This window comes from Camelus bactrianus, chromosome 3, assembly GCF_048773025.1.
Source record: "Camelus bactrianus isolate YW-2024 breed Bactrian camel chromosome 3, ASM4877302v1, whole genome shotgun sequence".
In the NCBI taxonomy this organism is placed as follows: domain Eukaryota; kingdom Metazoa; phylum Chordata; class Mammalia; order Artiodactyla; family Camelidae; genus Camelus; species Camelus bactrianus.
This window is the reverse complement of record NC_133541.1, coordinates 98,292,336-98,436,514: the sequence shown is the minus strand read 5'-3', so window position 1 is coordinate 98,436,514 and position 144,179 is coordinate 98,292,336. Positions and strand designations below refer to the sequence as shown.

Genomic DNA, 144,179 nt, shown 5'->3' with positions numbered 1-144,179 from the left:
GTGTCCCCCTTTCCAGTGGCTGTTTTCTCAGTCTTGCCTTCCCATTTCTTAGGTATCCTTGGTATACCTTCTATGAAGCCTTCCCATTTCTTGCCTTCCCACACTGGTAGTTTCACTCAAATTCTTAACATCCTTTTATTTTTCAGTTTTTGAATGTTCAACTCAGCAACTTAGTATAGCTTTTATTGTATTTTCCCCCATCTTCCCTTGGATTATTTTGAAGCAAATTCCAGAAATCGTTATTTTCTCTAACATTTCCGTATATACCTCTAAAAAGATTATTCTATAAAATAACAGTCTCACGATCACATCTAAAAAAATTAATAGCAAAAACTTGAATGTTCAAATTTCCCTAATTGTTTCTTAAATTTCTGAACTGTTAGTCAGGAACCAATAAAGGCCACACCCTATATTGGTTGATATGTCTCTTTTAAACTATAGGTTTCCCTGTCTCTTTTCCCCCAACTTTGCTATTTGTTTAGAAACTGTGCCACTTGTCCAGTAACCGCCTACACTGTAATGATTGCATCCCTGTGATGCCATTCAACATGTTCTTCCAACCCCACTTGACTGATTCAACTTCAGCTTTCTTACAAGATTAGGTGGTGTGTACTTTGATCAGAAGGTACATAATTCTTGTTGGCTCTTTTGTGATGTTAACCAGTCACTGATGATCATTACCTAGATCTCTAATTGCATTAAAGGTATACTATTGTACTTCTATCTTTTCTTCATGTTTTAGTTGGAATTCCTCTGTAAGAGGTAAGAAACTTACCCTCTTAACAAGTAACTAGTTACCCTGAGATACAGTTCATACAGGGAAAGCTTCCTTATGTACCGGTTTTTAGAATGAGTTAGTTGTGTTGTATTAATCGAAGGTGAGACCAATGAGATTTCTTGGGTGTCTCTGTGAACTCATGGATTCTAACTTATTTTATGTGTTTCAATTCATTGCAATTGTTCTTACTGATGCTCAAATTGTTTTAACTTTGGCCTATGGGAGCCTCTTCCTACTGGCCCTTAACTTTGGCAAGGCCTCAGTAGTCAAGGACAGTCTCTTCAATAAACAGCATGGGGAAAACTGGACAGCCACATGCAAAAGAGTGAAAATGGAACACTATCTTATACCATACACAAAAATTAACTCAAAATGGATTAAAGACTTACATTCACATAAGACCTAAAACCATAAAACTTAAAGAAGATAATATAAGCAGTAAGCTCCTTGACATCAGTCTTGGATTTCACATCAAAAGCAAAAACAGCAACAGCAAAAATAAACAAAGGGGACTGTATCAAATTAAAAAACTTCTGCAAAGCAAAGGAAACCATCAACAAAATGAAAAAGAAACCTATCAAGTGGGGGAAAATATGTGCAAATCATGTATCTGATAAGGGATTAATATCCAAAATATATAAAGAAACACAACTCAATACCAAAACAATAAACAATCCAATCAAAAACTAGGCAGAAGACCTGAATATGGATGTTTTTCCAAAGACAGACAGATGGTCAACAGGTGCATGAAAAGTTGTTAAACATCAGTAGTCAACAGGGAAATATAAATTGAAACCACAATGAGGTATTACCTCACACCTGTTAGAATGGCTACTATATAAAAGGAATAAAGAGTGTTGGCATAGATGTGGAGAAAAGGGAACCCTTTTGCAGTATAAGTGGGAATGTAAATTGGTGCAATTACTATGGAAAACAGTGCGGAGGTTCCTTAAAAAATTAAAAATAGAACTACCATTGGATCCAGAAATTCCATTTCTGGCTGTTCATCCAAAGAAAATAAAAACATAATTTGAAAAGATATATGCACCCCCATATTCACTATAGCATTATTTACAGTAGCCAAGATATATAAACAACCTAAGTATCCACCAATGCATGAACGGATAAAAAAGATCTAGTGTATATATACAATTGAATACAGCCATTAAAAAAAAAATTCTTGCTGTTTGTGATAACATGGATGGACCTGAGGGCATTATGCTAATCAGACACAGAAAGACAAATACCGTATCATCTCACTTATATACGGAGTCTAAAAAAAAAAAAAGCTCATATATACAGAGAACAGATTGGTGGTTGTCAAAGGTAGGGACGGGGTAGGTGTGGTAGGGGGTGACCGAAATGAGTGAAGGGAGTCAAAAAGGTACAAACTTCCAGTTATAAAATAAATAAGTCTTGGGGATGTAATGTATAGTACGGTGGCTGGAGTTAATAATACTGTAGTGCATATCTGAAAGCTGCTAACAGAGGGAAGCTTAACAGTTCTCATCACAAGACAAAAATTATTTAACTATGTATGGTGATGGATTTTAACTAGACTAATTGCGATCATTTCACAATATATACAAATATTGAATCATGTTGTATATCTGAAACTAGTATGATGTTAAGTGTAAATTATACTTCAATAAGAAACCAAAAAGTCTATCGGGGTATTAAAATTATTATTATTTTTCTTAAAAAGACCACAGTAGTCTTTGTTCATTTCCTTTCTTACTGATACAGCAAGATGTTCCAAGGTCATTTCGTTCATTTCTGCCTCAGTCCTAGAAACAGCTATTTCTCCTTTTATACTGTTATGTTTAATATTCCTGTATCTTTTTACCCCTTTTAAAAGAGACCATAAACTTAAGGACTGCACTATATCATCCTAGTGCTAGAAAGAAAACTAGTACATGATACATACTCATGGAATTGAACTAAAAGATTAGCATCTGTCTAGGTATTCTACAAGGATCTCTACAGAGTCAAAAGGCAGCACTGGAAACATTACCTCCTCCCAGGGTAGTCCAAGGGCATGGCTCAATCTCACCCTGCTAATTATTCGTGTTATGGGAAGACCTACTCCAGCTAGTGAGCGCTCTAGAATAGGGATTCTAAAAGAAGAAAAAGTTTTTTTCCTAGAACTGAAAGGAGAAAAAACAAAGAGTTCTCTATGTGCATTATTTTCTTAAAGTTGGAAATAATTATAGGGTAAGGCATTTAATGGTCAAATCTGCTTAATTTAACAAGACTATAAATTGGTGTAAAGATGTCTGGTCATCTAGAGAGGAAACTGCTGTCACTCCTTAGTTGCAGTCCCCCTTCCCAAAGAAGGGTTACATTTTGCCACTAGGTGTCCACAAGGGAGTGACACCTTACACTGGCTTTCAAGTCACTTTCACACACATCTGCACTACATAGTTAAGCAACTGTGTCAGTTTACACAAATTTTAAATCCTTTGAATTTTATATTATACCATATAATTTAGGTCTTCTTCATTGCCTTTTACTTGCTGTAAGACTCCTTTATTTAAAGATGGAATCTAAAGAACTGCATTCCTCAAATTCACTAATACAGTTAGGGATATAAATACCTAATATTTAAAACTTCAACTCTGAAAAGTTCTGATTTTCTCACAATCATTAACACACCAGCCACTGAAGCAAGCAAAAACATCCCAAAGACCTATTTTACTGGCTCCCTCTTCCCCCAGGAGGGAAAAATCCCTAGGAATTGGGCTTTGGGTTCTTCCTTTACTGTCTCAAGTTTATTTTCTGCTGGAGAATGATGAAGTGAGTAGTGTCACAGGTCCTCAAGAGATGAATATAGAAAAGAGTAGAAGAGGACAGAACAAATTAGGAGAAAGTAAAAAGAGAACTAAAATTCATTGGTGACACATGGTTGCTGTAAATGGTACTAGGAACTTCACACAAATAATTTAATCCAACAACAGTCTCACAAAATGGGCAGGATCTCCATTTTACACATAAGAAAATAGATTAACCGAGATTTAAGAAGTGACTTGCTCTAGGAGCAGAGTCAAGGCTCAACCCTAAGGCTTCCTAGCTCCAGACTTTTCTTTAACAACCCCACTGACTTCCAGAATAGTCAAAGGGTAAAGCCGTTATCAAATCTTTCCACAGTGATCCCTTCCCTGCCTTCTTCACTTTGGCTACTCATACTGGCCTCAACATTAGCAACCAGTTATCTCATTCTATACCTAACAGCACTTTGTTTTCAAGCTGCTACTGGTGTTTTCAACATCAAAACAATCCATTCTTCTTCTTTCCCCCATATCCCCACCTATTAACTAGGAATGTCATCTATACCTCATATTCAACATTATTACCTAATGTTAGAGCTAGGGAAAAAGTTCTGAGGTCATCCAGAACAAATCCTTCATTTTTCAGAGGACAATTTGTGCCTAGAGAACTTACTTATTCTGCATTTGAGAAAATCTGTATCACCCTTAGATTATGGGAGGTACCTCCTGGACACTGAATGGTCATGGCCCTATTTGAATAGCCTCCTCTTTGCCAAAGCAAATAGCATCCCTGTTCTACTGCTCCCAAATCTCTTCTTCCAGAGATCCATGCCAGCTCCTAACACACTGACTTTCAACTGTAAGTGCAGAGATGGTAAATTTGCAGCAACTAGGTAAGTAAGCTTTTGTGGCTACAGGTAAACAGCCTGGTTTAGAATATTCTAAGAAATAAGCTGCATATCTTGGTAATCACCAAGTTTCAAGGATTCAAACAATAATAAACAGCAGTTCTATCCAGGATCTCACCATGCTTTCTTCAGTATGAATCACACAAAAAAGCAAGCCTGTGAGTTAGTCTAGAAAGCCTGTAAAGCCAACAAACATGGATGTGAAGCAACACTATAAACATAAACATAAAGATGAGCAGGAAAGAGAATCAAGGCAACCTAGTGTAGAAAGTAAGAACTGGGACAAGGGGAATGAAGCAAGGAAAAGAGAGGGACATGGTAAGCACCCAGTCTGTAAATGGTGTTTATGACAACTTAAGGAGGCCCATTACTAAGCACAGTGAATGGCATACAGTAGAAGTACAATAAATATATAATGAGTGAACATACCCTGAAAATTTCAAAATGGAACCTAAGAAGAGATTCCATCCTGGGAATTCATTTGCTGGGGGAGAGAAGACTTGCCCTATAGGAAGTCCATGTCCTCATCCTATGGAAACATAGGTAACCAGGTTGCTGAGCAAGTCCTTTTCACCTTTTTTTGGTCTCAGTTTCCCAGTCTATTAAATGGGAGTAAAACCTCCATCTCCAAGGTATGGACAATGTTGAGATAACACACAAAAAGGATTCAAAGCCCACACAAATGCAATTGTCTGACTGGAATCACCACTGGCATGTCTCATAAGCAATCTCAAATTTAATAAGCACAAGATGAAATTTTCAATCATCCCCCACAACCTGCTCCTTATCTCAGCAATTCTCTGGGAGCCATTCTTGCTCTTCCTCTTCATCCAACCCATCCAATCCATTCCAACCTACAAATACCACTCACATCTTGTGCATTAAGTCTAAGGTACAATTATCTCTCACATAAATTACTGACCTGCTTCAGCACACTAGCTTTTGTAGTTCCTCAGATGTGTTAGGCTCCCTCTTAACAAACTCCGACTCACCCTTTGGATCTCATTCTAGAGCGTTCACTCACTCCTCTTTTATTTCACTCTCACAGCATTCTGAAGTACTTGTGTATTTCCGCAATTTTTTTTCTTATTACTCACAAGTATAAAATCACAAATGGCTATACACAACTGAAAGCTCCACGAAGGTAGGCCCTGTTACCTGTTTGGTTCTCAGTATCCTCAAGAAAACCAGGCCTGGCAATTTGGACCCAATATCTGAATGACTCCAGCTGACGTGAAGAGACATAAATTAGCCAACGAACGCTCCTAACTCAAAAAGACAACTGCCCATTTGATTCAACACTCTCCCCACCTCCACTCTCAGACCAAACCATTCACGGCATCAGATACCTCAGGTCTCCAACATCAGGCAGCCCCTGCTTTCTTCCCCCCAGTAAAGTTCCAGGTCCAAAGTGAACCCCTCTTAGCACTTGGGCGGAAAGGAACGTGCCTCTTTTGTCCCTGCAGGTGGCACGGTCCCGGACTACTCAGAAGTTTCCCAGTCCGGACACCCTGGCGGAGAGTCTGAATCCCAGTCCGCGCAGCCGTGACGCACGCAGGCCCGAGCGCTTTGTCAGATATGAAGCCCAGAAGCGCGAGGCGCTTCACTGACGCTTCTCAGACGCAATTCAAACTGCGCGTCCCGGCCCGAGCGCAAAAGCACATCGCAGACCGTCAGATGTCCTTTCCATTCCAGTAGGTGGGGCGGAAAGGACGATGACCTAAACCCCTCGCCCTTTAAGAAACACCCCCCCGTTCCAGCCAGACTGGGGTCTAAGTAAATCCTCGCGAGAGCCACCTGCTTCCGCTCGCTTCCTGCTCTCGGCTTGCCGGACCGGAAGAAATGAGGTACTTCCCTGCCCCCGGCTTCTACCTCACAAGGCAGCGCGGCCCCAGCTGCGGCCAATCGGCGGGCTCATTGTAGGCCACGGAGCAGAGAGCCAATGGAAAGTCACGGTGCGCGCAGAGCTTCCCCTCTTCCTCATAGGCCCCCTCCCTTCCGCCCGCCGACTTCCACTCAGCCCCTGGCGGAGGAAGTGATGTCACAGGCCCCATGTGAGCGGATTGCAACACATGCAGCTGCCTGGAGAGAGGGAGCCGGTGTCCTACGTCAGAGCCGCCGCCGCGGAGCCGCCGCCGGGGAGGAGCAGCCGCTGCCGCCCAGGACTGGGCCCTTCGGTAAGCTAGCGGGACGGAAAAGCCAGCGACCACCGCGGCAGGCCGCGCGGGGCGGGGAGAGGAGGGACTCGGGGGTGGCAAGGAAGGGGGCCTCTCTGCCCCAGCGGCGGCGCTAACTCTGTGGTCTTGGTGTCTCCGGGCCCCGCCGGGCCGCTCTAGGGAGGAGGAGGCGAGAAGATGGCGGACGACCCCAGTGCTGCCGACAGGAACGTGGAGATCTGGAAGATCAAGAAGCTCATTAAGAGCTTGGAGGCGGCCCGTGGGTGAGCGCCGCGTCTGGGCCCCCCCGTGCCCTCTTGGTTCCCGGACCCCTCAGGATGGCCGCCCCCGCGCCGCATGGCCGGATGAGGAGAACCAGTCACTAGCCAACTCCCGCCTTCTGGACCTCTGGGTAGTACCCCCGTCCCAGCGGCGAGGGTCTACGCGGTTGGCCCAAGAAGGGGTACTTCCCCCTCTTTGGGGTAAGGGGCCCCGCTCCCGGGGCTCTGACCACTCGGACCTCTTGTGGTAGGCCACTGCTACTTTTGTACCCTTCCCAGGCGCTTGAATCCAGCTCCTCCTTTGAGCTCCAGGTGCTGCCACCCGACCCGGCTGCTACTGGGGGAAAAGGGTCCGGCCTTCCTTTCCGATCGCCCTTCCCTGATTTCCTCTCTTCCCCTCCCTTCATGTTCCTCAGCCAAGCCTCGTTAAAATGGCCTCCCCCTCCCGGGCTTCTGAGACCCTGGTGGGTGAAGTTTGGATGGGGCAGGAAGGAGAGGTGATCAGGGGAAACCTTTTTCTGACTTCCTCTGATTTCTGTGGGTCTTAGAACTCTCCCAAGATGACTTCCACCAAGTCCTCTAATTACCCTGGAGCTTCCTGGTTTTAGCTGTTACAGGACCCACCTATAAAGTGAAAATGCCCACGTGTGCAGGGTGGGGGAGTAGGGGAGGTTTTGCTTGGCAGATCTATATCTGTATATCCAGGAGAAATCCGGGTTATGGGGCCGTTGATATGAACTGTAACAACAGGGTCCGTTTTAACCTCTCTTTGGAATTTCTAGGGATAGAAGTGCCTGGTGTACTAATGCTTGTTGAAATTCAGAACTGAGTTAGGTGGGCTTTAAAACTGCTTGTGTGAATTTTGATAAGCTATTAGGTGTGTCCACTGTGGAAAGGGTAGGCTAGATTAAAACTGACTTTATATGCTCTCTTTAAATAAAAAAAAAAAGTTACTCTTTTGGGGAAGATGCGTCAGCGATATTCCTGTTTTCTCGCTTTATGACTTTATTTTGTTCTTTTCCCAAACTTTTTACTCACAGGAAGTGGCAAAAAAAAAAAAAAGTATTTGGAACATTACATATTTGTATGTCTGAGCATTTTTAGAATAACAGAGTGGCCTGTCCCAGGCCATGTTGAAAGTTGTTTTCAGCAGAGGAATTGGACATTCTGGTTTCCAGCCCAGGTTTTTCCTTGATTGGTGCATTTGCTATAATAGGATTAATCAAACTCATAACCGTTACTACTTTATGAAATAAGGTATGCTTAGTTCCATTGAAGGCCCAGGGCTAACAGACTGGTTTTACCATTGTGTTTTGTTCTTAATTAGTGACCTTTCTGCTTGGGATGAAACTTCTGAAAGTTTGGTCCTCTTCAGTCCCTTGGGCTTTTGCTCACTCTTTCTCTAATGTGAATTGAAGGTAGCAGCTTATTTTTCATTCCTTAGGTTTGTTTTTCTTTGAATTTAAAAATAGAATATTCAGGCCTAGTTAATAATCTTACAGGAACTTGAACACAGATGATTCCATGCCACTTGGTAATAATTATTCTCCAACTATGAGAATACTGTACAGGAGGGGTAATATAGGTCATGACCCATTATGATGCACTACCAGGAATTAGCCAGGTTCTTTTGTTTCACTAGTATCTTCTGTTGTTGTTTGAATCCTTCAACTGAGTATTGCTTTTATAGATTGCTGTTGTTTAAAGTTGGATGTGACCTTTAGATTTGTTTTCTTGTTACTTAAATTTCAAGGAAGATTCACACATTAGAATTTGAGTATATTATAGTCTCTGAAGAAGTCTAAAATGTGAATTCAAACTGTAATTTACTTCTTGTCGGAGTGAAATAACATTGAAGATAACACTGCTTAATAAGGAACAACATTCCTTTCTGCTGCTTGATGAAGGAAGCTCATTCTTAAATTTGCTCCTAGCCGTGTTACCTAGCCACTTTAAACTTTTAATCTCCTCCTTTAAAGCTTTGAAAAGCTTTATTCCTTTGTTTAGCGAAGTTCAGTAAAGTTTGAAGCATGCTAAAAATGAGGTTCTTATACACAACTTTTCTTCCAAGTGATAGTTAGCTTGAACGTTTTAGACAAGATTAAGTTGTCTAAAATAGCTGGGGAGCAGTCTTCCTCTAAGCATTGTGGTTAATAATCATGTCCTACTTTGCCTACTTGGCTTTTATTCATGATTTGGTTGCATCTTGAGCCCATGAAAATTTTAAATCTTGGCCATCTCTAGGTATCAGTAAGGGAGTCAATTTTATTCTGCTTGACTCAGAAGTTTCCCAGTACATACCAATTTGGTTTTGGGAATAGCAAGATTGTATTTTCATAACTGAGTTGTATTAAAGTCAGACTTACTAGATTATCATAGTGTACAGTGAGAAATGTTTTTCCTTCTTTATCTAATGATAAAATATTTTTAGGAGAAATGTGATGGACTTTAAGCACAAACTGGATGGCAAAATGAATCTGTGCCAGTGTTTAAGGGGCAAGTTGTGGAGAAAACAGGTTATGTTCAAGCATGGTTATTAGCACTAGATAGCAAAACTTAGTATAGATTAATAGAATGGTTTTGGAAATGAAGATCTCCACATATGTCCCTCTTCCTCCCCTCCAGCAATTCTAGGAATGGGAGTCAGATTGTTTTTTGTTTTTAAACACTAACTCTTAAGTACGTTGGGATATAAGTAATTTTGGAATGGAGATAGTCAGTATGTAATTACCTCTTAATATACGACCCCAATGTAATATAGCTTTAAAGGGGAACCACTTGCAAAATGGACTCACTGATTAAGTACATCTGTACAGAGTGAAGTTTCTAAGCACAATAATATACCGAGCACTTAGTATGTTATATAGACTCTTTGGTAAGCAGTATGTTATTTCACTTAATCCTGCCAAGAAGTATTGCCACCATTTGGTAGAAAAGGCAAACTGAGGTTGAGAAATTAAATATCTTGCTTTCTGAAATGTCACAGAGCTGGAATGTAGCAAAGCCCAGGATTTGAACCAGTGTGCCAAACTGTGCGATGGATATATTTTATGTTTAAAAAAAAAATACAAGGCTGGATTTACTCAAATTATAATCTGAGCTATAACAGACTGTTTCATGTTATCATGTCTATGGAAGACCATTTATAGGAGCTTAATGGATAAAATGGGGAACTTGCTAGGAGTCTTTTTGTAGCCAGCATCATACTTAATTTTCTGAGTTGAAAGGAATGTTACACATATAATTTGAATTTAAGTTGGGTGGGACATACACAGTAGCTTCATATAAGCCTAGTGGAATGTTAGTTTCTGTGTATACTAGTAAAATAACCAGCTAATACCAGCTGTGTATAAGTCCCACTTTTAAAGCTTAGTGGTAGTTCTTCCTGGTTTATGATTGCTTCTGGTATATCCTCCACAGTTGGCTTAATGAGAACAAATGTGTACATAAGCCAAAACTAGAACTAGGGCCATGTAAATAGAAACCATGGTTGTGGGTATCTTGAATAAGGGACTAAATCAGGTGAACATACATAGGAAAAAAGGGGGGAAATTTAGGTTATTTTTTCCTAATGTTTTCTGAGCCAGCAAGAGGTAGTCCCAGAAATAGTGTTGGAAGCTTTATAGTTTTCAGTTAATAAAATCATAACCAAAGCCTGTTGTAACCAAGGACAGTGGTGAATGTGACCAAGGAACAGACAAGGTTAATTTGGGCTAAGTTGTATCTGTGGGTATTAGAATATCTTTTCACTTATCTTCAGCAGGGAATCCTGCAAATTTCAGATACAGTGAGGGCTTAGATACCCATGTTTGCCGATCAGTGCAGTTTATAATAAGCTTCATGAGTGTTCTGTGGAATTTAGGCATCTTTAAATTAAAAAAAAAAAAACTTATAGATACCTTGACTTTGAAGGAAGTAAAAAATTACCTGGCTATATACATGAGTATCTTTCCTGTCCCCATATATAATTGGGGTGGTAGGTGCTATTTTTCTCCTCTACTCTGAGTAGTTCTGTTACAAGATTTGTGGGGTTTTTCCCCACACCAGGCAGTACTCCAAATTCTTAGTGGACACTAGCTGTCCTGCAGTTTAATTAAATTCTGATACTACCTGGAGGTAATGGTAGATCCCACAAGGTAAAGAAAGGGCTCAGTCCCACAGGACTGCCCCCAAATGTGATGCCAGTGCAAATTCAGGCCTCCCCTACTTGTCAGACAAGCTATAAATTGGGTGTTCCGGTGACTCCCTCCTTGGGTTTGATAATTTGTTAGAATGGCCCAAAGAACTTGGGGGAACTATTTATGTTTACTGATTTATTACAAAGGATATTATAAAGGATACAAACAGCCAGATGAAATGGTACATAGGGCAAGGTCCAAAAAGGTCCAAGTGCAGAAGCTTCTGTCCCTGTGAACTGGGGTATGCTACCTGGGTTTACTAGTCCAGAAGTTCATTAAATCTTGTTCAAGAGTTTTTTAAGAGCTTAATCTGCAATTTCCCCTTCCCAAAAATCTGTGGATAGAGCTGAAAGTTGAACCCTTGAATAGCTTGATCTTTCTGATGACTAGCCCCATCTTGAGTCTAAGAGCCCCACCCTAGGTCACTCCATTGGCATAAACTCAAGTGTGCTCCTAGGGGACTCCCTGGGAATAACCAAAACACTCCCATCTCAGAAAGTTCTAAGGGTTTTAGAATCTTTGCTAAAAGCTGGGGACAAAGACCAAAATCTCCATAAAATTCTTCACATGTTGAGTTAGAAGTTAGTAATTTTATGAGGTCATTGAATAGGTTTAAAATCTAAAAGACTAGTAATATAGACAGATTGTTTATATGACTTGAATAAATTATAAAGTATGTAAAATGTATTTGGGTACTTTCCCCAAGTGAAAATTGTTGATTAGCAGAACATTCACCTAACTGACACTTGGAATGTTCTCAAAGTGATGAGTTTCTGATACATTTATTTTTACTTTAGTTCTCCATATCCTTAAAGGGCTGGCTATATAACTAAAGTGATACTTGATAGTTTTTCAGTTTCCTGAGAGGGGAGGATTATAGAACAAACAACTACAGAGGTCCTGGTAGCTTCTCACTAAGTGGTCAAAATACAGATGCTCCCTACAGGTCTAAGCCATAAGACGAGAGAAAAGAGAGGAAGAGGAGGAGATAAAGGTATATTTGATAGTGTGTAGTGGTGTTCCTCAGGCCACTCCAAGTGTCATAGGCTGCCTGCCCCAACTCAGAACTAGTTCTAAGTGCCATTGTATTCTGGCATGGTGTTGCGTGCACTGTGAACCTGATGAACAATTACTGTCTTTGAATTTCAACTCTTGACAGACTTCTCATTGTAATAGCAGATACACTTATCCTTCCAGGAAAGGAAGGTTTGCTCTGGACACATTCCTAGGTAAGCAAGAATACCTAACTAGAATACCATTTAAGGCAGAATGCAGTGTAGGTCCCCAGTCCTGTCTCATGTCCCCCCCCCCCCCCAACAATACGCCAGTTGGACCCTTTTAGCAGAGGGCCCTTTTTCTTTGGGCTTGGAGTTGAGGCTTTGCTCATAGTGGTCCCTAGTACTGGGAACATGTTCAGCTGTGAGAAGACTTACAATATCAGTTTTGCAGCAGGGCTGAATGGTTTTAGACCCTATTTAAGGAGTCAGAGGAGAAATAAGCCTCTTCTCTAGAATCACTGCTGGAACTCAGATGGAACTGTCCATCTGAGAACTTGGGCAGCAGAAATTTCTTCTGAATCCAGCCCTGTTCTCCAGGGGTCTCAGTAGGACCTTCTGGGATACACTGTGTAGGTGTCTCTTAATTCTTCAGCAGCCTGCTATTTTAGTGAAGGGGAGAAAGGATTTAGGGGAAGTTCAAGATTCTAACAGGTTGGAAATGATAAGGTTTCTCATTGGGGCAACTGTCCTGGGAGAACATGATGAAGTTCCCTCTGATAACAGCTTTATCTTATGCCACTGGACGCACTTTGAACCCTTGCTTACTGTCTGTTATAAATGAAAACGTCTTTTTCTGTTTCTGTTTTTCTCTTTTCAAACATTGTCTTTTTCTTTGACTCCAGGTGAATCAAGGTAAAGCATGATTATGCTTTTTTTCTCACCTCTTCCAAAACATTAAGCTTAAGAGCCATAATTTCATTATTATACTTGTGGTTACAAAGGGGAAAACAGACTTGATTCTTTTACATTGATAGATTGATCAAGCTTTCTGTGCTTTAATCAAGTTTTTCTTTCATCTACTTGATTTGTATGTAAATCTGTCTCAAAAGTGTTTACATGTTCACTTTGTCCCTTTTTTAAATTCTCCAAGTTGTTTTATATCTTTTTTAACATCAATTTTCAGACATGTAGCTTTCATCCAGTGTATTCTTTCTCTTTACTCCTGTCACCATCTTTCCCACCTAGTTCAGAGGACTTGACATTTTCAGATGCCTGACAGCTTCTTGTTATGCAGATAACTTGTGGGTACTGGGCCTGTACTCTTCTGTTTTCACATTTTCATTTGATCATTTAAGGTCTCCTTTAGAAGAATGATCCTTGTCAAAACAAAAGATTGTCTTTTTTTCTTGCCATGTCTGTGGCCTTCTGAATTAGATTTTTTTTTCTCCAAACCCACATCTAAGTATATGGAAAATGAAGCCCACAAATACATTTTTACTATTAACTAGTCAGTTTATAAGCTTCAAATACCTGCTGTAGGTTGGACATTTATACATTTGGTGGAGCAACGTGTAATGCATGAGAACATGGTCTGACAGAACCTTGGCATGGTAATATGAGCCATTTCCAGCCCCATATTAGTAAGTACAGAATAACACAGTACACGTTGAAGGGGGTATAGTGTAAGCAGATGATTTGGGTCTTGAATGAGGTGTTTGGCATTGTCAAAAACTGAAAGATTGTATAACTATGTGGGGAGATTTCCTAGGCAAGGCAGGTATTGTTAAAAAAAGTTACTTTGGGCATTAGTATCATTTGGCTGATACAGTATCTTTGATACAGTGGTGTAGTGGGGCTGTAACTCATCTGCAACTTTGAAATGGTAACTGAAATTCCTTATTGATTAAAAGCCAGTTAGCCTAAAATTAGATTCAAAAGCTTTGTGTTGGGTGATATTTGGTGAGCTATTAGTGTATTGAAATAGTGCAGAGCATTTTCACACATATGCCTTGTTGGTAAAGTTGGTTTGAACAAGTTTAAGACAGTCCCAACACAAATTTGCCTTTCAACCTAAATAAACTGTGGTTTGCAATGAAAATGTACTGATCCCCAAACATTAATTCCTTAATACCTATGGATATTTTTAGCTTTCTATTGAAAAAAAGTTTTTTTGGTTTTTGGCTACCCCATTCTCTGGCATCTTCTGGCCTTCATGACTCTACTTAAGCAAGGAGGATCCTAAGGAAAGACAAGGCTAGGGGTTCATGGATGAAATGTATTTTAATCAAGTAATGAAACTAGTTTTGTGAAGATGGGTTGAATAAAATACATTTTGGCTGCTCACAGCAGCTCTGTGAGAAAAGCGATTACTGCCATTTCATGGATGAAGAAATTTTGAAGTAAAGAGAGATTAAGTAGCTTGCCGAGTATCTCAGGCTAACAAGGGGCACTATTAGATTCTGTTCCCACTTTTCTGATTCCAAAGCCTATGATCCTAACTATTATATCACATGGCTGTGCTCTTTGATTCGTATTTCTTTTGCTGAATAGAAAAATCTTGCATTCTCTTCTGCAAGGAAGATTCTTGTCCAGGGATATTTGCAATTTACTAGAGGGAGCAGGTGTGCTGAGACCCAGGAGCAAAGATGAAAGTGAACAGGCGTGCTGTTTGCAAATCTACCCTATGAAGAACTTGGGCACTAAACATGTTTGTTCTTAATGAGCATCATTGGTGAGAAAAATAACTTACTCTTAAATCCTTCCCCAGAAGCTCATTTGTATATTCGCAAGATTAACAGGAAGGCTATGGCTTTTGTTTTATTTGAAAAGTACTTGCACAGTGGCCAAAAAAGATAAGAAGTGGACTTTCTCAAATATAGGGTCCCGTGTAGAACACTGGTTGATAGTGACTCCCTAATGTTGGTTGTGATTGATATCTCCTGGCTTTGCATTGATGTGAGAATGCTAGAGAAATTTTCCAGCTTCTGCTGATCCCTGGTGGAATATTCCACTGGGTTGATTTTGTGAAGTGTTTTTGCTTGTTTGTTTTGAGTTTTGTTTTTAGTTTTCTTTTTATGACAAAGTAAATTCCTGTAATTGTAGAAAAAGTAATACTCCAGCAGATACATACATTTTTGTTTTGGATGGTTGAGTAATCCTAGTGCTTTTGAGGATAGAACACTAAAATGAGCCTTTTGTAAACTTTCTGCTGAAAAGTTTTGGAACATCTTGAGTTATTATATCCTCTAGGCTAGAGACTGCTTTAATGTCTCAGTGTGTTCAGATCTTGGTCCTTTTCCAGTCTGGTTATGGCATCTAACCATAAGGTCAGTCGCACAAAACCAGTTTCCAGTAACTTTGTCTAGTCTCTTTGAAGAGAAACAATCCTCCCTTAGTTTGGTATTCTACAAGCTCTTTATAAAAGGCAGCCCCATCTACCTCCTACTTGCATCATAAATAATGGGGGTGGGGATCAAGGCAGGGATGAACCAAATTAAAGGTGGCAAAAGAAGGGTTAGTTTTTTATGGTAAATGACTAATGGGATGGTTTGAGCTTTTTAGTGAAGCTAAAGCAGGGACAGTAAGTCATTTCAAGGCACATATTAAGTTCTTCGCGAAAGATTGGCAAACTTTGAATTGGTATTTAGTAGTTTAGAATAAATCACTGGTGTCTGAAGTTTTAGAGGAGAGTAAATTTCTGTATTTCTTTCTCCCTTGTGATAAATTACAAAACAAATTCTAGTGTTCCGGCCATATTGTTTTGAACTGTGTTTTTGGTTTGGTTCTTCTGTTAGAAGATTTGGCAGGTCCTGTAATTCAGTAAAGGTGATCACCACCCACCGCAAAGTGAACTCATCTCTCTTTCTGGACTTACTCAGATTCAAATAAGACTTCAGTACCACCTACCAGTGCTGCTTCTGTTTCTTTTTTTTTTTTTCCCCCTAGCTGTGCTGGGCCCTTAATTCTTTGACTTCTACTATTAAGGTCAAGGGGATGGGGCACAAAGAGCCATCAAGTTTCATCTAGCTACCATTTAGTGAGCACATTCTGTTTGCTGTTTGTTGTCCATGCTAAGCATTTGACATATATTCTCTTATAGAATCCTCATGACCTTGTGAAATAAGTAGAAACAGGCCCAAATGGATTTATGTGTAACTTGCCCTAGGTTGTGCTGACAGGACATGAGTTCAGAGCTGTCTGAGTTGAAAACCTGTGCTCATAACCACCCTCTTAATACCTGTCCATATTAAACCTGTGTAAAACTCGCTTTAGTTTCAAATTAAAGTTTAGTTTTGTTCATTTGGTCAAAGAAGAAAAATGGAAAACCCATGGGAGGGTATAACTCAAGTGGTAGAGCGCATGCTTAGCATTCATGAGTTCCTGGGTTCAATCCCCAGTACCTCCTCTAAAAAAAAAAAAAAGGCCTAGTACCCCCACCCACTTGCCCACAGTCACTACCACCCTCACTCTCCTTGTGTAAGAGCTACTGATTCAGAATAGAGGAAGGGGAGATCTTTTTTATCCGAACTTTTTTGTTTTATTTTTTAGAAAGTTTACCAAGGGTTCTGGGGCTCTTGTGCAAATTGGCCAGTGGACAAACTTATGAGAGTCACATTTTCTTCCTACCTATCTTTCTAAAGTGTTCTTGGAGCATGTTAATGATGATGAGCACTGGTGAGATCTTTATAGGTCAAAGAATGCCTAGATTTTCTTTTTGTTTGTCGTTCTTATGTCCGTCTGCTTCAGCAGGCATCTTGAATCAAAGGCTGGGACTCTGTGAGCCATAAAGTTACATACATATACACCCCACGGCCCAGGCTTTGTTCTGATTACCTTGAGTTTTCTTTAGAGACCTTTCAGTCTTGACAATTCAAACAACTTGATGTTTGCCTGTCCATAGTGTTTAGGGGCCATGAAACCTTGGATTGGATAATTAATTGGTAGTACTGCTGTAACCTCCCATTCTAGGGAGAGAAACTGTTCCTTTCACAATCTCCTTTGAGATTGGGGGAACAGAGTTGTCAGCTGTTTCTCTAAATTCTCTTTTGTCTAGTTTTAGTTACTGTCCATATTTAGTCTACTTACAACTACTTCCTTCTGTCTCCCAGCTGTTTTATTTCTCAGAAGTTAGTCCTCTGGGTGGAAACACTGCTGAACTCTTCTTTGATAAGGGAAAGTACCCTAAAATGATGAGAACAAGAAGGAATCTGAGAACAGAGGCCCCTGGAAACCTTACAGGGCACGGTGTATGTTGTGTCTTGTTTTGCCCAGTTTTTACAACATGTGAATCATTGCTGTGTACTTCATAATTCACTGACTCTTAAATGAGGGGCTTTTGATTTTGGGAAAGGGATATAGTGACAAAGCAGGAGTGGGTGAAAACTTAAAATTAAAGACAGCCAGCAGCTCCTTTTGAGAGCTTTTATTTTTCGTTCTACCATGAGGATTGTTCACTCTACTTTAAAATGAAATACTCAGCTTCCTTGGTTTTATTTTGGTGTTTACACAAACTGGTCTAGCAACTTTGATTGGCTTGCCTGGGGGGTAAATGAGTGCTTATTTTGTTTGGAAACTTCCCTGGAAAAACTTTAATCTGCTTGTATCAAACCCAACATACAAAACTTCAGAGATTATGATGTAGCCTTGAAAAGCCATCCATTTAATCCTTTTTTTCTCATCTCTAGTCAGGTGTCAGAAACTTAAGGTTTCCCCTAGACTGGGTGGGGAGAGGCACAAAGGTAAACTAGGGAAAGGTAAATTTTTTTTAACATGAGTCAAAATTCAAAATGAGTAAGAGGCCAAGACTAACTTTCAAGTAGTGTTTCAAATCTACAAGCTGGTGGAAATATACCAAAATTTTTTTGGCAGGTTATACTTTCAAACCATTTTTTTTAAGTGGATTCCTATAACAAGATTATGTTCTTAGGTGTCTACTACTTAGAGAACTATTTTGCTTTCTCTAGGATGTTACATGGATGTGAGTGTAAGATTGACCAACTCTGATGCCATACAGTAAAGTTGCTTAGTGAATGCTTATCTTCTTATCTGCAGTGGAAAGAAAATAGCTGCTTATCTTAAGGTCATTGCTTTGTCCTCCACATGATTATCTTGCTTTAAGGATTTCCTTTAGGCATTTTGGGTTCACTCAGTTTGTACCAACATCCTCTTTAGCCTCAAACTTTCCATCCTTTGGGGTTTGGTGCCTATTAGCTTCCTGAGTTTTGTGCCTTCACTCTTGGTATCTTTGGAGCCCCTTCTTGTTCCATTTCCTACTGATTTCCTCTTTACTAGTTCTGTCTCCTAGGAAACTACTCTGTAAATCAGAGCACATTAGCTTTTTAAAACTGAGCCTTTCTTTTGAGAAATAACTCTCTTGGTCCCTAAAGATTCCACATGCCCCAGGGTAGAGAAATAAGCTCTTTTGAGAATTGCTCATCTGAAAACAAATACAAGCCAGTAAAGCCCATGTTCTGACTTATCTTTTTCCCCATCTTGTATATTTTCATACAGGTGGCACCTACAATCTAGAACATGTTTGAAGTTAAATTTACTTGCCCAGTTTTTCCAGCCCCTCCCAGAGCAAACTCCTTTTCTCCTCCATGGTCTCTGGGATTTGACAGAACTCCAGAAAGAATTATCAAAAACTTTTTTGGAAATTCCTCTTCAGAAGCCTAGTAAAATAAATATTGGAAGTAAAGCAGTTTGTTATATTTGATTGTCTGAAAGTAGGATCCAAAGAACACTCACTGACTGTGAAGAACACTTCTTTTTTTGTAATCAAAGATACCAGTTTGTTTCATTTGGGAATTCTTTTTACCATCTCCTTCAGAAACTGAAACTTGGCCATAGGTAGAATTGCATGTGTGTCTGATTTTTTATTTCTAGGCACCTTGCCTTGGTTTTCAAAAGTTCCTTTTATGTGGTTACGCTTTAAAACTTAAAATGAAAAGTATTTTAGAGTGCAGTATATCTGACTTAGTGTAAGTATGTATGCACATGAGCAAGGGATTGTTCTGAATCACTCTGCTTTATCAGTACTGTTTTGAAATTTTAGCTGACTTAAATGGGACTATATATACATTTATATAGATTAAGAAATAACTATGGGTTAGGTATGGTGTTTGCATACACTTTATCTTATATGAAGTGTATCTTGAAAGCAGCCTTTTTGTAATGATCATTTTGCTTGTGCTTGTGGTGACAACATAATTGTGCTTGATTCTCTGGTTTGCCTAGAATATTTGCTCCCCTTTCCAAGGGGTGGCAGCAGAGCACACACCATACTTTACCATGTACTGTCATTACTCAACTTGTAGTACATTGGGGAAGGTATCACAAAGGTTGTGAACCAGCCTTCTAGGTTTTGAGTAGAAACGTCAACGGAAACAGTGCTGGTTTTCGAGGCAGAACATTAGCTGACAAACTAAGAGTAACTGTTTTGAGAGTGGAAGGGCTCAGTAGCCAGTTTGTCTGCTTATAAATTTTGCTAGCTAAGGGACCTATGGAATTTACCACTAGGAGAAAACTTTTAGAGGGCAGGGTCTCTTGTAAATGAGGTCCCTTTCCAATGCTAGTACCAAGGTGCACATTTGTGAAGTTCATTTTCCTCTATAAAGATATATTTCCAGGCATTTTCAGATTTCAAACAACTGTAGTTACAAAGCTAATATAGGGGTTTTCTCAACTTTTTGATATTGTTCCCCAAACTGTGCCTCTTCCGTTCTTATAAGTCACTTGGCACATAAGCCCATTTGACTTGACACTGTATCCATCTTTTTCTTCTTGACAGCTTCCACTGGACGGTGGACATGTGAAATTACTATGCAAGCTCAGTGATTAGGGGAAAGTTTAAATGCTTCTGGCAGTCTTCCCAGTTTATCTAAAGCCCTCACTCATTTCATTATGGCACTAATACTTGTAATGATTAAAATTGTCACAGCCTTTAAGGGCATCATGATCTATAAGAATCTCAGGAAGTAACTCTCCTGCAGACTCAGCTATCAAGAAGAAACAGTTTGTAAAATAGTATACTTCTTAACATGCTTTGGCTCGTATCAGATCAGTTCTTACCTTCAAAATGTAAAGTGGCTCAATTTATGATGGTAGATATTATAAGAAAGCCATTAGACCTGGTCAGGGCCGATTTGAGGCTTTCGGTATCCCGTGTATATATGTGTTACACATTTGATTGTGTTCGTAATGCTACTTGTTCTCTATAAAATTGCTAATTTAGTTTTTTAAACATTAAATTATTAAGTTTTATTACTGAATTTATTGTTAATTTAGTAAACTCATATTAGCATTTCTCAGGAAAACTTTGATTTTTTCTTAAGCTGTCAAGAGACCTTAAAAGGAGTACTGATTTTTATGTAGATACTTAAGTAACAGCTTTGAGATATAATTTATATATTGTAAATGTTACTCCTTTTTTCTAGGGGGCGGTAATTAGGTTTATTTATTTTTTAGAGGCGGTACTAGGGACTGAACCCAGGACCTCATGCATGCTAAACATGTGCTCTACCACTTGAGTTACACCCTCCACACCCTTTTACTCCCTTTTTTAAGTGTACAATTCACTGTTTTTTTCATAGTTCTGTAATCTAATTTTTAAACATTTTCTTTAACCCCAAAAGAAACCCTCATTCTGGTTACCCAGTCCCATCCCCCATACCTCCTTGGCAGTCACTCTCCTTTCTCTGTCTCTGGGTTGCCTGTTCTGGACATTACATATAAGTGGAACTATACAATGTGTGATCTTTTGTTACTACTTTTAACTGGTACAATGTAAATAATGTACCAACTCTATTCCTTTTTATTGCTGAGTAATATTCCATTGTATGGATAATACCACATTTTGTTTATCCATTCATCAGTGGACATAGGGTTTTTTCTACTTCTTTACTGTTATGAATAATGCCTCAGTGAACACCAGTTTTTGTGTGTACACATGTTTTCATTTCTCTTGAACATATACCTGCGAGTGGAATGGCTGGGTCATACAGTAACTCTGTTTAACCTGAGGAACTGCCAGGCTGTTTTCCAAAGTATTGTACCATTTTACATTCTCAGCATTGAATAAGGGATTCAGTTTCTCCGCATCCTGTATCTTGGAGAAATGTCTATGCAAGTCCACTTGATCTAGATAATCTAATATTTCAAACAGTAAAATTGAGAATTCACTGAATTTGCATTTCCTAAACTAAGAAGAGAGTCAGAGATGAGAAAAGCACCTTAGGGAATTCAGTGAAAGGAACCACCTAGAATGAACTCACCAGATGATTCTACTGTGCAGCTACAATTGAGAACTGCTGTTTTAAGAGAAATATGTTTTAAAATTTTTTAAACATATCAATAGATGAACTATTTCATAAGTGTGTTTTGTTTTCTTTTTTCTTTCTTTTTTTGTGGCAAAATACAACATAAAATTTACCATCTTAACCAATTTTAGGGTATGGTTTAGTAGTGTTGAGTACATTCGCATTATAATCATTCATCCATTGGTGGACATTTGACTGTTTTGATTGATATAATTGTTGCTGCTATGAGCATTAGTACACAAGTATCTAATGGTTCTCAGCTTTCACTCTTGGGTATATATCCAGAATGGAATTGCTAGATCCATTGCTATATGGTAATTCTATGTTTACTTATTTGGGGAACTGCCATGCTGTTATCCATAATGACTATACCATCTAACATCATCACCAGCGGTATATATGGGTTCCATTATCTCTGCATCCTTGCCAACACTTTTTTTTTTTTTAATAGTGGCCATCTTACTGGGTATGAAGTGGTTTTGTGTTTTGATTTGCATTACCCTAATTATAAGTGATGAATTGGTATATTCTGGTAATGTAGTTTTTACATTTGCTTCAGGTAGAACTAAGAATATTGAAATGAAGTATTTCTTAACTGGTGATGCTAAAAGATCTTGAGAATGTAGGTAAAAAAGATGTGGCTGGCATCAGTACTGAGGTTAGAGAGAGGTTGGTGGCTGCTCAGAAGGGACCTCCCATGTGACAAGGCCTTGGTGGCATCTTCCATAGTTCAGACTTTGGACCTGGTTTTTAGTTGTAGAAAACTTAAATTTGCTTGGGTACCTAGAGTTGATCAGACTCTCAGTGCATTGCTCTTTTTAAATGAAACTTAGAAGCGATTAATATATAAAATACATTTAGAGATAAATTATTTAGGGTGTGAGTGTGAAAGACAGATATGCAGAGATTTCCTAACTGGATATTTGTGTGGCTCCCAGGCTCTCATTTCCCGTTATTAGGGTACTTAGGATACTAAATTAATGAATATACATTTACATGGTGTGTCTGGAATTTTAAAAAGGAAGAACAAGATACTAAATTGGTACTTCATCTGGACTTGGAAAGACTTGTTGCATTGCCCTGTGATGGCATCACCCTCTGAAGAACCACTAGATTGATTCCAAGCCTTTGCTGTGGACTTATGGTCAAATTCCAGCCTGTTGTCACACCCTTACCAAAGCTTCTCTGTTTGTCCTTGGAGGATGAGGTGTTTGCCACCCACCCCATAAAGTGCCTTATTTCTTTTGGGTGGGGGCAGGTAATTAGGTTTATTTACTTGATTATGTTTAGAGGGAGTACTGGGGATTGAACCCAGGACCTCCTGCATGCTAAGCACGCACTCTACCACTTGAGCTATATCCTCCCCACTAAAGTGCCTCATTTCTTTACTTACTACATAGCTAATATTCATTCAAATTGTTGAGCACCTACCATATTCTGAACACTAGTCCTAGTTTTGGTACACTTTGATTACACTATTATAGCTTCTACTTTCACCCACTTTGAGAGTGGTTTATATCTACTATTTTAGGGGTATCTCACTCTTAACACCCTTTACTAATGATAAGCATGAAATAAGCTCTTTACTAATGTAGTACTTGAACTGCTAATGTTATTCTTTCTTCCATAGCAATGGCACAAGCATGATATCATTGATCATTCCTCCCAAAGACCAGATTTCGCGAGTGGCAAAAATGTTAGCAGATGAGTTTGGAACTGCATCTAACATAAAGTCACGAGTAAACCGCCTTTCAGTCCTGGGAGCCATTACATCTGTACAACAGAGACTCAAACTTTATAACAAAGGTAATCTGAAGCTTGATCATATGCTTCCTCTACTTTGTTTGTCTTGGTTGTATTTTCCACTTTGATGCTGCCATGATACTTTTGGTCACTTGTGTATTCTCCACCCAGTCCCTTTGGCCTTGGAAAATTTAGTCTTTTTTTTTTTTTTGAAAGTTAAGTAGTAGTTACTGTTCTTAAAAGAGTAAATCTTCCCTTTTAAAACATCTCAAGAAGTTGTTTTCAAATTAAGGAGAGAATTCTGCCTGAGAGATTTACAGATATTTGTGCTTTATTTAAATTATGATTTAAAGGGGCAGGGATGATAGACTGTGGGAACATAACATGTCTTATTAATTGAGGAAAATTAGGTGTGGATATAAGTAGAGAAATTGTTTGTGTTCTTTGCAGTACCTCCAAATGGCCTGGTTGTTTACTGTGGTACAATTGTAACAGAAGAAGGAAAGGAAAAAAAGGTCAACATTGACTTTGAACCTTTCAAACCAATTAATACATCATTGTATTTGTGTGACAACAAATTCCATACAGAGGTAAGTTCAAGCATAGGATACTTTCATGACCCCAGAAGAAAACCCTATATGTTTTCATTGGATGAGGTGTGGGGGGTATACTTAGGAGTGCAATTTCTGGGTCATATGATAACAATGTTTAACCATTTCAGGAATTGCCAGACTGTTTCCTAAATAATTGTACCATTTTATAAAGTGGGCTATTTTCAAAAATAAAAGTTTACTTTTTTTGTGACACTGAATGATACCGTTCAGCATGTTTGAGGAAAGTGCTAAGCTGGGTTTGAAGAACTAGTTACAAGCAAAAAAATAATTGGCTACCTGATCTCCATTTCTCCCTATATATCCATGATACTTGCCTATATTTCTTGCACTCTTAGTTTCAGCTCACAGATTGTAAAATCTTCACTAGCAGGACTGTAAGAGCTTTTTTTCCCCCATGAAACTTTTGAGTGACAGAACTGCCATAATATGATTAACATTAAGGGTGGAAAGGAAACCTCATTAGAGTGACCTAAATCAGTCAACAGTAGAACAATCAGGAATTCACAGCTGGCTCCTAGTTCAGTCTCTTGCCTTTCATCGACCTAGGGGAGAACCTCTACAGTGGAATTAGAACTGACATTTGTCGACACAGTTTACAATGGATGATTTTGCTAACTTGACAGGAAGTTCAGCTCCAGCTGGATCTTGATCGGTTGCATAGCTGGTAGAGACTGATTTTCTCTTGGCTGTCACAGCCTCCTTCTGGCAAAAGCTTCATTGGGGAGGCTCTTTGCCACCCTCTCCCACTTATCTATAGCTGATTTGATGAAAGCAGATTTGAATCTTGTTGATTTAAGTAGTACCTGGTACTCGTGTTACCTAGTTTTAGTTTACTTATTAAGTTAGCTTCATTGGTTTTTCTAAACCTTAACTCCTATTCCAAGGTACCATTTCATCTTGCTAGCTTTATTTTGGCTTTAACTGGTTACAAATGTGGCATACTGAACAACACAATTTATGTCCTATTTAATCAGGATATTTATACATTCTTATGAGGGATAAGTCTATTCCCTATGCGTGGGCATGTTGAAATGTAAATTAATCAAGCTACCTAACAGGTTATCACGATAAGGTAAAATTTTTAACAGGGGCAGTATTCATGTCTTAATGCCAATTATTAAGCATGGTTTGGTTTAAGAGTGATTCTTAATGATTAATCTGCTTTCTAGTCAATTCCTGAAGGAATTATTTTCTCCCTTAGTTAAAATGGAAAGGGTAATAATTTCTTGGTTCTTAAGAGGCTGCCACCTAACAGTTAGTCACCTACCAAGTCTATAATATTTACACTGCATCATGGAAACTTGTGCCCATTTCTGTGGGTCCCAGGACTATTTTTTATTTGCTCTCTCAGGAAGCAGAAATACAGGGATATAATGCTAACCGAGAAGGAGCATTTTCCCCACCTTATAATACCTTTCAAAACTCAGTTTTATTGAGTTTTAGATCTTGATGTCATTAATGATGCTCAAGGCATAGTTAAATGAAACATTTCAAAACTGGAAGATCTTTTTATAAACCGTTCTGGGTTTTGTACTTGATGAGCACTCCCACTCTAGAATTGATTTACAAGATATTCTTACTTGCTGTAGTGAATACTGCCCTTTAATGCTAGGATTATTAATGGTAACAAAAAAAATCAGCTTTTGGAGGTTAGATTTTTTAATTTGAACGTTATGTTCTCTAGACCACTATCAGTCTAAAATCAAGGACCTCGGAATAATTTGAGCCCTGTAACTCTGTATTAGGTTTGTATTCTGTGTCCATGTCAGGTTGGTAGAAAGGTATATTGGTATTGTTGGTTTTCTCCTACATCATGTTCAGTTTTATTTATATGAGTTACATATTTATAGCTGAAGTCTATAAATTATTCCATGATGTGGTACTAGAGAAAAACCTTTCTATAAGTGGGTTGAGAGGGCTTGTATATATTCTTTCAGATTTTGTCTTGATCCTAGCAAAGCTCTGACATGTATTATGTGGTACCTGTGTTTGCTTTTCAGGCTCTTACAGCACTACTTTCAGACGATAGCAAGTTTGGTTTCATTGTAATAGATGGTAGTGGTGCACTTTTTGGCACGCTCCAAGGAAATACAAGAGAAGTCCTGCACAAATTCACTGTGGATCTCCCAAAGAAACATGGTAATCTAGAAAGAGAACATGAGCACCTTTGCTTTGTGTCTACCAATGAGGAAATAGTATATGGGGGAAAGTAAATCCAGATGATGGGAGAAGCATCATGAAATGACTTAGTGGTGCCTGTGGCTCTTTTGACTAGAGAATTAGTAGACACTCTCTAAAAATGAGTGATAGTGTTGAGGGAATAGTGATTTTCCTCTTTGTCCTTTCCTTGGGGAATAATAGCATGATTATGTAGTTTTTAATTAACAAGGCATCTCGTAGTTCTTAATAATTGCCTTTTCTCTCCCACTTTTTTGTGTCAAAGGTAGAGGAGGTCAGTCAGCCTTGCGCTTTGCCCGTTTAAGAATGGAAAAGCGACATAACTATGTTCGGAAAGTAGCTGAGACTGCTGTGCAGCTGTTTATTTCTGGGGACAAAGTGAATGTGGCTGGTCTCGTTTTAGCTGGATCAGCTGATTTTAAAACAGAACTAAGTCAATCCGATATGTTTGATCAGGTAAGTGAGAAGTAGGTGCTCCATTATATAAGTTTCTAGGTGGGAGTAGGTGAGTTGTCTGAGTATTGAGACATGCACATCTTTTATTTTTTTTTTTTTACTTTTAAGTGTTAAATTCCTTGTTAAAAACCTAGCTCTGAGCTGGTAAAGTTCCATGTGTATCATTAGAAATATTAGGAAATATTTCCCCATCTCTTTCTGGGCTTTTTCTCTTTTGGAATACCCTTTTTTTTTTTTTTTTTTTAAGGATCTTGCTGGGCCCTATGTTAGCACCTGGTTTAGTGGGTTGCCATAATTAGCTTTAAAATGGAGTTTGACTTCAAAGAAACCCGGAGCTGGTTTTTCCTGTCTTTCTCTTACTTATTCCTGGAGGTAGTAATATAACAGTTGATTAAGTCTAAAGCATTTAATCCAGAAAGCTCTTTTGGTTTGTAACATAGGCTCAGCGTAACACATTCCCAAGGTGTTCCTCTGGAGGAGGGGTAGTAAGGAGCATTGTGGTAGAAGGCTCAACAGAGAAGCTGTATTTAAATTCTACCACCTTATATGGCAGGAGCCAGTAGTTCCTCCTTTCCTTCACAGGGTACTTTTTTTGTGTGTTTAATGAGTTAGCCTTTTAAGGTCTAACAGAATGTGTAATATGGTTGTCCGGGGAAGTTTATTTTGGCACTGTTGCTCACTGAGACTTGCTCATGAATAGATTGGGCTCCTCCCATATTCTTCCTCTGTATACCTCACTGGTCATATTGCTGAGTTTTGTATGCCATTAAGAGGTAATGGGTCTTGAAGTACTGATTATGTGGTGTTTTTTGTTGTTGTTATTTGTTTTTATGTTTTGTTTTGTTTTTTTAACTGTCAGAGGTTGCAATCAAAAGTTTTAAAATTAGTTGATATATCCTATGGTGGTGAGAATGGATTCAACCAAGCTATTGAGTTATCTACTGAAGTCCTCTCCAACGTGAAGTTCATTCAAGAGAAGAAATTAATAGGTATCAGTGAAATGCAATTTATTTACTTAATCTAAAATTTTTTTGTATGTGTATATATATATGTACATGATTGTATGTATGAAACAAGACACTGAAAAGGTAAAAGAGGAAGATTTAGCATCTTTATTAAAATATTTCTCAGTGGTATTATTTATAATCTTCCTTTAGTTGTTAGAGGTCTAATAAATGTGTTTGTTTTTACCCTTTGGCAATAGGAACCAAATTTCAGTCTTATTTCCCCATATTAATTATCCTTTGTAATAGAGTGATGAATGGAGAGCTCGAATTAAAGCTTAATGGGGGCATTGTTTGGCTTTGTTTTCCATTTAACACACACATTTCCAAGTGGTTGTGTATTTGGCCCAAATGTTAGCTCTTGAGAGTTACTTTCTGGAGCCTAAACTATTGGTATGATTTCTTGCTGACCTTTGGCACTTCTACTTACTCATTTTTAAGTTGACTTTTTTCTCTCTCTGAGTTTGTGTAAGAGGATCTATATCTACAAAAGAAACCTTAATATGTGTTCTTATTGACCTGTCCCTAACCACAGGGCGATACTTTGATGAAATCAGCCAGGACACGGGCAAGTACTGTTTTGGAGTTGAAGATACACTAAAGGCTTTAGAAATGGGAGCTGTAGAGATTCTAATAGTCTATGAAAATCTGGATATAATGAGATACGTTCTTCATTGCCAAGGCACAGAAGGTAGGAGAATTAGAAAATAAGATTATTATTTGTTACTGACTTATGTTTTCAAAAAGCCTGGGGTGGAGACATGGAAAAGGTGGCTGATATCTTTGGTGTTTCCTCATGATAGGAACAGTGTACCTGGTAGAGATTCATTCAGTGCATGTGACTAATGAGCTTATGAAAAGAAGGTTGATAGAATGAGTTCAAGATCCCTTTCATCTAACCTAACTCATCTCATGGGACTTAACACCTGTTTGTAGTATATGAGAACCAGGTTAACACATTTTTTTCCCCCAATACTACAGAGGAGAAAATTCTCTATCTAACTCCAGAACAAGAGAAGGATAAATCTCATTTTACAGACAAAGAGGTATGTGATTATTTACTTAGTTTGGTGATACATGCAAGGAAATATAAATCCATACCTTGGAACATTGGCCGTGTAAAGTAATATCAGCCTTGGGAAACCAAACCTCATACTTGTTGGCTGTGGGAAGTACCAGAAAGTGATCAGCTCTTATCTGCCATATACTGATCTGATTCCAAGGAAGGTGGCCAGATCATGATTACTCTGGCTCCTTATTTTTAAAGTAATTAAACATGTTCATCCTTGAAGTAGCAAAGAGGAAGATTTATACCTTTCCTGTACTGTGAAATCTGTGCTGCTTTCTTCACTTACTTTTACCAACTCTTCTACTGAAGCACCTTCTGTAGGTTTGGCCTAAATGCATCCCCACAGCTTACAGTGTCACCTGCGCAACACAGATCCCTTTAATTGGTAGCTTCCTCAAATCCTGAGTTAAAGGACTTTGGCTTTTACGAGGCTGCTCCAAAAAGCAGTTCTGTCTTGTCTCTTCTCAGCTGCTGAATGAGTGCTCCTAGAGACACTTTATAACTGCTAAGTGTAGGTTGGCATTCCATTACAGAGGCTAGAGCATGGGGAGGAATGTTGTTTGAAGTAATCAGAATTTCTGTGCTGTTGCGATTATGTCGCCAGAAATCAGAATTCACTTAGTTTCACACAAATACACATAATGAGAGGGGGAGAATGTTGGTGGGCAAGGGAGCAAGTGTCCCTGACTTGATGAACGCTAATTGTTTATGTACCTCATGGCTGCCCCTGCAGACAGGACAAGAACATGAGCTGATTGAGAGCATGCCTCTGCTGGAATGGTTTGCTAACAACTATAAAAAATTTGGAGCTACTTTGGAAATTGTCACAGATAAGTCACAAGAAGGATCCCAGTTTGTGAAAGGATTTGGTGGAATTGGAGGTGAGTAGCAAATCAGAAAACTAAAAGCCAGGGTCTCAGGCCTCGTCCTTTCCTGACTATCCCAAAATAGTTACTTCAGGGGAGGTATGTTCATTATCCACTGAGGCAGGGGACTGAGGCAGCATATGGCTGCAGGTTCACTGGTTAGAACTTTTTTTTTTTTTTAAATCATCACCTTTGCTTTCTATAATCCTGCAAAATAAATCGGGCTTCTCTTCTTAGAGTCAACTCCCAACCACCCCTTTATGTGAACCACAGGTATTTACTTTTTTTGTTTCCCCAGGTATCTTGCGGTACCGAGTAGATTTCCAGGGAATGGAATACCAAGGAGGAGACGATGAATTTTTTGACCTTGATGACTACTAGGTAGTCGACATGGGTCCGGCAAAACGTGCCTCACCCTCCAGCATCCAACCCAAGGAGCATACCCGTGGTGGAATCCAAACAGATCCCTGCCTTACAATTGGAACATTTCCAGAACTTAATCCATGAGCATTGGATATTGAAAAGAAAACCGAAACAAAACCAGACCCAACCCTACACTTTGGTTTGTCATGGTGTCAGCGCAGCAGCCTACAACTAAGTTCCTAAATGCCACTTTGGACTAATTTAAGAGAATCCCAGTTTTTACTTTTACTCGATGGTGAAATTGGTTGCTCTTGTATTTTATGAAAAAAAAAAAAAAAGATTTTTTTAACCTTCATACATAGAAGCAAAAATACTTTAACTGCTGTAAACCTTCAAAAGTTAATAGAAATGAGATCATACTGGTTTGTTTCTTATTTTGATTGGAGAAAAATTAAACTGCTGCATTTCGCAGTGACCCATTTACATGGCATTCTCAGCTTAGACTGCATAAGAAGAAATATATGTGGTGAAATGTTGGAACCATTTCTCTCTTGGTCTCTGTTTAATGTTGAAAGGGTGAGCTAATAGGAGGCAATTTCAACTTCACTCCCTCACACTACCCCTCCTCTCCAGACTGTCAGTTTCAAGAATGCAGATTGCACTGCAAAGTCAAACTGACACATGAAACATTTGGGCCAGTGCTCTTTCCTTCCATCTGTTTTGCAGGCGCATTTGCACCCGGGGTTTGGGAGCCCTTAGCATCAATTGCTTTGACAAAGGTTCCCATAATCTTAGCCTACTACAAACCAGTTTGGGATGGATATGTGGGGCTTCTGTGCTATTGCTGGGATTGGGAGAAATTAAAACATGCAATTTAAGTGGAAGCAAAGAAATTTAAGGAATATTTTATTTTGCTTGGGTCTGTCCTTGGCAAAAGGGAGGTGGTCGTGTTTTCCTTGTGTTGGATGGCATGAGATTATGTGAATGTTTTGATTTATAAAAAATAGACTGCAAGGTTTTTCACAGGAACGACAGACATGTATGATTGCATGTAATTATAAACCCCTGACCTGGTGGGGTTGGATCATCTGTTTCAAATATGGGACTTAACAAGCACCTCTCATAGGAGAAATTATGGGAGGTGGGGTGGGAAGGGCAAGGGCGGGAAGGGATGGGAACACAGCTTCTGGCACCAAGGACTTAACTATGTTGGATCCAAAAGTGGGCCTGGAAACCTGAAGTTTATGCTTCACAGCTGGGCTGTAAATCGGACTTGACCCCAGCTGACATGCAAGGTCGTGGCGTGCCTGAGGTGGTGACAGTGAACAAAGTGTATAGGATGTGCCCAGTGTTAGCGATGGAAAAAAGTATACCAAATGGACTTTGAAGGACCAAAGGTTTTAAAAGTCAATTGGTATCACCCCCACACTGATAGGGAGTGGGGTGCATTTGGTTTTCAAATTGGGTACTTTAAACACTTCAGTGCCTGACTGCTGTTCTTCACTGACTTGACTCAGTCACTTGTAGCTTTATTGGTCTGAACCAGCTCCTTGTTCCCAGGTTGCAGACCTGCCTATCGTTCCAATAATCCTGTTTCACTTGAATGAAGGGAGTATGTCTTACATGTAAAGCTTCTGGTTCTCACACTGTACTCTGAGGTCCAAATGACTGTCTGTCGATGTATAACCTAATGTCTCAACCCCCAGTGAGAAAAGTCAATTCTTTGGTATTTACCAATGCGGGTGGAGGGGGCTTCACCGCAACAGGCTTTTGCCTTGGGCTCTGCTGTTTGTTTGCAGAACACCCAAGAGCAAGCAAACATGCTCTCTTCACAGCAGTACCTTAGGGTTTTGCCATTGTAAATGGGTCTAATGTGATATGACAAGACCAGAGAAATTGGATGTAAATTTACATTTTTTGAATATGCTTGTTTCACATGATACATTTAGGGTATGCAGCTCCTTTTGTAGTTTTTATTTTTACTATTTAAGTTTGGAAATGATGCCAAATTTTTGTATTTCTTTAATCAATGTGTTCTTCAGTGATATATATTGCATTATATATTGATGTGTGTATCAATATATACTGATATGTATTACACTTACACATACAAACACATAAATAAGAGGGGGTGAAAACCGTAGCCTTTGCATTCTCTATAGCCTCTACAGAGAGATCCTAAGCAGCGAAATCTTGGTGTTGTGATGTACAGAAATGGAGAAGAGTATTAAACCATATTTAAGAATATACTTTGTGTGCTTGAGATTCTTTAGGACTGCTCCTGAGAAAGGTCTGAACTGTGGAGACAGTGTGAGCTCTCCAAGGCATGTGTTAGTTTCAGCTTAGTTACTAACTTTTCAGCCTTAGATTTAGTTGTTTTGTTCTACATTTGCCTATGAAAGGGTATATGGCAAAGGATATCTGAGGTCATGACCACAGCATTAATGCCTGAGGAAGGAGGTTCCAGATGCTGGGGCCAAACTAATTTTTATCTTACTCTACATGCATGCCAAAGGGAAGACTGCCTCCACCCACCCACCCCATTTTTAAAGGCATTTCAAGTATGTTATCCCACATAGTTTAACATTCCATGGAGGTCGATGGTGCTTCCCATTTTACAGATGATGAAACAGGCCAAAAGAGCTTAAGTAGCAGCTCTTTTAGTGGCGAAGCCAAATTTTACCCCAGGCTTAATTCCAAAGTTGATTCTCTTTATCTGGTTGCCTTTGAGTCAGTAGAATAGTCCAGATGGAAGAGCAGAAGCCTCCCGCTGATCCTGCATACCAGGCACTGGATAGGAGAACAGTAACCTTGATAATCAAGAGCAAATCAAGAGGCTGGCCCAGTGGAGCAGTGCTTCTGGGGTGTGTCAAAACAAGAGGATTTTTTGTTTAGTTTCCTTTCTCTAAAAGTGGAGGTACTTAGAGCTCCTTCTACGTGGTAGTTTAGGAAGGCTCACTGAAGAACCAAGATGGTACATGATTTGCTTTCTCCAGATTTAAAATACAATGCTTAACAGTAACGGACCCTTTCCTGTCACTTGCTTTTTCAGCATACTTTTGCCCAGTCTGATTTAGATGGTAGCCTTGATGAAACCCAGTCACCCTCTGGGAAGGGGCAGGCATGCTCATGCATGGTAGAAGTGTAATTTTTCCTCCTGATGCATCCCTAGATGCTGTTTGAAGTCAAAAGTTGGAAGGTAGCATAATGATGCCGGATATGCGGGCTGTTGTACTTGCCTGTCTGGGCCTGTAGCACTTGCCATCTTTTGTTCTCTGGCTCCAGTTCTCATGCCATGATGCTTCCAGACAGGCACAGTGGATTCAGGGCGGAGTGCCAAAGTACAATTTAAGCTTCATGCCAGCCTCTCCCTTGTTGCCAGTTTGAGTGAGCGCCTGCTGAAAGTCCTACGTGCCAAGTCCCACCCTGATAAGACTGTGCCTTTCAGGGATATAGGAACTGACAAGCCAAGAAGTGTAGAAGCAGTGGGTGCTGAAGTTGTTGAGGATATGGCTGAATAACAGGCACTAGAGATTGAGGTAAAAATAGTTTACCTCCAGGGTTCTCTGAAAACTCTAAACCTGTCTGGGAACTGTTTCAGGTAGAGTCTGAAATTGCTTGGCAGGCTCATCCTGGAGCTCAGTTAAGAGCCCAGGAGAGTCAGCTCTGTAGACAAACATCTCTGGTTGTCTCTGCTGTTGGTTTGATTTTGGATTTCAGGTAAGTCCTTTCCTATCCCTCAGTTTCCCTATAAGTATCAGGAATACTAAATCTAAAGAGCCTTTCCATCTGTAAAGCTATCAGGATACAAGAGGAGCAGATCTGACATCTGACTGGGATAGAGATCATGCCTGTGAGACCCTGGCAAATTATTTGATGTGTCTGAGCAGCAATTTCCCTACCTGTAACAATGCCTACTCCATAAGGATTGTGGTAGGGATTGAATGCAGTAAGACACATGAAATGCATACTACAATGCCTGGCACTTAGCAAGGGCTCAGATGGAAGGGGCTCTGATGATGATCCCACAGCAACCAACCTTGGTACTCTGCAAGTGGCCTGGGTGAGTTTGCACTGGCAACCACAAGGTGGTGCTAGAGTTAAGGATTCTTGGCTGTAGAAGAAATGAGTTGCTGCTTGTGGGAAAATTTCTGACAAGAATTAAGGGGTACCTGAACAGCTTGCTTACCTTTAAAATGTGGAGATACAGAGAAGGCAAACTACCAAAGGAAACAGGGATGAGTGAACAGAGAGGAGATCCAGGAGTCTCTACCTGGGCTTTGAGCTACCCAATGGAAAAATAATTATGATCACTAACTTTTGTTAAACAGTTAACCATGTACCAGGCAAGGCGTTCTGTCACGTGCATCATCTCATTTAATCTTTAGAAAAACTGTGGTATATACTGTTTGGTTCCAAAGCCAATGCAAATGCACGTCATTCCTCGCTCAAGAAGAGAGAGAACAGTTGCTGACTGCTGAGAAGACAGGTGGACACACCTCACCAACACTTGTGCTTCCAGAGACAACCAACAGCTCGGACTGCATCTGGAAGGCACCATCTAGCAGCTCTCCTTCCCCCAGCACATACACGTTTTGACTGGTCAGCCCAGCTTAGCTACAGCCACAGTTGAGGATGGATAAAAGGAACTCCTTTGGACTCTGTGCAGAGGACTCCTATAATTTATCCTGCATCTTCAGAGAAGAATGTACACATATAATGGAATTTCTCAAAGACTAGGGCGCCTGCCCCTACACTTAAAAATTATGTCGTCAATAGGGCAATTAATGAAACTGGAATACAGACTATGGATGAAAATACTGTATCAATGTTAAATCTCCTAAATTTGTTATCTGTACTGTGGTCGTGTAAGAGAATACCCTTCTTCTTGGGAAATATACACTGAAGTATCAAGGGGTTTAAAATAAGACATTCATTAAGGAAATTTTTGAAATGTCAAACACAAAAGAAAAATAAGAGCATCATTTAACTAACATTTTAGGGTCACCGTGAACACCCATTATAGAACAGTGATAATGAGTGTTTAAGTTCCAAATGATTCACAAGGTATTTAAAACACAACTTCGGTTTGAGTCTTCATTCAAGTTTGGTTTTTACTCAGAATTTGCGTTTGACTCAGAGGTCAGCATTTAGAAGAGTTAATTCTGCTGCAGGGTTTTTAGTTCAGGAGAAATTCCTAATGTGAGTCAGCGAGTAGGGCTGGGGGCTGTGCCTGGGAGGTGGGCCCAGACTGGAAGGAAGAGAGCAGAGGCAGGACCAGGAGAGGAGCTGCTGTCACACACCTCAGAGATGAAATTAGCTCTGAAGTTGGTCCAGTGCTGGCTGAGATGAGGCAATATCAAGAATAGGGCTTTTGGGGGGACCCTTGACCCCTAGATCATTGAGCAACTCTGGGGATGATGGGAAGAAGGTGGAGCTGAACGGCAGAGCCTAAAACCCATTCTCAGGACAAGGGTGTCATTAGATGCTAGTCCTTTGTCTATGGCCATACCCTTCTATAGCTCTTCTGCTGCTCTGTTCTTTCACTTTCTAAGGAATCATAATTTTAGTACTTGCAGGGGCCCTGGACCATACTATTCTAATCCCCTAATTAAAGAGACAAGAAAACTGAAGCCCAGAGAGCAGCATAATGACCTGTCTTGTTCATGCAGCAAATTAGGGAGAGCCAAATGAGTACTTGATGTTACAACTCCAGATTCAGTGCTCTTAACGCATGGAGGATCTTGTCATTCTTCATCTAAGCCCTATTCTCTCCCTTGTTGGAGACAAGAAAGGGAGGATCAGAGAGGGTAAGGGAGTGGCCTGAAGCCAAAGACAGAGCTGGGAGGGGAAAGGTGGCCAACATTTAGGTGGGGTTATGAAAACTGTTTTGAAGTCACTTCCCTATGAGTCATGGTTGGCTTGAGTGTCTAGATTAACTTGCTTCTCCAGCCCCCAGGGTTCTATATTATCCCCATCCAGGTTTCCCTTACTGTCAGACTTTGGCTCTTCCACTCTACTGATACCCTGCCTGGGCTCAGCCCACTCTGCTTGGTTCTCCCATCCTCACCCAAAGGAAATTGAGGGCAAATCCATTTTCAAGGAAGCCTGGAGACCAGGAAAGGAGGGTGGAGACTACAGAGAGAGGCTCTCCAAGCAGGAGTAGCAAGGTAAAGGCAAGATGCAGGAATATTCTGCCAGATGGGGGAAGGGAGGTGGGAGCTGAGCTTGAGAATAAGGAGCATGATGCTGGAACACCTGCTCCAAGTTACAAGCTGTCCAGACCTAAGTACATTCCCAGCCTAGGCTCCCCAGGGGAGCAAGATGGACCAACCACCTCATGACACAGTACCAACTGGAAGGTCTGCAAAGGGGGACTCTATTTATAATAAGGCAGGAGGTCACCTGAGCAAGAGGAGATGCATTCCTGTGCTCAGGGCTAGAAGCCCTCCCTGGCAGCCCTGTCTAACTCGGATTCTAAAGAGACGTAGCACGGAAGGGGCTCTGCTCCTCTCTGAGTAGCTGAGCAAAGGCCCAAAAAACTGTCTCCTCCAGCCTCTGTCTGTTTCCACAAACACAGCCCATTGCCACTTCTATTTCTTAAATTGGACTTAGGTTAACCCTGGTCTTATTCTTTCATTCAACAAGCATTTACAGACATTTCCTGTGTACTGGACCCTGCACAAGATGCTGGGATACAGTGGTGAACAATGCAGTCACTCTCCTTGCCCTTCAGCATTTACGCTCCAGCAGGGGAGACAGCAAGAATAACAATGAAGAGTGAGGAGTATTAGAGCATAAGGGAAGGGCACCACCACTTCATCTGGGGGTGCCTGAAGTGCCTAGTGAGCCAGGTCAGCCTGGAGAGGTGAGAGGTAAGTTTGGAAAGGCAGATGTATTGGTTCTGATTGGACCCAAAGGCCAGGAAACCACTCAGATTTCAGGACACTTTTTTTTCACCCTGGTATTTTTGCTGTTGTTTGCTAACAGCTTTATTGAAATATAACTTACAAACTATAAAATTCACCCACTGTAAGTATAGTTTGCTAATTTTTTGAAATAAATTCATATAGTTGTGCAAACATCACACAACCCAGTGTCCATCACCCCAAAAGGTCTCTTGTGCTTCTCTGCAGTCAATCCCTGCTCACTCCCAACGCTAGGATCTGCTTTCTGTCTCTATAGTTTTGCCTTTCCTAGAAATTTCATGTTACTGGAATAGTGCAATCTGTAGTTTTTACATCAAATTTTTTTCACTTAGCTTCTTTCATTTATATCAATTTTTGAGATGCATTCATGTTGCTGCATGTTTGTTTCTTTTTATTGTTGAGTGGTGTGATACAATAAGAAATACATATTTGGTCTTTATCCTCAATTCTTAGTACACAGCTCCTCTAAAACCCTTGGAATCTCCAGAGTGATAAGAGTATCTTTTGTATGCCAGTGGGGTGACTGTTAGCTGAGGGCCCCTAGACAGCTTCAAGATGGGGCTGCTTGCCAAAAAAGCATCATTACAGGGTTGGAAAATTCAGCCCCAACCCAAGAGAGGGGAGAGGGGCTGAAGATCAAATTAATTACCAATGGCCAATGGCTTAATCAATAATGCCTGCATGATGATGCTTCCATAAAAATTCCTAAATTATGAGATTCAGAAAGTTTTCATTACGGTGAATATATCAAGGTACTGGGATGGCTCCTTGCAATTATATACAAATTTGAGGACCAACTTTTCCATTTCTGAAAAAAAGGCTACTAGAATTTTGATAGAGATTGCACTGAATCTGTATGTAGATTGTTTTGGGTACTACTGTCAGCCTAAAGATAGTAAGTCTTCTAATCCATAAACACAGGATGTCTTTCCTTTTATTTAGGTTTTTAATTTCTTTCAAATGCACTGATAGTTTTCTGTGTATAAATATTTTACTTCCTTGTTTAAATTTATTCCTAGGTATTTTGTTCTTTTGGAATTGTTTTCTTAATTTCCTTTTTGGATTGCTCACTGCTGGTGTCATTCTGGTTTTGATTTTCATTTTCCTGATGACTAATAATGTTGCACATCTTTTCATGTGCTTATCAGCCATTCATGTATCTTTTTTGGTGAAATGTAATCTTTCTTAAATCTCCAATACTGCATTTCCATGAGTGGAGAGACAGGGCGTCCCTTTGTCTCTCAGATACTTTCTCCCTTCCTCCATTTCTCTTTACTTTCAAAAAGTACTTAACAGATGGAGGAGTAGCACAGGGCAGGGAGTTAACAACACAGACACTGGATCCAGATATCCAGTCTCATTCAGCCACTTACTAGCTGCATGACTTTGGGCAAGTATACTTAACTTCTTGTTCAGTTTCTTCAAGCTCAAAACAGGGTGTTTTGTTAAATTAAGTTTTTATTTCATTTGTTACATAAAATAATTACAGCCTACTACAGACAAGCACTGTGCTAGACCCTACAATGCACTCATGAGCAAAAGAGGTAACAGCCACTGTCCCACTGAGCTTCCAGTGCATTATTCCAATGAATGTGAAATCCCAGTGGCAATTAACACCTGAGGGAGGGCCACATGTGAGTGTCTGTCACAGGGCAATCTGAGCTGGCTGTCAGCTTTTCTGAAGACACTGGTGCTTGAACTGCGCACAGAAGATGTTAGCTAGGCAAAGAGGAGGAAGAGCATCCCAGTCAGTGAGAACAAGATGTGTGCGGTGGCGGAAAGTACAGTTGAGGAAGTAGGTGGAGAGCAATGTTGAAGCTCAAAGAATGAAAGGAGGGTGTGATGGAAGATGAAGCTCGAAGAAAGGCCAGAAAGGGCAGACTAGGTTGAGACTCAAAGGCCTTGCTGAGAACTTGAAATTTTATTCTGAAGAATAGGAGGAGCCACTGAGGTATCATAAGCAGGAAGTGACAAATTCAGATTTATTTTTCAAAGAGGTCCTTCTAGGCACAGTGCAGTTTGAGAAGAGAGTATGAGGTTGAGTCTTGAAGTACTGGAACACTTAATACCCAAAGAGAGCATTGTACATCAAGATGTGTAAGCAGTGAAAGAGGGGGCTTCAAGGAGAGATGATCACCTACAGGTCAAATGGTGCTGAGAATTACTCAAGGAAGAAGATTGAAAAAAAATCTACTGGACTCAGAGACAGGAGGTTCCTGATAACATCTTAAGAGCCCCCAAACACTGCTGCTCAGACCTGAGTCTGTCTACCTTCTCTATAGCCCAACAGCTGCTGCCTTAAGACTTCCCCTCTGGCATATTAGAGCAGGTCTTTCTCATTAAGCTTCTTAGGATCCCCTGGCAGCTCTCCCGAGTGGCTGTACTAGTTGCATCATGGGGCCAGGCCAGCTCGACCATGTCTGCCCATCTCATCTAATCCACCTCACTCATTTAGCTGCTTAGGACCCAGAGGTACCTACTGGATGCCAGCATAGAGGCAGCCTCGCGCATGGCTACGCACTACTCTGAAGTCAGACACCAGTTCCCATCACAGCTCTACCACTTATCAAGATCTTGGTGAAAGATACTTAAATTGCTGAAACTGTTTTCCAATCTGTAAAACACTGTGATTAAATATGACAATGAAGCATGTATCAAGTACTCCACCTACAATATTAGCTGTCACAGATTCATATCCATTCATTCAACAATTGTTTATTGTACAGGCAACAGGAATATAGTAATCAATAAGGCAGATATCATCCATGTCAACAAGGAGTGCCTAATCCAGTGGGGGACACAGGCAAGTAAAGATTTCATGCTTTGGTGGGAAAAACACAGGGCACTGGGCAGAGGATGCGTGGGGGAACCAAAGTTATACCCCTAGTCTTGGTAGGGAGGGTTGGTTTTCATTTTGGCACGATCACTCATTATAGCCTAAAGACAGGGTTGGAGTCACTGGAAAGAGAAGATTTGGTTCCTGTTCTTAAAGAGAATATAATTTGGTTGAGGAGGCAAGCATAGGAAAACAATGAGAAGAAACATGCACAGAAATCCCAGGCAACTGCCATATTGGATGTTACACTGGGTTTTTTTGTAAAAACTTTCAGCTTATTAATTCTCAGACTGCAAATATCCCCACTATAGGGAAGCCTAAAAGCTGAGCCCCAGGGCCACTGGAGTATCTATCTCTCTCAAGACAGGGAGCAGCCCAGGCCTCTTACTGCTTCACAGGGTTATCCCAGGCTCAAAGCCCTCTCACCTAGAAGTGAACACAAGGCCTGCCCAGCAGAGGCCTGTGGTTCCTGCAAATTCTGTAGCTGGAGAGAAGGCTGCTGGAGCTCCCCAGCTACTCCCAGGCCTTCCGCCTCTGCTAGGCTCAGCTATAAATAGCTTGCTGGTTTCCAGCTGGGGATCTCCCAGCCCCATGAAGAGCAAGCACCGCCTTCTCACCCTATGCTGCCCTCAGCCTGAAGCAGGAGGGGTGATGGCTGGCAGGGGGAAGCAGATGAGAGGAGGGAAAGGCAAGAACTAGCATCACAGAGAAGCTGGCCACTGGACTACATTACCCACAATCCTGGATCATAGCTGGAAGGAAGAGGCTGCTGGGGGCCTGCAGCCTCAGGTGGGAACAAGGCCACAGGTGTTCTAGTCCCCGGGTGTGCAGCCCAGGCCGAGGCCCAGGTTTTTCCAAAATCTAACCCCTAAAACTTCAGTCCTTGGACCTTAGAAATCATCTCTCCATGCACCATGCACCCAATTCACATGCACTAGGCTGACCTTAGGCCAAGGAGACCAACAAAGTTTCTTATCTTTTAGCCTTATTTGGTGTGTGTGTGTGTGTGTGTGTGTGTGTTACTCAACTCTTTACTCCCAAGCTCTGAAGTAAATTCCTCTGCCTCACCTGAGGACGAACAAAGGCTCACAGGTTGGTCCACGCTGCACTTCTGGAAGAGCTGAGGAGCGGGTGTTCAGGAACTGTTGCTGGTTTGGACTCTGCTGAAGCCTGGTCCCTCTCTCCGACCTTTGCTCATCTCCCAGCAGATAGATCAGGGTAACCACGGGGTTGAGCCAGGTTTAAGTCCCTGGAGGCAGTGTACGAGGGCCTGTGGGGGCTTGCCGATTCCTGCAGCGGATAAACCAGAGTTAGCAGGCTGAGCAAGGGAGACCATTGTGGGTGGTGGAAGCACCCAGTGGGCACTGCTCCAGACCTCAGTCCCACTGCAGGTGTGTACCTGCCCCAGCTCTGCCTCCCCCGACCCATTCCTTCCAACTTTCCATACAGAGTCAAACGATTCATGAAGGGTTCTGGGGTTTATGAAGCTCCAGACCACAGGTAGCGTAGCAGATGAAGATGTTAAGGGCTAGACCTAAAGTCGGGGGCCTCTGACCAAGGTGAGAAGGCACCGGTGACTAGCCTGACAACAGAGTACTTTCCCTGTGCCTCCTCACTCAGGTACAATAGCAACTCTCACTTACTGAGCCAGGCACCAGAAATGCAAGGATGAGTAAGAGCAAATCACAGTCTCAATAAATAAACGACACATAATACTGTGTTAAGTGCATTACAGGCCTACAGGGTGGGGGTGGGAGGATTTCCAGATGGCCAGACGTCTGACCCAAGTGAGGGGTGAGTAGCAGTTCTATCAGAATGGTGTGGGAAGGGCATTCTAGGCAGAAGGGACAGCTTGATTGAGTAAAGGCAGGGAGGAGCGAGAAACAGCAAGCAGGCAGGAAACCAAGGAGAAATACCGAAGGCCGACTAGCAAATACAAGGGGAGGAGCAGTGAGGCGAGAGAGTAGGCCCTCACACCACGCTTAGGAGTTTGGGCTTTAGGCCTTGGACTGGTATCTCCAGCAAAGTCTGCTGTGCTTAGAGAATTAGGGGAAAAAGTGGGACAAAATATGAAACCGGTGGGGGAAGTGGGAACCTCAGCCCTTCTGGGGACTCCCAGGTCCGCCTGTCCCGCGTTTACCTCAGCCAGGCCGCGCCGCGTGTTCGGCCCCGCCGCCGCCCCCTCCTTGGCAGCGGGTCCCCTGGCCGCCGGCTCCCGGGCGCGGGCGGACCCGGAGGGCCGAGCTCCCGCCCACAGCCGCCCGCGGGCCGCCTGCCAGACGCGCCGGGAAGGAAGCGCCTTGTATGGGCCTCGGGCAGAGAGGAAGCGCCTGCTAAGGCCCCGGGAGGAAGCACCATACATGGCGAGGGGCGGGCCGGGGGCGGGGAGCGCGCCCGGGATGGAGGCCGCTTCCGCCGCCGCGAGGCGGAGCCGCGCCAGCCCTACCCCCACCCCGCGCGCGGGCCTTGGAGGAGGGGACGCTCAGGCTGCGGCCCGCGACCCCTCCGAACCCTCCTCACAGCACCCCGCACGGTTCCCTCAGTGCCACAGAGCCCCTGGAATTGGGAGCAGAGGGGGTGTCCATCCTGGCTTTGACGCCCGATCAAGCCGAGATGGATTCCTGGTCCCGCGCACTCGCTCTGTGACCTTGGGGAAAACCCATTCGTCTCTGAGCCTCAGATTCCTCTTCTGAGCGATGTGGGGATAAAATGAGAGGATGCCTGTCAAGCACCTTCTGAAGCGGGCCAGGCCCGCAGCGGCAACGCATTCACCCTAACAATTGTATGTGGCGGGGTGAGGGGGGCGGTGGACAGATGTTCCCAGTACCCTACTGTGGCCCTTTATCCTCTGCCTAGCCGACTTGGCACCTGGGGAGTCTGAATGAAGGGCTATATGGAGCTGATGCCTTCAGAAGAGATCTTTCTAGAAGAAAATAGATACCTTTAAGTCTAGAGTTTTCCCTTCCAAGCTGTGGGGTTCAGACAGAGGGGGTTCCAATCCCAGCTTCTCCTCTTACCAGCTGGTTGATGCTGGGGAAGCTACTTATCTTCTCCGACTCTCAGTTCCCTTACTGATAAAATGAGGTTAATAATTATTGATTGGCAGGATCGTTGTGGTAATAAAATGAAATAGGGCGTGTGTGTGTGTGTGTGTGTGTTGTCTAACACGGAGTAGGTGCTTAACTAAGGTCAGTTCCTCAGTTCTCTGCACTTTCCCAACTGGAGGGTGGGGAGAAGGAGAAAAGAATGGCCAAGTAAGCTTGGCCATTCTTCCTAGAAGCCCTGCCCTCTTGGAGGAGACTGTCCCTTTGGATCTCTGGTGCCTTGCTGCGAAGATTTGGTGCCTCTACGAGAGATGTAACTGTGGCCCTAATGCGTCCCTTTCTCACTTCAGCCACCTCACCCAATGAGCTGCTCTCCCTACCTGCTGCTCTTCTCTATGCACCCCGCACCCCGGAGCCTAGCTGACTTCCTGGACAGGCTGACAAGGGCAAAAAGAACCTGGAGGAAGTTGAAGTTCTCATCACAGCCAGAACCTGGTATCTAGGACAGTGTTCCCTCCCATGCCTGCTGTCAGTACCACACCCACACATTTCAAAAGAGATGGGTATCAATCTCAGAAAAACATTTCCCAATCCTTCCTTGTTGGCCCTGCCCTGCCCTCCTCAGTTCTGCCTGTCCTGGAGTCCCATTTAAATCTAACCTGAATTTTCCTGCTTCTCAGTTGCAGCCAAGCTGCAGTGAGCAGCCCATAAGAGGTTCCAGGCAAGTTTGTGGACACACACAATAGATGTGTCACCCACCGTCTTGTTTCCTTTCATCCTTGTTGGACAAGGAAGCTGTTGTTGGCATGGTAACATTCCCTCTAAAAGTTGCAGCCCTCAAGGATGTTTTTCAATTCCAGAAGGGACACAGCTCCTTCCCCCCACCCTACCCACTCCGTGTCGATCACAAGGGTGACATGTAGCTGTGTCATCTGGCCTCACCCAGAATGGGGACATGGTGCTGGTAGCACAAAAGAAGGACTGGAGGGTAGCAAAGGGCTTAAGGAAGATGCTGATTGGATCTCTGAGGAACAGGTTCCTTCTGTCCTACGTGTTGATCTTCGGCTACCCAGAGAAACCAGTTCTGAGGCCCAGAATATTTAGGGAGCCTCTCAGGATCTCGTGGTGAATTATAAACACACATCTTCACTAAAACCAAGCACCCAACAAATGGCATGATGCCCAGTGCTTAAATCTGGAGAATAAGCTGATAAACAATAAAGCCTCCAGAATCCAGTGATTTCCTTTCTCCTCAGTCTCTCTAAGGAATAAATGAATATTTATTAACCATCTCCCATGTTCCAGTTTCCCATACATTATTTCCACCTAATTCTTCCCACAGTCCTTTGAGGGAGGCATTAGAACACTCATTTTACAAATGGGGAAACTAAAATTTGGACAGAGGTCTTAAAGGACTTGACCAAAAATACATGGTCATGGAGTGGTGGCACTGGGACTGGAACCCAGGTCTTCAGCTTCCCAATCCCACGCAAATGTCCTGTGTTCCTTTGTATTTGTGATTGTGCTACTGATAAAGAAATCTTCCCCCCACCAAGTCCCAAGGCATTGCCTTTCTAGGATGTCCCCAGGAACAAAATGGGCATCAGCATCAGTCTCTGTGGCAACAAGGTCCTGTGTGGCCCTGCGTGGCACAGCTGTGGCATCCTCATCCTCAAACCTGAGGCTTCCACCTGTCAGCTGCCTTGTCTCTGTCATGGAGTTTCCCCAGCAGAGGGCAAGCCGCAGGAAAGTGGTTCCCAGCTGCCAGCCTCATCTAGACAAAATTGCTTTAGCGCCAGCCCTGGCTTCCCTCGGTCCCTCCAGAGTGAGCACATTCAGCTCCCCCGCAGAAGGGAGGGGCAGAGAGACACGGAGCAAAAAAGGAAACTTCCATTTCTTTTGCTGGCTGGGAAGCACTTGGCTTGGAGCTGCCACTCATCTTGTAGGTGGAGAAGATTAATACTGATCCTCTGGAGATTATAGGAGTCTCTAAAATGAACCCTTGGGCAAAAGCTTTGCCAGGGAGAGAGGCTAGTAGGAAAGCCCGGGGTTTGAGTGCAGCAGGAGAGGAGAGGCAGTGTGAGGAGGGAGCAAAGCCCCTGATCTCCTCCTCCTCTCATTTTGTGCTCTTGTCTGGGTGTCATTCTTTCTTCCGTAGGACTTCTGTCCTTCTGTCCAAAAAAGACAAGAGTCATGTCCTGGCAACTGGAGCAGGGTGAGGGAGAAAGCAGTAGGGGGAGGAAAATATCAGATGGTGTCATCAAGCAAAACAGGGGAGGTGTTAATAGTATTAATAGTTAATATTTATTTACAGTGTGTCAACCAGGCCTCATTTATTGTCTCATTTAAGCCCCTCCCTCAGATAGATCCTACTGTCACCCTGTGTTAGAGAGAAAGATACTGAGGTTGATGAGGCTCCTCAATGATGATGGCTCCCAGTTAATGGGGCTGGGCTGGGCACTCTGTAGATATCCCCTCCTTCAATCCCCACCACAAACCAGGGAGATGGAACCATTATGCCCATTTTCTACAGGTGAAAACTGAGGCTCAGAGAAGTAGGGAACTTGCCTGTGATCATTAAGTAATGTAAGTGGCAGAGTGTGGGATTAGAATTCAGCTGTGTGACTCCAGAACACATGCACTTAACTACTTTGTCTTGCTGCCTCCAAGGCTCCTCCATGCGTTGGGGGGCTCCTGTTCATATAGCCTGAGACCACAAAAATCTGCCCACACTTACATTTCCCTAGTGCTCACCACATAGGTGAAAACTTGGCCAGGAGCAGGGAGGGTATAGCTCAAGTGGCAGAGCTCATGCTTAACATACACAAGGTCGGGCTCAATCCCCAGTACCTCCTCTAAAAATAAATAAGTAAACCTAATTACCCCCCAAATAAAAATTAAAACCAAACCAAAAAAACTTGTCCAGGAGCACTCACTTGGTTTAGTTCAGACTTGCCACTAGGGTATTTCTAGGGTCTGGACAGATGGGCCTGGATAATGTGTGGCCTTGTGTCTTGGGGCTCTGGCTGTCTCCAATCTAGACTCCAGGAATAGGAGGAAACCTGGAGAGGTCTTCACTACCCTTCCCATGCCTTGAGATTTCCCTAAGAGATATAAATATGTATAAATTGCACATCCCTCAGGAGGTCCCCTTAAGACCCAGGAAGGTGCTTCTTGGAGGAGAGGATGGAGAGCCCAGTGATTTCCATCAGTGAGACCAGAGAGCAGCAACCTCTCCAACTGGGCAGGCTCCCAGTGGCCTTTCTCAGAGACTCCTCTGCACCTGCACTGTTACAAGAGCAGACTCCATCACTCCCACTCCTGCTACAGGGCTGTGGGGGTGGGAAACACTTGGAATCCTGAGTCAGAGGAAAGGTTCCACTTCACTTTCACTGGAACAGCAAGTCAAGGATGCAGCCGGCAGTCTTTCTGGAAAGGAAGGGTAGCTGGAAAGTAAGAATGAATAGTGCTCATTTGCTTCTCTGCCATCTCTTTTATTTAAAAAAGAACATTTATGTATTTAATTTTTATTCCACTATATGTGATGCATATTCATTGCAGAAAATATTTATGATGGAAATAAGATTTATTATTGTGAATTTTTCTTTCCTTTTTCTCTCCTAAACTTACCCACCAAAAGGTTTCCAGCTCAGAATCCAATTCCACTTTCTAGTTTAGAGAGTTCAGTCTTTGCCAGCTCAGTTCCTAGATCTTTTGTAATGCAGAATCAGAATTAGGGTTGAGGGCATTGGTTAAAGAGAGATGTAGAGCCTGAGAGACGGAAAAGGAAGGACTTGGGCACAGAGGCTAAATTGATCTATTTAATAAAGAATAAGGAAGGGATAGGGAGAAGGGAAAGAGATGGATTAGAAAGGAAAGGTAGGAGGAATTTTAAGAATTATTCCTGTGGGGCTTTAAGTGGATTCCCTGTAATTCCCCAAGTAGAGAATGGAATAGCTCTGTATTTTCTGGCTCCAGGATCGTAATTCTTTATTTGCAGCTCTTTATTGCAAAGCTCATAGAGCTTTGACCATGTAGAGATCCAGAATTTACTAGGGTTCTATACAGGAGAGTACAAAAATATTATTATTATTTGATAAATGAAAGAAAACAGTCAAGTATTAATCCTGCTTTTTTTTTTTTAAATAACTGATTAGGCCTAAGTTCTGCATGGACAAATTCTGGCTAACAAATGCAAATGGAATGACAGAATTATAAAATCACCATTTTGTAACCTCTTATGAGATAATAGATTTACACAAGGATCATCAATCCTCCAGGGATTCCTAAAAGCATTGTGTGGTGAAGGATTGACAGGAACTTTATAATATCAATAGTACTTGAACCCACCAATTAATTTTAACATCATAAAAAGAAGAAAAAGAAAGAAAGACAGAAAGAAAGACAGAAAGACAGAAAGACAGAAAGACAGAAAGAAAGAAAGAAAGAAAGAAAGAAAGAAAGAAAGAAAGAAAGAAAGAAAGAAAGAGAAAGAAAGAAAGGAGAGAGAGAGAGACCACCCACGAGAACTGAAAACATATGTTCACACAGAAACCTGTACATAATGTTCATAGCTGCAACATTATTTGTAATAGCTAAAAGTGGAAGCAACCCAATATCCATTGACTAATAAATGGATAAACAAAATGTGGTATATCCATACAATGGAATATTATCCAGTCAAAAAAAAGGAATGAAGTACTGATACAAGCTACAAAATGGATAAACCTCAAAAACTTTCTGCTAAGTGAATGGGGGCAGATACCAAAGGCCACATATTTTATGATTCCATTTACATGAAATGTCTAGAATAGGCTAATCCATAGAGACAGAAAGTTGATTGGTGGTTGCCAGGCGCTGTGGGATGAATGGAATCGGATGTGACTGCTACCAGGTTCAGAATTTCTTTTGGGAGTCAAAGAATGTTCTGTTATTAGTGGTAATAGTTGTACAGCATGGTGAGTATATTAAAAAAAACATTGAATTATACACTTAAAATTTTAAGGTTTATGTTATATGAATTGTATTTCAATTTTAAAAATCATAACTAGGAAATTAGAGTGAGAGATAACCAAAAATTATGTGCCTCTTGGTATACTGAAGTATCAGGTACATAGCATGATCTAAAAAGTGAACCTGAATCTGATCAAACCTCTAGGTATAACAACTGTACCAGAAATTCATGAGCTAGAAGGACATAGTAAATAACATTATGGAGACAAAAAAAATACAATGCAATCTGTCAAATCCAAAAAGTGGGGAATTCTTCAGGGCAAATAACCTGTTTTCTTCAATAAATAAATAGCGAAGGCAACTATTATGGATGAAAAGAAACTTAAAGGATATTTCAACCAAATGCAAAGTGTGATCTTTTTGGGGTCTTAATTTAAACAAAGAAACTTAGAAAATACTTATAAAGATATACACTAAAGTATTTACAGATGAAATTATGTAATGTCTGGACTTTGCTGCAAAACAATCCAGGGTTTGGTGGCAGAGAGGGAGGAAGATAGACTCAACAAGACCAGCTGTGGATTGAAAGTTGTTGAAGTGATTGATACACACATTACACTATTCCCTGCTACTTTTGTGAGTGTTAGAAATTTTTCATTCACACACACAAAATGAAGCTTGATCGATCCACGAAATTGGAGCATATTTAAAAGTTATATCTTATTTAAAGGAAAATGGGCTAAGATCAAATAATTGAATTTGAGGTGATTCATGCTGTATTGAAAGCTGAAATTAAAGAACATGAACAAAATCTGAAGTGACTAGTCAAATTATTCTTATCATTACTGTTACTATTACAATCACTGAATTGGAAGTGGAGTGAGGGCACCAGGAACCTCCCAAGGAGGCAGGAAGCAGTGCAGCTTTTCAAACACTCAGAGACACAGTTAAACTAAGTTGTTGGCCTTCTGGCCCCAACCTGCATTTCCAGTCCCATTCCTTGCCCCCCTTTCCTTGCTTTTTGGCCACACCACCATTAATTCACTGGTTCCTGAACACACTGACCTCCTTGCCTTTGCACTTACTGTTCCATCTGCCTGCAAAGTCCTCTCCTGTGAACGCTTCATCTTCCTTCTACACCCTGTTCCTGTGTCTCTTCCTTCTTCACAGAATTAGTCACTCCCTGCTCCATACACACCCCATCACACTGTAAGGCAATTATTTATTTCTAAATCTCTCCCCACCAATTCTGTGCTGCCCCAGTCTCTATCTTGTTTATCTCTACATGCTCAGGGCCTGACTGAGTATTTGATAAATGTGTTTTGGAAAACAGACTGAGTGATTGAGGAGCAGTATAGCATAGACTTTAGGTGGCCCAGTGCTCAGTGTGGCCCCAAGAAAGTTACTCAGACTTGGGCTCTCCCAAGGCATGCCTGCTAAATTGGGGTACAACAAAGCAAACAGTCTGATCCAAGGATAACCAACAGGACCACCTGGTTAACATAATTATTTCACCTGGTAATTAGCAGAAGAAAGAAGTTTAAGAGAAAGACTTTGAGCCCAGTAGTATGCATGAATTATATATTGGAAATGGGGATAAGAGAGAGAATTCAGTGATGGAGGCGAGATCTCAAGAGTTTTCTAATAAATAGTCGAGGGGGCTTGGTTTGCTAATAAAATAACAGTACTTTCTCACTTTTAAAACATCTATAGCCACCAAATTTAGAAAGAAGCCAAACAGCAGCTCACTGATGCTTCTATCCTGCCAGCCCCAACAGACAATCCACCAGCAGGGAATACTGAACAGCCAACCTGTGTCGACTCAGCAAAGAACCTGAGTCCCTAGGAAATCTTTCCCTTCTTTATTTGTTAGCACTCTTCTTAACACGTTACAGTTGAAGGAGCACATCTGTGCAGGGGGAGAAAATTCTCCATGAGAGGACCTTCATAAAGACCTCTACATCATACTGGATTCTAGAAAATAATTATTTGCTTACCTAGTCTTATTTTTTCTTTTTCTTTCATAAATTGAATGATTTAATTCTGATGATAAAAATACTCGCTCATTTGGAGAATACAGAAAAGTGTAAAAAAAGAAATAAAAATTTCCTATAATACTGCCAGAAGTAAAAACGTTTGATGTAAGTGTGTGCACATGTGTGTATTTTATAAAATTGGAATCATGTCATATAGCGTTTTATATATTTATCACTTAGTATTATATTGTAGATATTTTCTTCAGGTCAATAAATACTTCAGAACATGATTTATAATGACTGCCTAGTAGTCCATCATATAACATTTTATTTCAGCCCTCACCCATAGGACATTTATGCTGTTGACAGTTTTTCTCCATTAGGAATAATACACTGTGTATTATTAACAGTCCTGGAAGAATTGCTAGGTCAGAGGGCATGGAATTTTACAAGATCTTTAGTGTGTGTTGTTGCATTGCCCTCAGGAAAGCTTGTACCAGTTTATTCTCCCACCATCAGTGTGTGAAACTTTCGCTTGTCAAAGTGCTATCCTTCATTTCACCATGTGTGAAAAAGGTAAAGTATTCCTTATTTCTTACAATAGATATATATTTTTAATCAGAAAAAAATCATGTTATCATGGTTTTTTTTTAAGAAGAAAGTAAGCATTATTTCTCCCCATTAAGTGGATTGGGAACCTGAGGCTGATGGATTAATAACTTTAAAAGATGTTCTTTATGAAGCCTGACAGTTAGGTCTCAAGAGATTGAAAAAAGTGTTTCTGGATAGAACCAAGACGCTTCTAAGAAGAAAATTCTAAGGACCTTGGCAGTTTCATTAGCTAAAAATGAAGTCTGGCTCTGAAGAGAATGAAAGATGACTCTGAGTAGACAATTCAGGGGAGTCACCACAAATCTAAGGGGACAACATTGGTTCTGAGGCTGCTGGAATGGGATTGGAAGCAGTCACCACTCCAGAGCTTCTGTTTTATAGGGATGTGGGGCAATCAAATTTCCATTTGTGTCTTTCATAGAAGATTGAGGATGCTCCCCCAAGGTACTGCTTGGCCTCATCACTGATCTGAGAAGACTTACAAATGGGCCAAGTCAGGTAGACCTGAGAATATTAAATATGTGGTTCTGAGAAGACAGTTTAAGATGGACAGTTAGTGTTGAGGCGACTGAAAACTGGTTCTGATAAGGCAGCTGGAGGTTCACTGTCTCTGACAAGCCAGTTTGAGGGAATTCAAAGTTGGTTCTAAAGAGATTCAAAGGTGTTTGGCAGAGAGATGATTTTGTTTCTCCTTCTCCCAGACCCTCTCCTAATCCCCTCAACCAGCTCACCTACAGCAGATGCTTTGTCAATTTTTTTCAATAAATGAAGCACAGTTTGGTTCACCAGGAGTCTAGCCTTTGGGTCTGAAAAGATTCTAGGATGAGAAGTTGGTTCTGAGCAGAAATGAGCTTTTGAGGAGTCTAAGGTAATTTTCTCTGAGGAGGGCATCCACTTCTGGTTCTGTGGAAATAGTGACTTCTGGGTTTGTCTGCAAACTGAGGAGGTACTCAGGCCCAGGGGAGAAGCCTGGTTTCCCTGGGTCACAGGGCTGGGAGAAGACACCAGGATAGATTTGTTTCCACTCATTTGCCTCTCCAGATTTATCAGGTCCCCTCCCTCAAAATGAGTCTCCAGTGAGTGTCATGAGGGCCTCCACCCCCACTACTGAAAGGCCTGCTCTTTGGCCTCCAGCAAATCAGCACCACAATCTTAGAGTGCTGTGTCCTTCCAGCAGAGGGGCTCATCAGAGCCCAGGCCAGGGATGCTAGCAGGAGAGAGGGCCCAAGAGGGTCACCCTCAAAGAGGGAGAACAGGCCTGTAGGATGGAATGAGTCCTGGGAAGCCCACCTGGAGAACGGGAGCTCAAAGACAGAGAAGAGAAAGATTTTTTGAATTTAGTTTTAATGAGGTATAAAGAGTTTAAAAACAGCTTTAATAAGGTATAATTTAAATACCACAAAATTCATCCATTTTAAGTGTATATTTCAATGACTTTTAGTAAATTTACGGAGTTGTTCAAACAGCACAGTCCAGTTTTAGAACATCTGCATCATCCCCAAAATAACAAGTTGATATGCAGTCAAGATCTACTCTTACCTCCAGCACCTGGCAACTACTAATCTGCTCTCTGTCTCTATGGTCTAGCCTTTTTTTTGGACATTTCATACAAATGCAATCATACAATATGCACCTAACTTCTTTATCATAACGTTTTTGAGATTTATCCATGTAGTAGCACACATCTGTATTTTGTTCCTTATTATTACAGAGTGATATTTCATTGCTTGGATATACTACATCTTACTTATTCACTAACCAGCTGAATAGACATTTGGATTGGTTCCACTTTTTGGCTATTATGAATAATGCTGCTATGAACACTCACACACATATCTTTACATGAACATGTTTTCATTTTTCTTGGGTAGCCAGGAGTGGAGTTGCTGGGTTGTATGGTAAATGTATGTTTAACTTTGTAAGAAATGGCTAAACTATTTTGCAAAGTGATACCTTTTTACGTGCCCACTAGCAATGTATGAGGGTTCCAGTTTTTTCGCATCCTCACCAACACCTGTTATTGTCTGTCTGAAAAGGATAACTGTTAAGGATAATTCTCTAAAATAAGTGAAGCCACCCTTTCCCAACCCCAACACATAGCCAGGCAGGCAGCAAGTGCCAGTTTATCAGAATTGGGAACACAGACCAGGACCCACTCTCAGGCTGCTGCATAGCCCCAGGGTCCCCTGGCCCAGAGAGGAGAGAGGGAAGGGGCAGTTACAGCCCTGTCTCTGAGCTGAGAGGTGGGAAAGCTGTCGGATAGGGTTTGTGACAACTAGGGAGTGAGTGGGGCCATGTTCCAGAAACCCATCCAGGTCAGAGCCCACAGGAGACAGTAATAAAAGGCAACATGTGCAGGTAACTTCTCAGGGCTAGTCTCCTAAGGCAGCTTCCTACATTATTTGATCTTAGCCCCTTCCTCCTTGTGAGGTACAAGTATGCTCACCAATGCGTGCCCACCATCCACCAGGTAGGTTTTCTCCATGGAAAAGTATCACCGAGGACTTAAGTACATTTGCCAAGCCAAATAAACAATGACATATAAACAGGCATACCTTGTTTAGTCCCAGACATCTCATTACCAGGAAGGTGTAAAAAAACAGGAGGGAGTTTGAAGTAGAGCAATAAAGATGATGAAGGGGCTGGCTCTGTTTACCTGTGGAAAGATAAAATGGAGTAAATTTTTGTAGGAGGCTAGGCCCTGACTCTGTGAGGTTGGAGGTGGGGATGGGGGTGGGGTGGGGATAATTACTTTGAGTAAGAGAGACGTGAATAAATGGTGATATGCTGGGAAGAAGAAGCCAGAAGGTGGGGAGGGGTGGGCTTTGGAGTGGATGAGCACACCCCCACACAAAGACTTGTACTCAGATGCTCACAGCAGCTTTATTTCTAATAGCCCCCAAGGGAACCAACCCCAGTGTCCATGTATGGGTGAAAAGGTGAGCAAATTGTGCTGCAGCTGCGCAGCAGAACACTCTTCAGCAATAAAAAGGAGTAAACTGTTTGTACACACAACAACATGGGTGAATCTCTAAATAATGATGCTAAAATGAAAGAACCCAGACCAAAACAAGTACATTCTGAATTATTCAATTTATATGAAACTCAAGAAAATGCAAACTGACCTATAGAGTGAGAGAAATCAAATCAGTTGTTGCCTGGGCGCTGAGGTGGAAGAAGGAAAGATTTCCAAAGGGTATGAGGAAAGTTTTGAAAGTGATGGATATGTTCACTATCTTAATTGTGGTGATGGTTTCACCTGTGTACATATATGTCAAGACTCATCAAATTATACACTTTGCATGTACCTCAACTATATTTATTACCAGTTTTTTGTGCTTTCATATGTATGTCAACTGTACCTCAATAAAGCTGTAATAATAGTGATAATAATAATCAACAACAGTAAGTACTGAGGAAAAGGCACTTATGGGAGGGCCCCTTGAAAAAGGAAGTGAGATAGATTTACTTGGATCTGGGGAGCTGAGCCACCACCTTGACCTAAGAGAGCATCTCAAGTAAGCTTTTCCTCAAAAGGCTTTCCTGGGTTGTAGTAATACGAAGAGGGAGACAGGAAAAAAAAAATCACTGTATACGAAAAAAAAAAAAAAAGTCACTGAAGTGGAGGGCTAGATTTGCTATGTCGGTGCAAAAATCTTATTAGCACCCAAAGGCTTATGGGTAAAATGTTGAAATCTTATTTGTACAATACTTGATTCTTTTAGACTTGGCCTCATTCCCCTTAGAACCCCGGAGATCTCACTCTGGCCAACCTTCCCCTCTCAAACTGCATTAAGTGTGGCTGAACCAGGGGAAACAGCAGAGGAGAGAGGGGAACATTGGAGGGAAGACCTCTGGCTCTACTCTACCCATCCCTGACTCCATTTCTTCCTGGGGTTGGGTAGCTGTAAGCAGAAGCAGGAAGCACACCTCAAACCTAGCCTGATATCTAGACTGAGCTCTGCCTTTCTGAGTATTTAGAATCTTTCAAAATGGATGAGGCTGAACGTTCCTGAAATTCAAGAGAAAACAGTACCTCTCAGGTACTAGGAAGAAGAGTCAGAGGTCCTTAGGACCTAGTTCTTTCTCTTACTTCAAAATCTAAACCAGTTTTTGGAAGTCCTAGCCACAGCAATCAGGCAAGAGAGAGAAATAAAAGGGATCCAAATTGGAAAAGAAGAGGTAGAAGTGTCACTATATGCAGACGACATGTTTCTATATATAGAAAACCCTAAAAGGTCCACACAAAAACTACTAGAGCTGATTGAAGAATTCAGCAAGGTAGCAGGTTACAAAATTAACGTTCAAAAATCAGTTGCATTTCTTTACACTAACGATGGATCAACAGAAAAAGAAAGTAAAGAAACAATCCCCTTTAAAATAGCACCCAAAGTAATAAAATATCTGGGAATAAATCTAACCAAGGTGAAAGAATTATACACAGAAAACTATAAACCATTGATGAAGGAGATTAAAGAAGACTTTAAAAAATGGAAAGATATCCCATGCTCTTGGATTGGAAGAATCAATATTGTTAAAATGGTCACACTGCCCAAGGCAATCTACAGATTTAATGCAATCCCTATCAAATTACCCAGGACATATTTCATAGAACTAGAACAAATCATAATAACATTTATATGGAACCATCAAAGACCTAGAATTGCCAAAGCATTACTGAAGAGAAAGAAAGAGGCTGGAGGAATAACTCTCCCAGACTTCAGACAATACTATAGAGCTACAGTCATCAAGACAGCATGGTATTGGTACAAAAACAGACATATAGATCAATGGAACAGAACAGAGAGTCCAGAAATGAGCCCACAAACTTTTGGTCAACTCATCTTCGACAAAGGAGGCAAGAATATACAATAGAATAAAGACAGTCTCTTCAGCAAATGGTGTTGGGAAAACTGGACAGCAGCATGTAAAACAATGAAGCTAGAACACTCCCTTACACCATATACAAAAATCAACTCAAAATGGATCAAAGACTTAAACATAAGACAAGATACAATAAACCTCCTAGAGGAAAACATAGGCAAAACATTATCTGACATACATTTCAAAAGTTTTCTCCTAGAAGAAATAAAAGCAAGAATAAACAAATGGGACCTAATTAAACTTACAAGCTTCTGCACAGCAAAGGAAACCATAAGTAAAACAAGAAGACAACCTACAGAATGGGAGAAAATTTTTGCAAATGAAACCGACAAAGGCTTGATCTCCAGAATATATAAGTAGCACATATGACTCAATAAGAAAAAAATAAACAACCCAATCCAAAAATGGGCAGAAGACCTAAACAAGCAATTCTCCAAGGAAGACATACAAATGATCAAAAGGCACATGAAAAAATGCTCAATATCACTAATCATCAGAGAAATGCAAATCAAAACTACAATGAGGTATCACCTCACACCAGTCAGAATGGCTGTCATTCAAAAATCCACAAATGGCAAATGCTGAAGAGGCTGTGGAGAAAGGGGAACCCTCCTACACTGCTGGTAGGAATGCAGTTTGGTGCAGCCACCATGGAAAACAGTGTGGAGATTCCTCAAAAGACTAGGAATAGACTTACCGTATGTCCCAGGAATCCCACTCCTGGGCTCGTATCCAGAAGGAACCCTACTTCAGGATGACATCTGCACCCCAATGTTCATAGCAGCACTATTTACAATAGCCAAAACATGGAAACAGCCTAAATGTCCATCAACAGGTGACTGGATAAAGAAGATGTGGTATATTTATACAATGGAATACTACTCAGCCATAAAAACCGACAACATAATGCCATTTGCAGCAACATGGATACTCCTGGAGAATGTCATTCTAAGTGAAGTAAGCCAGAAAGAGAAAGAAAAATACCATATGAGATCACTCATATGTGGAATCTAAAAAACAAAAACAAACACAAACAAACAAACAAATGAAAACAAAGCATAAATACAGGACAGAAATAGACTCATAGAGAATACAGACTTGTGGTTGCCAGGGGGGTGGAGGGTGGGAAGGGATAGACTGGGATTTCAAAATTGTAGAATAGATAAACAAGATTATACTGTATAGCACAGGGAAATATACACAAAATGTTATGGTAGCTCACAGAGAAAAAAATGTGACAATGAGTGTGTATATGTCCATGTATGACTGAAAAATTGTGATGAACACTTGAATTTGACACAACATTGTAGAATGATTATAAATCAATAAAAATGTTAAAAAAAATAAAATGAACACTTTCCTTTTCCTTTATACTATAGGACTGTAAAATGGGGCAATTACTGAGTCTTGGTCTATTTCAACCATGCAAAGAAACTTGAGTTTCAACTGTCAGAACCTAAAGAAACCCTGGTGACAGTACTAATAAAAATTAGCTTGCAGGTTTGGCAGAATTTCTCAACAAGCCATCTACACCAGAATTACCTAGCATGTTTGTTATCAAGGCCAGTTTCGGGACCCCATCCCAGATTTCAAGAATCAGAACTCTGGGAATGGGGCCTGGGAGTCTGATTCTGATGTGTTATAACAACATAGGAGACCCTTTCTTTTAAAGGAACAGAGTTGAGTCTCTTTGCTCTTTCTTTCATACTTTATTCTTGCCACGTTATGTTTCTTGGGAGTCTGTGATGAGAAATTCTTAAGAACGTGTAACAGGCATAGACTTGTATTCCTGGGCTTAGTGTGAGATGGGGAGGGATAGGTGGGGCTGGGAAGAGGTGTGCCAATGCAAATATTGTCCCATCAGGACACGGCAGTTTTGCCAGGAGGCTGGCAGGTATATGCCCTTTGCTAGAGAAGGTGGCTTGGTTCACCCTGTTCCAGGCTGAGGAGTCTGGTATCATAGGAAAGGGCAGAGATTAACAGTGTTGATGCTTGAGGGATGGAACATTAAAGAAAGAATTGGGCCGATGCCAGGGGACTGCTGGAATTCCCCTTGCTCTAGGATAGGTGTGGGTTGGTAACCTGAGAGACCCTTAGAGGGAGGAGAAGGTATGGAGGTAGGTTAGACCTCAACTTCATTCAGGGTAACTATCCATACTGCATAGAAAGATACTTTATTGTCCTTGATTTGGGGGGTTGGAAGTTGGGAAGGGAGCCAAGGCTTGGGAATTCCAGGACACCAAATCTACTGCACCCATCTAACCAGTGGATGGTGGTATCTGACCAGTTCACAGAAGATTCATACCAGGGTTGGAGGTAGTGCTTCCATTCAGTAATCCATCTATTCACCCTCCCTGGCTCACACACAAAGCAAGCCAATTTGGTTGATTCCTAATACCCTTCCCAGCACAACTTTTCCACTTTTCCTAAGTGTCTGGCTGGGTTGGGTGTCATTCTCTGTGTTCCCAGAGAGCCCCATGTTTGACCATATTGTATAACATAACACCATGTAATAACTTTTGGCTCAACATCCCTGTCTCCCCAACTGACAATCTGCATTGTTGTTGCAGCTCAAGGCCTCTTATAGAGTAGACAGAGACTTGTGACCCCATAAGAATTGCTCTAGTTATGAATGTGGACCCTCAGGGATCTGAGGTCAAAGGAAGGTAGCACCTCAGGCCTTCTACACAACAGGGACAGATTTGGTCTAGATGGGAACCTTAGACACCATGGCAGCCTCCTGCCCACTCTGCCCTGTGTTACAGGAAGCTGCCAAGGATCACAGCTCCAGCTGGCAAGTAATGAGATTTCTTCCTGGAAGGATTCTTGGCTAGAGAACTGGTCCTTGCCTTTTCTAGGCTTCTTTGATGCCCTCAGGTTTCTGGGGACATGGAAGATGAGAGGGAGAGGCTGAGTCAGCCCCAGCTTTGTTGCTGTTTCCCAAAGCCTGGGGCCCACCCCTTAACTCCCCAAAGTGTATACGGCAGGGATTCCCAAGAACACAGATTTTCTCAACCCTGTGTAGAGATGGGGCAGGGCTGGTTAGACATTTGGGGACAGGAGAATAGTGTTGCCTCTGGCCACACATTATCCACCTGTACCTCTGGCCCTGTTTGGCTTTAACTAACCAAGATAAGCTTGCAGCCCACCAGACTGAGGAACAGGCCCAGTATCAAGGAGACTCACACCTAGGTCTCAAAGAATTCAGTCCAGTGACACACAGTGGGCAGGCACGACTCTGACTGAAATATCCTTGTCTCTGTAAAAGCCCTTCAAGCCCCTCAATAGAGACGGCTACTAGAGAGGCCTTCCCGTAGCCCAGGAAACACACACCCAACCACAGCTATTTTATTTTCCTTTTAATTTTTCTGAAGGATATACACCACATATCCCATGGGCAATTAAGCGCATTCAATGTGTTTATAAGCCAAACAGTCACTTTGTTTAAGCAAACACAAGTACAAAGTAAAATAAAACCACAAAATAATGAACTGCATGTTCATAACATACAAAAATTGCCGCCTACTCAGTAGGTAACTACAACATTCCAACTCCTGAATATATTTATAAATTTACATTTTCAGTTAAAAAAATAGACTTTTGAGAGTTCAGATTTTGTTTTAGATTTTGTTTTCTTACATTCTGGAGAACTGAGGCTCAGCTCAGCCCTCTTCCTTATTTTGCTCCCAAAGCTTCCCCCGGATCATCACTCCCTGCCCCCCTTAAGGCTAGAGGTGAGCACATCCCTCACAATTGCACATGTCAAGCCATCAGCAAGGCGCATCACACAAAAGGCACCAAGACGTGAAACTTTTTAAACCAAAAGGACAAAAAAATACCACTTTCCAAAAAAAAGATGAAAAACCAAACCATATTTTGCCACATGTGAGAGTACATTCGGCGATATTTACAAAAAGGTTAACAGAACAACACTCTGACACATGCTCTGATTAATATCGAAAACTGCTGTTTCAAAAAAAAGCTTCAAAAGTAATCGTCACAGCATCATCACAAGGATCACCATTGGTTTGCTTGGCTTTTTTTTTTCCCCAAAGTGAGGACCTAACTCCAAATAATATGATAGAATATGCAAATTATCTTCACATCAAGAGTACCCCGGGAAAAACAAAATCCATGGCACAGACACTGTACAAGGGTACAGGGCTGGGCTTTGGGGGGACCCAAACCCCATTTAGCCAACTTGATTTTCTAGCATTGAAGGGAGCAAGGGGTCAGGCATACAATGGAGATGATACTGAAATGATATATCCCAAATCCATGCAAATCAAGTTCTTTGGATAGAAGTGAAGAACTTGGACATGGCTGTTTCAGGCAGCTGAAGTCAAAGGGAGTAGGAACTGGGGAGGAAAGGGAGCCAGGCAGAAAGGATTGCTGGCCAGCAGACCTTCCACGGTGACCCCTGGGTCGAGTTGATTTGGTTCTGAGAACCTCCATCTGACCAAAGAGGAACCCCCTCCATGGCTATCTCCTCCTTCTGTCCTTTAAGTCTCTTGTGTTTCTTTTTCTCCCTTTTCCCTTTAGCAAATTTCAATTGTCCTGGGAGAAAAGGTTGTTGTCATGTCCGAAAGCCCTGTGGAGGAGCTGAAGGAGTTGGTGACAGCTGAGGAAGGGAAGCTGTTGACTTGGGTGGGAAAAACAGGAGGAACAGAGGAATATGTGGTAGCCACAGAGGGAGAGGGGAAACCACTGTGCACAGGGGACGGGTAGGTCGAGGATCCAGGAGAGGAGTAGGAGGTGGGCACGGGTGATGGGTAGGAGGTTGTGGCTGGGGATGGGTAAGAGGTAGTGACAGGGGATGGGTAGGAAGTAGCCACCGGGGAGGGGTAGGAAGGGAGGGAGGAGGTGGCGGCAGAGGCCACACTTTTGTCTGCTTTTTTGTCCTTCTGCCGCAAATGGATCTTGGTATGCCTCTTGCGTTCATCGCTCCTGGCAAACTTTCTCCCACAGATGTCACAGGCGAAGGGCTTCTCACCTGTGTGGGTGCGGATGTGGGTGGTGAGGTGGTCACTGCGGCTGAAGTTACGCATGCAGATGCGGCACTGGAAGGGCTTCTGGCCGGTGTGGATACGAATGTGGCGGGTGAGCTCATCTGAGCGGGAGAAGCGGCGGTCACAGGACTCCACTGGGCAGGCATAAGGGCGTTCATGGGGGGGTGTCTTGCTGGGCCGGTTAGGGTACTTGCGCATGCGGCTGGGTTTGATGAGCTGGGACTGGTAGGTGGTGTTGAGGGCCTTCAGGTCCTGGGAGCCTGACTGTGTGGCAAAGGCCTTGATGGTAGAGAGTGGAGTGAGCGAAGGCTGCTGGGTACGACTTTCCAGGCCCTGAAAGGGCTTCTGGTCTGGGGTGCCCAGGCCCAGATCCCCTTGCTGTTGTGGAAACAGATAGTCAGGGATCATGGGGACCTGGAAGCCACCCTTGGCAGCAGGGTAGGCAGGAGGTGGGTACTGAAGAGCGGTGCTTGCTGGGCCCGGAAAGGCCTGGCCTTGTGGCTCAGGGAAGAGGTCAGTGTTAGGTGTGGGGAAGGTGGGTGCTGCTGAGTAAATGGGGCTGCTGTCGTTGGACTGTACTGCACAGCTCAGGGGTGGGCTCTGGGAGGCAGAGGAGGAGGAGGAGGCGGCTGGAGATGGTGCTGAGGATGAGGTGGCTGGTGGGTTGGACATGCTCACAAGGCCGCTGACCAGACTGAAGAGGGGCTCGGGCCACAAGGTATTGCCACTGTTGGGTGCAGGCTCCAGAGAGAAGCGGCCAGTGTAGGTGATGGGGGGCAGCCGGGTGGTTTGGCTGGGGTAACTCGTCTCCACTAGAACCTTCTCGTTATTCAGAGAGATGTCAGGAAAAGACTCTGGCAGGAGAGAGAGAGGGAGGAGGCCTGGTTACTGGAGAGCAATCACAGGAGGTGGAGGAGGACCCAAGCTGCCAGGCAAGAGGTCGGCTGGGCTACCATTGACTCTTGAGCTCGTTAATAATTGATAGCAGCAGATTGCAATGTTCCTGGACCTGCTCCAGAGGCAGAACCCATTTCAACAACAGCTGACGCAAATACAGAGAATCCCCCTCCACTGCAGCTCCCCGAGCTCCGCAGCGGCGGCTGCGCGGGCTAGGGATTCCCGCCAGCACCCCCTCGGCCGCGGCTAGTGCGCGCCCCCTACCCCGGGCTGCCGGGACAGCCCTGACCGCAGATTACGGCCCTATCTAGGGGACATGCGGCAGGCAAGACAAGCCTTTCTGGAGGGGGAGAGGGAGGGGACGCAGCCATACCCGTCAAAACAAGCCCTCCTTCCTCACCACCCACCCACGCAACCCCACAGCTCTTCATCCAAAACAAAAGCTGGCTCTTCTGAGCATCGCTAAGGATAAGGAGGGTGGAGGTTGGGGTGGATGTCCCCAGGCATCCCTCTAACACATGACCCTGGGGATGCGAGGAATGGAAGGGAAATCCCACTTGCATCCCTGAGGTTCAGGAGCACTGCTGCGGTGAAGGGAGAGCTGCAAAGGCCGTGGGGAAGGACTGGATTCCAGGAAGGTGGCGAAAGGGCTAGCCCTCGGCATAGGCCACAGCTTACCTGCGGTCAGATGCTCATAAGGCTGCTCGCCCGCCTCCCCCTGAGGGTTGAAGGCGCTGCTGCTGCTGCTGCTGCCGCCCCCTCCACCTCCACCGCTCCCGCTGCTGCTGCTGCTGTTACCGCCGCTGCCCTCGGGGGCCCCGGGAGCACCGAGGAACTGGGGAGCCCCATTGCTCAGCAGCATCATCTCCTCCAGTTTAGGATAGTTGTCCATGGTGGGCGAGTGAGGAAAGGAGCCGAACGGGTCGGAGATCTGCAGCGGGGACATCAGCTGCATTTCGGCCTTGGCTGCGGCCATCCCGGATTGGCGGGCTGGAGAGCTGCTGTTGGGGCGGGTGGGCGCAGCCCGGGGCCGGAGCTGCGGGGGACACTTCTCAGGGGCCTGGCCGGGTCACATGCGGGGCGCGGGGCACACTGTGGAGAGCTCAGGTGGGGTCCCTAGGCTCGCCCTCGCCACCGGCCGGTGTAGATGCGGCGCTGCTACCAAGGCTGGGGTAGGGGCCGGTCCTGCGGCGGCGGAAGCTGGCGGCGGCGGCGGCAGCTGGCGGCGGCTCCCCAAGTTCTGCGCGCTGGGATCTCTCGCGACTCCCCAGATCCGCCTCTATTTGAAGGGTCTGTAACGGGACTGGCCCGCCTTCGTCGTGACGTACATGGCCATATTTGGGAAGCAGGAAGCCCTAATATGGCAAGACCGGCCGGGAGGACCCGGAGTGACGTGAAGCCTACTCTCCGCGAGCCGTAGGCACTGCCATCCCGCACCCCGGGGCCCGCGCGGGCACTCGCACTCTGGGCGCCCAGGTCTCTAGAAAGCCTAATACTCAAGCCGCAGCTGAGGACTCCTGGACCCCAAGCTGCCCAGTAGTTCCCGGTGTTGCCCCCGCCCCTTCCCTCCTTCTTCCCTCCTCCTCCTTCCCTCCGCCTTCTTCCCTCCTCCCGGAGCCGGAAGCGGCCAGGCCATATCTGGGCGATCCAAATAAGGCGCTGCCCAAATAAGGGTTTTTCCGGCGGGGGATCCTTCCTGCTCCTTATTTGGCGTTTCCGGGTCGCTGCTGGCTGCTCCCAGGCTCCCACCCTCCTCCCTCGTTCCCAGCCGGGAGTCCTAACGCGCGCGAGAGCCAGGGACGCCCAGGCGGGGAGGGCTCGAGGAGCGTAGTGCTAGGCACACCGCGGCTCCCTGGCGGGGACTGGGCTGGGAAAGCCCGGGCCCAGGGCGGGGGCGAAGGCGAGTCGGACTAGGGTTTTGCCGCCGTCATCCAAGGCTCGCCCGCCCACCTCTGGGACCGTGGGAGCCGGGCGGGAGCGAAGGGGAGGAGTCGCTGGGCTGGCCGGGGCAGAGGCCGCCTAGGAGAGGCGGGGCCTTGACCCCTGGCCTCGACCAATGGCATGGTGCCTTTCCCAGGTGTAGCTGGGGAAACTGAGTCTAGGAAATAATTGCCAGAAGATTCCTCGGTTCCTTTGCGTTGCGGTGGGCTGCCCACTTCTCCATCTACCAATGGGATGGGGCTGTTGAAGGCTGGGGATCCCTCTGCGCCACAACAACCGAAAGGCTGTTCTCTGGTCCCCACTGGAGAAAAGCCCGCGTTTGGGTGGCTGGATAAAGGAAGCTGATTGCCCTTGGAGAGATGTGCCTGAGTCCTGTACCCACCTGAAGATGGTGGTTCTTGTGCTTTCCCACCTTTATCCAGAACAACTGGAGGTGGGGCGGGCAGTGTGGGAATCTGAAAAAGAGGCTTCCCTATGGACTCTGGGGACCCCAGGCTGGCGCGAAGAGAGGACCTGCTTAGCGGCTTGGTGCTGCCCCCTGGAGGTCCCCTCTCCATCTCGGTTCCCCCAGCCCCTGGCTGAATGGGCTCTTCCGCCGCCTTCTTGCTCCCCCTCCCGGCTCCTGCGCTGGGCGCCATGCCAGGCCGGGGGAGCCTTAGACGCAGTGAGAGCGAACTGAGCAGGCGCCGCAGCCTGGGCTCCCCTTGCAGTTCCTGGGGAGCCGCCGCCGCCGCCGAGGTGCCTAGACTCCGGGAGGGGTAACACTTCACTCGCTGAGCCAGGTCAAGGGCGAGGTTATGGGGGCGTGTAAGCTCCAAAGATTCCCGCAGGTCTCTCGGGAGCTGGATGCAACAGGGGGAGCCCTCCCCAACCTATCTCCACTGCCCTCCTTACAGTCAAGTGCGCATCCCAAGAAGAACAGGGATTCCAGTAGGGGAAGGCGCCGGCTCTAGCTCTGAATCCAGGGGAGGTGCTGTTTTTCTGAATTTAAAAAGAAAGCAGAAAGTGTGTGTGTGGAGGGAGGGTGCTGACGACATCCAGAGGGAAAGGGAAGGAGGGTTCGGGTCTCCTTGAACCCAAACAGCCTGAGGAGGTCGGAATTAGAGAGTTTAAGTTGGGGGAGAGGAATGTGACTGGCTTGGTCTTCATCCCTCTGTATCCTCTACAGACACATACGCGCGCGCGCGTACATTTTCTTAATAAAAATTATTTTTTAAAAAAATTCGTAATAAAAATCGTCTTAAGGAATCCAGCAATCAACCAGAAATCCCTTGTGACTGTACTCTTGGTCTGAGCTCCCCATCCCCAATGCTAGGGCATGTTGGGGGCCCACTCCCATCGCGTACAGAGTTGTCCATTAGGGGCAGGCTTGTGCACCTCTCTGAGGACTTCTGCTGGGTAGGAAGCCCAGGTCAGTCAGGGTGGGATGGTATTGTGTCTGAATACCCATTTTGACACTCCATGGTGGAGTACCTTGGCTAGCCTTTTTATATCTCTTTCTTCAAGTGTAAAATAGAGCTAATGTTAATAATACCCACATGAAAGAATTGTTGTGAAGACTGAAACTTGCATGGACTGTCATCTGTGAAGTCCCAAAGCACAGGGCCTTCCTTGCAGTTGTTGGCATTCAATAAACAGTGGCTATTGTTATTTTCAGGGGCTTCTAACCCACAGGACCGCCCACAGTTCACCCACCCATCCTCAGCCTCCAAGCAAACCCCTGTGTCTCTTTTCTGAAAAGTAGTACAGAGAAGGAGAAACATTCCAGTTCTAACACAAGGGACATTGTCCTGAAGAGCTCATCTGAATCCTTGCTGCAGTAGAACATCGTTTTCTAGAGCAGAATTTTTTGACCTTGACTGTGCAGCAGAATCATCTGTGGAGTGCTGAAAAAGAAAGGTCTTACCCTAAACTAACTGAATCAATCTTCTGGGCTTTTGAGGCCCAGACACTAGGCACTTTGTCCTAGGATCTTTCTTCTGTCTCTGTGGAGCTGCCCAGTCTCCAAGAGCACATCTTCCTCCCCCAGCCAGGGCAAACTGGCTCCCCTATGATTCTAATATGTAAGCTGAACTACAGTATCTTCAGATCCTTGCTGAAGGTGGGCACTGGAAATTCTAATAATCTATATATTTTGCTTTGCATGCCCAATCTTTTCTTTTCTTTTTTTTTTTTTTTTTGGAGGGGGGCAGTAATTAGGTTTGTTTGTTTGTTTGTTTGTTAATGATAGAGGTACTGGGGACTGAACCCAGGACCTTGAACATGCTAGGAACACACTGTATCACTGAGCTATACCTTTCCCCCTGCAACCTTTCTTTTCATAACATTCCCAGCCAGCGATTTACCTTTGGGGAACCACCCCAATCCATGTGGTTGAGGCAAGAGAACCCCATCCTTGATCTAGGAGTGGGTATGTCACCCAGGCCTGGCCATCCATCTAGGATGTTTCAGGCCAGGAGCATTCCATCTCCCTAGACATAGCCACTGAGTCAGGTTGTGCACATGATCCAAATCAGGCTAATGAGAATGACTTCTGGGCCTTTTGCTGGAACTCTTGTAAAAGGGGAATTCTCTTTCCCAGGTAGTACTAAGCCAATGGAATGTAAGCCTGGGGGCCATCGTGCCATCAGGACTGGAATGCTTACCTGAGAATAAAGCCAGGGCAGAGGAAATCAAAGAGGAGATACTCACACACAGAGGAAGTCTCTGGATACAGCCTGGGCTTTTTAATTATGCAGGTCAATGAATTCCTTTTTTATTTAATAGAATTTATTTCAGTTTCTGTTACAGCCATTAACACACTCCTTATCCACAACAACAAAAAACTTTTTTTGAGGACTTTTCTGTGGGCATTTCTGCCTAGGAATAAGGCCTGAGGCATAGGCCCCTGCCTCAGAGAAGCTTACAGTTGGGTAGAAGAGAGCCTGGATTCCATGTTACATGAGAATTAAGAATAGGAAGCAGCACTGTTTGACACCCGAAGTCAGTTACACTAAAGAACATACATGGTAAGGGGGCTGGGAAAAGGGCAAGGATGGTATTTTAGAGGAGAAAGAACCTGGTAAGGACCAAACTTTGTGGTGAGAAAGTGAGGCACTTTTAGACAGGGGTTGGGGTGGCGGCAGGAATGGGGCTGGTGCATGGCCAGGAGAGTCCAGGTGTGGTCTATCTGGAAAAAATAGGCTGGAATAGAGAGGGTTCCTATGCGGAAACAGAGGGAGATAAGGTTGAATAAAACATTCATTCTTTTTAAAACAGGTTTATTGGTCACTACATGTAACAGGCACAGTGCTGTCTTGGGGATTCTGCAGTGAAGAAGGCAGATGTAGTTGTGCCCTTTTGGAAAATGGTAATTCAGTGGGATAGACAGAACTAAACAATTACATAAATAAAAAGGATATCTTCAGATTATGGTTAGTGTAACATACTAGAGAAGTGAGGAAAAACATCTCAGAGGAGAGGAGGTGACATTTAGGCAGAGACGCCAACTCTGCATAGAGGGGTGTTGTGGGGAGAGCAGGGATGTTGTGGGGAGAGCATTCCAAGCAAAGGGGACAGCTAGGCAAAGGCCTCGGGAGGGAAAGAGGTCTGGCCATAATCTGTCCAGGGCCTCAGGCTTAGGCATGAGTGATGAGAATGTTTAGGACTAAACACTACCCCTCCACTCTCATCTCCCTTGTTCTACCCTCACACAGCTCACACAGAGGAGGACATGGCTGTTTCAACCCTGCCCCACCTCCACGGTATATGCCCCTGGAAGGCAGCTTCCACCCAGGAGCAGTGAGAGCAGCTGGGTCAAAGCCCCTGCAAAGCCCACTTTTACCCTCACTGTGATGGGGCACCAGTGAGAAAGAAAGCCTCCTCCTGGACAGAGTTATGCTGCTGGTCTGCCTTCTCAGCAGTAGGGCTGGGGGCATCTGGGTTATCCCCATTCTCCTCTGGTTTGTCTTCTAGCCACTGGCACAGTTTGTTTGCTGTGACTTGGGGAACAAAGAGGGGAAGAGATACGGTGAAAAGAACTGGCCCCAAGGAGTCAAATCTTAGTTTGGGCTTGAGAACACCCAACTTCTGACCGACAGCCCAGTTGGGACAATAGGCCTGGGGCCTAAAGGAAACCAGGTTTGGGGTAAGGAAGGCTCTGAGCTATTCGTGCTCCCTGGTCTGGGTGTCTGTGGGACCTCGGGGGCACTGAGGGATGGGTCTGGGACCCTCAGACCTCGCCCACTGGGTGACTGATGCCAGAAACTCTGGAAGAGGTGAGAAGCCCTCAGAGGGTCTACAGGTCTGAGCTGCCCTCTGTGCTCAGACTTCCTTGTAAACTGGAGAGGAAGCAGAGGTAAGAGCAGAACTGAGCCGGTCCATGGCCGCTGAGCCTCCAGGAGAAAGCCAGTGGGAACCATCATATCTCAAACACCAATCCAGGGCTGAGCAGGCTGCAGCTCTCAAAGGAAAACAAGCCCCCTTTTCCATTGCTGCTTCCTCCTCCCCAGCCCCAGGCTACGTCAGCACCCACATGTGCTGCTCAGATCGCGGTTTGCCAGCCCAGGGTTCAGGAAGTGACTCTGTCTTTGGTTCTGTCTGGGGTGACTGTCACACTTTCCGATGGCTGATGGACTCCGCCGGAAACGTGGAGGATCTGGCCTTCAGTGGGTCTGGGGGCAGGTTTGCTGCCACCCCAGGGAGGGTCTTGAGGGGAGAGAAGAAACCTGAAGAAGCCAGGTATGGGGTGGGATGGAAGGTGTACTGAGAGGGTGGGGAGAAGTGGAGACATGGAGAAAGAAAGGGGAAATGAGAGAGAATCATCCAGAGTGCTGGAGTGTGCAGTCATATCATCTACTCCCATTACAGATGGGAAGCTGGGTACCAGAGGAGACCCCGAGCCCTAGGATAGGTGGAGAAAGGCAAGTTCTGAGATGTGCCCATGCAGAGTGATGCTGAGGCCTGAGGAAGAGGGGGTTCCCTGGGCTCTGATGAGGTGCCTGGCATGTACCCCCTGCATGGAATTCAGGGGCTGGAGGGAAGAGCCCATGGAGGATTTGGCCTAGGTGAGCAGTCTGCCTGGGAGAGTTGGGGTCTGGGCTTCTGTCCTCAGAGTCTGCCTGAGGGGTCATGTGCTGGACAGAGTTAGGTGAGGCCTGAAGTCAAAGTTGCTGGGGCATAATCACTTGGAGAGGTGGCACAGAGGGTCCATTAAGGGAAGAGGGAGTGGGTAGAGGTAGGTGAACACTTAGGTTGTGCTCACTGGGTCCGCTTTGCCCCAGAGTGCCCTGCAGATGCAGAAAGAGGCTGCTGTCCCTGGACATCAGTCCCTCTGCCCTATGCTCAGTGACCCCTCTCTCCCAAGCCCAGGGCTGGCAGGACCCTAGGCTTAGAGGAAAATCCATCCTGTGGTGGCTTCCTGGCTCCCCCCACCCCCAGCTGAGTGTGCAGCAAAGCCGGCTGCAGAAATCTCTGGAAGCTCGTTGGGCAGGCAGAGGGAGGGGAGCGTTACATAAGAGTCCACTGATGTGCAGGAAGTCTAGAGCAGCCTTTAGATTAGAAAGGCAGCGTTCCCATCCAGCCTAGAAAGGCAGGAATAGCAACGGCGGTTATTTCTGGCCCCTCACCACCGCCCAGCACCAGGGCTGCTCAGCTTCGTGGTGGGTGAGCTTGGTCTCTGCAGACCTGGGGGGAGGGAGGGGGTAGGCAGCCCCTGGGGTTACCCCACTCTGGCACCTGCATCACCATTCACCCCACCCAAATACCAGGATGCTGAAATCAGTGGTGGTGCTTGTTTCCTCTGATTTTCCTTACTCTCTAGATGCAATCCCTACCCGCTTCCCACCCCCAGGACACATTTACAATGTGACAGGCTCCGTGCTAATCATTTGACCGGCATTTGTCCTCACAGTGCCTTATGAAATAGGTACCATTCTCACCCCCATTTCATGGATGAGGAAACAGGCTCAGAGAGGGCCGACGACTTGCTCAAGGTCAGAGAGCCCAGCAGTGGTATAGTCAGGATTCCAGTCCAGACAGCCTGGCTTCAGAACCCTCAGGCTGAACCCCATTTCATACCAAGAGCTGTTCTCTGGGGCTCCAGAATGAATCAGACAAAGCTTGCTTCCTACTGGGGTTCTTGAGTCAAGCCGAATAGGGGAGGCAGACCTGTGAGTACATCATTTTAACTCATTCATTCAGCAGTTACTTATCACATATCTGCTCCACTCCAGGCATTAGAGGTATAAGGAGAAGTAAGGCAGGTTCTCCGTCTTTTGCAGTTCATAGCTCAGTGTGGGAGACAGACAAGTAAACAAGCAGTTATAACAGCGATATGTGTTATCATGGGGAAGCACAGTGACTGTGGGAGCCCCCGATTCGATTCCCATCCACTGAAGTGGTCCCCAGCAGTGAGAGAGCCAACTTCCATTTTAAAATAATCCCAGGAGGCTGGGTGGGGAAGGACTGGTGGTGAGACCAGCCAGGAAACCATGCAGTCATCCAGGAGAAGGGGTGAGGTCTGGATGCATCAGTACCAACTATCACAGAGGCTCTCTTCAGGGGACTCCCAGGCAGAGGCAGAGAGCAAGAAAAACTGACATCCCCAATTTATTGACAGGCAGCTGGGCCCAAAGTGCATCTACTTCCCTTGGTACAGTGGCCAAAAGGCAGTGAGATAGGCTGGATGGAAGGGTCCTCTCTTTTTCTTCTCTAAGCATCCCCCCGTCTGGCCTACCCACATAGAAACCCTGTTTTATGGTAAAGTCAAAATGAGTGACTTGGGAGGAAGCTGGCACCCAGAACCAGTGGGAAGAGCTTCCATCTAGATTATCACACTGACAAGTGGTGAAAAGAGGGAGGGAGAGTTAGCTTCTATACCCAGGAACATCTGCACAGGGGTCCTCACTTCACTCTGGGCAGAGGCCACACTTCTGTTCCTATCAACAAAGGGAGGGGATCTTTGGAACAGAAAGGAGCCAGTTTCCCTCTGGTCAAGCTATAGAGAGAGCCATCATGGCAGATGACAGTATCTTGAGGCTGACATTGGACTCATTGTTTTTTTCAAAAATATATTGTGATAAAATATACATAACATTTAGCATTTTAACCATTTTTAAGTGTACTATCTAGTGGCATTAAGTACACTTGCAATGTTGTGCAACTATCACCAATATCCATGTGCAGAACTTTTTTTAGCATCTCAGACAGAAACTCTGCACTCATGAAACAGTAATTCCCCCCCCTGCTCCTTCCCCTCTGCCCCTGGTAACCTCTATTTTAGTTTCTGTCTCTATAAATTTGCCTATTCTAGGTACCTCTTGTAAGTGGAGATATTTGTTCGTAATATTTGTCCTTTTATGCCTGGCTTATTTCACTTAGCATAATATTTTGGAGGTTCATCCATGTTGTAGCATGTGTCAGAATTTCATTCCTTTCTAAGGCTGGATCATATTCCATTTTATGTATATACCACATTTTATTTTGTTTATTCTTTCACCTGTTAATAGACATTTGGGTTGTTTCTACTTTTTGACTATTGTGAATAATGCTGCTGTGAATATTAGTGGGCAAGTATCTGTTTATGGATTCTGTTTTTATTTATCATTTGTCTCAGCAATTACAAGACGGATTAAACTTAGATTTAACAAGGACTCCCTGGTTTCCTACTACCAGTGACCAAAGCAGCAGCATCTCCCTCTTTGGATAGTTTTGATAACCTGAGTCACTTCCACGTCCTGTAATCCCTCCCCTGGATGGGGTAGTGCCCGCCATAGCTGCACTGGTGTAGGAAAGAGGCTTTACAGGGGTCATTCTGGGGTCACAGCTCTGGATGGTTTATTTGCGGGAGCTGGGTGGTGAGGGTTTCATTATCTTCAGCTTGGGCTCTGGGGACGTTTGCCACCACTACCCACCCCAGACCCAACTTTCTCCTTTCCCTGGCAACATCCAGTCTGCCTCCCCTTTTCTCTCCCTGGCTAAATTAAGAGTGTGAAGCTGCTCTTCTTCCCAATTTAGCTTTTGAATTAAAGTGCGAACTGAATGTGGCTGGAAAGCTGACTCCCATCTGTGTGCGTGAGAGAGAAAAGCAGAGCAAGTGAGCATGAGCACATGCGGGGGGAGGCAGAGCGAGGGTAGCTGATCGGGGCAGCTGCTGTTGAGCACAGGCACCCATCCTCAGGTGCAGGCAAACAGCTCAGCAGAGAGATGCTGAGGTTGGAAGGTTGGTTTTTTTTTCAGGGACATCATTCGAACATTCTGGAAAAATGTGCTGAATTCTTGTTGTGGGCAGGCCCTGTACTAAACACTGGGGAAACAGTGGTGAATGAGGTAGACCCATCGCCTATGCCCCAGCTTTCAGTGTAATGGGGAAATAGGCAATGACCAAACAGGGTGATGTGTGCAGTCAGGGAGGAGAGCAGAAGGCCACAGAGGCCTGGACAGGTGGGGAGTCACATCTAAGCTGAGACTTGAAGCACAAACAGGAGCTGACCAAGTGAAGGAGGAGACCAAGAGTGTTTGGGCAGAAGGCACTGCAAATGCAAAGATTTGAGTGGGCGTGGCTTCCCTGACGGAGCGCACTGGCACCGGGAGCCCACCAGTTGGGCTAAGAGCTTCTACCTCCTCCTCTTCCTCTCTCTTCCCCTTCTTCCAGGGAGAACAAAGCCAGATGAAAATGGCTGGGCCAGAGAAGTTCAGGAGCATGAGAGTCCCTTCTGCCCAGACTCTGAATAGTTGGGGTAGTGGCCAGGGAAACCACAAGTCTCCTTCTGAGTTGCTACTCAGAAAGCTGAACCTGGCAGATCCAAGATGGACATGGAACAGGGGAAATGAGATCTCAGTTGCATCAGAGGAGACAAAGGAATCAAGGGGTCCCTGCTTGGTTTAGCTTACCCCATCCTTCCCTGGAGGGCTGGCTGAGTCGGTCTCTGGGGGATCTGTCCTCTTCGTACCTAATGGCAATGAATCATGAGTCTAGCTGAGATGGGAACAGGTTGAAATCTTGGCAAAGAAGGACCTTCTCTTGGCAGAGACAGGAATGAGCTCTCTGGGGAGCCATGCATTTCTCTGTCAGCTCCTGAGGTCCCCAATGACAGGCACATCTAAGGGATCCTGGTGTAAAACTCGCCATCAATATTTCAGGCAGCATTATTTATTGATCACTCACCTGGCTGGGACAAAAGGAGAAGTAATTCATTAGGGATGCAGGGCTGGTAGGGTCATTTTGGGAAAGAGGTCAGGAAAAGGTAGGTCATTGAAGAGACTCAGTCCTGGCTTCTGGAAAAATACCTTGAGATTCCAGGGTTTGGGGATGAGAGTCTTTGACTCCTTTTTTTCTTAGCCCAATAGTAAGTACCCCAGATGAAAATTGAAAATAAGGGAAGGGGGAGGGGACAGGGAGACTTGGGGGCAGGCCTGGGACTGCCACTGTGGCCATCAGAGAGAGAATATCCAGGGAGTCCTGCAGCTAGGTGAGCTTCCCTCCCTCAAGGCCCAGCCTGCCCCTCCTAAATTCCCTACCCTTGCTACCCCTTTGGTCTTCTCACCTGACCTTTAAATCAGCAACAGCAGCCTTTCTAGATACAATTTCAGAAGCCCAGGTTGGGTCCCTTAGGCTGCAGGACCCTCCTGGGATCAGCTTAACAATTCCCCTGATCCCAGAAGGCGCCTGGTCCTCCTTGAAAGGGAGTACATGCCTGCTGGGTCTGACCATCTCTTGAGCACACAGGCTGGGGTTAGGAAGTAATTGCTTGAGAACCCATAACTGTCCTATCCATACACAAAAATGCTTTGTTCATGAACCTCCAACTCCAGGGAGTGGGGCATGAAGCAGCCTGCTCACCAGACCAGACCTCAAGTGACTGGCTGCAGGAAAGACTGTCCCCTGCAGGGGCCAGGAAATCCCACATTGGGAGGGAGCTGCGCCACCTAGTGGGATTTTTCCTTCTTGCAGGCATTCCTCCCACCTGTCACTGCTTCCTGCCCATATGGGACAAGCTCTCCCACTGAACACAAATGGCTCTAAGATTTAAGGTGCCCTCTTTCTCCAGGCAAGCCTGACCCAGCTCAGAGAAGGAAAAACTGGGGGGGGGGGTTGTGAGGGCAATGATTATGTACCAGCTGATATTTCAGGCAGTGGACAAGCCAGCAGTGGCTTTTGGCCTGGAAACAGTCTCTCCTCTTATTCTGGATACCACATATGTGAAGACCATGGCCCAGTGCTCCAAGAGCCCCTCCCTCCTTTGTCTAACTCCTTTTCCTCCATGCTGAGCAAGGCTGGGCTCAGCTCTGCTGATCAAGGAAGAGCTGGCACAGGCTGGAGCTGCTGGCTTTCCTCTGACGTCATGGCCTGGAAATCCCATTTTAAGCAGGTTCTCTGGGTGTGGGGCAACACAAGAAAGGGAAGGGGAGCCAGCTGAAGCAACTCCAAGCCTGAGGCCGTTTTAGCCAGGGACCTCAGGCCTGGAGGCTGCCCAGTGTCCCCAACGTGGTCTGGGCATGGAACACAGGGCTAGACTTCAGCGCCTACTCCACAGCTGATCTCTCTCAATGCCCAGTGGGGATCCAGACAGTGGTCAAGCACCCTCCACATAGCTGTAGCCATACACCTCTCTTTTGACATCTCTTCCTCATTCCCCTGGCCTAGAGAGATCTACTGAGGTAGAGGGGAGAAGGGATGTGGTCCCAGGGAATGAGACAGCAAAGGGTCACCGAGATGTGTCCCACCAGCCTTCCCCCCTCATTTTGTTTGTTATACTCCATCTCCTCTCCTCCCCTGCACCACAGGGGCCAGGGCCTGTGCCGAGTTCTAGGAGACTGAATGTTTCCATGGCAACGGACCAATGAACTTGGAAATCTGAGCATGTTTCTGTTGACACAGGGAAACCCAGATGTGCATGGAGAGGCTGGCACTGTGGAATCTGGCAGTGACCTCCTTAACCACTGGTCACTGTAGGTGCAAGTGTGTAATCTGAGTGTGAGCGTGTGTGTGTCTGCAATATGCAGCAAATGGGATTTAGGTTACAGAGGGCCTAACCTGCTTTCCTGACCATATGGTAGCTGCTAGCATGAGACTGCAGCGTCTTACTCTCTGGAGATCTTTCTAGAACAAGGGAGTCTCTCCCCTGACATTTCCTCTCCTTTCTGAGAAGAATAGAGAAAGGGGCCAAGTTGCCCAGAGGCCGATGGTGAAAGGAATACCCTTCAGAGGGCTATTGACTGGAAGATTACAGGAAAGATGGGAAGGGCATCTCACACTCCACCTCCACTGCGACCTCAGTTCAGAAGGTTCTTGGCCAGCTGGCTCAAATGTGGCAGGAAGACATGCCCCTGTGATGTTAAGGGAGGGAGAGGAAAGCTTGATGTAGGGATGTTTTGCCAACCTTTGTGCCCAGGACCTGGAGCTAGGTCCCTATTCACACTCCCTACCCCATCCCAGGCTCTGCTTCTTTCATTTTCCTTCCACAAGGCTGACCACTGTTTCTCTTGCTTCCTTCACCCTCCCTCCTTCTTCCCTCCCTCTCTTCTCTTCCTCTTTACTCTTCCTTTGTCTCTTCCGATGTGGCCTCTGCTCCTGTTATCCTTTCCCTTCTCCTAGATTTTGCCTCTAGGGCCTCGTCCCCACTGGTTGTGCCCCTCAGTCCCTGGTGGCTTTGGCTCTACCTCCCCAGGACTCAGACCCCATGCCCTGCAGCCTTCCTCCTCCTTCTTTCCTGCAGCCCAGCCCAGCAGCTCAGAGATCCACCCTTCTGGCCCCAGCTCTTGGTTCCCTGTCCTCCTAATCTGTCCCCAGGTCAGACAAGAACCATGGGGCTGGTTTCTCATCTCCACCTCTTCCCTCATCCCACCTCTCCTCCTTTCAGTGTCTGGCTCATTGTCCTGCTCCAATATTTTTTAGCCTTTCTAGGCACTGTGGACATCCAATCCCCCCACTCTGCCCATCAGCCCCCATATCACATCCTCTCTTCCCTGGGGGCCTTATCAGGATCTTTGTCCCTACAGCTTACACCTGGCACTTTCTGTGAGGTACCAGAATGGGAAGGGGCCTCAGGGCAGGATTCTGAGGGACAAGACAACCTCTGAGGGTGGGAGCCCCTAGCCTTTCTTAAGTCCTGGGCCTTCCTAGTCCCCTGGCTCTATCTTGAAGCCCAAAAACATCTTCCCAGACTGAACCACCTCAAACCTATCTCTTACCTTGGAGATAAGAGCTCCTAGGGTTCACAGTCTGACCTCTTCCACCCTCCATCCCACAGCTGAGCCCTGCTTCTCACCTGAAGTCCTTCCCACCTGGGAAGGATGGGTAGAGCAAGAACAAAGCACAGAGGTCAAAATAAATGAGGTGCCAGAATTTGGTTTATTGGCTCTTCCAGTGCCAAAGGTCTTTTGGGCACCCTCTTTCCATGGAATTGGGAGACCCCTGGCTCCTAAGTTTTTTTCTTCTTCACACATTCCTCCTAGTCTGACTTCTGAAGCCAAAGCAGAAGCTGGGGCAGAGTGTGGGATAAAGGCTGGGTTCTGACAGGGGTCTGCTTACATGGGGCCTAGTCTGCTTGGCACTGGAAGAGGACCCTAGGGGACAGGAGGATGGGCCCCCAGGTTAAGGGGGAAAGGAACGGCTCAGTGGGGGCCTCTACAGAGGGCCCTGAGGGGTGAAGGAGCCCAGCCCAGGGGCAGGACAGGAATGCAAGGAGGAGAGAGGAGAGGATGGAGGACAGAGAAAGAGGTGAGAGGCCCCTCAATGCCCTATTCTCTTGTGGGCTGGGGTCCTCTGAGCTCAGAGGGAGGGAGGGCTGAAAGGGGGAAAGGGCCAGCTGGCTGTGGGGCTGAAGGTGGGGGGAGATCAGTGCTGGAGGGAAAGGCCTTTACTCAAAATCTCCCAGCCCTAGACTGAGAAACACACACACACACACACACACACACACACACACACTCACACACACACACGCACTCACACACTCCTGGAACCCCACCTCTTTTCAGTGGGCACATGCAGCACACAGCCCAACTCGACGCCCCCAGCTGCAGCTCTGGCCTGGCTCTCCTAGTCATTTAAGCACACACTAAGCCCTGTCCTCCATTCACAGCTTCAGCCGGAGCCCCTGCCCAGGTTCTCTGAGGCCTTCCCCACTCCCTCCCTCTTTCCGGTGCCTTCAGGCCTGTCTCTGGTCAATCTGGGCTGTGACTGGCCCTTGGACCTGGACTCAGGGAGAGCAGTGGGGGCCACATTAGGACTTCAGGGAGTTCAGGGAGGGGGATGGCCATGGTCTTCAGCAAGGCACTGGGTGGGCGGGGGCAGGGCTGGAGCAGGGAGAGTAGCGTTCAGGCTCTGAGGAGCCCGCATCTCCTTGGCTGGCTCAGTCCTCAGCTCCTGGTCCAGCCTCTACCCTCAACCCCCACAGCAGGGCCTCCCTCCTCTTTTCCAAGCCCTTCCAGAGGAGTGGCCACTGGGCAGGCACCAGAAACAGCCATCTGAGAGGCCCTGGGGCCTGAGGCGCGAGGGCTACTGGCACAGTGTGGAGCTGGGGCTCTGCAGCCTGGGGGCTGGGACCTCAAGCTGAGTCGCCCCCTGCAGAGGTCTTCTTCTTGGGCCGGGTCTTCAGCGTCTTGGAGGCCAGTGGCTGTGGGAAGGACAGAGGAAGACAGAGGGCTCAGCCTGGAGCCACAGTCCCTCCCCATTTCCCCATGCTCTGGCCTGGCTCTCACCTCAGCTTTGGGCACTTTTTTGATGGATTTGACCCTCTTGGTGGCTTTGTCTCCTGTATCATCCTCAGAGATCTCTGTCCGGGGATCTCCCTGGTTTGTGCCTGACCTTAAACTCAGGGCAGGGTCATCTCCTGTTTAGGGGAAGAAAGGAGAACAGGGGTGTCTGGGTGTCTTTCTCACCTGGCCTCCTTGCCCTCATGCCCTTCTGCCCATCCCTGGGCCCATCTGTACCTAAGTCCTCAATGGTGTCCAGAAGGCTGCCAGGGCTGGGTCTGAGGCGGCCATCAGGACCATGCAGGGGCAGGGCATCTTCATCCCGGATCAGGGTCAGGTCCTGCATGCTGAAGCTTCGGAGCTTCTCTGACAGCACCCCCTGGCCCTAGGGTCACCACCACGCACCGGGAGAACCGGAGAAAGGGGCGGGGTGGAGACAGAGGTCACCGTGGGGCACTAGGCAGCCACTAGGCTCAGTGCTCTCCCTGCAGTGTCCTCACCCTGTCCTATGGGGTGACAGCCTGGGGCCATGCTTTCCCTTTGGACAGATGAGGAAACTGGCTCAGGGTGTAAGTCACTTAGTGGAGGGTGTTAGAGGCAAGACTGGAAGGAACCCCGAGCTCCACAAGCCCCCAGACTTCACAGACCCAAGGACAGGGTGGATGCTATGGGGCCTGGCCAGGGGGACAAGATGAGCCAGGTGGGGCCCTGGGAGCTGAGTCTCTACCATCTCACCTTGGCAGCAGCCGTAACCGCGGCATTGGCAGCCAGGTTCAGACCCCTCTTGCCCACCCTCATCATGGTCTCATAGCTCTTGTCGCGGGCCTGTGTGATGTACTCATCGATTTCCTGAGGGGTTGGAGGGGAAGGAGGAAGAGGTGAGGGGTGGGCCCTGCTGGCCAGGCCCTGCCCTGCTCTGGTTCATGCCTGGACAAAGGCACTGCCTGCCCCAGGATGCCAGAGATCTGCTGGGTCACCCACAGGGCGAGCCATGAATGCACATGGCTGCAGGCACTGGGCTGCCTTGACCTGGGGCAGGTGGGAGGCGAACTTCCTTGTCCCAACAAACCTTCTCCTTGTTGGACAGTGTTGGGTGCACGAACTTGCGGTAGAGCACACTGGAGCCCTTGGTATAAGGGGACAGCAGCCATATCACAAAGGCGATCTTGAGCTCAAAGTAGAAGGGGAACCTGTTGGGGGAAGAGAGGCAAGCGGCGGAGCTCGGGGCAGGGAGACAGGAGGTGTGCTGACCCTCTGACCTTGGCTGGCCCCCCACACATGAGAGGTCCCCATGTGGCTCAGGAGACTAGTCAAGGGGAGACTCAGCTGAGACTCCAAGTGGGAGGGTGAGAGGCAGCCCCGGCAGGAACTCCCTGCAGCAGCGGCTCTCCTCACCCTCCTCTCTCTCCAAGTCCCAGCCCTCTCACACTGACAGAAGACCCCTACTCCTCTGTCCTGCGGTCAACGCCAAGATGAACTCCCTAAACTTCTAGGTCCACTCTTGGGTCCTTACCCTCTTCCCTTGCGCCCATGGAGAAGAGGTGGGCTTCTCCAGTTGTGCTCTGGTCCACCCCTTGCTGCCATGACATGCCCCTTACTTTTAAGGACCATTCTTCACTCCCCACGGCTTCTTCTCAGGCCACAGACTCCTTTTGGCCTCCTCCATCCTCATGAAGCCTTCATCAAAGCTCCCTCCTTTGCTTGTGTCAAAAGGCATCTACACTCACTAGTCTCAATTTTTAACCCATTCCTCTTTCCTAAGCTGACCCCACTCAACTTCCTTAGCTAAAACTATTTTTCTCAATGGCAATAGGCCCTTGTCATCTATAAAGGCAAGGATCTTTTGTCCTCTACCTCTCTGTAAAACTCTCTTCTGACCTCCAGTGTACTGTGCTGTGTTAGTCCTCTCTTCCCAGAGGCATTTGCTCACTCAAACGTTTTGAGTGCCTGCTGTGAATATGCAGATGACTAGGACATTCTGTGTCCTGTGCATATACATAGTCTAGTAGTGCCTGGAAAATGCCTTTGCAATGTAAGCATCCAATGTTTGTAAGATTGACTCGTATGTCTATTTTAAAAATAGGGAAACTGAGGCCTAGAGAACTATGACCTGCCCAAGGTCATAGTAAGTCTGGCAGCAGTTTTCCTGAATTCTATTTTGGTGCCTTCACTGCCACGAGAAAGAAATGTGAGGGTTATGCCTGTTTTTATTCTGCTGATTAAGCCAGGCCTGGATGGGAGGTGGAGGAAGGGGACATCTAGAACCCCGTGTAACTGTTGGGGGATTCCACCCTGGATCTCAGTCTTCTGTTTTGCTGGCTGTGCAGAAAAAGTCAGAGGCTCTGGCCCCTGAGATGCAGGGAGAGGATGCTGGACCTCACCAGGAGAGCACAATATCTGTGAGTGTCTCGGCCGTGGTGAAGAAGGCAAAGACGATCCAGTACATCATCCATTTCACCTGAAGGTACAGAAGGTGGTGTTGGCTGGGGCCTCTGTGGAACACCCAGGACCCCACCTCTGCCTGCCAAACATGCTGGAGGTGCCGCAGGGGACACTCAGGACCTTAACTTTGCCTGCACATCACACCAGGGCTGGGGAAAAGGAACACACAGGAACATCCCTTGAACCAGGTCTCATCAGTGCTGACAGTCTTAGTACAGAGTCATCCTCATCTTTCATGTGACCCACTGTCCTCCCCAATCTATACCATGTGGGTTGGGTGGGAGATGAAGAGTCATACACTCACATATTCCTTCACGTTTTTTGTCTTCACCGCCTTGTAGGAAGAATAGGCTGGGTACAGGGTGCCAAAGATGAGCCTAGGAAGGCAGGCATGGTTACTGGGCCCGTCAGCCAAGAGCAGTGGCCTCTCCCTCCCAGCTCGTCATTAGTCCCAGCTCGTCATGGACAGAACTCCAGAGTGCCATATCAGCTGGACTGATGAACTCAGGTGAAAGCAGTCAAGCCTGAGGTGATACACATGCATGGAGACCCCAACCAGCTACGGTGATGCCCTATACCCCTTTATTGTTCAGTTTTCCTCCAGCCCCTGAGGTACAGAAAGACCCAGAGGCCAGAGGGTCCAGTGTGGCCTCTTTAGCCCTGATCCTTAGTTATGCATAAACACATCATGGGAAATGGGGGGAGGGGTTCTGATCACTGCATGGTGGGGTGTCTTCCTTCTCCAGACATCATGCCCATTTGTACCGATCTGCCCTTACCCTCTACCTCCCTGTCTCAGAGCCAAGCTGGGTAGGGCCAGGTCTGCAAGGGAAGCTGACACCGCCTAACAAGGCACTCTGCCTGGCAGTCAGAGGTACCATTGTAGCCCTGGGGACCTGGGGAGCAGAGGGCACGGGGGCAGGAGGCCCTGAGAGGGGCAAAGAGGTTCATTCCCCCATGTAGACACTCTTGGGACCAGGCTCAGGGGAGTGCCTTGGGCTTGAGGCCCCGGCTCAAGCCTGGAGTCTGGTGGTGGTCCTACTAGAGACCACATATGGGACACAAAGGAGGGAACGAGAGGACCGATGCCCCTCAGGGAGCTCATCCAGACTACAGAGAAGCAGCCACTCTGAAGGCCACATGGAGGATTCCCTCTGGGGCAGAATGGCAGAGAGGCAGGAGGGAGACTCCTGTGGGTCTAGAGGAAGCCAGAACATAAGCACATGACAGCACTGAATGGGAAGATGACAGCAGGGAGGGGATTCTTTGGTGTCAGTCCCCTAGAGTGGAGGCTGAGGGGCAGAGGTTGGCTAGGGCCCATGTGGAGCCCCTGCCAGGCCCAGCCCCTTGACAATGTGTGGGTACTGCCTGTTCTCACATGGATTTGCCTCACTGAGGCAGGATACTTCTGGAATGGCCTGTGGAAATGGGGTGGAGGGTGGAATACTCAAGGACAAAGTCTGGGGTTGTGGGAGCAGGGTTTCCTCCTGGAGCCTGGGGAAGGTGGGAGGGACATAGCTAGTGGCCTGGAATGAAGGCCACCTAACACCCTCCCCTCCACAGATTTCACAACCCCAGGCTGAGCACACACATCCTCTCCCAGTTACCTCCCACACTTTGTCCTCCAAGCATCTCAGCTTCAGATACCCTGTTCTCCTTGGGAGGCCTTCAGAGCATGTGCCCTTATCCCCAGTCCCCTGACAGTGGAAGACGGAGGAGAAATCCACCCCTTTGGGGAGGCCAAGGATGCCATGGCCCTAAACTATGGAATGAAGAGGCCCTGCCTTGCTCACGGGCTCTTCCATTAGATCTCTCCCTCAGGGAGATGAGGGCCCAGGTCTAAGGAGCTCCTCCAGCACTGATCTGCTACGTGGGGGAAGGGACATGCACCTCCCCTCATAAATCAAGCCATGCTGCCCAGTCCCTGGGATGAGGGAGGGAGAAGGAGCAGAAAATAAAAGGGGTGGGAAGCCAGGCCTGCCATGCTTCTCTAATATTCCCCCCTCCAGTCCTGGGTTCCACATCTCCATGTCTCTGGGGACCCCAAAGAGGGACCTTGTGGTTTAGGTGACTCTGCTGTATGAGGCCACAGAATGGTCCATCCTGGGTTTCAATACCTCTCACCCCTCATTCCTAACCCCCATCCCCCTCCCAACCGGCCGCACCCCACCGTCGCCACACTCACACCACCAGGCGAGAGATGATCCAGGACACCATGGCGGGGCCAGGCGGGGCGCGGGGCGGGGACCCGGCCCAGGGCCGAAGATGCAGCTGCTGGAGGTTGAGCGGCGGCGGCAGCAGGAGCCGCAGTAGCAGCAGCACCCGCAGCAGCAGCCGCCGCGGGGGCCGCGGAGCGCCGAGCCGCCGCCGTTAAAGGGGAGGTTCCTGCCGCAGCGGCGGGCCGTGGGCGGCGGCGGCTCTTAAAGGGGAGGCCGCGGCGGCGGCGGCGCGCCCCCCTGCACCTGCTGTCGGGGCATGCGCCTTTGACCCTCAGTACCCTACCTTCCTCTGATCGTTTGTTCACCTTTCTTGGGTTTGAAACCTTGGGCTGAGGTCCTCAGGAGCCCTACATGGTTTCATACTGACACCCCAGCCCACATCCTAGCCCTCCTACCTTGCCCACATCAGGCTGAAAGACTTAAACATCCAACGAGGAATAATAGCTAGGTCATATTGAGTACTTACTGCATGCCAGGCCCTCTGCTAAGAGCTTCACACGCGTTCACCCACCAATCTATAAGGCAGGGGTTATAATTATCCTCATTTTGAAGATAAGAAAATGGGAAGCTTAGAGAGGTTCAATAATTTGCCAAGGGCCACAAAGCCACTAAGTCATGCTGCTAAGATAAAAACTCAGGAAGTCTTACTTTAAACAGGGCTACGTCCACCAACTGCTAACTAGCAAACCCTCCTCCCTCATCGCAGGATGCCAAGACACCCACCTAGGAACTCCTGAAGCCAAAGAGTACAGGGGCATCTGCCATGCTACCCCATCTCAGCCGTCACTAATCACTCCAGTTGGAAGAGGACCACACCCAATCTAATCTGCATTTTCAGATTGTCAGTTCCTAAGCTTTGTAGGGGAACAGCGCTCTCAAGGCAGGTACCCTGCGGCAGGGGAATCATCCTCTTCCTCAGGAGGGGCTGCCTGGGGTCTAGGTAGGAGATAGATCCAGGGGCTCCCGTTTCACCCCCGTCAGCAAGCACTGGCGGCAGTGAATGCCCTAATTCTGAAGACATTTATATCCAGAATGTAGGCTAGCCTGCCTCCTGATTTTCACTGAAGCAACAAAACTCCAGCAATCTCTGCAACCCCCCTCCCCCATCGCTTTCCTTTCCTGTCCCTTTTCAGAGCTTCTGCATTCTTTATGTGGAGGTGTAATCCTCTGGTGATCACAGCATCCACCCGTGGCCATCCAGGCTGAAAGGACATGTTCAGAACTCTGTATTTCAGTTACAGTCCTATTCAAACTCAGTATCCTTGAACCACACAATGGTCTATTTCCACCCTGATAATTGTATTTCCAGGCTCACACACTTTGGAAGATGTTTTCCCAATAGGATTCAGAGAAGCAGCCTCTGATGACTCCTCTTGCTATTCTTTCCTTTTTTTTTTTTTTTTAACATTTTTTATTGATTTATAATCATTTTACAATGTTGTGTTAAACTATTCTTTACAACTTCCTCTTCAAAAGGCCTTTCTTCTAATTGGAACATAGCCTGTCCTTGCCCCTCAGGCCACTTTTAATCGCTTCTTAATAAACAAGAATAAATCTCATCTGGGTCTTCTTCCACTAAATCGGAGGTAGATCTACAGCTACATTTTTTTCATATGTAGCCAGGCCTCCTATTTTGAGGAACCTCACCAATGACTGCCCAAAACCTTGCTCAGGCCATTCCCCAAGGCTTTTTCCCCTCTGACGGCTCCAGGAAGGTAGGTACCCACCTTTCCTATCTATAGTGCATAAACTATAGAAAGCCCATCTTTGCTCCTACCCTCTGATACATGTAGTACCTTCCCCTCACCCTCAAGGCCTCAAACCACAATGACTTGGCACTTCCTTCTCCCATATGGGCACAAATTCAGGAAGCAAAGAATAAAAATTGGATGCAGCAATGTAACGATGATATGAAAATGAACCATTCTCCATCTCCAACCCCGCCTTAAACCTGGCCCTGCTTTTTAGAATGGCTGGCACAAGGAAGAATTTACTCCACTCCAAACAGATTTGTTAGATTTTTAATAAGAACATGGAAATCCCAATCAGCCCTTCAACAAAATTAAAATACAGAAAGTGAAATTAAAAGTATTCTACAGTAAATGACTTTTATTAAAAAAAAAAAAAAAAGTAACTGTGAACATATAAACAAGCCTGCAGGGCACTACAGTACAGCCAGGAAGAAGATAGATACATTTTCCAATGTACCCATGGGCCAATGAATCCCATCATTTTCAAATAAATTCTTAATAAAACTCCACTGAGTTGGAAAGTTTTGCTGAAAATATTTCTAGACCAAAACCTCCCCAAAACAAAAAGCCTCATGTAGGAAAGAAAACTTTCCTTTGCGTTTGGAACTGTAAGAGGAGTCCCAAGGGAACGCTGGTAGTAGGTGAAAATGGTTCCTGGAGTCACCAGTGTGTGTATGCATGGAACACACCACAGCTCAGACATGACAAAGTTCTCAAGACAGCTGTTCCCTCAAGATAGGACTGAGATGGGAGGGGGAGAAATTAAAAGAATCCTAAAAAGCCAATCCTTTTAAATTCTGCTTTGGCTGATTTTTGTGCTATAATGGGCAGTTGATTTCTAAAAATCTTATTTCTTCAAAGAGTTTTATCGAAAGGAAGACTAAATGTAATGTGCCTCTCCTCATAATCCAGGAAAACAACTGTGGTATTTCAAAAATTCTAAAAATATCTACTTTCATGAAATAGTAACTATTTCACTACAAACCTATTTTTCACTAAATACACACGTTTCCTAATCCTGGAGCCTCCTGGGAAAAGCAGTGGATTCTCCCTGGGTCCCGCAAGACTCCAGTGCTTGTGGGAGAGACAGTTGGGAATGGCTTCACCCTGCTCCCGGGATGGGCTGTGTCAGAGGTTGTGTGCAGAGACACTGTCAGGCTTCCACTAGGCATGTTTAAGCAATTAGCCTCCACTTGTACCAGTTATGTGATTCCCCCTACCTCCAAACACATTCCCACCTAACTAGGCACGAGAGAAAACAAAAAGAAAGGTGTGCCCACATTCCTGGTTTCCATGAATCTCAAATCATGAGAATGTGCAGGAAAGCCCAGCGATGTTCAGGCAATTCAGAGTCCCAAAAGGCCACAGGATGGGGATGTGGCACCCTCGGCTTGGAGTCTGAAACTGTGTGTGTGAACAGTGAACTTTCCTGTGTCAACCTTCAGTGTTGAGGCAGCGTAGAAAAGAGTGACTGGAGAGTTTGTAATACTGACCACACTGGCTCCAAGTGAAGGACCTCTGCTCCAGCAGAGAACCCTGCCGTTCTCTGTATGTGTTGTGAGTAAAAGACCTGCTTCACAGGGGAGTTTGGAATTTCTCCACACCTAAGACCTTGCCAGTTTGGATTCATGAGCCTTGAGGGTGCCAACAGCATCTTTCACTGCATGATAAATGATGTTCTTCACCTGGAGAGAGCAATCAGCACAGTCAGTTCATGGCAGCCACATAATTGTGTTCTGCAACTGAAAATTATATTCTACACTGACTAAAAACCTACTGATTAGTGAGGAAAGCCCTCAACCAGGACTGTGTGCTTCCCAAGTCAATCCCAAAGATGGTTTACAAAGTCACACAGGATATGTAGTCTATATTTTAAAATGGATGATGAAATCATTTGAAAGGCTATATAATCACCATCCTCTATGTGCTTACTATGTGCTGTGCACTATTGCTAAGCTCTTTATGTGGACCTTTTTTTTTAAAGCTTGGGAACATGATTATATTAAAATATTTTTTTCATTTTTAAAAAATTGAAGTATAGTCATTTTACAATGTTGTGTCAACTTCTGGTGTACAGCATAACAGTTCAGTCATACATATTACATACATATATTTGTTTTCATATTCTTTTTCATTATAGGTTACTACAAGATACTGAATATAGTTTCCTGTGCTATACAGTATAAAGTTATTGTTTATCTATTTTATATATAGTAGTTAGTATCTGTAAATCTCAAATCCAAATTTACCCCTTCCCCCTCTAGTAACCATAAGTTTGTTTTCTATGTCTGTGAGTCTGTTTCTGTTTTGTAAATGAGTTCACTTGTCTTTTTCTTAGATTCCACACATAGATGATACCATATGTTAATCTTCTTTCTCTTTCTGGCTTACTTCACTTAGAATTGCAATCTCCAGGTCCATCCATGTTGCTGCAAATGGCATTATTTTATTTGGACTTTCATTTAATCCTTATGAGGAAGAAGATTCTATTATTATTCCCATTTTACAGATGAGAGGTGAGGTTCCATGGTTAAGAACCTTGCCTAAGGTCCTATAGCTAATAAGAATGCACTAAAACAACAGTGGCCGGGTTGGATTTATTGGGTATTTTTCTCTTTTGTGTTTATTTGTATTTTCTAATTTGTCTAAAAGAAACAAATATAGTGTGTGAAGTAGGAAGACACAATAAAGTTATTAAAATAAAGTGAAAACACTAAAGACAGTTTTAAACCAAGATGGTGATTATTTCTGAGGAGGTGGGATGGGAAGGTACATGCAGGCTTCAATCATATAGCTGCTGTACACATACATGTTGTATAGGCAGTATGTATATGCTGTTTTACTTCTTAAGCACACAAGCCCCTTTATACTATTCTCTATTACACTTTTCGTATTAATTCAACAAATACTGAGTATCTACTATGTGTCAGATACCGTGCTAGGGAAAGGCAGTGAATAAAACAATAAAATCCCTGACTGCATGGAGCTTAAACAGTTTATATTCTAGTAGGGATGGAAACAGATGAAATACATGGTATGTTAGATGGTAAAAAATACTATAAAAAAAAAAAAAGCAGTGACAGAGGATTGGAAGGTGACAGGTTGCAAGTAGAGACCTAATGCAGGTGGGATCTGAAATACGTATGCGTGAATAGTTGCACTAGAACTAAATATCAATGTTATCTATTTATCAGTGTGACTGTACTTTGTATAAAAACTTTACGGTTGAAATGTTCCATAATTTTGAAAAAGGACAGCAAAACAGATCAGACTCAGGGTTACGGGTGATTAAAATCTACCAGCAACCAAGAAAAGTCTGCAATCTCATTGGTCACTGACCCAGGAAGACACACTTGAGACTCAGGCTTGATGGAGAAAAACAGGCCACATGTGAGAGGCTGGGAGAGTTCCTATTCAGGTTGCTGAAGTTCTGCCTGGGGAATGTTGGTTCCTTATTCTTTGTTCTTTTTATATTACTAAAGCATCCAAGGGTATAAACGATGAAATTCTGCCCTTAAAGTTCCAATCCATTTCTGAGCAGAGGAAAACCTAATCTGATTGTTTAGATCTACAAGGGGGAAGTAACTGTTAGGGACATGGATTAAAGTCCTTAGCAGAGCTCTAAGGAATTGAGTCTACATAGAAATTTGCTCTGAGAAGCAGCTTCCAGGAAACAGGTTTAGAACACACTGCCACAGTGCTTTTCCCATCTGACTAGGGTAGTCAGTCTAGTCAGTTACTAATACTGAAACACTGTTTATCTTCCAGGAGCAGAGAAATAGAAGACTGTCACACTGTAAGTGATGAGGTTAAAAGATTAGTATTCTCTAAAAGCAAACCTGAAGAGTACTGATTAAATACTTCCCGGTGGGAGGACTCCATATCCCAGACATGGTTCCCTTAATTATTTCTCTACAGTTACACTGCCCAGATAGTATCTTTAGGAAACAGAAATGTGCTTCCTGTGTATGCAGCCTAGGAGGAGATGGGAAGACAGAGTGTGGGTGGAGAGGGAGTATTTTACCTGCAGTTTATCCTCATGGTTTGTATGAGTGTTAGAGAGATGCCTGAATTCCTGCGTCAGGCGGAAACAGTGCTTTACGTGTTCTGGAGATACAAAGTCTTCTGCTACTTTTATGCAACTGTATAGATTGTGCACCTGGGAGAGGAAAAGCAGAGGCAAACATCAGGCATTAGAGATTCAATGACACACAGAAACTTCCATCATAAAAAAATTTTACAAATACTTCTAATATTCCACTTGTATAAAAACAAATGCAGAAAAACTGTAAGTATAAATTTATAAATGAAAATGTTAGTACTGGCACAGAAATGGATCTAGAAAAATACACACCTAACTGTTAACAGTAGGCTCCTTCTGGGGAAGGCAGGATGAGGGGACTGAAAAGGGATATGGCATAGGTAGCTGAGCTGAGACTTTGACCCTTTCTTTAATAGTCTCCCTTATTTATTTAAACATTTTTAAGTGATCATTTAAAATTACATGGGAGAAAATTAAAAAGCAAAAACTAAGTTGCAGTTTAAGAGCAGTCTAATTCAGCCATTTATAGCTATTGCCAAATTAGCAAGAAATCAGAAATAAGGAAGCCAATGGAATTGTGGAGCCCCTTCCCTAAGGTGGAACCCACCTGGTGTGGGGCTCCAGCAGGTATAAAGACGGCATCTCCCAGGAACTGAACAATGGCCCAGCCTTGCACACCATATTCCTCATAGAGCCGCTTACGCAGGGTCTGGTCCAGGTACCAACTTTGGTCATGAATTGGATCATGATCAGGGGGATTCTCTTGGCCTTGTTCTTCTCCAACCTAAAGTCATGACCAAACCCCAAAGATGAAAAAATCAATAAATACATAAAAATTATTAGTAGCATAAATCCAACTTGCTGTAGTAATGTCACTGGTGGGCCAAAGCTTTTACTTTATTCTATTCAGTATCCTCTGAAGTGCAGATTCAGCCCTTTGGGTCATTTTGACAAAGGGCACAGGTCTTCAATGCCATGGGACTCCACAGGAGAAACCCCTGGGCAGGCTGTCTCAGCATCCCTAGACCCTTAATCTGTGGGCTGGGAGTTCACCCAGGAACATACCTTTCGGAGCAGCTCCCGGATCTTCTCTGCATCCTTGGCTGCATAGATGTGCCACAAAGCACCAGGTTTCTCCTTTCCATCATGAATCCTCTGCTTTGTCACCTCGTCAGCATCTCCCTCATCAATTGTCTTGAGCACCTCTGAAAAAAGCAAAATGACACTTTCCAATGTAATCAGCGATTTCAGTACCTCTGAGTGAAGCAAAATGTCCAATTCAAACAAGTTTAGTCCCCACTATTCTCCAATGCTTTGGAATAATATAATATAGAACCAAAGAATCAAAACTCACATTGCCCTAAACTTCCTATACATAAGAAGAGCGATTCTAATCTTCCTTACTTAATAGAGACTCAGCATTTTTTGGAGGTATTGTTTTCCTTTAAAACATATCTCCTGCTCAAACTGTGTAGCCATACCTTATGTTCAAACTGCAGGTTATGTCCTGCTGTAAGTAGACTAACTGTACACTTTCTCAAGACCTCTTCAAACTCTAGGATCCTATGGATTTAAGGCCATGAAGAGTAAAGCTTCTCTGGCAAGTTAAGAGGGTTGGTTTCTAATCTTTATCTGTTGTAACCCATTAAAGGACAGTACAAGAGAAGGATCTGCAAGTGTGTAGCATCAAAAGCAAATGAGTGGCAGGAAATATACCAAAGAAATGATACTGATAATCCCTGAACCCTGAGATTTTGAGTTATTTATCTTTAAAAATTTTGTTTTTTAAAACTTTCAAGATTAACACACATTAATTTTACAGAGACAGCAGACTGCAAATGCAGCAAAACATTACTTTTATGCTTCATTTTTCTGTGCAAGTGACCTGGCTTTTTCACCTGTCACCCCACAGTTGAACTGGCTGATGGAACAAGTAGGCTGGTTTGCCCTTTCTTCTTTATTCCCCTTTGTGACGGTACATACTCAGTGTTAAAGGGCAGCATTCCCAAAAAGAGAGTAACTCTGGTCAAAGATACAGAAGTACCACTCATCTCTGCTACAATCATACCTTTGTCTGGGCACCTACTACACATCAGGGCTGTGAGAGATTTAAGAAAAAGCCATTGGCCCTGACTGAGAAGAAAGACACTCCACCCCCATTTTACTCCTGAGGCTAAACCTCAAGCTCCAGAAGTACTGGGTTCTAGAAATCATACCTTCATCATGAGCACCCTCCCCGATGGGGATCCCAACATACACCATTACATTAACTGCATCAGACACATCTAAGTGAAGATTTGTTGTGCCAACTCTTCTATCTTCCGCTGTTATCAAGCCTGAAGGTAAAAAGGAAGACATGCAAAGTGAAAGGGCAACATTCTGAAAACTACATTATAGATCTTACAAGTGAAAACATACTCAAGGATGCTCTTAAATGGGTAACGCTGGGAAAATGAAGTATATGTGTTTATCAATAAATAATTGCCATCTCTTTTCTAGTGTTTTAAGACTGATTTCAAGCTTAACTGATACTGTCATTAGCTTTGGCCACTGAATCAATTCTATCCTCCCAAATGATCTCTCCTTCAAAAACAAAGCAGATACAGGCATTATGAATATTCAAATGAAGTGTGGCTTTCACAGTGATTTAGGATGATTTCACAAAGAGGTGGTTGTATAGCACAGTACTCAGACTTTCATCCTTTTATTTTTCACTTTTATCTTATAAAGTATCTTCAAAACTAAGAATCACATCTCCTTGGATGGAATCTTTGAGAGGAAACTTTCTAACTACTGTATATTTAACTTATGGACTGGGCCTATCTGGCTGTTATGGAAATCAATGACAAAAGCAAACATATTAAAAACTATTCTGGATATTGTTAGTTTCTCCAGCACCTGCCACTTCACCGTGTATCACCTCTACACATAACCCTGACTACCAATCTCCCTCTATGGGTGAAATAGAAACAACAGTGTCCAAAAAGGTCAATTATGGCCTCTCCCACATACCGTAGGCATTGTACATCTTGGGTCCCAGATCAGGCCTTACAAAGTAGCTGGGTAGCCTAGAGGCCAGATTAAGCCTGCCATCCCGTTTGGTATACTCTGGCAGGGGAAGGTTCTCCATTAGATCTTCAAACCTACAAAAGAGGATGAAAGATGACTTAGCTTGTTAGAGGGTAGGGGAAGAAAAGAGGCAGAGTTCACTTTTCTGTGATTACTTTGTAATGGCTTCAGCAAGGCACAGGTCTCTCAAGATGACCTTCACTAACCTTGTTGGCATCATGTCCCGAAAATCTTCCCCAGGAGGCCAGTCCTTGAGTTTGAGCACCATTGGCTGCCCATCTTCAGACCTCAATCGCTCTGGAAGACAGAAAGCACTCCTACAAACATCTGCTGGGTTGGCTGCTGTCTGAATCTCCAGTGACTAAAAGGTTTAGGGGACTAAGCTCTTACTTTCAGACTTGTAAACCCCCATAATGGACTAGGTGGGCTTTGTTTTCCTCAGCCACTGCTTTAGTACATACCACATTTTTCCATCTCGAACTGAAAGTGCTCCACACATCTTGTGTGATCATGTCCAGGTGTGCTCTAGGAGCCATGTGATTGCCAAGTGACCTACCTGGCTAGCACTAGGAGGGAACATTCCTCCTGCCAAGAGGATGTAACTTGTCATTTCAGGGGTAGGGCTGGGCATAAAGATGCTTACTTTCTAGTATGCCATTACTAAACCAGATATCAAAGCTACTTACTGCAAATGATCTCGAAGCCATCCCAGAAATCCCGGACTTTCACATCAGAAATTATAGCACAGTTCCTGCAGTTCACCAAGTCCACATCCTGGTCTCCAAATTCCTGGCTAAAGGCTTCTGGCTTCCAGAGTTCAGACTTGAGCTTTTTATGCACCCCTGAAACCAGCACTGGCTGTGGAAACAAAAATATCTCTATCAGAGCCATTTAAGAAATACGTTTAGCTCAGGGCTAAGGGAGAGAATAGGAGGGTTTTTTGTGGACAGCCTCTTCTTCTCCATGACGATTTACTGTTCCCTCCCAGTTTCAGAATCTATGGATTTCAACACGTCAGCTACAGCAAATGGAAACTACTACTCCATTACTATACTTGATTCTCACTGCAGGGAGTGGGGGAGAACCCTCAAGAAATCACTTCTGTTGCTCTGGTATCTATCACTATTTTGAGGTGAGAGGATGAAAAAGTGACAAATGCAACTCTGAGAATATGTCCTCGCATCTAGAATGAAAAATTGTCCAGACAATTCCATAATCTTCCCCTTCCTCAAGTATCTGCTGAAGTATAAAAACCAGGAAGTGCTATTACACTATCACACAGACTTGTGTGGCCTTATAACATTCACCTAGCAAAGTACCACCCACTTGCACCCCCTTTGCCTCACTCCATATCACACTTTAGGATTTTCCTCTAAAGGTGTTATTAATGCCAGATCACAACCTCAAAGGAATTTTAACTGCCCTTTTAAGAACACAGAGCCACACAGCTGAAAATAAAAGGATCCACTATGTATTTTTAGGAACCTTCTGATTTTTAAAAATCCAAGAAAACTCGAAGTAGCAACAAACTTACTATATGTCTAAATCTCCTTGGCAAAAAATCTCCCAGAGAGAATTGAAACTACCCTGGTAGCTATGGTGGGTAGGCACACAGGTGACTCTGGGAACTGCTTATTCTTGCTCACCTGGCCTTGCTTCCAACACTCCCGGAAGATCTTCCAATTGTTTTTGTTGCTGGGGTCATGGAGACAAAGAAGTCTTCCATCACAGAGCCAGGAGTGAGAGGTGTGGGGGTCTAGCACATTTAACCCCATCACCATCTCCTTCACCTCCTTTTGGGTATCAGTCAAGTTACAGGCACGCTTTGCAGCATCTGAGGTTTTCTTATTTTCTACCACTGAGGCAATGATGTGATCAAGAAAGTTGGGTAGGCTGGCCTTGTTCTTCACTCCCTGCCAGACACAAATCCATAAGGTTAGTATGACTGAGACACCACAAAAAGCACATTCAAAAAATATCTCTCACATTTGTATTCACAAGTTCTGATCTACCTGATTAAATTTCATAAAATTTACATAAAGGTCTTTTGTAGTTGAAGGGGAGAATCTATTAAAGTCTATATTTTATAATTCTCTATCCTTCATATTTTGCTTTATATTTATGAAAGAGAAGCACAGAAAGATTCCCTGTGCCACAAGAGATTTGAGACCTAAGAAATATCTTTGGTATTCAGCCCTGTTTTAAGCATATGTCTTCAGACTGCAGGGTTCACAAAATGCTGGAACTGAGTGGAAAAGAACATTTACTTTGAGGGTTATGAGTTTTTTCTGGCCAGCATGCCCATGGGATATAATACTTCAATTAAGTAACTGACTTATCAAGGCAGTGATTTTTTTTTCAAACCAGGGCCTGGACCCCAATAGAGGGCTGTACCAGAGTATGCAAGAAAACTATATATTCTCAATGTAGTCACCAACTCCTCAGTTCTTCCCCTACCAAGAATCTCTCATCTTTTTCAGCTGGTGGGAAAGCTCAGGCCCAAAGATGAAGGTGATGTACCTAATGCCACAGAACTGAAGGAAGGGGAGGGCTTTTGTGAACTTAACCCAATGCCTGAAGTATCACTAATCATTATCTCTATAGAGTACACGTAATCATATAACATCCTGGGAAAATTAAAAAAGAAAAAGGATAACTGGGAGTTGGAACAAGTACAAATAAAACAGAGCTCAGAGTATTTTTTTTTAAACTTATTTATCCAAAAGAGAAACAAATAACCCACACTGTATAGGGCTCAACCACCCACAGTTCATCAAATTTCAGTTATCACTCATAAAATAGAATGAGAACCATGTTTATGTACTTGTTTGAAATCATCTCTGAGATATATTAACTGAAAACAGAAAAGCAATGTGTAAAAACATTTGTGTAAAAAAGGGGGAAAAAAACTATGTACATATGTTAATATCACTGAAAGGACACTCATGAAACAGTGGTCCTCTACAGAAAGGAAGGCAATAGTGGGAAAACGACTTTTCAATATAGCTTTTAAATTTTGTACCTTATGAATTTATTCGTTCAGTAAGTGCTTACTAAATATGAATGAAACACTGTGGCACTAGGACTATAGTGGTGAATGAAACAGACAAAAATGCCTTCAATTGGAGGTGAAACAGACAATAAACAAAATATATAGAAAGTCAGATGGTAATTACTGCCATGGAAAAAATAAGTGCAGAGGAAGCAGATGTGAGTGGAAGATGGGAATGATATGGACTTTTAAAAAGGGTGATCTAAGAAGGCTTACTGAAGTGGCGACATTTCAGGAGGGAAGAAAAGAAGCTGATGATGAAGCCATGTGGTGGCATGGGAAAGAGAGTTGTAGGTGGAGGAAAGGACAAGTGCAAAGGTTCTGTAGAGGGAGAGTGCCTGGCCATATTCAAAGAACAGCAAGAAGGTGGATATGGCCAGAACAGAGGGGACAAGTGGGAGAGTGGTAGTTAAGGCCAGGGAAGTGAGGGGAAGTTAGGGCTAGAACCTTATAGCCCACTGAAAGGACTCTGCTTATATTATGAAATAGGAAGCCCTTGAAGGATTTCAGGCAGAGGTGACATGATCTGACTTATATCTTAAAAAGGGTGACTCTAGCTGCTGTGTTGAAACTAGACTATAGAGTAGAAAGGGAAGAAATAAAGAGGATCTAATCTGTAAGGAGTTTACTGCAAAAATTCAGGCAAGAGAGGATGTTAATTCAGACCAGAGAGAAGGCAGTGGAGGTGATGAGAAATGAGTGGACTCTAAATACATTTTGAAGATCAAACTGAAAGGATCTGCTAACAGATTAGATATGAAGATGTGAGAAAAGGGAGTCCCAAATGACTCCAAGACTTTTGGCCGAGGAACTGGTTGCCACTGATTGAGAGGCAAACTAAAGGAGGAGCAGGATAACGGGCAGATCAGGAGTGTGGTCTCAGATGTATTACGTTTGAGGCATCTTTTAGATATCCAAGAGAATATGAATGTACTGCTCTGGTTACAAGAAAAAATTTTTTAATGTCTGTTACTGTCAAGAAGATAAATTTCTGCTGATGACTAAAAAATTTCAACATCTCAATTTCTACTGACTTCCTAACATGGCACAAAAGGTTTGCTACTTAAAACGATCTCAAACATTTCCAAAATTTAATATAAAGAAAGATCTCGTCAGCTGGACAGATTAATGTAGAGAACACAAATCACCCACATACTCTCTAACCCAGTTACCAGATCTCTGATGGTTCCTTCATGGAAAAGCAGCAAAGGCTAGAGTTGTAGAGAGGACACTTACTGCTGAGGATGTAGAGAAGACCGGGGGGAAGGGTATGCCTGTGTCCAAGGGGGTTTGAGGAAGCTTTCCGGGCCCGGAGTGAAGGAGGTCTCGAAGGCTAGAGCCTTCGGTTTTGTTGTTGGAGGCAGTGGGACCCAGTAACAGACTGTTAAAAAGCTTTGGAGTCAACGGAGAGACCTTTGCAGTAGAGTTGAATGAGTCCAGCCCAAAGGGTGAATGAGACTCTTTACTGAGCACCGACCTCAGGGACCCTGCTTCTGTAAGAACATAACCGGGAACAGCATTAGGCACAAAAAGGAATAAATACCTAGCAGGCAACTGACTCCTAAAAATAAGCCAAGTGGGAAGGAGGAAAGACTCTCCCCTCCCCTGCCCCCCAAAACTACGTACGGTTTGTCTGGGCCAAGCCTGACGAGCTATGACTATGGCAGGTCTCATGGCCAAGGAGAAGCTCTCCTACTTCTTCCTTTTTTTCCAGATCTGGATTTCAAACTTCCTTTTGTTCCCATCCATCTTTCGTCTCCCTCACTTTCTAAGAGAGTGTTTCTTCAAGTGGGTCTCCAGTATACTTGTATTGGAATCACCTGGAGTGCTTGTTAAAAATGGAGATTCTTGGTCTTACTCTAAGAGATTCTCTCATTTAATATTTCTGGGGTGGGGGGAGGGCACAGGAATCTGCATTTTTAACAATCCCCCAGGTGATTCTTGTGCCCATTGAAAAACAAATCTAGCCCTTAATCCTGGCTGAGTTACAGAACCATCTGGGAGGCTTGTTAAAAATCAATTCTGACTAAAGAGGTCTGGGGTAGAGCCCAGGCACCTATGTGCCTTTTTTAAAAAAGCTCCACTTCTAGAAAGAAGTTGAAAGAGATTCCCTCATTTTACGTGGTCAGCCAGAGAAAGCAAGTAGTATGTTTCATAAATGTGGATGGTAATGTGTGAGTCTGAAGAATCCCAGAATAACTCAAGTGTTCCACCCACAGGCAGGGAAGAGGCTTGTGTTAATCTCACCTTTTGTTTCTTCCTTAGCCTTCTGAGTTGCTAAATCCGCCAACCAGTGCAGGGCAGAGGAGGGTGGGGCTGTGTCAGGGCAAGGGGGCCTGATGGCTTTTAGCTCACTATTGCTATTTGACGTTGAACTGTCTGCTTTCAGAGGCTCATCAGATCTGATGTCAGTGCTGTTGGCTTTGGGAACATGGTCGGTCTCTGGTGGTGTTACTGATGCAGTTCCTCCTCCACCTGAGAAGGTGGTTTCACTTCCAGAAGAGGCACTAGGGTTTATGCTAGGAAGCTAAAGCACAGAAAGCCAACATGATTAAAGTGCTGTCCTTGTGCAGAAAAAAACATAATGCAAATAGTAATGGCTGCTGACACTAAAGAGGTCTGGGAAAACAATTTGAAACTGTCCCGTAAACTGCTATCTCATTCATTCATTCATTTAACATATTTACTGAGTCCTACAACGTGACAGAAACTATGCTAGTTTCTCTGGAAAGAGCAGTGAACAAGACTTGAAAATAAAACAGGGTTTTTGTTTAGCATGCCTGAGGCTCAGTTTCTGCAATGGCAAATTGGTGATTATAACTTGACCACATACACACAGAGCTGTTCTGAGGATTAAATGAGATAGTATATGCAAAGAGCTCAGCACAGGGTCTGACATACAAAAATGCTCAATAAAATGTTTATTATTCTATTATTGAATTTTCTAGATGGTTTGCTCTAATATGTCAACTCTACTGAAAATATATCTTGATATCTCTCAGCATTAATTCATTTTTTTTTTTTAAATTGAAGTATAGGCAGTTACAATGTGTCAATTTCTGGTGTACAGCATAACATTTCAGTCATACCTATAAATACGTATATTCGTTTTCATTTTCTTTTTCGCCATAAGTTACTACAAGACATTAAATATACTTCCCTGTTCAGCATTATTTCTTGTATATGTTATTGATCATGTGTTAGTGGCATTCCTGGAAAGCCATCTAAATGTAAGCAGTGTGTGTGGTTTTTATTTTCTTAAAATAGCCTCTTACTCAAAATAGTTGCCATCAAACCGGAATGACCTCCAACTCTGACAGAGCAAGAGAAAAACCACTGCCTCTCTCTGGAGGCTCTGGATTGCTTTCAGGGTAGAAATATTCCAGATCAGCAGACCAATAGTCACATTTTTGTCCTCAGTACCTAATACGACATGGCAGGGACCATGCACACAGACAGGACTATATTCCTTGTGACCTTTTCTATACTCTTCACCTACTCAAGGATTCTGAGGTATAAATCTTGACATAATGCAAATACTCTGTGCTATTTATCAGCCAAGCCAGAATTGGTTTTGAGGACGAATGAAGAGAAAGTCATTCCAGTCAGGGAATTTAAAGCCCCTGAATAACGTCTGGGGCTTTCTCTAGACAGGATTTCCTATCCCCTAAATCTGTAGGAGTCCTACAGCAGCCTGGGACAGTGGAGATGAAAATGGGACATTTCCTAGTCCTAAGAACTTAAGATTCTCTCATTTGTACCTGTACACACTACTTTACCTGTGACATCCCGTTAGTGACAGCAGGTCTCAACACAGATTTGTTCTGCCGGCTAATACAAGGGCAGTTTGCTTTTATTCCCCATTTGCCCCGGGCAGCATGTACCATATCTCCAATATTGTAAAGAGCTGAAAAAAGATAATAATAACAGTTAACCTTAGATTGCTTGAATGTGCCAGGTATTGTGCTAAAGACCTTCTTTATATGATCTCCCTCAAGCCTTACCACATTTCAACAAAGTAGCCGATTTTACCCTCAATTTTTGACAATGAAACTGAAGCTCAGAGGAGTGAGGTTATTTGCTTAAGTACATAAAGTTGGTAAATGAAAGTACTAAGACTTTAACCAAGGTATATCTAGCACTAAAGTTCTGTGCACTTGTAACCACTAAGCTACATTCTCTCCCTCCTCTAGTAAACATTAACAAGGTGTCCTCCAGCCGAAACTGTAGGGGTAGATTCCTTAATAGTTCAGCATATGTCAATATTTTGAATTGTATACTTGAGATTCATGTACATTATTGTAAGTTATACCTCAAAAAAAATAGACCAATATAAACTTCACACAAACATTTAACTAGTGCTTAGATCAGCAGGGAGCAGGCATCTAACCACTGCACTCAGGGAGCTCTTCTGCTTGAAAGCACTGGGGTATAAAGGATCCAGGGGGTACCTCCCCAAAGTGGAGGAGAATATGGGCAGTAGATTCACCAACTTCAATGTGTGTATGTTAATGGAAGTATGAAGCTGGAAACAGACTTTCTGGAGGAATCACTAAAGTAAGCTACCACATGACCATTCATTCCTACTGTTAAGCTGCCTTCTTCATGGATTCAAGAGGTTTGATTAGCTTTAGCTGGATTTTTACAAGCCTAAAACCAAAGGTCTTTCTAGAAGTGAGGGGACTGGCTTTTTCTATTCTGCCAACTATAGGAATGTAAAATGACATCTGAAAAGCAACCAACCTCTTCCACTAGAAAGGTGAGGCAAAGTGTGTGCACTAGCTGCATACAATCTAACATTTCTAAAGATTCAAATTCTCAGAGAAATCTGGTGAGGCTTAAAAAAAGTCAGGCTGAGATAAACCATTTCACCAAATTTTATGGTAAATTATAGCTCAATTAAAAACATACCACCCGAACAAATCTAAAAAAAGTAATTCCCTTACCTGTGCCAGGGATGATCTGTGTGGGCATAAGATTCTCTGGTTCATGGGACTGCCCCTTTGCACACTTCAACCAGGAGAAAACTTCTTCATCACCCATCTCTTCTGTCTCTAAAACAGGAATGAAATGACTTCACTTATTTTATAAGGGTCACAAGAGATGTATCCTCACTGAGTCATAGTTTCAGACTCTAAAGGCCAATTTTCTCATGGGTCAAAGAAGATAACAGCTAACACTTAAAAATGCTGCTTCACTGAGGTATAATTCACATAAAATTAATCCAACAATTTAAAAGTGTACACTTCAGTGAATTTCGACAAATGGAGTTGTAGAACATTATCACAATCATGACATTGAACATTTCCACCCCCCACCTGAAGTTCCCTTCAGCCCTTTGCAGTCAATATCTTTTCTTCAAACCCTGGCCACCAATGATAAACTTTCTAATACTTAAGTACTGCGTTTTCTAGAATTTCATATAATTGGAAGCATTATAGTATGTCACTTGTGTGGGCTTTTCTGATTTAGCATAATGATTTTGAGATTTATCCATATTATTGCATTATCAGTAATTCATTCCTTTTTATGGCTGAGAGCTATTCCATATTATAGATGTACCACATTTTGTTCACCCATTCATCAGGTAGTGAATGGTTGGACTATTTCCAATTATTGGCTATTTTTTTAAACTTTTTTTTTTATTGAGTTATAGTCAGTTTACAACATTGTGTCAATTTCCAGTGTAGAGCACAATTTTTCAGTTATATATGAACATATATATATTCGTTGTCATATTCTTTTTTACTGTGAGCTACCACAAGATATTGCATATATTTCCCTGTGCTATACAGTATAATCTTGTTTATCTGTTCTACATATGCCTGTCAGTATCTACAAATTTTGAACTCCCAGTCTGTCCCTTCCCACCCACCTCCCCTCTGGCAACCACAAGTTTGTATTCTGTGTCTATAAGTCTGTCCAATTATTGCCTATTATGATAAAGCTGCTACAAACGTTCAAGTACAAGCCTTTGTGTGGACATGTTTTCATTTCTTTTGTAAATACCTAGAAATGGGATGGTGGGTTATATGGTAAGTTTATGTTTACATTTATAAGAAATGGCCATACTGTTTTCCAAAGTGATGGTACCAATCTGCATTCCTACCAGCAATGATTAATAAGTTTTAGTTGCTCCATGCCCTTGACAACACTTGGTACTGTCAGTTTTAAAAATTTTAGCTATCCTAGTGAGGACAGTGGTTGTGAGGATAGTCGTGAGTAATGACAGTTTTCTCCCATCTGTTTATTTTCCATTGACCTACCTTCTTTAATGAAGTACCTGTTCAAATATTTTGCCTATTTAAAAACTTGGTCATCTGTCTTGTTATTGAGTTTAAGAGGTGTTTATTATGGATGTAAGTCCTTCAGCAAATATGTGATCAGCAAATCTTTCTCCCAGTCTGTGGCTTGTCTTTTCATTTACCTAATATCTTCTGAAAAGCAGTTTTCAAATCTGATTTCTTTTGCTTTTTGTGTCTTATCTAAGAAATATTTATCTAACCCAAGGACACAAAGATCTTCTAATTTTTTTCTAGAGGGTTAGAGTTTTAATTTTTATGTTTAGGTCTATGATTTACTAGAGTTACTTGTTTATAATATGAATAAAAACAGAAGTTCATTTGATTTATTTGAATATGGATATACAATAATTCCAGTACCATTTGCTGAAAGGACTATATTTCCCCATTTAATTATCTTATCTTGGCACTTTTGTCAACTAATCAGTTAACTGTTTATGAGTGGGTTTACTTCTAGGATCCATTCTGTCCATAGTGTCTTGATTACTGTAGCTTTATAGAAAGTCTTAAAATGAAGTAGTATAAATCCTCCAGCTTCATTCTTTTTCAAAATTGTTTTGGTTAAGCTAGGTCTTTTGTATTTCATATAAATTTTAGAAACAGCTTGTCAATTTCTATAAAAAGGCCTATTGGGATTCGGATTGTAATTGCATTTAACTGCAGATCAATTTGGAAGAACTGACATCTTAATATTCAGTCTTCTATCCATGAATATGGTACATATCTCCATTTATTTATTTGGTCTTTAATTTCTCTTAGCAATATGCTATAGTCTTCAGAATATATGTCTTTTACATATTGGCTAAATTTTTCCCTAATTGTTCACTGACAGCAAAATAGAACTGAATTCTGTTATGTTGACTTTGTGTCCTGCAATCTTGCTAAACTTATTTACTAGTTTTGGTAGCTTTACTGTCAATTTCTTGGGATTTTCTACATAAATGATTAAGTCATCTGAGAATAAAACTACTCTTTCCAATCTATATGCCTTTAAAAAAATAAATGCTCTTCCTTGTCTTTTATTTCTTCATGCTGCCTAATAACTTCAGTTCAATGTTTAAAAGAAGTTGTGAAGAGGCGACCTTCTTCCTCTACTCCTTATTTCAAGTGGAAAAGTTCAATCTTTCACATTATGTAAGATGTTTCTATCTATATACCTAGTTTAGTGTTTTTTAACTTTTCTTTATCGCCCCCCCCAAAAGAATCTTTTTAGACTTCTTTTTTGGTACTTGTGCTACCCACCACAAGAAATTTGAATACAAGATATACTGTGTATCTGTTTATTTGTACCATTTTATTTTTTTGGTTTCATTTTTCCTCATTCTTTTGAATTAGCTGAATATTTTTAATAATATGATTTCATTTCCACTTTTGGCTTATTAGCTATTTCTCTTAATTTTTCAGTGTTTGCTCTAGGGTTAGTAGTATCTTTAACTTATCACAGTCTATCTTCAAATACTATACCACTTCACAAATAGTCTAAGATCCTTAACAAAATATTTTCATTTCCCCCTCCTTTCCTTTGTGCCATTAGTACAAATTTTAGTTTTACATACATTATAAACCCCGTAATACATCATCACTACTTTTGCTTTAAACAATTACCTTTTCAAAAGATTAAAAATAAGAGAAAAATGAAATAACAAATGTTGGCAAGGATGTGGAGAAAAGGGAACTCTCATACACTGTTTGTGGAAATGTAAATTGGTGCAGCCACTGAAGAGAATAGCATGTAGGTTTCTCAAAACACTAAAAATAGAACTGTATGACCTCGCAACTCCACTCTTGAGTATACATCTGAAAAAACCAAAAACACTAATTTGAAAAGATAGATGCACCCCAGTGTTCATAGCAGCATTTTTACAACTGCCAAGATATGGAAGCAACCTAAGTGTCCATCAATAGATGAATGACTAAAGAAGATGTGGCATATATATACAATGGAATTCTACTCAGCCATAAAAAAAGGACAAAATTTTGCCATGTGCAGCAACATGAATGGAGTTGGAGGGCATTATGTTAAGTGAAATTAGTCAGACAGAGAAAGACAAACACTGTATGATATCACCGCATGGAATCTAAAAAATATAACAAATTAGTGAATATAGGGGGAAAGGTATAGCTCAACACGTAGAGCGCATGCTCAATACCCCAGAGGTCCCGGGTTCAATCCCTGGTACCTCCTCCTCCTCCAAGCTGAAATCAATGAAGAAATCTAGTTACGCCCCACTCAAGAAACAAACAATACCAGCACAAATGAGTGAATATAACAGAAAAGAAGCAGACTCACAAATACAGAGAACAGTGGTTACCAGTGGGTGGGGGGGTGAAATATAGTGGCTGGGGAGTCAGAGGTACAAACCATTGGGTATAAGATAGGGTCAAGGATGTACTGTACAACATGGAAAATACAGCCAAATTTTGTAATAACTGTAAATGGAAAGTAACCTTAAAAATTGTATAAAAATTTTTAAAAATGTAAAAAATAACAAAAAATTGTCCTTTATATGTATCCACATATTTACCATGTAGAATGTTCTTCACTTCTTTGTGTAAATCCAAATTTCCGTAGCATATTTTCTTCTGCCTGAATAACTGCCTTTAACTTTATAGCGTGTATCTGCTGGTGATGAATTCTATCAGCTTTTCTTGGTCTGAAAAACTAGTTCACTCTTGAGAGATATTTTCACTAGGTTGATTTCTAGGTTAATGGGTTTATTTTCAGCACTTCAAGATGCTGTTCCACTGTCTCTGGTATATAGGTTTTCTGATCACTCTTATCTCTGTTATTTTGTACATAATGTACCTTTTTTCCTTTGGTGCTTTTCAGATTTTCTTTTTATCACTGTTTTTCAGTAAGTTGATTATGATGCATTTTGGTGTGGTTTTCTTAATGTTTCTTCTCTTTGCAGATTATTGTTGGGTTTGTGGTTTAATAGTTTTTTTTCATCAAATTTGGAAGTTTTTTGGATTTATTTGTTCAAATTTTTTTCTGTGTCTGCCCTCCTGCCCTTTCTCTTTCTGGAATTCCAATTATATGTTTGTTAGACTGCCCAATACATCCTATAGCTCAACAAGGCACTCTTCAACTTTCTTTCTTCTCTCTGGGCTTAGTTCTGGATAGTTTCTATTGCTGTCTTCAAGTTCACTGTTTCTTCTGCAGTGTCTAATCCACTACTAATCCCACCTAGTATAATTTTGTGGGGGAGATATTTTTCATCTTTAGAAGCTTCATTTGGGTCTTTTAGAATAAAAATATCTATTTTTCTCCTCGTCATTTCCTTTGTGTCCTCAAGCATATTTAAAAGATTTATAATAGCTGTTTTAAGGTCCTTTTATAATAGTTCCATCACCTCTGTCATTTCTGGATTTTTCTATCAGTTGGGTTGGTTTTTCCCCCCAGATTACTGGTCATATTATTCTGCTTTTGTATACCTTATCATTCTTCATTGAATGCAGAGCTTTGTAATTTTGATGTTTCAGAGCACTGGATTTTCTTGTAGTCTTTTAACACATTGATTGCTGATTGTGGATCAGGTGCCCCTGAGGAAGCACAATCATCCCCCATATTTGTGGATGTGGTGATCAACATGCTAAAGAGTGTTTGGTTTTAGTCTGGTGTATAACTAAGCAACTTGTAGATCAGTTTGATCCTTCTGAGCTTGCTTTACACTCTTTATGGTGGTTCCAGAGCAGCCTTTATTCTGGGACTACATTAGTCTCACTACTAAAGGTGTGACTCTTTTGGATTCTACCCAGTGTTTCTCCACTGTGGCTGATGGGAATAGAAGCTGTGAGTTCAGTATACCATTCAGTTGATTGCCTTGAGGACAACTTTGTCTCATGCATGTGCAGATCTATACATAATCAAAAAACAGGTGATTTCTCTGCAGATCTCTGGTGTTCTCTCTGTGCAGCTCTGACTTCTTCAGTACATTGCCTCACTCTTCTTAGATTCTGATCTCTGCCTAAACTCAGTGAAACAGCCAAACTCTATGTTAGTTGTCTTTCCTTGTGCTAAAAACTAGAAACTGCCTCCAGGGAGTAAACTGGGACAATGGTACGATTCACCTTGTTTCTTTCCATTTCTTAGGGTTCACAGACTCATGCTACCTGTTATCCAATATCTGAAACTGTGGTTTCACATACTTTGTCTGGTTTTCTAGTTGTTTATGGCAGGAGGGCAATTTGCATAAAAGCTCATCTTTCACAGGCAAAAATGGAAGATCTAATAACTACATAACATGTAGTACCTAGTGGATGTCAGGCCCTGTGCTAACCATTTTACATATATCTCATTTAATCCCACAACAATGTTGTGACAGAAGTACTCACATTATCTTTGCTTTATAGACAATGAAACTGAGGGTCTGAGGGCTTAAGAAACTAGCCCAAGTTACCACAGATGGTATAATAAGATATGGAAGTAGGATTCAGATCCCAGTAGCCTAAGCTCTAAATCATTATATTACAATGGTTACACTGTATCTCAGAAGAGGGAAGAATGAGGAAGTCAAGGCTCAAGGAGGAATCTTGGCATGTAATATAATACAGTAAGAACAAAGTGAAGCAAAGGATTTGAATAGACATTTCTCCAAAGAAGGTAAACATATGGCCAATAAGCACATGAAAAGATGCTCAACATCATTAGTCATCTTGGAAATGCAAATCAAAACCACACAACGCCATACTACTTCAATAGCCAGTTTGATGACTATAATCAAAAAGACAGATAATAACAAGCGCTGGCAAGGATGTAGAAAAAGTGGAATCCTCATACATCACTGGTGGGATTATAAAATGGTGCAGCCACTTTGGAATACAGTTTGATGGTGCCTGAAAGGGTTAAACACAGAACTGCCACATGCCCCATCAATTCTACTACTAGGTATATCCTCAAAAAACTGAAAACATATGTTCACACAAAAACTTGTACACAAATGTTCCTAGTGGTACTATTCATAATGGCCCAAAGTAGAAACAACCCAAATGTCCATCAACTGATGAATGGATAAAAAAAAAATGTAGTATATCCATACAATGGAATATTATTTGGCAATACAAAGGAATGAATTATGTGTTATAACATGGATGAAACTTTAAAATAGTATGCTAAGTGAAAAAGGCCAGTCACAGAAGGCCAAATATCATATGATTCCATTTACACAACACATACAGAATAGGCAAATCTACAGAGACAGTAAGTAGATTAGTGGTTACCAAAGCCTAAGGAAAGGCAGGAATGGGGAGTGAGGTTTGTTTTTGTAGTAATGAAAATGAAATTACATAGTGATGATGACTATGTAATCTTGAGAATATACTAAAAACCTTTAAACTGTACACTTTAAAGGGGTGAATTTCACGGCATATGAATTACATCTCACTAAGTATGTTAGCAAAAAAACAAAACAAGACAAGATGAAGAATAATCCTTCGTGGCTTGTTTTAGTCTTCCCAGTTAGGCTGGAGTATTGGAATATATGACAAAATATAAATAAAGCTCAATAGCTAAAGAAGGGGCACAAACCCATTTTTGCTTCAATTTCCAAGTCCCACACCTCCACTGAGAGTTTACCTTCAGAAATACACAGGACAATATTTGCTCACCACTGCGTGGTCGGCTTTTCCTGAGCCTGTAACAGTCAAGGCAGACCCCAAATCCACATTTGCGACAAACCCAATGGATGTTGAACAGAGTTGTTTCACATACATCACACATCTCCCGTACACCACGCACTGCTCGCTTCCATGCCACTTTCTCTGGTGGAAAAAGGAAGAGGAATATGTTGGCACTGGCCATCCTGAATAATAGCAAAAGATCCCAGATCCACTGATTCTTACTTAAGCATTTTGTCCAGCAATAAAACTCAAAGATTCATGAGGTTTGTTTTTCTGTAATTTTAAGAGATACAAAATACAGGGAATTTCTAATATTTCTGAACAAGTGACTATGAGCATGAATGCCACATGCTGTCACTGAAGATACCATAAAATTTTCAATTTGGGGGAGTTTGGAATAAGAAGATTCTTAAAATACAGGGCATAATTTCATAGTATAATATTCCTTGGTCTAGAAATAGCGTACAATATCTCACAAACATGAAAATATCAAAAATGTCTAAATATCGTGGGTGCTAGGTGTGAAACACGGCAATCAGTAGCACTTCATCTATTCACAAATCATAAAGTACAGCTTACTAATAAAAATTAGTTCAAAGCAAACTGAAAATATTCTGTAAATCAAACCCAAATAGGGATCAAAATATAAATTATGACAACTATACTACAAAAATGAAAGGCAATCAAGGAAGGAATTTTTAGTCTGTCAACTGCCAAAGACTAAAAGAATGAGGACGGCTGGATATAGGTATGGCTTCAGCCACTTAGTTTGCTACAAAAAGAAGTCTTATCAGTCTTAATTTATCCATAGAAAATGCCATCTGCCACTCCTTCCACACCTCCCTTTAAGCAAAAGAAAATGAGTTTCCAACTAGAGTTGCCTAGAAGATGAGTAAGAGGGTGCCTTACGGTGTGGCTCCACCATCATCATGGCCTCCTTCTCCGACATCACAAGCTGGCAGAACTGGTCCCCAACATTGGCCAGAATGTATTTTGAGGTTTCTAGGTCTATTCCTTCTGCTAAGGAGGAAGAGGGAATCCACAGGTTCATGGCATCAGGGTCACTTTGCTGGGGACTTAGAAACCCCTCCACACGGAGTACCCCCTTTCGAGTGAAGATCAACCTGAGACAGGAAGGTACACAGTCAAATACATGGTAAACAACAGTAGCCATGCAAACCAACACACACTTAAAATCCTAGGACCTAAAAGAAATTAACAGACACTTAACAGGAATCAGGTTAAGAATTTTTGCCATATTTGACCAACACAGTATGCACTGTCTGCACCAACAGGAAGGCTTGTTAACAACTAGTAGGTCTGGGTTCTCTAAAAAGCTATCCGCAGAAATGCCTATCAGTTTATCCAACCACTTGTTCGACACCAGCACCCACACCACTGAACATGACCAGAGGAAAAATACAGAGCTGTGCTTAGTGTCACACTTGAAGTTCATATCTATTTATGTCAGGTGAACCCTTGATATTGCCTGGCAGTCACAACAGTTTCCTGGTGTGCTTCCTCTCCTAGATGCCTATTTAATATCTTCTCCTTTCTTTTCAAACCTCCAATTATTTTCCCCATGAGGACCTTGCTAGGTATTCCACTGAACAAATTCCCCAAGGAGCCAGAAGAGAATTCCAACCAGCTCCCACCACCACACTACCACGCCTTCCTGCAACTGTACTCCATCTTATTTTCTGCTACTATGAATGAACTAGGTCCTAGTGAAGACCAATCTCTCCACCTATGCTCCACATCCTATCCTCTTGCACAGGCATCTCTCCACTAGTTTTCTCTTCTACCTCATCTATTTTCCTCTCTTCCAAATTATTCCCAGTGGTTCAACTTGCTGTCTCAAAAATCCTCTTAATCCCACCCACACCTACCTCCATGTATCTGTGTTTAAGAAGAAAAGTTTCTTAAGAGTTGTCTGTACTTTCAGTCACCAGTTCTTTTCCATTTTATTTTCTCTTAATCCACATCAATCAGGCTTTCCTCCACCAATCTACCAAAACTGTTTCTGACAAGGCCACTCCCCCTAGTGAAATCCAGTGGTCATTTTCAGTCCTTATCTGACTCAATCCAACTGCAGCATTTGCTACAGTTCATTATTCCTTGCTGGGAACACTTCCTTCAGTTGTCTTCCAGGATACCTCACTGGGTACTCTTTCTCAGCCTCCTTTACTAGTTACTCCTCATCTTTCCCATCTCTAAATGCTGGAGAGCTTCCGAACTCAGTTCTTGGGCCACTTCTCTTCTTTACCTAGACTCTGACTCCTCAAGTGATCTTAATTAGACTCAGAGCTTTAAATAACTAGTGACATCTACATTTTTATCACCAGCCTGGACTTCTTCCTTCAATTCTAGAGCTGCCCTTTCAACATCTCTATTAGGAAATATAATAGGCATCTCTAATTTTACACGCCTATATTAAAATTCCCCATTTTTTTCCTCCCCAAACCTGCATTTCCCTGAGAAATCTCCTTACCAGTAAATGGCAATTCCATTCTCTCAGGTTTTAGGCCAGAAGCCATAGAATCATCTTTGATTCCTTTTCTTTCATACCTCTCATCTAATCCATCAGAAAATCAAGTAACCCTAACTTCAAAATTCACCCTTCAACCACTTCTCATCACCTCTATCAATACCTCCCTATACTAAAGCCACCATAATTTCTCACCTGGATAATGCCAACAGTCTACTAATCTCTCCTTGCTTTTGCTTCAATATAATCTAATCTCAAGAAGGTAATCACAGTGATCCTTAGAACACTTACCAGTGTCACTCATCAGCTCAAAACTGCCAGTGACTGCTTGCTTATTCAGCATAAATGTCAAGGCTCTTAAGAGTAGCCCTTTAAACTCTTGACCTACCATTAACTCTTTGAACACAATTCTTTTCCTCTCCATTTGCTTAGTCTCTTTTACCCACCCTAGCTCCATGAACACATTCCAGACTCAGAACAGTTGCTCTTGCTGTATCCTCTGTCTGGAATACTTGTCTCCCAGAAAAATGCATGGCTCACTCCCTTAACTCCTTCAGTTCCTTACTCAAATCTCACTTTCTCAAATCATTCTATTTAAACTATAGTCTCTCTAGCCTCCCCACACTTCAATTCTCTTTCTCTTCTTTATCTTTCTCTTAGTGCCATATATTGACTTTTTTTTTCTTATTTACTATCTGCATCCCCAACAAACCTCCTAAGGGCTAGAATTTGATGGCTTTGTGTACTGCTTAATCCTCAATGCTCACAACAATGGCTGGCACACACTGAGAGCTCAATAAACATCTGCTGAATAAGTGAATCCACACTACATGGATAAACCACTTGGATTTCTTTATTTAAAAAATTAAAAACTCTTGAAAGATTGTTTAGAAGAAATTCCTTTTCTAAGCTGATCAAGCAGAATAAAAGTAACTAAACAGCTGCTGTTTGTTAAAAAGCAAAGGATATTTCTAGGATTTTCACCACTTATCTCTATTTCAAAGTCACTTCACATTATCTCCTAATCTTACTTCCCCTTCTCTCTAGGGGACTCAAGTTACTCTAGCACTGAAGAGGAGTAAGTGGTCGGGTACACCCATAATAGAGAGTGGTGTCCTTCTGCTCACATCGCTGGTTTCAAATGGAACCCAAGTTAGGAATAACTCAGTGCAGCTCGGGGGTAGTAGTTGAGACTGCTCAATCTCAATTCTCTAAGGACAAAGTCACATATCATTTCACAATCCAAACAACTAAGTAGATACTCATGGCAGAGTCTTAGCACAGACTCTTGAGAGCAGTGGAGTTCAGGAAAATAAGGAAAAGATGGTGAGAGATGTTTACTGATTCAGAGGAAGAGCGGGAATTAGACATCACTAATAAAACTGGAAAGGAGAAAAAGAGAGGAGTTTGGTTACCTCCGGAAGTGAAAGAAGCGGCAGGCTACAGTGGAATCATCTTGCTCCTGTTCTTTAAACTTCCGATACCGCTCCAGGCGACACTCACGACACTTGTGCAGGTGAGGGGCTACATTGATGCAAGACCCATCCTGCAGGAAGGGCTCTCCGGACTGCTTCAGCTTCTTCACTTTGCTCACGTCTTTCAGCACTGACTGGCCAACTGTATGCAAGGGAGGGAGAGAAATGGTTGGTTATGAAAGGTATAAATGAAACTCAATAGCATAATCCTCTTGCAGACAGATACTTATCCTGACCTAAGTCACTTTTCCTTGCACTGTATGGGCATGTGCCCACCAGGTCCATCCTTGACAGAAAGGGAGTAGAGGGAACAAATCGGCTTCAACTAGGAGCTAAGGACCATGGAGGATTTGTGGTAAGTACCCACATGATAACAAAACAACTCTGGGCATGGGTAAGAAAACCCCAAAATGGCAGAAGGTAGCCACTTGCCACCAGCCCCTCTGGGGGCTCCAATGGGATACCAAATCCTAACAAGAATAGTGACTTTTACCATCAGATTCTTAGACACTTGCCCTTATACAACTTGGGACAATAACCTCACACCACAGGACTTAATGACTTTTGGAAGAGATGTAAAAACCTTACATATGTGAGATATATATATGAGGGGTGGTTCTCTTTGCTTCATCAAGTCTATGAAAGGCTTCTATGTGAGAATGAAGACTAGTAGTGAGTAACCCCCGTAAAGTAAATTAAAGAGGAAGGGCCAAACGGAAGAGAAATACATAAAGAAAGAGTTCATGACTGAAAATAATGGACTATCAAGGAAGATCAAGGATCTTCCTTTCTGGGATTATCTTTATACAGGAGAGAGGCCCCTCTTATAGTGCTGGTTTAGATCAATCCTGTCCCAAACTGGGTCTGATAAGAGACCACTACTGGGCCCTTTTAGCTATGGAATTCTATGAGATTATAGAACTTTCCATCAAAGAGAGGGCCTCTACTGTCCAAGAGCACAACAGGCATGAAAGGCTAGTGCCAGAGTCAAGCCCATGTATAACCCCAGCAGGATCACCTTTCAGGGGGGCAGTCCGAGGCCGGCCCTTGGGGGCCTGCTTTCCTTTGCCTTTGCCCAGCAACAGCTCAGCACTGCGCTCCCCATTGGGGCCCAGCTTCCCCATCAGGTGCTCTGGAATCCCCTTCAGGCCAGTCTTGGCTTGCAGCTGCTCCTCCGAGTCGCTCAAATCTGACAGGTCACTATTGGTACTGGAGTCCGAGTCCTGTCTGCAAGCCAAGCTTCGCTCATCCAGTGAGAACCTTTTCACAGCTTCAAAAGGGGCTTTGTTCTCCTGTGAAAAATCTGCTGGGGAGGACAGAAAGCTGCCTGAGTGCCTGCCAAAGACGTTACTAAAGGTTTTGAGGAGAGGATTGTCCTGCTGCCCAGGCCCCACAGTTGGCCTCTCCTCTGTGGGGCTGGAGGAGAGAGTAGGCATCTCAATGGGCTGGGTGAGGCCGCTGGTGGGTGAACTGGAGCGGCCATTTCCCATGGCAGAGAGGCTCGGTCCCCCAGTGGTAAGAGCTGAGCCCAGAACACCAGACACCAGTTTGGAGGAGTCAGTTGTGATAAAGAGGGTTTTCTTCTTTGCTAAACATGCCGAATCTGTAGAGGAGTGAGACTCGGGCCAGCTGGGTGCTGCCTTGGAGGTGACAGTGGTAGCAGAGGAAGCGCTACCTGATGCCTGAGATGCAAAGCTGCTGAAAGGACTATGTTCAACTTTCTCCACAAATGCCAAGAAAGGGTTAGAAGGCTCTTCTCGGGACAGTTTAGGGGGCTGTAAAAATAGATTTTCATGACTGTCTGGGGTGCGGGCATTTAGGAGGCTCCGTGGGAAGGCTGGCGTGAGGGTGGGCATGGACTCTGCAGGCACTTTCCGGTCCACAGAGCTGCCAACCTTAGAGCCTGATTTAGCGTCTGCTCCAAGAGCAGATCTTCCTTTACATAGGCTCTCAAGGCTTTGTTTGAATGAGTCTCGACTGGAGGAATCATCAGCCAAACCCTCTGAAACGGTAGTGAAGTAGTTACTGGTGGGTAAAGTTTGGGACATGCATTGAAAAAACAAGTTTTTTGAGAGATCAGAGTCTTTCTGAGACTCTGGTGCAGAGCTACAGCCAAAAGAGAAGCCCAAAGGTTTGTTCTCTGTGACTAGAACTCCATTGGACTGGCTCCTTCCACTTCCAAAAGTCAAAGTTTGTGATGAACTCAGGAGAGATGCTCCAAATCCAGAAGAGGCCAGAACAGAATTTCTTGAATTCTGAAAAGAAGATAGTCTGAGTTAGTGATGCTAGCTTCTCCTGACAACCTTATGACATCCTTCTTGGACCTAGGCCAACATTTCTTATGGGTCAATCAACTTTTCTCTCCTATAATTCAAGGAAAACTGCTCTTTTAACTATTATTTCATGCATGAGGGAAGAAAACAGACCAAACAGAGGGAATCTTTAGCAAGATGAGCTAGAGATGGCAGGATGAATGACATATTACCACTCCCTTGGTTGTTAGCCAATTGGTTGTGAGAGCACTAGGAGGCTGTGTAGGCTTCTAAGTATCTATTTAGAAATGAAGACTTTGCCAGAATCTGCAGAAAAGGGTTCCCGAACAGACATTAGCTTTTACTTTGAAATAGTGAAGTATCACTAGTTACAAATCTACCTCAGTGATTTGAGGGGCTATGGATTAAGTTTTGATTTATTTAAGCCACTGCAAATTGTCCATCTTACAGAAGTGACTTCAACTCCAAGACAAGCCTACTGTACATTAAGGAAAAGTATTTTCTTTATCAGTCTGAAACTCGCCAAGTTGGACCCTTTCGGAATTTGGCCATCTACTTATAGGTCCAAATCAACCTAAAAGTTATCTGTTTCAATTAAAGTTAGACCTAAAGGTGCTAAGTTAAACAAGGTACACTGGTTACTGAACTCTTTTCTTATCATTAGGAATCTAACAAGTCTCCAAAGTGCAAAAGAGTAGATACTGATATACCCACCAAACAAAAGCATTCAGCATAACAAATTGGAGAATGAAAAAACACTTTCTTCTTTTAACCTTAAAAATGTTAACTTCTGCATTTGAATAAAGGATGTGTATGTAAAGAAGGGTAGGATCACTTTCATGTGGTATATCACATACCCCTATACGTATACAGAGAAACATCCATAGGTAGGTACAAGCCCTTATGTGATACTTACAACCACTTTAAAATATTGGAAATAAAAATTATGCCAAGACTGCTTAAGATGGATATGGAGTTTCTTTTCGGGGTGATGAAAATTTCTGTAACTAGATAGTGGTGATGGTTGCACAACACTGTGGATATATAGTATAAATGCCAAGGTACTGTAACTTCAAATGTTTAAAATGGTAAATTTTATGTTATGCGTTACTTTACAATTTAAAAAAATTTATGCCAAATAAATGAAAGGGCTATTGTTAAAAAAAGGGGGGGAAGGGAGTTTCAGTTTATCTAAGGCATTTTATGTATGTATGTATGTATGTATGTATGTATGTATGTATGTATGTATGTATTTATTTATTTATTACTGAAGTACCATCAGTTACAATGTGTCCATTTCTGGTGTACAGCACAATGTCCCAGTCATGCATATACATACACATATTCATTTTCATATTTTTTTCATTAAAGGTTATTACAAGATATTGAACATAGTTCCCTGTGCTATACAGCAGAAACTTTTTTAGAAAATCTATTTTTTTGTTGTTGTTGTTATCAATCGTAGGCAGCTCTTTTTAAAATTTTTGTTCTTTTATTTTTTTAATTTAAAAAATTCAAAAAAATTTTTTATTGAACTACAGTCAATTACAGTGTGTCAATTCCTGGTGTACAGTATAATGTCCCAGTCTTGCATATACATACATATGTTCGTTTTCATATTTTTTTCCATTAAAGGTTATTACAAGATAGTGAGCATAGTTCCCTGTGCTATACAAAAGAAACTATTTTTTAAAATCTGTTTTTATATATAGTGGCTAACATTTGTAAATCTCAAACTCCCAAATTTATCCCTTCCCACCTCCTTTCCCCATTAATCATAAGATTGTTTACTACATCTGTGAATCCGTTTCTGTTTTGTAGATGAGTTCATAGTGACTTTAAGGTATTCTTTAAATATGCAAGAGGAATCTACATTTATGACTTTCTTAGAGGGTGGCAAAGAGGCAGAAGAACCAGGCAGGCCACCTATGGCTAGTCTCCAGCTGACATTTGCTCCAGAGACTGCTTCAGGGCATTTAACAGACAAAAACTTAGTTCATTATTCTTTCTTCCTTTCCTTCCCACTAACCAGCAACCATTGACTTAAACCTCCTTCAAATAAAAAAGAGAACAGACAGCTATAGCACTGAGGTTCTGCTGTTGTTTCACTGGCAGGATTTGGCCAGGAGCCTTGACACCTGTACGACTGCAAAGAATGAGCATAAGGATCTCAGGTTTCACTACTAAAGTTACTCTTTAAAAATAAATACGCACATGAATGAAAAATAATTTGGATGTTCTTTCATTTTCCTTCAAACAATAAAATTCCAAATCCTTTCCTTATAAAAAAGTGATGACAAACTGATTTCAACCTAATATTTAGGGTAAGGGTTTCCTGGAGAATCTGTCCCTATTTCAGGTTTGACATCATAATGGAAACATCCATTTCTGTACTTTTCAATCATATTCCAAGAGAATATCAAGGCTGACACATTAGCAAAGTAACTAAACTTTTCAAACCCATTTGGAAAAATGCCCTTTGAATCCACATTTCATCTATTTAGATTTGCTACTCCAAGAACAACAGCATTTAGGGGGAATCTCTTCTTACAGTATGTAATATTTGGTCTATTTTATAATCCCCATTTACAAACCACATTGCCTTTGACATGGATTTGATTTTAACTGATTGGGGCAATATAATGACTTACACATAGTGAAGACCTGGTTCACTTGGGAATGCTGGTAAACTAACAGAGAACAAACCATGAAGAGCGTGAAATTTGCATTTACAAGCCTTCTCCTCTTTCGCCTCCTTTCCCATCCCTGCACACTAGAGATTAATAAACTGCATTTTCTAGAGAATGGAAGAAGTCAGATGAAATGTGTATGCCATGTTTTATCCAGCACTGTTATACTTAAAATGATTCCATTTTAGGACGTGAGCTCCTTCAAACTGGGATTTTCAATTCTTTATTTACAATATACAGTACTTAGCACACAGTAGTTTCCTATAAATAATTTAAAACATCATTTGGTATTTTATTTGTATTTCATATTCCAGCTTGAGTTAAGAGCTACTTTGAAAAAATACGACTAGCATCATAAATCACACTTTGGTGATCAAGATAAAAGTCAAAAAACTATAAGAACTGATTTTATACTGCTTCATATTTGAGTGGGCAGCCAACTTGATGTAAACTTGTATTTAACAAAAGTTCCATTTTAGCAACAATACATGCATTATCAGATAAAGAACATAGACTGGATACTACTGTGATTAATTCCATCAATTTTTCCAGGTAAGGCTTTAAAAGATTAAGTTAGGGGGAAAAAAATTTCATGGTCATATCAAATTATGGAAAGAAGCCCAGCCTCAAAGGAAAATGTCATAGAAAATGATGAACTGAAAATAGGGGTTGGTAATAGTAGCTTTCACATAGCCTTAATTATAGCGTTCACTGTTACCAACACTGTAATTCATTAACCTTGCCTCTCACTGGCCTGGTGGAGGCTCAACCACTATGTGAATTAAATAGATAACTGAATTAAAAAGATTCCCCACCAGATTTATTTTAACAACTCATTAAATTGGGTTGTATAGTAAATTTTCGATTAGCCCAATTGTTCAGGTGACTTTTAAGAGCTGATAAAGTTATTAAAATATACACATTTGCCCAATGAGCAGTAAAGGACTATTCATAATACAATTTAAGCACATCCTAGAAATACTCCTTTCCTATGGCATTTGAAATGCTTTTTAATGTGTTAAGAAACAAAGTAGGGTGAAAGGGTGAACCCAAATCTTGCAGATCTGCCCCTGAAACAACTCACCTCTCCTGGGGCCTGCGACCAGCTGCCTTTCTGTTTTTCCGGCCCAGTCCCTGCTGCAAGGCCAGTGTCTGAGATCCTCACCGTGGTTGGGGTGGAGCTGGCGGTAGTGACCACAGCTGCTGAAGCCACCATGCCCTGGCCAACTTGTTCCAGTGTCTTTCCTGCCTCTTTGTTTTCGGTTCCACCCACCTCTGGGGCCAAAGGTGTCTGACCTGTGGCTGTAGAATATGGAGTGAAAGGTACAGGTGTGTCCCCACCTACAGGCTCATCCTGCACCACCAGAGTCCTGCCGTTTTCTTTGGTGTAAGTGGCAAAGCGAATGTTGCGGTTAATCTGGGGGACAAATGTAGTCGGTGGCTGCTTGGCTCTCTGATCCAGCCCTGGCTCTCCACTGGCATTCCCTCCTTTCCAGGGCCCTCGGCTTGCCTCGCCTCCATCGCTCCCATTACTGTCTACTTCACCCCTGTCTCCTTTTAATTTCTTTGATGCAGAGTCACACCCAGAGTCCGAAGCACTTTTCCTCCTCCGGCCATCTTTCCCCTCTATGCTCTCTCTCTTCTTCTTTCCTTTGGAAGATTTTACTGCTTTTAACGTACCCCCCTACAAAACAAAATTCAAAAAAGATTTATTACAAGGGACCTTCCACCCTGTGAAAACCATAAACCATTAGCTCTTTCCCATCTCTAGAAGCAGACAATCAAAGCAGGTATAGATTGCCAAATTCCAATGCCAGCTCTAAAACATCCCCTTTGTTAAAAAGCTCCAATCTTCCTATGATTCAGTTTACAAACACACATATGCAAGATAACGGTTACTAGAGGTTAACTCACTTGGCAAACCTTCCCGTATATAAAATGCACTACTTCCTCAAATGGACTTTTTTCAGGATTTTAAACATTTGTGGAATTTCTTTTACAAAATAGACTGCTAAAGCTAGGCTGGGAACTCATTTGCCCCTTGATGAAAAAAAAAATGTTTTAATTTATATTTATCTCCTTGTTTGACAAAAATTGGCATTTCAAATACTGACATATAAAGTCTCCTATATCCAGAAGTCATTAAAAACTGGTGACAACTTAACAATAGGAAAATCAACATTTATAAGTCTGTGATCCAAGGAAAAGTCAGCCCAACAGGACAAATTTGAATTGCTCTCTGGACACTATAAAGACACAATCTCCAGACCTTATTTCAAAGCATTAGACAGAGGAAAGCAAAAACGGCAGGCTACCAAAGACCAAACAAAAGCAAATCTTTTTAGCCCTTCCAGTAATTTCAGCCTATCTCATGAAATCTCATTTGTACCTTATTTGAGAGGTCAGACAACCTTAAAAGACACATGACTAAAAGGGGCAATTCCTATCTCTGAATAAAATTTCTTTCCCAGAGAAGGACAAGAGGACGGGGGCTTTGGATACAGCTAACATTCTCTCCAGCAACTTATATATGGACCATTCTTAGATTTGTATCCCAGCATGAAGCAAGTTTCCTTTTCAGCTTCATTTACGTAACTTTCATATAGTTTTATTCAGATAACATGGGTTAGGATGGCAGTAAGCTAGTGACACACTGTTATTTGGCCATTAATATTTACCAACTTGATTAGTACTTTCACTGCACTTGAATATTTATAGGTTCTTGGTGTAGATCTGTATCTTTGTTGTAATCATTATACAGCAGTTACAACAGAAACTTCTTCAAATTCTACATTTCTTCTTGCCAATTCTAGTTTCTTTCTTTTCCTCTCTTTTTTTTTCTGCCTTCATTTCTATCTTTTCTCCATTAATTTCCTTCTGTAACTCTTAACCAAAGCTCAAGATTTATTTCTGTTTCTCCCATACTCTTGGTAATATTAATCTAAGTTTCTAAATCTTTCATTCAAGAACTGTCTTTGCTAAGAATTGCTTTCATTTGATCCTTCTAAAACCTTTCAATCCTTTCTTCAACCTCTATCATCACCTGGTTTTCAGTGTTATGAACTATAGAAGAACGATCAGTGAAATCTCTTTTTTTTCTTGTTCACTCATTCAATGAGATGAGATAATCATGGATCTCTAAGAAGGGTTACTGTAAAACTTGGCAGAATTGTCAATTGTACTCCGCTAGATAAGAAAGAAAGTCACATCAAGGCAAAGCTGAAAAGGGAAGAATCAACATCTATTGCTGTAAACCATATATCTCACCTCTAACTCATCCAGCCAACTTGCAGAGCCTAGCTCACAGCAATCTTCGTGAGCAACAAGTTATACATATGTCCTACTTATGGTAAGGTATTCACATGTGAGTAGACAGCCTAGGACATGGAGACTAATACTCTCAGCTGTATCTGTCCAGCTGAACGGTACCTGGCATATAATAGATGCTTAATGAATGAATGAAATGAGGAAGGAAATAAAACAGAAGCAATGCGCCATAATAGTAAAAAGTGTTATTCAGCCATATAAATAGTCAAGAGACTTATATTATTGTGATAATATAGTTTGAATTAAAGAGCTATTAAATTTAGCCCTGATTCTTCTTTTCCTACCCTAATCTTGTTTTATCAAATCAAAAATGACTGGATAATTCTTCTGAAGAACTATACACTTAGCAGGAGCAGCCAAGAGAGAAATATTACACAGGTGCTAAGAGACTATGTGAAATATATGGACAGATGGCTGTCTTAGTCAACGTCCTACTGAAGGAAACATACAGGATTCATTGACTGATTCAGGCACTGATTTATAATGTATCTTTTTATGGCTTATGATGATTCTGAATGAACCAAAAGTTGGCCTGGTTCACAGTAATTATGGAGTAATCCACTGTGTGCTGAGCACTGAACTTGGCACCAGTTTGATATGATTCTTCTTGGGATATGGAATTTCAGATTTCCTTGGAGCTCACTACCACCTAATGGAAAGAAAAAGAGGATGTAGCTTCTCCTTCACTTATTATTGGGTATGTCATAAATATTACTACTGCTTATTACACTTTTAACTGTCTACTGTATCTTTCAAATATACCTGTCCCAAAAAGATGTAAGAAGAAATAGTTAGGCCATGGATTTTAAAACAGCTAGGCAGCATTGCCATGATGAAAAGGGTCAAAGACTAGGTCTCTTTCTTGAGATTATACTCCCTTAACTAGATAAGATCGTGGAAAGCAAAAAATGTACAGTGGCCAGAGCTGAAACCCAAAGGGTATCCATGGATAACACACATATAAGGAATGTATATAAGAAGATAATGCAAGCTCATGAGCCTGCTCTGGACTCAGTCCATAACTATACCTCGTTCTGAGGCGTTGAATTATCCATCAGCATCACATGGATCAGTCTGGGATCTACGGACTTGATCTCACCACTCTATGGTAGGAGCAGGATAAGAGATAGGAGGAAATATAAAAAAAAAAGGGGGGGGAGATTTAATGCCTTGTTCATAAATAATTATGTATTTTTCTAATAAATGTAATTATCTCTATTTGTTTCTATTCCCCTACTAGAATGAAAGCTCCATGAGAGCAGGGGTGGCTACTATTTCATTCACTGCCAGGATAACAACAACTGAAACAAGGTATAAAATATGGTAAGCCCTCAAAATACTTGTTAAAACAAATGGATAAAATAATTGAGTTCAATTCTCAAGTGTCTCTTATAGGGATGCTGATTTCAAATTCTGCATCTCTAAAATCTTCTTACTCTGTAATTCATAAAGAAAAACAAAAACTTTCAGAACTAATAATCATTAAAAGCACCACTCTACAATAAAAAAATAAAAGCTTTTGGGAGGGGCCAATTTGACGGACATTGTCAGATTTAATGTATGTATCCTCTGACCCAGTAGTTACATACTTAGGAATTAATTCCAATAAACAATGTGAAACTGTAAAATGATATATGCTCAAAGAAACTTACTGCAGCATTATTTGTATTAGTGAAAATACTGACAATAATTTAAATGTCCATCAATTTCAGATTAAATTAGTTATAATACATCCATTCAGTAAATAGTATCCATCTATTTTAAAAGGATGAGGCAGATTTCTACATATATTTACAAAGAGGTTGACAATTTAAAATTTAAAAAGGTAAATTATAGAATTATATTATTGTATGATCTCATTTGTAAATAAACTGTGATTTATATAGTTATCACAAAAATAGACAATATATAAATATTATACAAACACACAGAAGATACTTGGAAGCATATAGAATATACACCAAGCTGTTAATGGTGGTTACCACTGGGGAAGTAATATTTGCCGAGGGGAAGTTAGGGGTTTCAACCTCTGTTTTACATATATGTGCCTCATTTGAAGTTTTAAAATTGAAATTAATTGAATAATTGAATAATTAAAAAATTCAAGAAAGAAATAACTAAAATCATTTATGCTTACATGTGACTGCTAAGGGCTAGTCTGAAACCAATTCAAGATATCATAAATACATAGTTGTTTGCCTCAAAACACTCTTGTTCTTCCTAGACAATTCACCAGGTAGCTCTAGATGCTATGCTTTCCTATTTATTTCATTAGAAACAATTCATTTTTTTCAGCATCTAAGTCAGAGTGGCATTAGTATTACAGAAGCAAAAGCTAATTGATTATAGATTTTTAAACACTAGCCTTTATGAATATAACTATATAATAATTCCACTTCACATTTGTAAACTGTTTTATAGATTTCAAAGCACTTTCAAATACATTATCTCAGTTTCCAAAACAGATGCTGTCAGGTCAGGGAGTGGCTACCTCTAATTTACAGATGAGGGAGGTGGTGGGTATAGCTCAGTGGTAGAGTGCATGCTTAGCATGCACAAAGTGCTGCTTTCAATTCTCAGTTCCTCCATTAACAAAACAGTATTAATAAAAATTTTTAAAAATAAATAAAAAATAATAATTTACAGATGAGAACTCTAAGGTTAAGAAAGTTGAACAACTTTTCTCAAGGTCATATAATCATTAAATGATAAAGCCAGAGATGAAACCCAAGTCTTCATACATGCAATGAAGTGCTCCCTTTCTCTGCATCACCCTCTTTAAGGGGATGGGTGGACCTCAGACAAAATAACACAAAGCCTCACCTCAGTTACAGATACCTCCATAAGACGGGTGATGGAGTCTTGATGGCTTACAACACCACAGAGCCAACTTTCTTCTCCCTCTGGCTGATAGACTTTGACCCTGTGACCTTGAACACTGTACGGACCTAGGAGAAATCAGTCAGGATTGAGTATTTTTGGCTAAACTGTATTTCACTATTGTTTCTAAAAACAGAAGGAAAACTATATAGTGTAAATGTGTGGCATGTTCAATCCTCTCATATGGAGCTGAATAAATAAGTAATTTCAGAGTTACCACATACAGCAACTTAAAAACAAAACATAAATAGTTTTTCCCAGTGACTTTTGTAAATTGTTTATTTGGAGATTTCTTAGAATCTCCCAGGCCTCTAATTCCACCTTATCTCAATCTTCTAATTCTAGAAGTAATACAGAAAGGAAATTTATAAATCAAAAACTATAGGTAGTATGAAAATGTACTTGTGTATCTGACATACACATAAAAAAAGTGGGAGGCCAGTAAGTTGAACACACTATTTTGTTAGTTACCACAGGAATGACACATAACCATTTACACTCTGTTATCTGACTTTCCATACAGGAGGTGGAGAGTTCAATTTATGAGGTTTCCAGCCTCTGCACTAATAATAGTCTGAACAAATACAGCACTTGTCTTCCTAGGAACACAGGGTTTCAAAGATATTACTTTATCAGCAGGTAATGTTACACTGCAATTTCAGCTGGTCCTCCAAGAAGGACAGTTTCTCTCTCTCTTGCATATTTTATACACTTGAGACTATACAGCTAAACCATTGCTTACTTTATCTTTCAGAGCTACAATTAAGCTTCCTGAATTTTTCCATATACATTCATATACATCTCCAAGTCTCATTCTGTCCACTCAATTTTCTTCTTTCTGCTATCAATTTTTCCTCACATTCTTTCCTCCTCCATACCTTTCCTTGATTATTAAACATTACTTTATCCTGATACTCTCCTTCCCCAAATAGGCCAGTTTTCCTACCTTTACTATTTAGATTTAGTTTGACAAAAGAGAACCAAGGACCCTATTTCACTGAAAATCATGATTATCATGGGGGTCAGAAAGGAAGAAGAGTGGAGTATGACAAAAAGGAAGGATAAATGAAGCAAAAGTCTGCCCTTTGTGTAGAATCTTAAGCAAAATCTGTATCTGAACTGGAAAAAGATAACAAAAGCTAATAATTTTTTTAATTCTTAAAAATTAATATGCTGTTAATGTGAATGAGTCTGTGGACAACTTCCTTTATGAATATACTTTATACTCTAACTTGTGATCTGTTAGTGTTAACAGTCTTGAGTCCTTAGGAACCTTACAGATAGTACGTTTAATAAGGGTAGAGACTTTCTAGCTCATGGTTACATCCCCAGTACCTTAAAACTGTGTCTAGTACAAGTTAGTCCTTAATAAATATTTAAGACATGAAAAAAAAGATACATTTGCATATTATAAAATGTAATATAAAAAGGAAACAGTGGTCTGAGTGAGATCCTTTTTTTCCAATCTATTTTTTTTAGAGATCCAACTAATTGGAGATACTCTTGACACTACCCACAAAAAGAAGACAAGCATACATGTTTAGAGTTGCATAGCGTCCCTACCATTCTATCACTTTCAACACTGCCCATACACTTGATTCAGAATTCAGGGACAGAAGACCACCTGTTCTTACCTCGGCTGAATATCTCTTGTAGCTTTTGGTCACTGATCAAAGCATTAACTGTTTCTCTCAGTGCAGCGTGTTCCAAAAGAATCTGATTTTGGCTATCTGTGCCCGTCTGGTAAAGATAAAAGAGTAAATGAATATTAAAATGAATACCAATAATACGTAACCAGATGAGAAAAATCACACCCCTGAGGAGCTCTCTATCAGCATTTGCCAAAGAATGTTCATAGAAGCCTAGTCTTATGAGATGTTCTGCAAAAGTTAAGGATGCTAGGATCAATTAGGTTTAGGAAATAGTATATCCCCCTCAAACAACACAGGGGTATTGGGGTACCAACTGCTCCTCCCGCCTTATGCACTCAAAAATCTGCTTATAGCTTTTGACTCCCTCAAAACTTAACTCCTAATAGCCTACTGTTGACCAGAAGCCTTACTGATAACATAAATAGCTGATTAACACTTATTTTGTATGTCACATGTATTATATCTGTATTCTTACAATAAAGTAAGCTAGAGAAAAGAAAATATTAATAAAATCATAAGGAAGATAAAATACACTTACAGTACTGTACTGTATTGGTACCCTCAGTTTATGATGTCTGTTTACAAAATGAATCATCTGTCAATACACTGCATCAAGGCTGCCTTATATAATACATAACACTGTAATGTTTTTGTAACTAATATACATATATACTAATATGTTATATACTAATGTACCAATATATTATACTAACACGAGACATCAAAAATGAAAAGATGTGTAAAAGAAACTCATATTAACTTATAGGTACCACGTTTATTGAAAAAAAATTCACGTAAGTGGACCTGTGTAGTTCAAACCCCTGTTGTTCAAGGGTCAACACTGACCCTGTACACTGTATCTTTCTACGAGCAACAGTATATTAAAGGTTCTGAGAAGATATGCAGGAAAAAAACTGTTTAGGTCAGTGTTTCTCATACTTATCTGACAACAAAACATTTTATTCCATGTAAAGGTTTTTGCTTATTTTGATACTTATCCAACATTCACTGAATGCCTACTCATACGAGCACTAGGATTACAAAAATGAATAAAGCAAAGCTGATGCGAAGGAGTGAGGCCTAATGAGGAGGATTTATCAACAACAAAAAAATCATCATTAATATTTCACAGAACACAGTTTAGGAAGTACTGTTCTTGGCTGCCTCAGTAAGATAACAAAACTCTTGGAAGTTAGAAGGAGAGTCTTAGAAGTCTCCTAATCTTTAACCTTTAGACAGTAACTCTCACAAGTGAGAAACAAATATTACCATCCATAAATTCTGAAACTAACTCAAATGGTAGTTTGTTTAAACTATTAACTTATCCCTTTTTTTGGTAATGAAAAATATAACTAAGCTCTTCAATATTTAATGTTGTTCAGAACCAGCCAATTCTCAGCCTCCCTGCCACTGGCCTAAGTGTAGGCTCTCTCAGACTCAAGTTATAAAAGCAGCCACCTCTGGTAAACAACCCTTTCTGAGGAAATCCTTACAGCTGTGGTCTTAAGTGGTTTTGGGGGTGGGGGGAGGGTGTGTAGAGGAGGAAAGAAGCCTCAGCTACCAAATGTACTTCTCAAAGGAGCAGAGAAACTTGAAAACGCACAGGCAATTATCTGGAGGAGGTACTTGCTTCAGTGCTATAAGAAAAGGGGAAATAGTCATAATCAACAGAGAAATTAGCAAGGAGAGAAACAAATATAGGACTAGAGTAAGTGTTAAGTACCTGAAACAGATGCAACCCATTAGCATCTGACAGGAAACGAAGCTCTCGATCCAGAAGGTACTCAACTGGAACCACAGAACCCAAACCGAGTTTATCTACTAGGGGAGTAAAAGTCTGTGAAGTACAATGACAAGAAATTGATTAGAACTTGGAAAAGAAAATAAATAACAATTCAACTGAATATGTAACTTCAGAGAAAACAGCCATTATTAGTATCCTTCCCTCAGTAAATAAAAATAAGCTAAAATTAAGTCCTTGGAAACATTCTCAACCCAGCATCTGCCCCTCAAATAATCATAGAAAGCAAACTAGAGCAGAAAGTCAGCCCAATACTCTTATTTACAGATAAAACGGACAAGAAGAACAAGAAATTCCTCATTCTCTCTAGGGATATGACTAATCTTGCCAGGCTTCAAGAGGGCTAAATTACAATAAATTCCCGGAATAAAGAGTTACAGCATTATCATCTCTAGAACTCCTGATACCTTTGTGAGATTTCTAAAATACTCAGTGGTATAAATATGTGTGGGTGAATTCACATGACTGTTTCATAAATAAATTGCCTACAAAGTCACCCAGGGGACTAGATCCATTTAAGTTCAACTGGAAGGTGGCCTTAAAAACAAATGAGAAAAGACAGTTCAGTAAGTGATGACATGTATAATAGGTTAAAAAAATTGTTTTCAATATTGCTTAATTTGATTAACCATGGGGAGAATTAGATTTTTTAGAAAAAAATCTAACTCTTTATGCCTATATTTTGATAAAAAGACAGATAGAAAAAATGGACACTCTCAGAATTAAATTTTATTGCATTATTTAGTCTGACTTCAAAACTTACTAATTAAAAAACCTTTTAAACATCAGCAACAAAAGCAAAAATAAACAAGTAGGACTACATAAAACTTAAAAGCTTCTGCACAGCAAAAGAAATGATCAACAAATGAAAAGACAATGTAAAGAATGGGAGAAAATATTTACAAATCACTTATCTGATAATGGGTTAATACTTAAAAAAAAAACCCTCATACAACTCAAGTACAAAAAAACAAAAACAGAAAAACAACCCCCCCTCCAAATAATCTGATTTAAAAATGGACAAATTGCAGGGAGGCTATAGCTCAAGTGGTAGGGCACATCCATAGCATGCATGAGGTACTGGGTTCAATCCCCAGTCCCTAATCTAAGAATAAATAAATAAATAAACCTAATCTGCCCCTGACCAATAAATAAATAAATAAATAAATAAATAAATAAATAAATAAATAAAGTTTAAAAATGGACAAATCACCTGATTAGACATTTTTCCCAAAGACATATGAATGGCCAAGAGGTACATGAAAAGGGGCTCAACTGCACTAATTAGCAGGGAAATGCAAATCAAAATCACAATGAGTAATTATCTCACACTTGTTAGAATTGTTATCAGCAAAGATGAAGATAATAGGTGCTGACAAGGATGCAGAGAAGGGGGAACCCCTGTGTACCATCAGCAGAAATGTAAATTGGTAGAGTCACTCTAGAAAATAGTATATATATGTATATATGACTACCATAAGATCTGGCAATTCCACTTTTGAGTATATATCTGAAGGAAATGAAATCATTGTCTTGAAAAGATGACTGTACCCCCATGTTCACTGCAGCATTATTTATAATAGCCTTCTCAGAGGAGGTACTGGGATTGAACCCAGAACCTCATGCATGCTACAGATGTGCTCTACCACTTGAGCTATATCCTCCGTGCAAGACATGGAAACAACCTAAGCGTCTGGTGATAGATGAACAGATAAAGAAAATGGGTACACACACACACACACACAAATACCATACACAAATGAAATATTATTCAGCCATTAAAAAACAGGAAATCCTGCCATTTACAACAACATGGCTAAATCTTGAGGGCATTATGCTAACTGAAATAAGTCAGACAGAAAAAGACAAATATGGAATGATTTCACTTACATGTGAAATCTAAAACAACTGAACTCACAGACACAAATATACTGGTGGTTGCCAGGGGTAGGGGGAGTGAGGGAAATAGGTGAAAGTGGTCAAAGGGTATAAACTGAAGTTACAAGATGAGTAAATTCTGGGGATCTAATGTACAGCATGGTGACTATAGTTAATAATGCTGTATTGTATACTTGAAAGTTGCTAAGACAGCAAATCTTAAAAGTTTTTACCACATACACAATAAGGTAACTATGCGAGCCAATGAATGTGTTAACTAACCTTACTGTGATAATCATTTCAGTACGTGTATATATAAAGTCATCATGCTGTACATATACACAATGTTACATGTCAATTTTGTATCAATAAAGCTGGAAAAAATAGTTTCTATGAGAAAAAAGCTTTAAGGATTACAAAGATTGTTTCATAACCTTACTATGAGAAAAGAAAGGTGAATAAATTATTTAAAAACAAAGTATCATTATCTAATGTAAAAAGTTTCAGAATACGAAGGAGAAAAGATCTCTCCAATTTTTTTACATGTTTTGATGATTTATTTTATTATTTTTTAACAGCAACATTATTTATAATTGCCAAGATATGGGAGCATCCTAAAGGCACATCAGCAGATAAATGGGTAAAGATGTGGCATATGTGTATATATATATGTATGTATATATATACACACACACTAGAATACAACTCACCCATAAAAAAGAAGGATATTCTGCCATTTGCAGCCCTTCATTCACTTTTTTTTTTCACTTCAAAAACTAGAATTTTATAACTGGCATAAACATTTCCATTGCACCAAAAACAACAAAATACCTAGCAATAAACTTAACCAAGGAGGTTACCTATACTTTGAAAACTGTAAAACACTGATGAAAGAAATTGAAGATGATATAAAGAAATGGAAAGATATCTTGTGCTCTTGGATTGGAAGAATCAACATTATCAAAATGGCCGTATTACCCAAAGCAATCTACAGAGCCAATGCAGCCCCGTCAAAATACTCACGACATTTTTCACAGAACTAGAACAATTCCAAAATTTATATGGGACCATAAAAGACCCCGAATTGCCAAAGCAATCTTTTGTAGGTCTTTTTTTTCTCTTGCTTCTTTTTGTTCTCTTTTTTTATGGTTTGATGACTAGAGAAGTTCTTTTAACATCTGTTGTAAAGCTAGTTTGGTGATGCTGAATTCTTTTGTTTATCTGTGAAACTTTTGATTTTTCCATCATATCTGAACTACAGCTTTGCTGGATAGAATATTCTTGGTTCTAAGTTTTTCCCTTTCATCACTTTAAGTATATTGTGCCACTCCCTTCTGGTCTGTAGAGTTCCTGCTGAAAAATCAGCTGATAACCTTATGGGAGTTCCCTTGTATGTTATTTGTTGCTTTTCTCTTGCTAATTTTAGTATTTTCTCCTCATCCTTAACTTTTGTCAGTTTGATTACTATGTGCCTTGGTGTGTTCGTCTTTGGGTTGATCCTGTGTGGAACTCTCTGTGCCTCTGGACTTGGGTGGCTGTTTCCTTTTCCAAGTTGGGGAAGTTTTTCGGTTATTATCTCTTCAAAAATTGTCTCAGGTCTTTTCTCTCTCTTCTCTTTCTGGGACTCCTATAATGTGAATATTAGTGTGTTTCATGTTGTCCCCGAGTTCTCTTAAACTATCCTCATTTCTTTTCATTCTTTTTTCCTTTTTCTGTTCTGCAGTAGTGATTTTCACTAATCTGTCTTCTAGCTCCCTGATCCATTCTTCTGTCTCATTTAGTCTATTCTTGGTTCCTTCTAGTCTGTTACCCATTTCAGTGATTTTATTCTTCAACTCTGTTTGGGTATTCTTTATATTTTCCAACTCTGCTAAAAACTTCACTCTGTGCATCTATACTCCTCTTGAGTTCTTTGAACATCTTCGCCATCATTACTTTAAACTCTTTCTCAGATAAATTGCCTATCTCCTCATCACTTATTTCTTTTTCTGGGATTTTATCTTGTGCCTTGGTTAGGAAGATATTCCTCTGCCGCCTCATAGTGTCTATCTTTCTATTTGTATTTTTAGGTAGGTTAGTTACGTTTCTTGACCTTGGAGAAGTGGCCCTCTGTGGGAGACGCCCTATGTGTCCCAGCAGTACACTCCTCTCTTGTCACTCAAGGACCAGGGTCCAGGTGGTCCCAGTATAGAGTCTGGCCTGTGTTTATAGAGTCCTTCCAGAGGCTTTGGGATTGTTGTTTCCTTATTTCTGGTATCTGTGCCCTGGTGGATGAGGCTGGACTAGAGGCTTATGCAGGATTCCTGGCAGGAGGAGTCAGTGTCTGCCCACTGCTGGGTGAAGACTGGTCCTGGACCTCTGGTGGGTAGGGTTGTGTCCAGGGGCATCTGTGGCTCAGAAAGTCTGCTTATAGATATGTTGTCTGGCCTGAGGCTTCCTAGCCCTTAAGCCTACAGGTTGTTGAGTGGGGCTAGGTGTTGGTGCTAATGATCCAATCAAGATGTCAGCCTCCAGGAAAACTCATGTAGATGAACACTCCTGGAATGTCCCCCACCAGCTTTTATGTCCCCTGGGCATGCCACAATGGTTCCTTATCTCCCCAGGAGACCCTCCAAAACCAGGCAGGTCTGGCCCAGGTTCCTTTGAAATCACTGCCTCTGCCCTTGGACGTGGCACATGTGAGATTCCATGTATGCTTGCCAAGAGAATGAAGTCTGTTTCCCCCAGTCCTGTGGGGCTCCTGGAGTTAAGCCCCACTGGTCTTCAAAACCAGATGTCTGGGGTCTCTTCCTCTTCCCAATGCCAGAACCCCAGGCTGGGTATCCTAACATGGGGCTCAGAACTCACTCCTGTGGGAGAGCCTCTGTGACTTAATTATTCCTCAACTTGTGGTTCGCCCAACCAGGGGGGTAATGGGGCCCGATTATATCACAAGCATGTCCCTTCTACCGTCCCACTGTTTCCAGTTGAAGCAGATCTTTTTTGGTAGGTTCCAGTCTTTTTTATTTTCAATAGTTGTTTAGCAGTCAGTTGTGGTTTTGTTGTAGTCACAAGGAGAGGTGAGCTCATGGTCCTACTACTCTGCCATCTTGATTGGAAATCTCTTTTCAAGATCTCTCTAATTTTTGCTTTGGTAACTTCAGAGTAAATGTGTGTTAAGGACAGAGTACTGGAGTTCTGGGAATTCTCAAGAGTTCAGCTATAGGTAAATACCATATAGTATAGGAGTAAAGCCCAAATCTGTTCATAGCCAATAGAAGTCACTCACCAGTGCTGGCCACTGTGCAATTGAGACTCGAGTGCCCTGGACAAGGACCGGGTCCTTTCGGGGCGCCCACACTAGAGACCCTTCCAGCAGAAGCACAATAACTTCTTCAGCATGAACTTTAACCCAGGAGTGTTGCTTCCAGTTACAGCCATCAAATTCTACAAAGATCTGCAAAAAGAGATAAGCAATCTTGATACTAATATATATAAAATAGATAAACAACAACTATATATTATATAGCATAGGGAACTATATTCAATATCTTGTAGTAACTTATGGTGAAAAAGAATATGAAAATGAATATGTATATGCTCATTTATGACTGAAGCATTATGCTGTACATCAGAAATTGACACATTGTAAACTGACTTTACTTAAAAAAAAAAAATATATATATATATATACATAGTAAAAAAAAAACCTTGATTCACATTTGGGAAAATCCCATGCTATAATATAGAAACAAGTACAGACCTCCTGTTACGAAAAACTGACTAGGTAAAATCCTACTAATTTGTTTTTAATTTCTTTAATAAGTTTCAATAAAAACTAATCTTACTTCAAAGCCAGGAAGCTGGTCTCATTCTCACTCTGAAAAGGGGATACAGAGTTAAGGGGGGCATGAGTTATCCACAGTTAGTAATTTTTCACCGTGATCCTATTTTGCAATTCTGAGTTTCCAATTCACATCTAAGCACACTAGCTGGGGACTTAACTGTGTATTCTTATAGTGTGCTAGGTTCAGGAATACAGAGAGAAATCTAGCACATTTCTTGGTTTCAAAGGGTTTAAAGTCTAATAGATAGGAAATTTTTTACACTTCTACTGAAAATAACTGTGAGCCTCTTTAATTCTGAATAAGTTATATACACTCATGGTACAAAATTCAAAAGGATAAACACTAAAAAAAAAAAATTGTCCTCCCAGTCTCACATGTGGGTTTTAAAGTACCACTGCCAGAAGTGATCTCATATCTGCTAGCAGAGGCATGCTGTCGTCACAATGCTTTGCTTCATCCCAGAAGAGACACTCCACTTTTTGAGATACACTTAAGTAGATTCTGTAAGGAGTTTCTGAAAGCAGTTCATATTAAATGAAACTACATTTTTCTGATAAATTGTATGCTTAGGTTTGACTTTTCCACGTAAATTCTGACATCTGAGAGTGCTTAACACAGCATAAAAAGCAAGTCATATGTATATAGGTATCAATATTTAGAACAGGTATGTCCAGTGCCTAAGACATAGCTGGTCACAAAAGAAAAGCTAGAGTATTTATATTCCATTTCATTTTCAAAGAGTTCTAGTTGGCTTTGGGAAACATGCAATAAAATGATAAAATATAAGTTAAAAAATCAGGGCTAAGCAAACTGCAACAGGAAGTCATATCAAAGTATAAAAAGAGGGAAAACTTAAGCAGGCAATAAGGATCTACGCAGCTGTATGACTGAGTGATATATAATATATGATTGACTGATCAATTGATTTGGCTCTGAGCTTCCTAAATGCCAGTCTGAAAATGGAGAGAAGGTCAGTTGCCATAGTCCTCACTGTCTAAAGGAATACATAAAGCAATTACTCAGGGAAGCAACACTTTTCCAACTACTTGGCTTTCCAAGAGGTTTCTCATGTGACGCTTCCTAAGGCAATAATGAGTGACGTAGGACAATGTCAGAATTCCCAAAGCATTCACTTCCAACTAGGAACTGCAGATTTATCAGGAAGATTTGTAAGTACTAGGGGTACCAAGCATTTCCTATAGACTGAATACTAGAGGTCTGGTACATGTATCACTCTTATTTTTTAAATATATATAGATGATATAATGAATAAAATTCAAATCCATTAAAATTGTTACTGAATTCCTAAGAGCTTTTGTCAGTATATTAGTTCTCATTCAGTCAACCTAAAAATTATAGTTAGAACTATATGAAAATTCAGGATACTTATAGAGGAACCATTGCTCAGTAGCCTAGCATTAGGCTTAATCTCCTCAAGGCAATAAATACTTGTGAATTGAAGTACACTGCTAAAAACTTATCCCAGAAATTAAATTCATTATACAAAGCTCTAGTTTTATTATTTAGAATATACCAACTAAGCTTCACAGTTGCTTTAAAAAAAAAAGATGGGAAAATAAGGCTCAGAAAGGGGAAGCATGATTTTTACAGAGAAAGAACACTAAATTGCATTAAATATATGAATCAGCTCACTCATATATACACACATGTTCAAGGGGCATAAAATATAACTTCAAGTAATTTGTAGATAACTGGAAACAGATGTATTAAAAAAACTTACATTTAAGTACAGACTCTGGCACCAAGAAAGGTAGTAATGAACAAAGCTTGGGGGTTATGTCGCAGGAGGCTTGGATTTGAATCTTAGACCCACTCACTTTTAACTGCAAAACTTGGGCAAGTCACTCTTTCTTCCTCAAGTCTTGGTTTCCTCCCTTGTGATAAGATACACCTGTCTTACCTCACAGACTGGTTATGAAAATTAAATAAAGTAATGGCTTCAAAAGCACTTTGATCAATTGCAAAGCACTAATTGGGCAATAATGTCGTAAGATAAACACAGATAAAATAAAGTATAGGGAATGTTCAGAGGCAGGAGAGATCACCTTTTAGGTGTGCAAAGGGACTGATAAAGGTTGAGGACAAAAAAAAAAAATGTCCCTCAAGTTCTAGGATGGCCAGGAGCTATATATAGCACACTGTGGGAAGGAAGTGGGAGATGAGACTAGAAAGACTAAGTCAGTGTGGAAGACCCTGAATATTGGGATAAAATCTGGACTTCTTCCAGCTGCTGATGGGAGATGTGTATATATGGGTGTGAGTGTGCATATGTGCAACTGCTATTAAAAGATATGAGGTCATGGCGGGAGTGTATAGCTCAGTGGTAAAGTGCATGCTTAGCATGCACAAGATCCTTGGTTCAATCCCCAGTATCTCCGATAAAAAATAAAACAAATATAAACCTAATTACCCCCCCAAACAAACAAACAAAGTGCAAAAAAAAAAAAAAAAAAGATATGAGGTCAAGATATGAATAGAATAGTTGGTTTTAGGAAAACTCAGTTAGCTAAAGCTAGCTAGCTGTGGATATAGATGGATTAGAGTTGGGGGTAGGGTGGGGAATAGGGTGTGTTCTTACCAGACCTAGAGTAGGAGCAGTGAGACTAGGAAAGGAAGTGACTAGTGCTCATGAGAATCAATGAGTCCTATCATCAAGCATGATGACTGGCTGGATATAAGGGTAAGGAAAATTCAAAAATGACTTGGATTTTGGTCCAGAAACTAGAACAGTGGTGTCATAAATGATGTTAGGAGGAGGCAATGGCTGAAGGACAGACAAAACCTTGCAAGCCATCAAAAGGAGTGTGGAATGATCACCCAGGCTGAGCCTAACCTTGAGTGACACAGTCTTCTACAGGGTAACACTTAGAAAACCAGAGAATGAGGCTCCATGGTGCCTGACATCTAGGTGCCATGTTACAGTTCTAATCTGCCAACCATTTTAAAAACGACGTGACTCACAAAATTCTAAGTCATACCAACACACAACACTAAAAGAAGTCATTGTACTAAAGCTGTAATGATTTTAACTCTTTGTATGTAGGAACTTGAACATTTAAAAAGTTAATATTCAGGAACCCTATCATCACACATCGGAAAACATCATGGAAAAGTTGAAATATTTGAAAGCCAAATTTCTCCTAATTTAAGGGCAATTATCTCTTAACCTGCCTAAGCAAAGGAATAAAGTGTTGAACTTGACAACAACCACAGTGCTATACATTCTGGGATCAGGCGACAGCTCTAGGCTAACGATATGAATTTGTTTTGAAAGCAATATGGAATGTGAATATATGTAAACATGTTCTACCAGCATTAAGGCTTATTTCTGACCCTAGCACTGTACTTCACCTCCTAGCTAAAGATGGAAGGAGTTAGAACATATAAGGTGAAGAATCATATCAGATCAACATATGGAACATGAACTCTTAAAATGGTAGTGGTAGTCACAGGACAGGAAGAAGGGGTATAAACTAACAAAAATCAGTGACAGTGGCTGGACTGAGTCAGAGATGGCCAAGACAGGCTGATAATCTGAATGGGACTCAGTTTGAGTTCATTTTTTCAACAGTCTTTTTAAAATTTCTACTATTTGTAAAAGTAACAAACACAAATTTATTTTTATAAACAAATACAAACTACATTCTGTTGACTCTTATTTTGTGGTTGACTATATTCTTTTGATACCTATGTAAGTTTAAAAAGCTAAAGCTCTAATCTGTTCTTAGAAACAATGATCAGTATACATATGTAAACTAAAAAAAATGTGCAGTATATTGTATATATGTATTTACATGCAATTTAATGTATATGTGCAGTCAAACTGTAATAATTCTACCTAATAAAACTGAAAAAACAAAAAAGCCCAAAAACACTGTACAGCTAGAACCCAAGGTGTAACCCAAGGTAGAACCCAGAAGTGTAAAATACTTTGTTAGTTAAGGAGAGTTAGTGGAAAAACTCTTGCTTTCATTTCAAAATCCCTTTTATGGCCTATATGTGATTTACACTCACTTTATTGACATTAAAATCAAATAAATTCTTTAAAGAATCAAATAAGTTAACTGAAGTTTGATAATATCAGATGGTAGTAATCTGAGGACTACAGGCCTTCAGGTTTATCACATAATCATATAATCATCAGTTTGGATTCTGGTTTTCCCTAAGGCCATTCTTACTACAATTAATGAAATAATTTATTCACACACTCAACAAAAATAGAATGCCTCATAAACATATACATGTGTATGTGTATGTGCGAATCATATCTTAAATGAGCCAACTGAGAGGTACATAAATTATTACAGCGCTATGTAATAAAGGCAATAATAAAGACTGAACATGCTAGAGTAGGCATCTGCCTTGGGAAACTAGAATGGTTTCACAGAAGAGGTAGTGGTATACAAGCTGGATCTCAAAGGACAAGCTGCATTTTTCTGGTAAAGAAGGGAGAAAAACTTTCCTGAAGGTGCAAAGGCAGAGAACATAACAGCAGATTGTTGGAGGAGGAGGAGGATGCAATAGCTAATAAGTAAGCTGTAAAGTGCTCTGTTGGCATGTTATGGATGATAAATTGAAACGTGGTGGCAAAGATTCTTGTTTGGTTAGCAGAGTAGTTTTTTCTTGGTTGTTTGTTTTTAATGTGAATTTGAAAATCTTTAGGCAACTCTCCAGTACTCAGTCTCCCCTACACCCTTTAGTCTGTCACCCAGCTATTTCTCGCAAGCCTGGTTCCTGGACACATGTGAGTTATGTTGTCTGCTATATGCCATGGGGAGCCACTGATAGTTTTAAATGGTGGGGGAAGGGGAGAGACACACACAACACGACACCTACCAAAACAGAAATTACAAAATATTCTATAATTAGGTGAATGGCTACACACACTTTATTCATATTATGGAATAACATAAAGAAGTTTTAAAAATGAGATTTGTCTAATAGACTAACATGAAAGACCTCTAAGATATATTGTATCGAAAAAAGCAAGCTGCAGATTATTTTTTAGGGGGTGGAGGGACAGGAGAAAGATTGGGACAGAAGACGTAATAGTATTTTAGCCTTATCAGTAAATGTTCCCTCTTTTTTTTCCCTTAAAATAGGTATTCAGATATTATTTATATAATTAACTTTTGTAAGGAAAGAATTAACTTTGGGATCAGGTTGGAAGAGAATTTATAGAGAGAAGAAACTGGAGACAGGGAGATCAACTATAAAGCAATGAAAACCCAGGTAAGAGATGAAAAAGGCCTAAACCAATAAGGCTGTATGACTGAAAAGCATATTTGAGAGAGATAAAAATAACAGGATATGATGATGATTGTGAGAGGGAAAGGAAAATGGAAGACTAACTTCCAAGATGCCTAAACTTTCTTTTCCAGTTTTCCTACTTACATTCTGAACAAAATAAGAATTCTGTTACAAATGATTTTTACAAAACTGGGATTATTTTGACAGCTATGGTGGGGAATGATGCATGTCTAGAACACTGCTGTTTTAGAACAAAAAATAATTTTCTCTCTATGGTTCTTTTGATAAAGAGATAGATTTCTAACAATTATTCTCATTTTTTCTACTTTTTAACATCCTCAATAAATTAAATGTTAAGTACTTGAGTACCATAGGAATAACCTAAATAAAACTCAAGTGTGGGGGGAAATACAGCTTAGTGGTAGAGGATGTGTTTAGCATGCACAAGGTCCTGGGTTCAATCCCCAGCACTTCCATTAAAAAACAAAACAAAAACAAAAACAAAAACACACACACATACACATGTTCTTAGGGGCAGTGGAGCTGCAAAGATCTGGATTTGCATCCCAACATCCCCATTAGTTAGCTGTGTAGCAGGGAGCAAGTTACTTTAGCCTCTTTGAGCCTCACTTCCTTTGCCTATTAATAGGGAAAGTACCTCAAAGGGTTGTGCTAGGATTAAATGAAGTAAAAACATAAAACTCCTAGCAGACCTTGGACTCCAGATAAACATACATTCCTTAAGCAAGTTCATACTACTGGTCAGAATATACACTGGTTTGATTTAAAAAAGAAAAAAAAAATCTGCCATGTATCAAGAATCTTAAGTACATGTATACATATTTTAAGAATCTTAAATTAAGAATGTTTCCATAATACCACTCCTGGCAATGAACCCTAGGAAATCACCCTAAACACTGGAAAGTCTTAGTCACAAAAATGTTCATCACAGCATTATTGATAAAGCCTAAAATCTGAAACAGTTTCAATATCCAGTGAAAGGGGAACAGTTAAATAAATTATCCAGTCAATAAAAATTATAATATTTTCTTAGAGAGCATTTATTGTTTTCCTTTCAGTTATAAAAGCAATACATGTTACCTGTTGAAAATACAGAAAAGCACAAAGGAAATTAAAATCACCTATAATACAAAAGTTTTTGATAATACAAGAAAATAATTGCCACAATAAGTTGAAAAAAATACAGCTGAATTGAACATTGAAAATACAGTATGAATTCAACTTTTAACAATTCTAAAAAAAGATTAGAAGAATATATATCAAAACACTGACAGCAGTTTCTAATGAGTTGTGACACTTCAGGGGCTATTTTTTTAACTTATTTTTATTAAAATAATTTCTACAGTTTATATAACAGGTACGTATTGAGAATTATAAAAAAAAAAACCTCATGCTTCTAAATCTAACAACCCAGATATAAATCGGAAGGACCAATGGGAAATGTATCTTGGATCGGGGTCCCAAATATAATTCCAATAATGTAAAGACAAAATATTAGTAGGGAGTCAATATCAATAAAAATACATGAAATAAATAACCTTAAAGATCAAGTATAAATACTTATAACATGGGGCCACAGAGTTAAAAATCCATTATAAATCAGAAGGGAAAGTTAATCAAATACTGGCTTCTAAATATTGTACTTGTTAAGATAGGGTGGGAAGAGGCCTTTTAAGACAATAGAAAAATGCATATGTTCTCTGTTCTTGAACTTTCAATCTAGCAGAGGAGATAAGCTACCTATCTTGTTATGTATCTATACCAAGAAAAACTGTGATAAATATTCCAAAAGAGGTATCCACAAAGTGATAAAGGAGCAAAGAAAAAAACACACTGGGGATTTAGAAAGGCTTTATAGAGGTGATAGAACCTAGAATGTACACGTTTCCCTCCCCGCCGTTTATAGGATTTTGATGGATGACAAAATCAAAAGCAAAGAGTAAAGGGGGAACAAAGCAATGGGAACCAGAAAGTACTAGGACAGTGGAGGATCACCAAATCGGACTGCTTGCTGCAAATATCCTTTTGGCAACACCCTATTTTCCTTGTCTGATTCTTTGCATGCTAAGGCTCCTTCTTATCTGTAATTTGGCCTCTTGAGTAGACCAGGAGGGGGCTCTCTGCAGATCTCTGGTTAGGTTTATTTCCCATTGTAAAATAACCTTTCATATGGATTTATAAATCAGTCTCCAGAGTTTGGTTAGTGATAATCAGTCCCCTAGGGCCTGATTACCCCTGAAGACACAAAAAAAACCCTGGAGCTTCTGCCCTTGCAAAACTGAGAGAAGTCACTGTATGAGTCACTACTAAACAATCAGGCGGGTATTACCCATTTACAGAACTAGGGTAAAAGACACTTTGGCAGTAGGAGTAGTGAGGTGGGGAGGGCTTAAAAACCACCCACCTGTCAAAGGCAGTGGAAAACTGAGAAGCCGCAACAGGTGTTATGTTCCCCAGGCCTCGTGGAAGCAAAGCCTACAGAAACCCACTCCAGCTGTTGTGGAGAAAATCACTAAGAGAAAGCGCCATGTTACTTACCCACCATTTAGGCGGGTGGAGGGGAAACTAAATCCAAACCTGAATAAAGTGGAGAATAGAACCAGGCAAGTGAGTACTCAAGGAGGGAATGAACCCTTGGCAGGTGGAGAGTAAGTAAAGCAACTCTTAGAAGAAAACGCAAAATTAACAGGAAAGATCTGATTGTGCAGTAAAGGGAGAGGATGCTGGACAAAACAACCAGTGTATAGTGATCACTGGTGGACATATTACACATCCTTGAAATAAAGAGAATTCAAAGAAAATAAGATAGAGGCGTTTAAAATTACGCACACACATAAGACAAACTTACATAAAGCACCTGAGTGCCTGAAAAACTCAACAGTGGCTCAATGTTTCAAAAACAGACCTCCTGTTCTAAGAGGAGAGTTAGGATGAAGAGGCACTTAGAGGGCCTCACACATAAACATTATGTATTCTTTTGTACCACCTTATTTTTATTTAAAGTTCTCTAAACTGTACACTGATCCACAATAACACATTCTACTTACTTTGATAAACAGAGCATATGATATCACAGTATTATTCAGATTTTTATTTAATTTTTGGAATTATAGGAAAAAAAGTAAGGATAATCATTAAAAGCCATAAACTCCCACTTCAATTAGGGCTGAGGTTCTATGTCTGAATACAGGTTAAGAATAAATAATGTTGGATTGTACATAAGAAACATGGTACCATCCTGGACCTGACTATTATTATTACATTATCTAGAAACAAAGTAGAGAGGTATTTTAAAGCTAACCTGAGACAAAAAGAAAAGGTTGGAGGAGGACTTTTTAAAAAAAAAAAAAAAAAGGCAGATATGCTTTCACTCTTCTGGGAAATTTATCATATTATCTCAAATCAAAGGAAAGAAGTATTTTAGATATTTTAGAGCCCACCTTTCCCCCAAATAAGGATTAAGATTAAGGGATTAAACACACACACACACACACACACACACACACAAAAACAAGGCAGATATGTTTTCACTCCTCTTGCAAGTTCTTAACAGCTGAGATTGCTAAGGTACACATTTAAAATAAATCAGTGATACTAAAAGCATCATTTAATTCTACCATACAGCAAGAATGGCTTATTCAATAAAATTAGTGCTGCCACAAATAGTCACTACTCAGTAGGAAAAGTTAGATCCTTCACACACACCATTTATAAAAGTATTCCAGATGGATCAGAGATCTAAAGTTTAAAAAAAAAAAATTAGACAGAAAATTTGAAGAATATTTATATAGGCTCAAGGTCTCTTCCCAAGCAAGTAAACCCAGAACCAATTAAGAATAGTTTAAGGGATCTGATGATATAAACACTTTGTTTTTCTGTGTAGCAAAGCACCCAAATACAAAGTTAAAAGACAAACAAGAGGGGGAAGGGTATAGCTCAGTGGTAGAGCACACGCCTAGCATGCACGAGGTCCTGAAGTCAATCCCCAGTACCTCCTCTAAAAATAAGTAAACCTAGTTACCCCCCACAAAACTTAAATAATACAGTAACAAATTAAAATATTTAAAAAAGGACAAATTACAGAAAATATACACTTGACAGGTAAAGGGGTTAATATGCCTAACTGCACAGAACTTGTACAGAATAAGAGAGCTCCTGCTTTTTTCAAATAGGCAAAAGATTGGCATAAATAACCCATAAAAAACATAAAAGGCCAATAAACAGAAAAAGATTAGTAGTCATGGAAATGCTAGATAGTATTTTTTACCCATCAGATCGCCAAAAATGACAAAGACTGACGACACCGGTGACAGCAAGGGTAAAGGGAAACAAGCACCACCTGCATACACTGCTGGTAGGAGTATGAAATACTATAATCTCATAAGAAAATAACCTGGCATTACCTAATAAAATAATACATACATGTACTTCCTTAACCCAACAATCCCGCTCCTGGATGGCTAAACTACAGAAATGAAACCATGATTACAAAGATACAAGTACAAGTATATTAGCTGCAGCATTTGTTACAAGTAACCAAAAATTTTTAAATAACTTGAATGCCCATCATAAGGGGAAACGACTTAATAAATTATGGTACATCCATGCTATGGAATATAATGTAGTTACCTAAAAAGATGAGTAAGATCTTTAGGTATTGATGCCCATGGTCGAATGTTAAACAGAAAACAGAAAAAAAGAGCAGGTTGCAGATACTGTGCAGTATGATACTACTTGCTTAAAAAAGAAAACTTTTGTATACATGTTTTTACATTTTTTTGTACCAGTATTAAAAAGATGCATAAAGCTTTCTTTGGCAAGTGGAAGCTGGTGAAGGATGGAGATTGTTGGATTTCCTATGTCAAAATTTTTTTTGACATTCTGCAAAATTTAAGTTTTGCTTTTATAACAACAACAAAGAAAATCCACGGGTTTTTTTGGTTTGTGTGTTTATCTACCGTATCTATAAATCTAACAGTCCTAAGGTCTCTGCCACTTACACAGACCAATAATGATTCAAAGACACAAAGAGGACACTGAATTAGAAAAGAATTAGAGATAAAGACATAAAAATCCATTAAATTCATTCCGCAATGAGACTTAAAAAAAATTAAAAAACCCAAAACTGGCCTGTTTTGAAACACAAATAAAGCTACTAATCCATGGGGGGGGGGCAGGGGGCTGCTTTTCTACATAATCTAAAAATCTCAATTGTTACTTGTCAGCATAGGTTTGGTGAGGAAGATGTTCACCTATCAAACCCTTATCAACAAAACTCTATATCAACAGGCTCCTCCTAAGTTTTCTTATTTCATATTTCATCTTAAGGTAGCACATGGCTTTTGGTATTTTTTAAGGGTTCATTAATGGATCAGGACTACATTTTGAAAGATTTCTGGATCAAAAAGTATTTACAAAGAGGATATTAATGGAATCTAAAATTGTGAAATGTTTTTAAACGCTTCAAAAACTCATTCATTCAATCCTCAATTACTCATCCTTAACAGGGGGCGCCCTGCTATGCCTTACTCAAAATCAAGCATGCCTGAAAACATCTTAAACTTAAGTGAATGAAAATCTGCCCAATCACAAGCCAGCTGCTTGCAAACTCCACCCTTGAGTACAGGAAGAGCACTTTTGATTGGAAGACGGTTGTGTTTACCACCGTGTGTGGTGCAAATTGGAAAGGCCCACATGCCTAGGGTTCAAAAGAAATCTCTTTAATGAAAAAGGAAAACAATAGCCAGTTCTGATCCTATACTAGTTACAGTCATTAAAAGAACCTCATCATCGCAATAGCAATTCTTGAGCAATTCTGCAAGCTGGTAAAAAAAATTTTTAAAGCTCTGAGTTTTGTTGTGGCTGTTTTCTCATCTATGTCCCTTGATTATATGTACACGACAAGCGTAAGTGTATTCTTAAAACCCAGAACTGCCTTTGCTTCTAGATGCATACAGCTCCATGCAAGACCTCAACACAGTTAGAACGTACACTTAGTCTTCCAAGAATCACTGCAACTTTTTACTTGGTTTGAGAAAACAATTCCATGGGCCCAGTGATAAAATTATTCAGTACTTAGCTTAATAGATGTCCAGCAACTCACTGAGCTTCAGAAACCTCGGCCCTTAGAGAGCCCAGCAAACAACAAAGTGAATGGGTAGCTATTTCAGGTGCAAAGCTCATTAGCAATTCATCTGATGCAGGAAACAACTAGAATGTAAAATTCCGACTGAAAAGCTAGGACTAGGCCTTCGGTCAAAATATGCATATAATGGTGGATCTTAAGTATGTTCTGCATTCAAGGGGCTAGAGTAAATTACTGGATCTCAGAGAGAGAACTCTCCCCCAAGCCAATCTAAAAAGCAATCTTCCAAAGAAAGAGCAAAAGAATTTAAATCCAAGTCCCCTTTCTTAATCATCAACCTCACTCCATTATATTCCTGGTATCTTTTTTACAAATTCCCCCCATTGAAGCCTCATAAATGTCCAAGCAGCCTTTTCTTACAGAGCATAAAGATCAAAGCAAAGTAAATGAACTCTAGTAGCAGAAGCATAAGCCAGCCACAAGCTAAACAACCCATAAAGCTTACATATCAGAACAATAATAAGCCTAACACCAATGATCAAAAAGTAGACGAGTGTCAGAAACCTGCATTTTTAATATCAAATCTTACAAGATGCGTTCCCGTTTACAGCGAATACAGTATCTGCAGAAGCAAATTCATCAAAAAAAAAAAAAAAGTTCCTTCTGCCTACGGCTCTATCACATTCCAAAAGAATCCCATTTTTCATAGTCTTATCTCAACAGAGAAACTAGGGCCGCTATCAGAATGAGGAACTTAGGAGGCTTGCCAAAGCTCAAAGGCAATATTTTGCCGCCACATTAACAAAAACAACACATCATGGTCCTGGGTGCTAGTTAAGTTCTATTACTGAACAACTTTAATCACAAAACACACCAATGCAAGTATTCAAAAGCGGCCAAGCCTCAACACAAAGTTTCAAAACAAAACCTCTCCCAAGGTTTGGGGGAGTAGCCCAGCTAGAAGCAAAAAAGCACCACCCAACAGCCCCATTTAGCTGCTAAGATAGATCTCAAACTTATCAAAAACAGCCACAACGGCAGCTCCTGTCACCCAGAAGCGCAGAGAGGAGCCCGAAGAGTCTTGAGAGCTGGCCTTTCTGGAGACCGCCAGGCCGAGCCGGGTTCAGACAAGGAGGAAGTAACTGCCAGATAAAAATGCCCCGAGCAGCTCCGAATGCAGCCTCCGTGCCTCCCACAACTGCCCACATTCCCGCCCCACTCGGGGCTCCGGGAAGAAGGGAACAGGGCGCAGGTCTCCCAGGAGAGGCTAGGGACTACAAGTCCGCATCTTCCAGGAGGCAGCAGCAGCAGCACCGGCGGAACTCTGAGAGCCCCGGGAGCCCAGGGTTCGGGAGCTTCGGCTCGGAAGGCGTGTTGCGGGGGAGGGGGTTGGACGCTGAGAAAGGGGTCGCCTAGGAGGCGGGGCCTGCCAGGTGGAGGCGGCAGCTCCCGGCTCCCTGGCCGCCCCCCGGGGTAAACTGGGGCGCGCACCCCGACGCGGAAGCCATGCCGGTCGAAGCTCCGTGTGCTGAGGAGCCGGCGGGGGGCGCTAAGGAGATCTGGGGGTGCGGAACTGGGTCACCCACACCCCACCCCCCCCTCACAAAGGCCCCCGGGGAGGCCGCCCGCAGGCCCTGTAGCCCCGGCCTCGAGTGCCCGCCTCGGCCGCCACTCACCGCCAGGTCCTGGGGCACCGCCCCGCTCATGGCCCGCACCGTGCCGGCCCGCCAGGCCCGAGTGCGCAGCGCAGGCCCCGAATCTCCGCCCGCCGCCGCCGCCGCGGGGACCGAGGCCGAAGACGAGGCCGCCGTGTCCGCGAACAGAAGCAGCAGCCGCTTGCCCACCGGGGAGGCCGCCGCGTCCGCCATCGCCAGGGCCGGCCAGACCCGCGTTCCCGCCCGCCGCCTCCCACCACCTCTGCCGCCGAGCGCCCGATCCGCCCGCAAGGCCTCCCTCCGCACCACCCGCGGCCGCGGCTCCCCCCCACCCCCCCCAACAGCCACCACCAACCACCGGCGCCGCGCAGCGCCCCCCGTGGCCGGGAGCGGAGCCGCAGCCCGGGCCCCGCACAGCGCCCCCCGCGCTCCGGAGCGGGGCGGCAGCTCCGGGCCCCTCGCAGCGCTCCGCCCCAACCTCCCCAGGGCCTGCAGTGCCCCCTGCGGCAGGGAGGGGAATTGCAGTTTCGGCAGGGGTGAGGAAGTGGGCGTGTCTTTCAGACCCCCCATGGCACCATCCTGGTGCCAGCCTTCCTTCAGTGGGGTCCCATATCTGAGAAAGCTTCAGTTTACCCACCTCGGACACCAAAGACTTTTACTGGGGTGGGGGGCTGAGGCACAAGGTACCTAAAGAGTTGATGTTTTGAGCTAAGAAGTTAGCACTCCAATACCCTATTGATTTCCTAGCCTGAATATATGCACTACACTTCCTGTTATCCTTTAGGAAACTTTCTTCCCATTGGTCCATGGGACACAATAGTTTTCTTCTCACTGGCCCATAACATGGTACCATACCATTCTATACTGCCAGTACTTCATAGGTTCCTTTCCAACTGGCCAATGTGTTACATCCATTGCATGTAATAATGTCACTCCATTGGCTGAAGGCCAACGTGCTTCCAACATCTCGGTATTTTGACATAACCCCATGGAGCTTCTTCCCCTTCCAAGTCAGCCAATGTTATTAAGTAAGTCCAGGTGTTTCTCAATTCAACTTTTAGGGGAATTGGAAAGAGACCAGAAGAGATTCTTTTCTCTGGTTCAGTAGTATCTCATCTTACCATGGAAGTAATGGGGCTCGGTGCAAAGAAAACCCCACCACTCCTATCTGAATTCACAAGCATGGGAGATTGATACTCCTATTAGAAAGGAGCTGCAGAGAAGGAGAGATACTGAATAATTTTTTGCCAAGGTTTTTATTCACACTAGGCCATGGGAAACCTCAGTCATTAACGTTGGTCACATTAGAGACAAGCACAAGTTCCATGGTCTTCTGGATGCAGAGTACATGTGGAAGCAGATATAAACCAGGAAAAGGTCTAATATTAATCCACTGCTATCCTAAAATTGCCCATTTCTTTCACCTATCTGACCTACAGATAGTTAAAGAGTAGTAGTTGGTTCTTTCTTCAAGACCTATAAGCCTACCCAGAAATCTATCCATAACCTTCTTTATTGTTGATCTACTTGTCTTGTAGCAAAGGTTGGGGATGAGAGTCCATTGTTGACTTTAGTAAAAGTACAACATCTAGTCATTCTAGAACTAACTCTGTGGAGCACCAAGGAAATACTTCCCTGGATTTTTTCTCTCCCTATTCCTTAGAACTTCCATTTCCCATAGCCGACGTGAGGCCTGACTCAATGTTTTTTTGGGCACATGGCCTGTAAGTTCTAGTTGGTAGGAGGGGAACAAGGGTAAATCCATACAGAACCTAGCTGCCTTGCAGCTTTTCTACCAAAATTCACTGCTGGGATTTTCTCCCATATGGGTTCTAATTACTGCCCCAGCAACCGAAGCTGGCTTCTCACAGCACCAGAAACAGAAATGTGCCTAAGCTCAAGGATAGGAAGGCAAAGATGAGAAATTC

The 144,179-nt window shown here is 42.3% G+C and overlaps 4 protein-coding genes across 7 annotated transcripts; 1 reads left to right on the top strand and 3 right to left on the bottom strand.

Annotated features, from left to right (window-relative positions):
• Positions 1–6,476: 6,476 nt before the first annotated feature.
• ETF1 (eukaryotic translation termination factor 1) lies at positions 6,477–31,924 on the top strand. Its single transcript, XM_010971694.3, has 11 exons — positions 6,477–6,631; positions 6,791–6,894; positions 23,015–23,190; positions 23,578–23,717; positions 25,742–25,880; positions 26,185–26,375; positions 27,235–27,364; positions 27,915–28,070; positions 28,361–28,425; positions 29,182–29,329; positions 29,613–31,924. The coding sequence occupies exons 1-11, from the start codon at positions 6,527–6,529 to the stop codon at positions 29,693–29,695; spliced, it is 1,437 nt and encodes a 478-aa protein (XP_010969996.1). The 5' UTR covers positions 6,477–6,526; the 3' UTR covers positions 29,696–31,924.
• A 26,331-nt stretch (positions 31,925–58,255) lies between these two features.
• EGR1 (early growth response 1) lies at positions 58,256–62,095 on the bottom strand. The gene is made up of 2 exons (XM_010971693.3): positions 61,496–62,095; positions 58,256–60,774 (listed from the first exon to the last, which is right to left on the bottom strand). Exons 1-2 carry the CDS (start codon positions 61,791–61,793, stop codon positions 59,450–59,452), a joined length of 1,623 nt encoding a protein of 540 aa, XP_010969995.2. The 5' UTR covers positions 61,794–62,095; the 3' UTR covers positions 58,256–59,449.
• Positions 62,096–75,070: 12,975 nt separating this feature from the next.
• On the bottom strand, positions 75,071–82,957 carry REEP2 (receptor accessory protein 2). Of its 2 annotated transcripts, none has more exons than XM_010971690.3 (8): positions 81,060–82,957; positions 79,179–79,251; positions 78,814–78,890; positions 77,502–77,622; positions 77,168–77,281; positions 76,670–76,817; positions 76,439–76,569; positions 75,071–76,353 (listed from the first exon to the last, which is right to left on the bottom strand). In XM_010971690.3, the coding sequence occupies exons 1-8, from the start codon at positions 81,089–81,091 to the stop codon at positions 76,285–76,287; spliced, it is 765 nt and encodes a 254-aa protein (XP_010969992.1). In that variant the 5' UTR covers positions 81,092–82,957; the 3' UTR covers positions 75,071–76,284. The 2 variants fall into 2 exon arrangements, with proteins under 2 accessions (XP_010969992.1, XP_010969993.1); XM_010971691.3 differs by having other exon boundaries at positions 76,670–76,811.
• Positions 82,958–83,100: 143 nt separating this feature from the next.
• Positions 83,101–142,573, bottom strand: KDM3B (lysine demethylase 3B). Of its 3 annotated transcripts, XM_074360738.1 has the most exons (24): positions 142,273–142,572; positions 128,661–128,828; positions 123,437–123,550; positions 121,696–121,801; positions 120,005–120,129; positions 118,210–118,284; positions 114,939–115,538; positions 109,910–111,146; positions 108,832–109,033; positions 105,838–106,052; positions 104,917–105,069; positions 97,954–98,061; positions 96,787–96,914; positions 95,255–95,534; positions 94,244–94,500; positions 91,602–91,868; positions 90,642–90,813; positions 90,162–90,252; positions 89,899–90,029; positions 89,103–89,222; positions 87,952–88,091; positions 87,494–87,670; positions 86,869–87,003; positions 83,101–84,529 (listed from the first exon to the last, which is right to left on the bottom strand). In XM_074360738.1, the coding sequence occupies exons 1-24, from the start codon at positions 142,462–142,464 to the stop codon at positions 84,449–84,451; spliced, it is 5,274 nt and encodes a 1,757-aa protein (XP_074216839.1). In that variant the 5' UTR covers positions 142,465–142,572; the 3' UTR covers positions 83,101–84,448. The 3 variants fall into 3 exon arrangements, with proteins under 3 accessions (XP_074216839.1, XP_074216840.1, XP_074216841.1); XM_074360739.1 differs by lacking the exon at positions 118,210–118,284 and having other exon boundaries at positions 142,273–142,573; XM_074360740.1 differs by lacking the exon at positions 114,939–115,538.
• Positions 142,574–144,179: the final 1,606 nt, after the last annotated feature.

Coding starts and splice junctions, on each gene's coding strand:
- ETF1 (XM_010971694.3), top strand. CDS start 6,527: ATGCAGCTGCCTGGAGAGAGGGAGCCGGTGTCCTACGTCAGAGCCGCC. Junction 23,191..23,577: donor ACTCAAACTTTATAACAAAG/GTAATCTGAAGC, acceptor TGTTCTTTGCAG/TACCTCCAAATGGCCTGGTT. Junction 28,426..29,181: donor CTCATTTTACAGACAAAGAG/GTATGTGATTAT, acceptor CTGCCCCTGCAG/ACAGGACAAGAACATGAGCT.
- REEP2 (XM_010971690.3), bottom strand. CDS start 81,091: ATGGTGTCCTGGATCATCTCTCGCCTGGTGGT. Junction 79,252..81,059: donor ATCATCTCTCGCCTGGTGGT/GTGAGTGTGGCG, acceptor CTGCCTTCCTAG/GCTCATCTTTGGCACCCTGT. Junction 76,570..76,669: donor GGACACCATTGAGGACTTAG/GTACAGATGGGC, acceptor TCCCCTAAACAG/GAGATGACCCTGCCCTGAGT.
- EGR1 (XM_010971693.3), bottom strand. CDS start 61,793: ATGGCCGCAGCCAAGGCCGAAATGCAGCTGATGTCCCCGCTGCAGATC. Junction 60,775..61,495: donor TTATGAGCATCTGACCGCAG/GTAAGCTGTGGC, acceptor CTCTCCTGCCAG/AGTCTTTTCCTGACATCTCT.
- KDM3B (XM_074360738.1), bottom strand. CDS start 142,464: ATGGCGGACGCGGCGGCCTCCCCGGTGGGCAAGCGGCTGCTGCTTCTG. Junction 109,034..109,909: donor TCGGACTGCCCCCCTGAAAG/GTGATCCTGCTG, acceptor CCTTGCATACAG/TTGGCCAGTCAGTGCTGAAA. Junction 88,092..89,102: donor GGAGGGTGCTCATGATGAAG/GTATGATTTCTA, acceptor TGCTTTTTTCAG/AGGTGCTCAAGACAATTGAT.